Source organism: Salmo trutta, chromosome 14 (assembly GCF_901001165.1).
Source record: "Salmo trutta chromosome 14, fSalTru1.1, whole genome shotgun sequence".
In the NCBI taxonomy this organism is placed as follows: domain Eukaryota; kingdom Metazoa; phylum Chordata; class Actinopteri; order Salmoniformes; family Salmonidae; genus Salmo; species Salmo trutta.
The window spans coordinates 58,085,982-58,201,151 of NC_042970.1; the positions used below are offsets into that span (position 1 = coordinate 58,085,982).

A 115,170-nucleotide genomic window follows, 5' to 3' on the forward strand; every position below is an offset into this window, starting at 1 on the left:
TGGGTTCGATTCCCACGGGGGACCAGTACGGGGGAAAAAAATGTATGAAATGTATGCATTCACTACTGTAAGTCGCTCTGGATAAGAGCGTCTGCTAAATGACTAAAATGTAAAAGAAATGTAAATAATAATAATAATAATATTTTGTCATAGCCTATGAATAGGACCGAGAGTTTTACCTGATCAGGAAAAACTCCAGGCCCCAGAAAAGACATGTCAAAATTTGGCCACACCACTTTTGAACCTGTGATGCCACCTTTGGCAACCACTCTTATCCTAATCAGTCAACACAAATCTGCTACACTTTCTTTGAGCATTTTACGCAAACAAATCGCTTGCAATATTTACAAAACAGAATAATAATCTTATCTTTAATTGATTTGTCCCTATAGGGGAACTTGCTTTGGTGCTAAGTAGAACCCTTTTGAAGACCAATAAGAGGATTATTTGATTTGCGCAGCAAACCCAGAGCTCCAATCACAAGAAAGATGCAAATGTGGCCAACCTTTGCGAATAAAAAAAAATGTATTTAACAGAAAATTTAAGTTGCACACCCTCAAAACCCCTGCCTGCCCTGTTTGTTATTATGGACAATGTGATGGGTGCAGATTGGGTCGTAAGTGGCGGTCCCTCACAGTCCAGACCCAACATGGTGGTAGAGTGTTGGTCTGTGATCCACTTCAAACTGTCAATGCATAAATCATGAATCAAAATTGTGTCTATTGCAAGAAAATATTGTAATTTCACATAACTATACCACAAGGTAGCTACGCTACCTGCTTAATTCACGATGAGAAAACTAACGAACTAGCAACCTAGCTAAGTTACTAAGCTATTTGTTAGCGAGGCTACCAGTTAGCTTTTTCCCCTTATCAAGCCTAGCTAGCTAGCCCTACTGGCTACTGACCAAATTAGCTAACATTTTTGATTGTAGGTACTAAGATTAGGGATGTTAATTTGCATAATTTAGTGAAATTAAATTGGCCTGTGTGTATTTTCTTTAGCATACACAGCCTATATTGAGGAGCGGAAAAGCCTATCAACTGTCGGAGAGCGCAAGAGCAGCTTCTCAAAAAGCTGGTACTGGAGTGAAAGCATGTGCTTTTGTAAGCCCAGTTAGGGCCGGCCCTGGACGACACAAAAAAACCTGCCACCCCCCTCCCCGCTAAATTATGTACAGCAGGGGTTGGCGATCGGTTTGGCCTTGGGCCAATTCTTTTCTCAGCTAAAAGTCTGAGGAACAGATACAAGTGTCGCCATACACGGCTCCCTAATCTTGCCTAGTGGGAGGGCTGGCCCTGAACCCAGTCATTGTGCAACAAATAACAATTGTAAATGCAATTGTGTTTTAAAAACGGCCATGATTAAAAAGAGCTACTATTTTTATTTCTCAATCTCAGCTCATAATTAAAGCGCACCTCCCATTCGCCATTCAAGTGCATAGGCTGTAGTCAGTTGAACCTAGTTTGGGAAACGCTGCATTAACAAGCATTTCTCTCCTGTTCTGTTGGTTTTTTATCAATTTTCTTTCATTCTCCAGAAGCGAAAGGCACAATCCAACTCATTTTAGAAACCCATCCTAGTTTTTGTGTATGGGATAGTTGATTGTTAAGATCATTGTCTCTCCGCTGACCCAGTCAATCAGTAAACAAAACAAAGCCATTCTAAGTTCCAATAAACCACCTTGTTTTTTAGAAGAGGCAGGACTAACAATCACGTTAACAGATGTAAATCACGTTTGAATACAGTGCCATGATAAAAAAGACTACAGAACAAAGACGCAACAAAAATCACATAATAAAACAATTAGAAATAATGTGACTTACCTGAAATCAGTGGAGTATACTGGAGAACGGAAGAGAGACGTTCTGTGTAATACTATTCTCATTCTTCGGCGCTAGTGGAGAAAGACCACCAACATTTTGCTGGGGAACGGAAGATTGGCTAGCTTGCTAATAATGGCGCTGGGAGCGGAGAGCCTTCGGCTATGGAGAGACCAGTTAGCAGCAGCGCGGGATCGCGACCAGAAAAGTCAGGGATCAGGACATTGAGTAGCGCGGGAAGTTGCAGCTCGAGGAGAGCGGACATTGAACTACAGCAAAGGGAAGTAAAACGGTCACTACTGGACTTGGGATTTAACATCATTCATAGAACGGGATAGCAGTGTGAACGGACAGTGTGAAGTTGGCAACAGTAACAATTAGCCACAGTAGCATACAGTGTAGTTTACGCAAATACGGCTATTCTGGAAACTCATGAACTGGAGCATATTTTTTATAACTAAACCAAGATAGAACATAGCCTGTCGCTTCCAATGGGAACAACTGATCCATAGTGGGCAGAGGAAGCACGGAGGAGGCAGAGCCAAGCACGAGCTAGCGAGATCCTATTTGTGCTTTCTAGCATAATCTGCATATTTCCGTTAAGGAACGTCTACTGTGAATTGCGCATGTGCAATAACTGAATTTGCCTTTGCACTCCTAAACAATGCAACTTTTGCAAAGGGTAAAGTTTACAAACCTTAGTCCACTCTGTTTATAGCATATTATAGTTTTGGGAACAGAAAACTGTATTGAGATCAAATGTTTCATAATGAGAATATTTGCAGAATGTTGGCCAAAATCCATCCTGTTCCGTCTTTTCCCACTGGGCTTCCTCTTCACTACCATATTTGGGAGTGATTGGAAACGCCAAGCAGATGCTTCACATTTAAACATCCAGTGAAGTATCTGTCTCATTGTTCTTTCTGTGATATCACTACCTCTGACTATAGAAGCAGATTACAAACTCATTCCAGCAGAAGATCATTCATTTGGTAACTGATATGAGAAGTGAATTGGTGTTTGTTTCACACTAAAAGAAAGAACATTAGTCAGCCATAGATCGTGTAGACATCGAAACTGGGACGAGTGTGTCACTATGCTTCTCTCAATGCATAATCAATCCTCGCTGGGGGTACTTTTCACATCTTTTAGGCATACTTACCAATGGACAGTCAAACATTTTCAGGTCATGGTTGTCAATCATTTTATTAGAAAATATGTATAAAGCCTATAGGCTTAAATAAATGAATAAAAACACATTTTCTGATTACAGTACTTGTCCGATACATTCTTTTCACCACATGTGGCCAAGGTGAGAGTTTGTAAAATGCAGACAGTAGTAGACATACATCTAATTACAAGTACAACTTTTCTTTTTAAGCATACTAAAATAAGCAAAATACCCTCATGGACCTATTCCTGTTCTATTGTGAATAGCAGTGGTCCACTACAATAATAGCTGAGCCCCTTAAGTAGCCTAATAGTAACAAAATAGAGCAAAAACAACAAATGTCATTATATATAATAATTATTACATTTCTGTATTAGATATGTAGGCTTTTGTTTTATATATAAAAATATTATTTTATATTAGTCCTATATCTACTATTCTTATTGTTTTCGCTGTTCATAATTGATCACTTGGCTACATTGACCTTGTCATTCATGCCATTAAAGCATATAAAGTGAGAGGGAGAGACAGGATTAGTGGTAGCATATTCATAAGATTTAGAATTTTCTGGGGAGAGATTTAAAGGCACAGTCAACTTAGTGTATGTAAACGTCTGACCCACTGGAATTGTGATACATTGAATTATAAGTGAAATAATCTGTCTGTAAACAATTGTTTAAAATACGTATTTTCAACTTTCACTAAGAACCAAAAAGAAACTTTATTTCATACTCCATCATTTGGCTAACTGGGTGGGTACATGACCATTGTTTCGAAAACTTCCACCTAATCACTTTCAATAGCTGATTATCATGAGATCTTAGGAATTGTCTATTGAACTTTGATTATTAACTTATTAGTAATCAGTCAATAGTCTGCTATTTTAATTTAAACAAGGCTTAAAGTGGGTTAGGGTTTAGCATATTTTGGACTTATCTAGGATGTTTTATAGCATTTTATTAGGATCCCCATTAGCTTTTGCTGAAGCAGCAGCTACTCTTCCTGGGGTCCACAGACTGTTTCATCCAAATAGTTTGTTATAATAAGTGTGTTAGCTGGTTCTTTAGCATCCAGCATCTATTCAAAAGCATTTTAACTGCCATGAATCGGCACAATAGTGCCACCGACGAAGAAGAACAGCCTTAGCGTAATATTATTTTCCTCACAATGTCGGGCTCCATGAACTTGCAAGTTCTTGGGTAAAACAGATGCCTGTCATTAAGAAGTTAGATTTTTTTTTTATGACAAACCCTATCTACACATTTGGCAATGGGCTCGTCCACCAGCTGATCTCCTAGTGTACCACAATGCAACAGTTTTTCCTGTTACGACTAATCTAACGAGCTAACTCTCTTGGTTTCTTGCGCTCGTGGGACAAAAACGAATGGCAGGAAAGTGGCCATGTGATTCATTTTCCCAGCATATTGGGCTGAAACAAAAATTCCAGATTGTGACTTTAAATGAGAGCCTAAAACCTAACTTGATATATGGACGCACAACTTTGACTTAATTTAAATCATGTACTGTTGACATCAATAAGGATTTGGCAAAACAAAGTGAGAAAGAGTGACAGTTGTTGAATGGAATGTTTTAGTGATTGCATGACATGCAGTAGAAGAGTCCCTAGCTGACCTGGTTAAATATTTAAAACAACTTCCAATATTTGTGTTCAAGGTGCATTTGATTTAACTTGATGCTTGCAATTTTGGGGCTATTCTATTTATTCCATACTAGGTAGATTAAATATAATGTATTGCAAATATTTCAGTCATTAGTCATTATTGAGGTTGCTGTCTTTTTTACCACTCCCATTGAACACAGATCACTTCCGATAAGGCCCTATTGGTCTTTGAACTTCAGCTGTTGAGACATCGCTCGCCGGTGAACATAGTTCTGACAGACGATTGCAAGTAAGTGTTTACACCTTTCCTTTAGTTTATTTACTTTTAGTCAAAGGATTTGTCTCACTTAGAGACATAATCTTTCCTCATTTTGTCATATTTAGAAAGACCACACACTCACCAAAACCTATCTTAGAATAACAGTACAAAGTAAAGCACAACTAGACCGTTTAGCCTTTCTCACACCATGTGAACACATTTGTCAGACCAGCAATGATCAATAATATGGACAATTGTTCCATTCTGCATGTTTCAGTAACTTTTCCTCTACTGCCATTGTAGTGTCTTATTGTTTGGTTATGTGTAATTATTGTCGCCTGTTATTGTGAGTGACAGTAGACAAGTAAATATACACAGCATACATTGTTGAATATCGTTTAACTGCAGCTGACATCTACATGGATTTTTTAAAATAATGATTGCACATTAGTAGACTGTGACAGGGAGCTAAAGCAAGTATCAAAAATATGGCAACATGTTGTATACAACGAGATAAAGCTTTATCCTTCCTCCATGAATTACATTTTTGACAACAATACTTTATTTTTTTTATTTCACCTTTATTTATTAACGGGTAGGCCAGTTTAGAACAAGTTCTCATTTACAACTGCGACCTGGCCAAGATTAAGCAAAGCAGTGTGACAAAAACAACACAGAGTTACACATGGGATAAACAATCGTACAGTCAATAACACTTAAGACTTGTCAGATCACTCTATAATGACACATATTGTTATGTGACACAATATTGATATAGCTGATGTTTGGGAAGTAAGAGCTTTTAATTAGCTTTTTTAAATTTCATTCAAGGGAAGTACAATAAAGGTTTTCCTGTTTGCACGTTGAAGTCAATCAGCTATTTCATCCAGGGCAAAAACTCATGGTCAATATCTTTATCAATCCAGTTAATGATTTCCACTCGGAATGCTCATGTGTACTAGCATGGATAGAGCCTTACATAATATTTTGTTACATGTTGAAATACCATTAAATATTCCTTAAAATCAAGTCACACATTTAATTTTAACAGTGATGTAAAAAAAAAAAATCTGACTCTCGCTTCTTGTGCACTTCAAGAGTATCAGAAAATATTTCACAGCCTGACTATGTAAAAGAAAACTCATAGTCGTCGTAAACTAGGCATGCTAAAGGAAAGTTTCTACGGTATGCAAACAACACCTTTTTAGCCAGCAATAATATGCATTACATTCTCTCCTTTAACTAGTTGTTGAAAAACACATTTGTCTCTTTAAGGGGGAAGAAGAAATGTGACATGAGCATGTAAAAACCAACTAGCAAAGGAAAAATCAATTGCGTAATAGAGAAACTGCAGCACAAGCAACAAGGACTTCTCCAAGAGCTGAAGGCAGTGTATTATTGGTTTGACTAAGGTTGTTAAATGAGGTATTTCAGAGAAGGGGATAAGACTACGTGTAGTGGTTGAATTGAAAGAGAGAAACAGTACAATAACTCCATGACGTCAGTGTATGACCAACAACAGGTGAGATGAGGACAGTACAACTACGGAGTAGCTAAGCTTTGTAAGTAGATACAATCTATGTTTAACAACCCTGCTCATGGATGCAAGAAATAATCAGTCTTAATAAAACATCATGTCACGTCAGCTCACGTCACATACAGTAAGTCATATTGATTCTGCATCTGAAGATGGCTATGTGCTGTATTTACCACAGTATGGGACTATTATCTTAAACCAGGGCTGTTCTTCCATTATGGAGGGCAAATTTAACAATTGCACACTCCCTCAAAACAAGACATCTGTGGCATTGTGTTGTGTGACAAAACTGCACATTTTAGAGTGGCCTGTTATTGTCCCCAGCACAAGGTGCCCAACATTTTTGAGAAATAAGCCTTTCTGGGATATTTTACTTTAGCTCATGAAACATGGGACCAACAACACTTTGCATGTTACGTTTATATTTTTCTTCAGTATAGATTACATTGTAGTGTGATATATTTACAAGGAACTTGGAAACAGTGCAAGCCCTCCACACATTACATAGGACACATACAGGACAAATGTGCAGGTGCTACCCGGCCTTACTGTTTGTTGTTCCTTATCCACTATCCAGGCCTATTTTTATCATCCTTGTTTTAGCAGTTAAAACATGACTGCCACATTATTATTATTATTATTATTGTTCTCGAAGGCGGTATGAGGGGTTTTAATTAATAATTGATTTAAAGGGAAAGGGCTCTTAAGAAAAAAGTGTTTCTGCCAGTGATAAAACGTGATACAGCATATTGTAGAATACTTCCCATAAATGTAATGTAGAGAGAGAGAGAGAGAGAGAGAGAGAGAGAGAGAGAGAGAGAGAGAGAGAGAATGAGTACATACACCAGTTTGATTTGACCGTTTACTATGATATATTACATTCGACTGCTTTAGTATGATATATTACGTTTGACTTCTTTAATTTGATATTGTCACAACGTCCACAGAAGGTGGCGCCTCTCCCGGGTCGGGCGGGGCTCGGCGGTCGTCGTCGCCGGCCTACTAGCTGCCACCGATCTATGTTTCTGTGTCTTTTGGTTATGTCTGTTTAGTCTGCACCTGTTTTGTGTTAGTCATTAGGGGGGTATTTCGTTTGTCTGTTTCGTTTGGGGATTTCTGCAGGATTGTTTTTTGTGTCATGCCTTTTAGGCACGTAGGGGTTAATTTATATTTTCCATTTAGACGCTGCGCGTTTTAGGCATTAGGGTTGCCGGGCTGCGTCCCGTCCTTGGGTATTTTTGGCAGCTGTTCTCCTGCCTTGTTTTGTGCACCCTGCCTTGTTGCGGCATTTTCTCAAATTACTATTAAACGTGTTTTTCACGGACCTCAGTCTCCTGTGCAAGACTTCACCCCTCCTGCTATCAAAGTGTTCCGTGACAGATATATTACATTTGACCACTTTAGTATGATATATTACATTTGACTGCTTTAGTATGATATATTACTTTTGACTTCTTTAGTATGATATATTACGTTCAACTGTTTTAGTATCATGTGCCATGTTAGATTAGGGGTTAAGGTTAGGAGATAGGTTAAAGTGTTAAGGTTATAGGGAAGGGTTAGCTAACATGCTAAGTGGTTGCAAGGTAGCTAAAAAGTAGTAAGTAGTCCAAAGTTTCTAATTAGCCAAAATGCCAAAATGAGATTCAAACATGCAACTTTTGGGCTGCTAGGCATTTGTGTATGTTTGGTATGACCTACTGTCATACCAAACGTAACATATCGTACTAATTTGAGTGTTCCGGAGTGTTCCGGACTCTGCAATGCAGGTGAAGGGAAAAGCATTACCAATTTTACTTTGGCTGAACATGACTAATTCCCTCTAACATTAGAGAATTCAAAAGCTCACAGTTGGCATTGTCTGTTACTCACACAAATTATATTATGTTTGAAACAACTTTTGTTTCTTGTCAATTGGCCACATTTCATTTCCCCTTTTTGGTGCACTCTCAGCATGTGATTAAAAGCTCAGCATTTAAATATATGACAGTGGTTGTGTCTGGTCTGCTTTCATGCTGGCCAACTAGCCACTGAAGTTAAAAAAGAGTAGGATGGATATTGTCTGATATGAGTACTTTAGTACCATTTTAACTCTGTTTCCTACTTATCTCCTCAAATGATAAAATCCAGCTTGACAAAAGAAATGTGACCAGATATACAGAAGTCAGTGACACATTTCTACAAAAAGGAAAGTGCCTGTTCAGTGAGGAGAAATCAAACCAAATGTATTTATAAAGCCCTTCTTACATCAGCTGATATCTCAAAGTACTGTACAGAAATCCAGCCTAAAACCACAAACAGCAAGCAATGCAGGTGTAGAAGCATGGTGGTTAGGAAAAACTCCCTAGAAAGGCCAGAACCTAGGAAGAAACCTAGAGAGGAACCAGGCTATGAGGGGTGGCCAGTCCTCTTCTGGCTTTTCCAGGTGGAGATTGTAGCAGAACATGGCCAAGATGTTAAAATGTTCATAGATGACCAGCATGGTCAAATAACAATAATCACAGTGGTTGTCGAGGGTGCAACAGGTCAGCACCTCAGGAGTAAATGTCAGATGGCTTTTCATAGCCGATCATTCAGAGTATCTCTACCGCTCCTGCTGTCTCTAGAGAGTTGAAAACAGCAGGTCTGGGACAGGTAGCATGTCCGGTGAATGGGTCAGGGTTCCATAGCCGCAGGCAGAACAGTTATAACTGGAGCAGCAGCATGGCCAGATGGACTGGGGACAGCAAGGAATCATCAGGCCAGGTAGTCCTGAGGCATGGTGCTAGGGCTCAGGTCCTCCAAGAGAGAGAAAGAAAGAGAGAAAGAGAGAGAGAGAATTAGAGAGAGCATTCTTAAACTCACACAGGACACCGGATAAGACAGGAGAAATACTCCAGATATAACAGACTGACCCTAGCCCCCCGACACAAACTACTGCAGCATAAATACTGGAGGCTGAGACAGGAGGGGTCGGGAGACACTGTGGCCCCATCCGACGATACCCCCAGACAGGGCCAAACAGGCAGGATATAACCCCACCCACTTTGCCAAAGTACAGCCCCCACACCACTAGAGGCATATCTTTAACCACCAACTTATCGTCCTGAGACAAGGCCGAGTATAGCCCACAAAGATCTCCGCCACGGCACAATCCAAGGGGGGGCGCCAACCCAGACAGGAAGATCACGTCAGTGACTCAACCCACTCAAGTGACGCACCCCTCCTAGAGACGGCATGGAAGAGCACCAGTAAGCCAGTGACTCAGCCCCTGTAATAGGGTTAGAGGCAGAGAATCCCAGTGGAGAGAGGGGAAACGGCCAGGCAGAGACAGCAAGGGCAGTTCGTTGCTCCAGTGCCTTTCCGTTCACCTTCACACTCCTGGGCCAGACTACACTCAATCGTAGGACCTACTGAAGAGATGAGTCTTCAATAAAGACTTAAAGGTTGAGACCGAGTCTGCGTCTCTCACATGGGTTGGCAGACCATTCCATAAAAATGGAGCTCTTATAGGAGAAAGCCCTGCCTCCAGCTGTTTGCTTCAAAATTCTAGGGAAAGTTAGGAGGCCTGCGTCTTGTGACCGTAGTGTACGTGTAGGTATGTACAGCAGGACCAAATCGGAAAGATAGGTAGGAGCAAGCCCATGTAATACTTTGTAGGTTAGCAGTAAAATCTTGAAATCAGCCCTTCCTTGCCTTAACAGGAGGCCAGTGTAGAGAGGCTAGCACTGGGGTAATATAACCAAAGGTTTTGGTTCTAGTCAAGATTCTAGCAGGCGTGTTTAGCACTAACTGAAGTTTGTTTAGTGCTTTATCCGGGTAGCCGGAAAGTAGAGCATTGCAGTAGTCTAACCTAGAAGTGACAAAAGCATCGTAATACATTTTTCTGCATCATTTTTGGACAGAAGGTTTCTGATTTTTGCAATGTTACGTAGATGGAAAAAAGCTGTCCTTGAAACAGTCTTGATATGTTCGTCAAAAGAGAGATCAGGGTCCAGAGTAACGCCAAAACACCTATAGTAGAGGAACTGGAGGAACCCTGGACTGGAGGCATGGCTTAGTAGGACCTTGGCTTTCAGATAGATCTTTTTAGGTCACCCATGGGAGTAAATGTCATTCCTGTTCATCTTTTCTGTTGTATTGTCATCACATGTTAAGGTTGAAAACTGACAATTTTGTAGATTCAATGAGACTTACTGAGGTGTATGAGTTCCTCAAGGTCCTATGCAAAGTTGGAATAGTACCACTTTATTACTCTATGTAATCAGCAATGTTAATTATTACTACAATATTAGAATGTGTAATATGCAATAATATTCAAGGAAAATGTACATTTGCAGTGTACAAACTTAACAATTATATTTACTCTAACAGGTGGCCAAAAAGAACTGTGTGAAAGCGATGCCTCCAATCTTCTGATAGGCTGCCACCTCTACAATATATTATTTTAAAAGTGCCAAATTAAACACCTCCCATCACAAAAAGGGGGGTCCACAAAGACCATTTTTCAGAGGGGTTCCTAAAGGAACTTTTTTGAACTTGAAAGGTTCCCAGTGTGACAATTTTTTGAACTCCAAAACAATCTTCCAGGCACTTTTACTTCTAAAGGTGTCCGCATGCTTCCTAGCCGAAACAGTTAAGAAGAGTTTGTGTGCTGGTCAAAAGTTTTAGAGCACCTACTCATTCAAGGGTTTTTCTTTATTTTTACTATTTTCTAAATTGTAAAATAATAGTGAAGTCATCAAAACTATGAAATGTAGTAAGCAAAAAAGTGTCAAATTAAAATATATTTTATATTTGAGATTCTTCAAATGGCCACCCTTTGTGTGATGACAGCTTTGCACACTCTTGGCATTGCAGGCCAAATAAATGCTTCACAGAGTTCAAGTAACAGACACATCTCAACATCAACTGTTCAGAGAAGACTGTGTGAATCAGGCCTTCATGGTCAACTTGTCCTTCTGTGCGAGAAATAAATATTCTAAACATACTCTGGGACAGTTGTGGGATGGGATAGATCCCAAATGAATACAGCCACTTGCATCCCAAAAAACATTTTAAAAGCAATGAGGCTGATGCAACAGATCAGAACGTTTTGCTTAAAATGTTGCTAAACTATTACGCTATTTCTTCACATTATGAACGCAGTAATGTGCAAATGGCAGTAGGCTATAAGCGTGAATGTTCCAAAATGCAATCAATTAGCGGGAAAACACCATTCTCAAAAGTGACCACAAATGTGATTATGCATGTAATGCTTTATTATAAAAGTCCCTTTTTATGGTGAAAATTATCTTCCCGAAACTCACGCGCCGCCTATGTACAGTAAGCCAGTTAGGCTCCACACTGGTTGTAAAGGGGATTAGTGTGCTTAATTTTAAGAAGTATTTATGCCACTTTATGTAACGGTTGTTGCAAGGAGAGGACCAAGGTGCAGCGTGGTACGTGTTCATCGTGTTTATTAGTACTGAACACTGAATCAAAAACAAAGTGCAACAGCTCTGTCAGGTGAAAAACACAAGACAGAAAACAACTACCCACAAAAACCCTGTGGGAAAAGGCTACCAACGATAGACAGTTGTCCCTGATTGAGAGCCATACCCGGCCAAAACAAATCAAAGAAATACACAAAACATAGAAAACGGAACATAGAATTCCCACCCTAGTCACACCCTGGCCTAACCAAAATAGAGAACAAAAACCTCTCTATGGCCAGGGCGTGACACTTTAGTTGTGATACAAACCTAATCATGGGCTAGGCTACATGAGGTGCGTGACTATGATTAGAAAAAGTCTCAAAAAAAGGTATGTGCTGTTTCTTGCCTTACTACACATGCTGGGCATCATTCCCACGTGATAATATTGTCACTCATTAGTCTATTCTTCATTTAGTCTTGTCTTTACATATGCTAAATAATATATGTGTGAAATTGGTTTCACGATCGTCGTTCAAGGAAGACCAAGGCGCAGCGCGTGTATCGTTCCACATTTTATTTAAACTGTGAAACTATGCAAGACATACAAATAAACTACTAAACAAAATAACAAACCGTGAAGAAGAGGTGCAACATACACTACCTCAAAATAATCTCCCACAAACCCAGGTGGAAAAAACTACTAAATATGATCCCCAATTAGAGACAACGATGACCTGGCTAACTAACAACGATGACCAACGATGACCTGAATAATTTTGATGACAGATTCAGACACCGATGAAAAAAGTTCAATACAGAGAAAAAAACAGAATCACTCAAAATGTATTTTTTAGAGACAACGATGGCCTCTAATTGGAGATCATCCCCAAAAAAACAACATAGAAAAACAGAAACTAGAACCAGACAACATAGAAAATATAAACTAGGCAAAACCCCCTGTCACTCCCTGACCTACTCTACCATAGAAAATAAAAGCTTTCTATGGTCAGGACGTGACAGTAACCCCCCCCAAAGGTGCGGACTCCGAACGCAAAATCTGAAAAAAAGGGAGGGTTAGGGTGGGTATCTAATGTCGGTGGCGGTTCTGGTGCGGGACGAAGAACCCTCTCATCCTGCTTATCCGCCAGCATAGGAGGCAGCTCCGGTTCGGGGCATAGCCCCCGCTTCGCCAGCTGATCCCTCCACTTTTGTGTCACCGGACCATGGATCATCGCCAGAGGCTCTGAACTGGTAACCCCCGCTGGAGACTCTGAACTGGTAACCCCCGCTGGAGACTCTGGACTGCATACCGCCGCTGGAGACTCTGGACTGCAGACCGCCACTGGAGACTCCGGACTGCAGACAGCCGCTGGAGACTCCGGACTGCCAATCATCTCAGGAGGCTCCAGACTAGGGGACGTCTCAGAAGGCTCCGGACTGGGGGCCGTCGCTGGAGGCTCCGGACTGGGGGCCGTCTCAGGAGGTTCCGGACTGGGGGCCGTCGCTGGAGGCTCCGGACTGGGGGCCGTCTCAGGAGGTTCCGGACTGTGGGCCGTCTCAGGAGGTTCCGGACTGTGGGCCGTCTCAGGAGGTTCTGGACTGTGGGCCGTCTCAGGAAGCTCTGGACTGGGAACTGTCGCCAGAAGCTCTGGACTGGGCACTGTCGCCGGAAGGTCTGGACTGGGAAATCTCGCCGGAAGCTCTGGACTGGGAACTGTCGCCGGAAGCTCTGGACTGGGAAGGCGCACTGGAGGCCTGATGCGTGGGGCTGGCACAGGTGGCGCCAGACTGGTAACACGCACCTCAGGGCGAGTGCGGAGAGCAGGAACAGGACACACCGGACTGGACAGGCGCACTGGAGGCCTGATGTATGGGGCTGGCACAGGTGGCGCCAGACTGGTAACACTCACCTCAGGGCAAGTGTGAGGAGCAGGCACAGGGCGTTCCAGGCTGGATAGACTCACTGGAGGCCGGGTGCGTGGGGCAGGTACAGGATATACTGGGCCATGGAGGCGCACCGGAGGTCTCGAGCGTAGAGCTGCCACAACCCGTCCTGGCTGGATGCTTACTTTCGCCCAGCAAATGCGGGGCGCTAGCACAGGACGCACTGGGCTGTGAATGCGCACTGGCGACACAGTGCGTGGAGCCGGCGTAGGATATCCTGGACTGAGGAGCCGTACTGGAGACCAGGAGCACTGAGCTGGCACCACCCTTCCTGGCTGAATGCTCACTCTAGCCCGGCAAATGCGGGGCGCTGGCAACGAGCACACCGGGCTGTGAATGCGCACTAAAGATACAGTGCGCTTCACCGCATAACACGGTGCCCGACTGGTCACATGCTCCCCACGGTAAGCACGGGGAGTTGGCTCAGGTCTGAACCCTGACTCTGCCAATCTCCCCGTGTGCCCCCCCCTAGAAGGCCAGCATCCCTGAGTTGCCTCTTCACTGTTGACATTGAGACTGGTGTTTTGCGGGTACTATTTAATGAAGCTGTCAGTTGAGGACTTGCAAGGCATCTGTTTCTCAAACTCGACACTCTAATGTACTTGTCCTTTTGCTCAGTTGTGCACCGGGCCTCCCACTCCTCTTTCTATTCTGGTTAGAGCCAGTTTGCTCTGTTCTGTGAAGGGAGTAGTACACAGCGTTGTACGAGTTCTTAATTTTCTTGGTAATTTCTCGCATGGAATAGCCTAAATTTCGCAGAACAAGAATAAACTGATGAGTTTCAGAAGAAAGTTATTTGTTTCTGGCCATTTTGAGCCTGTAATCGAACCCACAAATGTTGATGCTCCAGATACTGAACTAGTCTAAAGAAGGCCAGTTTTATTTCTTCTTTAATCAGAACAACAGTTTTCAGCTGTGCTAACATAATTGCAAAGGGTTTTCTAATGATCAGTTAGCTTTTTAAAATGATAAACTTGGATTAGCTAACACAACGTGTCATTGGACACAGGAGTGATGGTTGCTGATAATAGGCCTCTGTATGCCTTTTCTTTCAAAAAAAGGACATTTCTAAGTGACCCCAAACAAAAAATATATGTGGGATTGGAAATGATTACGTTGATGGAAGCCAAAATCTATATGCAATATTAAAGCTGATCTACCCCTTACATTTCTTTAATAAAGATACATAAAATAATAATAATAGTAAGAAGCATGGGCATGGACCACAACATAACGACAGACGTCTTCAGCAATGGAATAATAATATGGACAGACAAAGTAGGCCTACTAAATAACATCAAGTAGACAGACAAAAACAACCACATGGCCTCAGCAAAATCTACAGAAAATAAGTAGATTGAACAACAATGACTAGCTACTGATTCTGATTCATACATGATGTTTGGAGAAGGGGAGACTTGTGCTCTGAGACTGAGTGAGTGAGTGAGTGATTGAAACAGCTGCAGTGTGTCTATCTGGGGAAAGGAGAGCAGACAGAGCAGCTGGTTCTAATCCAATTGTTGCAGCAGGCTCAACAAATACTCCGCAAGTTTCTTTACAGACAGAAGAAGTAGCCAATAGTTTTTTGGAGCACACAGCGCTTCACACCGCTTGAGTGAGAGAGATATGTGCAGGCAGCTGAAAATAACTTTTTCCCGATCACGGATAATTACAAAAAATACTCCTGTCATAAACCTATTTGGAAAATGCTGAATATTATGATACTCGTTTTGTCCGAGTACTCAGAACACCCCTACCTAAAAATACATGATCTAAGTGATTGATAGTTGGTATTCAGCAGTCTTAAAAGTATACCTTATTTACTTTGAAGAACAATGTTTTTTTGATTTTGTCAGACAGCAATAGGCAGCAGCTCTATAGAGATGAAATGATGACTTGGAATAAAATAATAAAGTCATCCAATAAAACAAATATTTTTGTCATTATTTAGCATAGCAAAAAGCATATCAAGATCCCGATATGGACCTCAGTCAAGAGCATGTGCATTGTAAATCAGACCTACCAGCTCGATTCGGTCTTATGTAGCAAAATTTGAAATTGAGTTTTTTACATTGGATAAAAGTTGAGACTCGGATCTAGAAAATTGAAAATCATATACTACAGTTGAGGAACAATGGGAAATTAATTCTGCTCTGAAAGTTGATAAACTTGTAACCTCACTTTTTTGTTGTTGTACCTGTACCCCTTTTTTCTCCCCAATTTCGTGATATCCAATTGGTAGTTACAGTCTTGTCCCATCGCTGCAACTCCCCTACGGACTCGGGAGAGGCGAAGGTCAAGAGCCATGTTACCTCCGAAACACGACCCGTCAAGCCGCACTGCTTCTTGACACACTGCTCGCTTAACCCGGAAGCTAGCCGAACCATGGGTCGAAGGAAACACTGTACAGCTGGCGACCTGAAGTCAGCGTAAATGTGCCCCGCCACCACAAGAAGTCGCTAGAGCGTGATGGGACAATGACATCCCAGCCGGCCAAACCCTCCACTAACCTGGACGACGCTGGGCCAATTGTATGCCGTTTCATGAGTCTCCCGGTCGCGGCCGGCTGCGACATAGCCAGGGATCGAACCCGGATCTGTAGTGACGCTCGTGAGGCCCGTAACCTCCCTTTTGATAAAATGGCCCTTGAATGTTTTAGTAAACCTACTGGGGACGTCTTCTTTGTCTACACCCATTCAGCATCGTTCACACACTCTTAAGCCTTAGCCCCACCCATCTCTTTAAGGATTTACATGTGAGGCCATGTACTAAACAACCAAAGATTTCATAACTAAAGGCTGGTTTATACTACGGGTGTGTTTGTAAATTCAATCTGGAGTGCCAGAGTGCGCTCTGGGTGTTGGTAAACTCAGAGAGTTGTCAGATTGTCCATTCGTAAATTCAGAGCGTTTCGCTCTCTGAGCGTTGAGAGCGCACACTGGACGTATGACTGAGGATTCGGGTTGATCCAAGTGTTCAGACCTAACAACAGCAGTCAAGCACCCAAGCTAACTGGCTAACTTGCTAGCCACTTCCAGACACAAATGAGAGAACAGCTCACTCTGACCATTTTACTTGCCCTAGCAGAGCTGGTTAGGCTGTTTCCATGTTATCCAGAGCATTGGTGACTACTGTGCTGCTGGCAACAATTGAATTACTTTTTTTTGCCAACGTTTACTGACACCGGCCATACTCTACAGGTGTTGAGCGTTTGTAAATTGGTCAGTTATTCTGTGAATTTACCAGCTACGTCTATCAACAGCTGTTGCAGTGACATCATGAACATTGTATTGAAATGGTAACTTGCATAGTGGAGGCTTTTGTTTAGACATGTAGCTAGATAGCTAAACAATCGACCATAATTCCAACTCATAAAGTTACTACCCTGCATGAATCTGCATGTAACTAACAAACCAGGTTCAGTGTTTGCGAGCTAACATTAGGCTATAACTAGCAATGCAAATAGCTCTGAAATATGAATAATATTACTACACAGATCATACACGTAATGTTAGCTAGTGAGACAGCCAGCTAAAGTGAGCTAGCTAGCTAAAAGTATGTTTTAAATTGAAATAAAAATGACTTTCTGACAAAATTAGAAACATGTAATATCTGAAAATGTAGCTAGCTAGACTATCTTACCTGTATACATGGATGGACACTTCTCCTTCTCTGTCACGGATGCCATGGTTTGAAGATGTTTGAAGTTTGAAGATGTAATCTGGAGACGTGTTTTATTCAACAGCCTTCTGTGTTTTCTCTTTTCGACTCCCTCTGCATATTTGCAGTCAAACACCATCATTTTCCCCATCTCCTTCGCTATCATACTCTAATTCCACTGGACATTCCACTGATTTCAAAACTCGGTTCTCCAGAAAGTGGAGAGAAACACTTTTGCAGTTCTACTATGTGATATATAAAAAAATCTGTGTTAGAAAGGATTACCTACACATACTGACCAGCTCATGTTATAGACAGAAGCGTGCTACATGGCAGACCAATCCAAACTCATCTCTGGACATTATCTCAGTCAATCATGGCTAGCGGAAAGGTTCCTGTCTTTTTCCATGGCTAAACCAACTAGGCTCGTAACTTAACAATTGTATTCATATTTACAGATGGCATACAAGTTTGTAATTAAGGCACATGAAAGTTTACATGTTCCAGAAGGCATTTCTGCAAAAAAACGAATTTTTACATTGAAATGGCTCTCCTGTGAAGTAGTGACGTGCGACATATGCCTAGTTTCCTGAAACGAGTCACAAATATACTATGTAGGCCTACTGTCAGTTTTTTCTTTTTTAAATAAGTTGTCCACATAAGCTTATGTCTAATGAGTCAATATCCGGCCATGCCATCCATATATTATGTCCGGAGGGAATCCACAAATGATTTGTGCATGTAAGAAAAATAGGGATTTCACATTGTCAAATTATTCAGCATGTACTGAAAACTCAGAAATCCACCAGAAAATGTGCTTTAGCGTATCAAGATCTGGATATGGACCTCAGCCAAGAGAAGTTTCATGTCTTGAATGTGCTGAGAGGACTGTGGGTTAGAAGGATACGATTCTGAGAAACCGTTGTCGCCACACAATTGACTGTGACTTCATTGTGCCATTGCTAGATATGTTTATTTATTTACCTAGTTTTAACTGTTAGTTTGTTTTGCCAATATCTCATTTGTTGTCAGGTTAAGGTTTCTTTTATTTTCAAGTCCATATCAGGAAATGTGATATTCTGAGTAATATTATATATATCTAAAATACGCATCTGGATTCAGAATTTGTCAGCATATGGTGCATGTCCACAAAACTCAAAATATGCATTGGAAATGGTCTGTATTCTCTAGAACAGTGGTTCCCAAACTGTGGAGCGAGAGCCCCCCCCCCCAACTCAGTCCGGCTTTCATCTTACTCTTAAAAGTTGTAATAGTGGAATGCACAAGGTGCAATTTTCGAAATTGGGTAGTGCATCATCAGCTTTCGTCTTGTCATGTCAGTCATTGCATACCTTTAGAGAGCTATTCATAGAAATGTCCAGATCAACTAGCCCATGTGAGCTAACATTGTTTTGCTAGGTTTTTTAGCCCACATATTTTGTAGTAATTTTCGAGTCACTCAAATATAACATGAATGCACATTAAACATGACAAAATGTATAGAATTGCAAGAAAAATAGCTTTAAACAGCACAATTTGAGCTTTCTAACTGCAACATTTTATCTGCACCCCATGACAAAATGTGTAAAAATAGACGTGGCGCACAAGCGCTCAGGCAGTGGGATGTTCCCCAATGCTGCAAGGGGGGCCTGAGTGAAAATGTTTGGGAACCCCTGCTCCAGAATTTCAAAACTGTGTCATGTAAAGATATCTCCTGGTATAGACCATTTTTGCAAAGTGCTTCCTCCTTGTTATCCACACTCATTCTCTTCTCTCTCCCTCCTCTTTCACTCCCCTCTCTCTCACCCTCTCTGTCTCTCTCTCTCTCCCCTCTCTAACTCACTCTCCCCTTTCTCTCTCTCTCTCTCTCCCTCATCCCCCTCGATTCTCTCTACTTTCTTCTTTCCCTCCCTCGACCTCCTCATCTCCCTCTTTTCGACCTTATCTCTCTCCCCATCCCTCCTTCACCCTCTCTCTCCCTCACCGTCCCCTTCCCTCACTCTCCCCTTCTTTCTCCTCCCTCCCCATCCATTCTCTCTCCCTCCTTTCCCTGCCTCCCCCTCCTCTCATCTCTCTCTCTCCCACCTCTGTCTGTCTGTTGACTCTCTTCCCTCCGTCCTCTCTCTCCCCCTCCCTCCCTCCTTCACCCTCTACCCCTCCCTCTCTCCCCCTTCCTCACTCTCCCCTTCTTTCTCTCCCTCATCCCCCTTCATTTTCTCTCCCTCCTTCTTTCCCTCCCCTCCTCTCATCTCTCACCCTCCTTCTCTCTCCTCCCCCTCCATTCTCGCTGCCTCCTTTTTCCTTGCCTCCCCCTCCTCTCACTCTCACAGACAAACAGACACAGACAGACACAGACAAACAGACACAGGCAGACAGGCAGTTAGACAAGCAGACAGACAGACACAGCCAGGCAGAGAAACAGGCAAACAGTTAGGTAGGCTGGCAGACAGACAGTATTTATTTTCAGAATTCATTCAATAATTCATAACAAGGCTCTTAGTTTCTAGAACTGCAAGAACATTGTGTCCAATGGAGGTAAAAAATAATTTTGGGTCTATTGACTTCAAATTTCATATGCCAGGTCATGACAGTCCCCCTGGTTACAAATATGTACAATATGGGAAGATTAAACCTTTTTAACGCTATCCTATGACCCCAAATTAAGTCACTTCCTGTAATCAGACAGACAGACAGACAGACAGACACAGATAGGCAGGCAGTTAGGCAGACAACCAAACCGATACAGACAGGTGGGCCGACAGGCAGTTTGGCGATAACAGAGGATGGATCAATAACATTGTTGTTACTCCACAATACTAACATAAATTACAGAGTGAAAAGAAATAAGCTTTTTGCCCTGAATACAAATCATTTTGTTTGGGGCAAATCCAACGATACACATCCCTGAGTACCATTCTTCATAATTTCAATCATGGTGGTGACTGCATGATGTTATGGGTATGCTTGTCATCAGCAATAATAATTAGCCTAACATGACAGTAGCCTAAATTATTCTTCAAAATAACCCCACTATCTTCAGCTGGAGCTCAAGCTTAGTGGTTCTCATTTGAACCCTCAATCATATTTTGTAAAGAAGATTGACAGTGTGTTTTTGCACAATATCTTAATTCAATTGGGTCTAAATACTGTAGGACATATCTGCTGACATATCTGGTAGCCTAAGTTTAAACTGATAAAATTTCCTAGATGACAAAGAACAGGCCTTTGCATACAAATGTACATTTACATTTTGGTAATTTAGCAGACGATCTTATTCTGACTTGTTGTTTATTGACTACAGCTCAGCGTTCAACACCATAGTGCTGACCCTGGGACTAAACACCTCCATCTGCAACTGGATCCTGGACTTCCTGACGGGCCGCCCCCAGGTGGTAAGGGTAGGTTTGTTAAGTCAAACGACACCGCTGGTCCTGCTCACGTTGCCCTACCCTATGCTTTGACCTCTTTCTCCCCTCTCTCTCCAGATGAATCTTGCGACTTGTGATGGCCGGCCGCCCAACAACCTGCCCGCTTGACCCTATCCCCTCCTCTTTTCTCCAGACCATTTCCGGAGACCTTCTCCCCTACCTCACCTCGCTCATCAACTCATCCTTGACCGCTGGCTACGTCCCTTCCGTCTTCAAGAGAGCAAGAGTTGCACCCCTTCTCAAAAAACCTACACTCGATCCCTCCGATGTCTACAACTACAGACCAGTATCCCTTCTTTCTTTTCTCTCCAAAACTCTTGAGCGTGCCGTCCTTGGCCAGCTGTCTTGCTATCTCTCTCAGAATGACCTTCTTGATCCAAATCAGTCAGGTTTCAAGACTGGCCATTCAACTGAGACCGCTCTTCTCTGTGTCACGGAGGCTCTCCGCACTGCTAAAGCTAACTCTCTCTCCTTTGCTCTCATCCTTCTAGACCTATCTGCTGCATTTGATACTGTGAACCATCAGATCCTCCTTTCCACCCTCTCCGAGTTGGGCATCTCCGGCAAGGCTCACTCTTGGATTGCATCCTACCTGACAGGTCGCTCCAACCAGGTGGCGTGGCGAGAATGTGTCACGGAGGCTCTCCGCACTGCTAAAGCTAACTCTCTCTCCTTTGCTCTCATCCTTCTAGACCTATCTGCTGCATTTGATACTGTGAACCATCAGATCCTCCTTTCCACCCTCTCCGAGTTGGGCATCTCCGGCAAGGCTCACTCTTGGATTGCATCCTACCTGACAGGTCGCTCCAACCAGGTGGCGTGGCGAGAATCCATCTCCGCACCACGTGCTCTCACCACTGGTGTCCCCCAGGGCTCAGTTCTAGGCCCTCTCCTATTCTCGCTATACACCAAGTCACTTAGCTCTGTCATATCCTCACATGGTCTCTCCTATCATTGCTATGGAGACGACACACAATTAATCTTCTCCTTTCCCCCTTCTGATAACCAGGTGGCGAATCGCATCTCTGCATGTCTGGCAGACATATCAGTGTGGATGACGGATCATCACCTCAAGCTGAACCTCGGCAAGACGGAGCTGCTCTTCCTCCCGGGGAAGGACTGCCCGTTCCATGATCTCGCCATCACGGTTGACAACTCCATTGTGTCCTCCTCCCAGAGTGCTAAGAGCCTTGGCGTGACCCTGGACAACCCTGTCGTTCTCAGCTAACATCAAGGCGGTGACCCGATCCTGTAGGTTCATGCTCTACAACATTCGCAGAGTACGACCCTGCCTTACACAGAAAGCGGCGCAGGTCCTAATCCAGGTAATTGTCATTTCCCGTCTGGATTACTGCAACTTGCTGCTGGCGGGGCTCCCTGTCTGTGCCATTAAACCCTTACAACTCATCCAGAACGCCGCAGCCCGTCTGGTGTTCAACCTTCCCAAGTTCTCGCACGTCACCCCGCTCCTCCGCACACTCCACTGGCTTCCAGTTGAAGCTCGCATCTGCTACAAGACCATGGTGCTTGCCTACGGAGCTGTGAGGGGAACGGCACCTCTGTACCTTCAGGCTCTGATCAGTCCCTCCTCCCAAAGAAGGGCACTGCGTTCATCCACCTCTGGCCTGCTTGCCTCCCTACCTCTGCGGAAGCACAGTTCCCGCTCAGCCCAGTCAAAACTATTCGCTGCTCTGGCACCCCAATGGTGGAACAAGCTCCCTCACGACGCCAGGACAGCGGAGTCAATCACCACCTTCCGGAGACAGCTGAAACCCCACCTCTTTAAGGAATACCTGGGATAGGATAAAGTAATCCTATCCCTCCCACCCCCAAAAAAGATATAGATGTACTATTGTAAAGTGGTTGTTCCACTGGATATCATAAGGTGAATGCACCAACTTGTAAGTCGCTCTGGATAAGAGCGTCTGCTAAATGACGTAAATGTAAATGTAGGTAACAACACAACTGCCACACTGATCCTGAAAACACCTGGGCCCCTCATGGGTGCGTGCTTAGTCCCCTCCTGTACTCCCTGTTTCCCCATGACAGGGTAGCCAAGCACGACTCCAACACCATCATTAAGTTTGCAGACGACACAACAGTAGTAGGCCTGTTCACCGACGACAATGAAATAGCCTATAGGGAGGAGGTCAGAGACCAAAACTGGCCAATGCTGAGAACGCAATAGCACCTATGTTGTTAAAGATTAGGCTACTTAAATTATATAAAAGATTAGGCCCTTTATTAAATATTAGGCCAACCTTTTTTTGTATTAGTCTTTGAATAGGCAAGATCAACCACAATTGCTCATCACTTAAGATTCTCTAAGAGTTAGCCTAGCCATGATCTGGCTACTATTCATCTCAGTTTGGATTAAAAAAGATTAGGAGGGCCTCCCTCATGATTTTAGGTTTTCTTTCAAAAAAGCTCTACTTGCTTTCACAAAAACTTGTACTGCATGTACCTTTTATTCAATAGGGCAAATGTTATTTTGCTTGGGTGAGGCATTCGTCCATCGTTGAGCTTACACATTTTGATATTTCACAAGGACTGCCACCTGTCTTTGCAACGCAACCCCTCATACCTATTTCTTTCTGATATCACATGGGATCTTATCCAGAGTTAAATTCCTTAATGTAGGCCTAACTCCTAGCTTAACCTCACACAGCTTTCACTCAACTCAAACCTGCCAGCAACATCATTCCATGCTGTTGCGTCAGACATGACTACTCCTACTGACTTGAGATAGTTGTATATGTTTGATTTGGAGCTAAGGTCTGTGTAAATACAACTGCGACAGGAAAATGTATGTAGAATTATGCAACATTGATGCCTTGCAGGTCATGGTACAGTGTACTGTGTGCTGTAGACCAACAATGCATTCGGATTTTAGTGCACAGTTCATGTGTTTTTAAGAGAGAGCTTTCCTGATTTTGCACAGTGTAGACAAGGCTATACGTAGGCTATTGGTTGACCAAATGATAGTGGACTCTATACTCCTTTGCTTGCCGTGTAATGTTTAGAGGCTTGGAGGGTAGGGTTATTGCGTTTATACACCTAAACTATTTGTTTAGATTTTTACATCTGCATCCTGTCTGACTGATCAATATAGCCTAGCCTACTACATGCACAGTACTTTTGCGCAACACATAATTGTCTTGATACATGTGTAGCACGGCATATGTGAGTGCTCTACTGCTGACGCTCAAGTCCCGTAGGTGCAGGGAGTAGAGCACTTGCCTCTGCACCACAGGATCATATAGGATTGAGCCCCCTTTAGCTGCTCTAACTCTCTCTACACAGACAGCATTCTACTCAAATTCTACTTACATGTTAATCTGATCATCACTTGACCTGCATCACTCAGACATGCCAGGGTCCTGAATGATGATGTGTATTGAAGGCAAATTGTCTATTCTCCCAGGGGGGTTTAGGGGTGATAATAAGGTAAGACAAGCCTAAACCCAGTCTACAATGTAGGCTAAAACAATCTGTCACGACTTCCGCCGAAGTCGGTCCCTCTCCTTGTTCGGGCGGCGTTCTGCGGTCGATATCACCAGCCTTCTAGCCATCGCCCGATCCACTTTTCATTTTCCATTTGGTTTGTCTTTGTTTTACACACCTGGTTTCAATTCCCCAATTACATGTTCATTATTAAACCCTCTGTTTTCCCCATGGTTTTTGTGCGTGTTTGTTTTATTTATTTCAGTCCTTTTGTGTGGGCTTGGTATTACTTAATGTATTTGGTAATTTTGAGTAAGGTTACTTTTATTACTCATCTCTGCTGTCCTGCACCTGACTCCTCTGCACCAGCTAGACCCAGACTATTACAGAAACACGCACCTCTAAATGGAGTCAGCAGGAGCAGACAACCCCCCTTATGCAGTCGAGGAATGCGTCCAGCAGCATGCGACCATGTTGCAACATCTCGGCACCGCCATGGATCGCGTGCTGCAGACGATGGACCGATGGGAGAGAGGAGGAGACAGCCACCACCCCTCCTTCACCCGGTCCTAGTGGGATTCGGCTCACGCTCCCGAGGGAGTATGATGGGACAGCTGCCAGATGCCAGGCGTTCCTACTCCAGCTGGAACTCTACCTGGCGACCGTCCACCCAGCTCCTTCGGGATGTGAGAGCGTGTCCGCCCTCGTCTCCTGTCTCTCAGGGAAAGCCCTGGAGTGGGCCAACGCCGTATGGGGGGAAGGAGAAGCAATGTTGTACCATTACGCGGAGTTCACCCATCGCTTTCGGGCAGTTTTTGACCACCCGCCTGAGGGCGGCGGGTGAACGTCTGTTCCACTTGAGGCAGGGGACGAGGAGCGCACAGGAGTTCGCCTTGGACTTCCGGACCCTGGCCGCCAGCGCGGGATGGAAGGACAGGGCCCTGATCGATCACTACCGGTGCAGTCTGCGCAAGGACGTCCATCGGGAGTTGGCCTGCAGGGATACCACTCTGACGTTTGACCAGCTGGTGGACCTGTCCATCCGGCTGGATAACCTGCTGGCTACCCACGGACATCTGGATCAGGGCCTGTCAGTTCCATCCCCCAGCACCACCGCTCCGATGCCCATGGAGCTGGGAGGTGCAGCATGTATTGCAACCGGAGGAGGGGCCGTTCCCTGTACCATCTGTGGCCACAGAGGTGCTGGGGAGGTTCCTCTGGAAGTCGAGACAGCAGGCAGGGCACTCTCGTGTCACCCCAGGTAAGTCTGCACCAGGCTCACTCAGAGCCCCCTGTTGCTCACATGTTTTTGTTTATACATTTTCCTGAGTTTTCCCCGCATTCCCAGCATAAGGCGCTCGTAGATTCAGGCGCAGCTGGGAATTTTATTGACAGAGCATTTGCCCATAGTTTAGAGATCCTTATTCTTCCTGTGGACATGCCCTTCCCTGTGCACGCCCTTGATAGTCGACCATTAGGGTCAGGGCTAATTAGGGAGGCCACCGCTCCACTGGGCATGGTGATGCAGGAGGGTCACAAGGAGAGAATTCGTTTTTTCCTTATTGATTCTCCTGCGTTTCCAGTGGTGCTGGGCCTACTCTGGTTGGCCTGTCATGACCCCACTATTTCGTGGCAACAGAGGGCTCCCAAGGGGTGGTCACAAAAGTGCTCGGGGAGGTGTTTGGGGTTTTTGCTGTTTGGGGTTTTAGCCTGGGTTTCTGTACAGCACTTTGAGATATCAACTGATGTAAGAAGGGCTATATAAATAAATTTGATTTGATTTGATACTGTCACGACTTCCGCCGAAGTCGGTCCCTCTCCTTGTTCGGGCGGCGTTCAGCGGTCAACGTTTCATTTTCCATTTGTTTTGACTGTGTTTTAGACACCTGATTTCAATTCCCCAATTACATGTTAATTATTTAACCCTCTGTTTCCCCATGGTTTTTGTGCGTGTTTGTTTTATGTATTTCGGTCCTTTTGTGTGGGCTTGGTATTACTTAAAGTTACTTTTATTACTCATCTCTGCTGTCCTGCGTCTGACTCCTCTGCACCAGCTACACCGAGACCATTACACAATCAGTTTAGTGAGTTGATGAGTTGCATTGTGCTTTTGTTGCATTTGCTAACCAGAGGAACACAAGACCTAGGCTAAATTTGAGAAAAGGAGACGGTTTTTAAAGAAAAAAGGTCTGTGAACATGCATGCATGAGAGAGGGAGGGACAGAGAGAGCTACACCCAGACCATTACAGGACAGAGGGAGGGACAGAGAGAGAGAGGGAGGGACAGAGAGAGAGCGATAGAGAGAGACAGGGAGGTGTGGTTCTCATTGATTTCACCCCAGAGACACAGGGCAATGAAAAAGGTGAAGGAAGGAAGTTATTGATAAGGTTGGATTGCACATTGTTAGAATGAACACAGTAGGCTACCTTGTGAGATGCTATAGCCTACAGATCCCAATTGAAAATGTAATGAGGCCCATACAGCAGATAGAGAAAAATAATGTAGCTTATTCATTTTAAGTTGTTATTCTTTTGATACATCACAGCTCTCTTCCCCGTAGTGTGGGGAATATGGAAAAGCGTGTCGGGAGGCTGTGGGGCAGAGTAGACATTAAGATAGCTCCAGTTAGTCACTATAAGGCGCTGAAACGCACACATAGTTGCGCTGGGAGGAGTGAAGGCTTCCCAGATTTTGGGAGGAGTCAACATCTGAGTTCTTAGAATGTCCATTAGCCTACCTCTCAATTTAAAAAAATAAGAAGATCTTGACAACTGTCTAGGAAATGGGTAGTTGATGATACTGAGTCTGTTGCTGTAACTTTTTTATCATTATCACATTGCATGATGCTCTCTCTGTCTAATGCCTCGATGTTTGGTAATATTAAGAATATCAATCTTACATTGTACAGGAGCAAAAAAAACTGTAGCCTAGGCTATTAGTCAGTATGCTACTGAATTGCATCCAAAGAGTCAGCAGATCTTCATTTCAGGCATTCAATTGAAGTTTCAGCACTGTGGAAATGTAGTCTAACCCTAGTTTTCAGATCTCATAGCCCCATATTCATTAAAATATTATTTTTTATTCCACTAACCCAGTGTAAGTTCCTAAAACCCTCTTTGTCTTTTTTCTCTAACGTAGTTGATAAAATAACAGGCAATAATATGAGTTTGTTTTCTTGTAATTCCTTGACATGACTAAAGGGAAAAAACATGAAATGTGTTTCAATCCAACCCATTTCTTTCAGGTTTGGTGCTGAAGTGTGGAAAAGGGTGATAGTAATCATTCAAGATAAATAATGTCCGTCCACGAGCCAAAAGACAAGTGAGTAGCAGCCTCCTTTATGTGTTCAATGTGTTTGGTGACATTTTCACAATGCGCCCTCAGATACAGTATCAAGTTTCTGTAACACACTTGGTTACTTCTTTGCACCAAATGATAATGTAACCTCTATGTTAGCCTTTGGATTGGAAGTGTGTTACGAGTTCCCCTAAGGGAGTTAACTCTTTAGGGACTGTGGTTAGCGTGCTCACCTTGAGGTCAGTCAGACGTCCAGGGTTCCCCCAGTGGTTTCACATAGTCCCGCAGAAATTACTAATTGAATCCCCCACATTTTGTATCATAACATTCAAGTAATTACCATTCTACCTTTATAATTTCTGTGGGCCTACATAATATGGCTTGTTTTTGTCAAATTACAAATAAAGTCTGTAACCCTAGTTTCCTCTCCTCTGTCATCCAACAGAAACAATGGCGTATGGCTGATCTTTTTCATGCTGGGCTTAGGAACTCTCCTGCCATGGAACTTCTTTATGACAGCCACCATGGTAGAGCACACAATATTGTTTTATCATCTACTTTAAGAGTGTGAATAATTAAAGAATACATTTCAATGATACAATGCCTGTATCCATTTCTAAATGTCTCAAGTCTTACTTTTCAGATCTTCTTGATAGCCAATGATAATTAACAAAAATACTGATAACCCCTAATCTACTCATTATAATAATTAATGATGGTTTTAAATTAAATAGCATTTTATAGCATGCTCAAAGTGCTTTAGATAATAGAATATTTTATACATTATTGTATTTCATCCACTAAAAATGGATAGCACCCACAAAGGAGATGCATGGCAGACATGTTGCGCCAGAACTATCACCACACATCAGCAATTAACAAAAATTAAGTGGCTGTCCTCTTTCTCTACAGTATTTTACCAGCCGTCTCAGAGACCCCTCCCAAATGGGCACCAACCTGTCAGGCAATGGGACTGGGGGAGAAGGGGACAACCGTAGCCTTTTGGAAGCCAAGTTCAATAACGTAATGACACTTTGTGCCATGGTGCCTTTACTGGCCTTCACCTGTCTCAACTCAGTCCTGCATCAAAGGTTTGTCCACCACCCCACCCACATATTTCCTAATGCATTAAAGTCCTACTCCAAAAGTTACATCTTGAAGACACACTACAGCTATCTTTTAACTTTTCCTGTTGAAAAACAATATACCAAGTATAAATGCAGTCATGTACACACACAAGGGCAAGATGGGTCCCGTTATGTCTGGCGAAAACCAAACACTGCATTCCACAGTAAGAACCTCATACCAACAGTCAAGCATGGTGGTGGTAGTGTGATGGTGTGGGGTTGCTTTGCAGCCTCAGGACCTGGAAGACTTGCCTTAATAGAAGGAACCATGAATTCTGCTCTGTATCAGAGAATTCTACAGGAGAATGTCAGGCCATCCGTCTGTGAGCTGAAGCTAAAGCGTAGTTTCGGTCGTGCAGCAAGACAATTATCCAAAACACACAATCAAGTCTATGTGAAAATTGCTAAAAAGCATCAAATGTGAAGTTTTGGCCCTCTCATTGGCTAGAATGGTCCCACCTGATCTCTCCTCCTCCCGCCTGCCTTCCATCTTTGAGGACATATATTTCCATTATTAGAGCAGTCACTAGAAGTATCTTGCAAATATAATAGACAATCTTTGACTGGAGTAGGACTTTAATCTTTTGCTGGACTTCTAATATGATCATGTGTGCATGTATTGAGCAGGCATGTTTAGATTTCCTTTGGGGTTCAACTTAGACGATTGTGCCCTTTTTACACTATCGTGCCGACCCAAGCTGCACTGTACTAGAGCAGATATTTTCTTTTCACATTGTCCTTTCTAGCACGGTTCCAGCAACTACAGTGGATGCGTAGCCAGGCCATTGCATTTCAGCTTGGCCCACCTCTGCTCTGTAGTGTGAAAAGTGTACTAGGCAGGAGAAACACTTGTAATAAGCTTAAGATTGACCTTAAATATTTCACTCCAACTCTCTAACTCACAGGATTCCTCAGAAGTTTCGGATCATGGGCAGCCTGGCAGTGATTTTGGTGGTGTTTCTTCTGACAGCCATTTTGGTTAAAATAGAGATGGCACCCCTCCCCTTTTTCACGTTGACCATGATCAAGATTGTCATCATAAACTGTGAGTTTTTCCAGCCTTTCTAGTGTCCCTTTTTTGCCTCCTTCCTCCCCCTTTTTAACGTGTCAAATCTTTTCCCCTTCAATCCTCTGAGTTGTCCTGAAAGTAGAACTAGGCCTCAGCACCCTCACCCTCATACTACAGTATGTCTTTATTTAAGACTTTACATGTTGGTCATTAGCAGACGCTCTTATCCAGGGTGACTTACAGTCAGTGCATTCAACTAAGGTAGATAGAACAACCACATATCACAGTCATTGCAAATAATAACATTCCTCAATAAAGCATCTATCAGTAAAATCAGTGCTAGTAAGATAAGACAAGTGTTAGTGCAAGAATGACAAGTACAACAGTAAGGTATTCGTTTTTGGGGGGAATTCACAACGCAGGTGGTTGTGGAAAATGGGCTCGTGGTAATGTCTGGAGTGGAATAGGTGGGATGTGTCGTGGAATATTCTAATCAAGTGAGAGAGACTTTGTCATTTATTCAAACAATCATATTTATTCAATATCGATTAATTATTGCAATAGTGAGCTTGGTCGACCTCACACCCTTGAGTGTTGGACCGAGTAACCTAACCTTTACACAAATGCAGAATACTATATATAGCTGACACTAAAAATGCTTAGTCATGATTGGATCCACACATCCCATGCAGATTGGGGCATCATAAGCCACTCTGGGTTCATCCTGTCATTATCTGCACGTGGGTTGTTGTCTTAACCCCACCCTGATTTAGTTTCCCAGATGCAAGAATGATTTTGAGACAATGAGGGATTGTTCTACTTCTAAGCTATCTCTAGTAAAACACATTCTTGTCTATGTAATGCAGTCTTTAACTAATTTGTCAGCTCAAGCCATCTCTGGTGACCATACGCCCAGATTAGCGGAGTGGAGACCATAAAAACACAGAGACTAGTAGAACAGAAATGTCTTACTATTAGTTAAATATTAATTGTTAACCATTAATATCAAATAAATCAGGTAAATACATAATTTTTCCTCACAGATGTCATCAAACACATGTTTGATGCCATTCCATTTACGCCGTAGCAGCCATTATTATAAGCCATCCTCCCCACAGCAGCCTCCACTCCACCTCCAACTAGCAGGATAACTATAACTGAGTTTAGCTTTATTTCAGTATACAGTATATGGCAGCTAAAAGCTGAACTGCGTGTACAGGCAGTTCAAGAAAAATAAATCAGGCTAATTATGAAAATAAAGAGGTCTGAAGAGATCATGGACCAGAGAGTTGTTTGGATGTATGAGCGAAGGAAGCATCGATGGTCTGAGTGGTGGAAGCATCTCGATCACAGCTGGTCGGAGTCAGAGACAGACAGGTCAGTAGCTTCAGCTGCGCACCTTGTCATGCTCCTTTGTAGACATTTAGCTGGCTAGTCTTGCACTACCACTTGTGTAGCACTCACTTGGGTAATGCCACTGCTGCTATTAGGATGCATACATATGTTCAATCTTAATTTGACCCCTTTCGTCACAGGAGGATTTTTAATTATGGAATATGTCAAATCGCCACCATGAGGCAGCTGGAAGCGGTGTTTGTAGGATATACAGTAAAATAACTTGGGACTGCAGGTCCACTGGGCGTTAGTTCAAGTAACCTATCTGGGCTACGTGCAGGCTACAGTGCGCCCTTGTAAATTCTTATGGATTATAATAAATTGATAATTTTGTAGATGTATTTTTCGATTGGGAAAATATTTTTATATATGTATTTTTTATGTTTTATTATTCAATCAATTGTCGTGAATTTTTATAATCACTTCTATTTTCAGTCGATTAAAATTTGGTCATGTCACTTGATTACTGCCTTTTGTATCTACCTTTCTAATTACTTTTAGAGTTTGGGATTTACAAATGTGTGCTTTTTTTGTGCAAATTTGCTCTGTGAGAATATCTAAGGGGCTTTGTTACGGGAATTTTCGAATCCCAAGGATAATAATTAACAATCAATAAGCCTTGACTAATCCCCAAGGTTTGTAAAACACTGGGTTGCGTCCCACCTACTCAACAGCCAGTGTAATCCCGTGGCGCGTTATTCAAATACCTTAGAAATGCTATTACTTCAATTTCTCAAACATATGACTATTTTACACCATTTTAAAGACAAGACTCTCGTTAATCTAACCACACTGTCCAATTTCAAAAAGGCTTTACAACGAAAGCAAAACATTAGATTATGTCAGCAGAGTACCCAGCCAGAAATAATCAGACACCCATTTTTCAAGCTAGCATATAATGTCACATAAACCCAAACCACAGCTAAATGCAGCACTAACCTTTGATGATCTTCATCAGATGACACACCTAGGACATTATGTTATACAATACATGCATGTTTTGTTCAATCAAGTTCATATTTATATAAAAAAACAGCTTTTTACATTAGCATGTGACTAGCATGTGACTAGCATTCCCACCGAACACTTCCGGTGAATTTACTAAATTACTCACGATAAACGTTCACAAAAAACATAACAATTATTTTAAGAATTATAGATACAGAACTCCTATATGCACTCGCTATGTCCGATTTTAAAATGGCTTTTCGGTGAAAGCACATTTTGCAATATTCTAAGTAGATAGCCCGGCATCACAGGGCTAGCTATTTAGACACCCACCAAGTTTAACCCTCACCAAAGTCAGATTTACTATAAGAAAAATGTTATTACCTTTGCTGTTCTTCGTCAGAATGCACTCCCAGGACTTCTACTTCAATAACAAATGTTGGTTTGGTCCCAAATAATCCATAGTTATATCCAAATAGCGGCGTTTTGTTCTTGCGTTCAAGACACTATCCGAAGGGTAAATAAGGGTGACGCGCCCGACGCATTTCGTGACAAAAAAATTCTAAATATTCCATTACCGTACTTCGAAGCATGTCAACCGCTGTTTACAATCAATTTTTATGCCATTTTTCTCGTAAAAAAGCGATAATATTCCGACCGGGAGTGGTTGTTTTCGTTCAAAGAGAGAGAAAGTAAACATGGTGTCAGCTCGGGCACGTGCGCCCCAGTCTCATTGTCCTCTGATAGACCACTTACCAAAGGCGCTAATGTTTTTCAGCCAGGGGCTGGAATTACATCATTCAGCTTTTTCCCGGGTTCTGAGAGCCTATGGGAGCCGTAGGAAGTGTCACGTCATGCCAGAGATCCCCTGTTTTGGTTAGAGATGATCAAGAAGGCCATGAAATGGTCAGAGAGAGCGCTTCCTGTTTGGAATCTTCTCAGGTTTTGGCCTGCCAAATGAGTTCTGTTATACTCACAGACACCATTCAAACAGTTTTAGAAACTTGAGGTTGTTTTCTATCCAAATCAAACAATTATATGCATATTCTAGTTACTGGGCAAGAGTAGTAACCAGATTAAATTGGGTACGTTTTTTATCCGGCCGTGCAAATACTGCCCCCTAGCCCCAACAGGTTAAGAATAATTAGGCAAGGACTCAGCTTTCTGCAAAAGGTCTGTACAGTTTATTCAGAGAACGTTCTAAAGTCAAAAATTAAGACTCAGTCTTTTATAATACAAACACTTTCTTATCTTTAGACCACTCCCTTCTCCAACAACCAGTACTTTTCCACTCACCACAAAGAACAATAAGAACTTGCCACATTCTTCAAGGCTTTCACCTCCCATCCCCCTTTATGACCCTCTTGGTTTGAAACCTATACAATGTTTTTCTTTTACCTAAACCACAACTTCACTCAGTTTACATCCCTACTAAGGAATATAACCTCAAAGCTTTACAATCCTAACCGATCTCCCCATATGCTAATTTTATCATCCCATTATTCCTAAACCTATCTCCCTATTCTATAATAACAGAGTGGAACAGTTAAGTCATTATTCTAACACATACAAATTATCTTAACAATCCACCCCTTGACTAAATGTTACACTCTGATACTTCAATTTTTATAAAAAATTAAATCATACCAAATCAAACCATTAAATGTATATACATAATTTGCTCATCGATGTCTGTTTAATACTACTTCCAATCATAACTCTTCTGGTCAGGATTTTTTATCATGATCTTCATTGAATAAACAGTCTCTAAACATTGAAAATTGTCTCATTAAGTTCCGGCTCCTCAGAATTGAATGTGACAACGGTGTCCATCAGGTCTAGATCTGTATCTCATTCAGACTCTGTGATGGGTCCGTACCTCATCATCTGTTGAGTCACTGCATTCTCCAACGCCTTACTCACCAAACCTCGGACACAGGGAATAAAACAACAACCACATAATACCAGCATACCCATACAAACAAAATCGCCCCCACAATAGTAGCTACTATAGTTTTCCATTTGCCAAACATTTTATCAAACCATCCGGTCATAGATGTATTCACCCCTGAGTTTTCAGCCCATTCTTCACTTAGTGCAGTTAACCCAGCCAAGGCTCTAGTTACAGTCCCCTCTGGTGATGTATTATTTGGAATAAAAGTACAGCAATGACCCCCCCCCCCCACCATTCTACAAACCCCGCCCTTCTCTGCCAATAACATATCAAGAGCCAACCTATTTTGCCAAGTCATGAGGGAGGTGGTGGCTAATTGGTCAGAGATTCCCTTCACTGCATCTCTAGTTTGATTTACAAATCTTTGCTGATTATAATAGATATAGTTTATCCAATCCACATTCTTATTTATCGTAACCCACCAAAAGAAAGTAGTTGTGAACCCTTCACCTATTTGATTCAAAGCCTTGTATTCATCTGGTACCCCTCTAGGGATCCCTATGGATCCATCCATATGGGGCTACCCTCATCTAAAACCAGACCTCTCTTATTTCTTACTATTTTACTCACCACTGGCCTTTGATGACTAATCCCTACTGGTTGAACCAATAACACCGGGGCGCATGTACCTACCCACTCTTTTGGTAACATCTGCCTTATGCGTCCTTGGTCGGAACATGCCCACCATACATCAGTTATAGGTGCAGTAAGGTTAAGAATCTTCTCCTGTACTTCCGAATCTAAGTCTGTCACATTCACTACTGTCTTACATCCATTAAAATATCCCAAATCCCTACTGCCATTCCTGTGTCTATAACACTGATACTCTCCAGGAGTTAGAGTGAACTGAGGTGGATTGGCTGCACTCTTTAATCTGGCCAACCCCATCCCTGTACAGTTTACCTCCTCCTGATTAGATCCTAAGTCTAACACACAAGAGAGCATAGTCTGTGGCATTGGAGCCGTCAACATAGTTGGTCACCCAGTAGAACATGCGTAACAATTAGTTTGGCCCAGAGCCCTAGCCGTGTAATTCATCCATTTTAACCAGAGATTTTCATCTGGTATCCCTTCTATCTCCCCTTGGTTCCTTTCTTGGAGAAGGAAATCCTTCACATCAGGTAGACTAGTGGAACCAAAGTATTTTCCACCTGAATTATCAATTCCTAATAACGGATTTACTACGGGGTCTATCACTGTAGTGTCTGTCAACTGAAATGATATGCAGGTATCCTTGCCATACTCATCAGCACATGCCATATACATCATTTGCATGTCATTACTAGTTACATTTTGTATAGTTACTACTATCCCCAACATACATGAGGGAATATCCTTATTCCGTTCCAACACCCCACCGTGCAGTCCATTTCCAAATATTAGTCTCATATTCCCTTCCCCCTGTGTGTTTAAACACCTGGGACCAGGAACACATAGACCTAGTTGGTTGACACAGATATAAGGGAGTGTTGTCATCATTTATCTCATTATAACAGTGCCCCCCCCCCCCCCCCCCCCCGTTAGTCATATTTAGTATCCTCATCTTAAACCTTGCGTTTTGTCCTTCTCTAACCCCTATTTTATAGGTTACTCTTCCTTGCCTGTCCTTATTTTGAGTAGTTTGTCTTTTGCTTCTCAAAAATTGTAGAGATTCAGTACGATTTATGCCGACTGATGGTGGATCTGGATGTATCAAAAATATTATTAATACTATGATGCAGATTAGGGTCCCCCATATTCCCAAAAACCACCAACCCTCTTCTGCCTGTAGCCTATCTGCACGGAATCACCCCATACTCACACTCTAGGAGCACACACAGTGATGATAGGTCGGGTTGGGGAATCTTCGTTAAGGAGGTAACCCCCGAACCCTATTGGTACTCGGTTCTTCTCCTAACTCTGTGTGTGATCAGTAGTGCTTGTATGTGTTCCTACCTTCTTGCAGTGGGTAACGTGGACCCAAGTGGCTCTCTCAGCTATTCTAATGGCAAAGGCGGTAGTTAACAGAACCTGGTAGGGTCCTTCCCAACAGGGCTGTTTCCAGTCTTTCCTCCTCAGGGACTGGATCCACACCCAGTCTCCAGGCTGTATTGCGTAAATCACCTTCTCCTGTAATTCACCTGTTGGACACAAAATCTTGGACATACGGGTATGGTTAACAAACAGTCTTCTCATGTGTTCTGCTAGTATATCTTCAACTTCTATGTCTGCTTGTTCTAATCTCCCCAACTCTGGCATTCTATAGGCTCTGCCTGATTAGCTAAATTGTATTCCATTATTTAAATAAATAGATCCTAGTATACCACTCTAGGGATTATATCTTGACCTATTATTTTAGCTACCATAATCATGTCCACCAAGTAAGTTGGTAACGCTTCTACCCATTTACTATTCTTATCGATTATTGCTAAACACCCTTCTTTCCCTCACTCTGGAATAGGTTATAACATATATCAATGAAGTCCATTTCTAATTGCTGGAATGGATATTCTACCTGAGGGGTATTCTCCCAGTGGTGCTCATCCTCTACCTTGATGATTTTTCTATGCACATCTAACACACCTTGAACAAAACATTTTTTGTAAGTAATTTGTTATCACTTATGCTACGAAATGTTACCTAATTCTTTCCATCAATGTTACCTAATTCTTTCCATCATCCCGCCTGTTGATACATGGCTTTGCCCATGCATCAATATTGCTGCATATCTAAACAATGACTTAGGTAGTATGGGCAACTTATCCTTATACCAAATTCCCTCAGTATAGACAGCTCCTAACTTTTCCCATTTAGAAATCTCCTTTACTGGTGCTCTAGACTGACTATCTTTTAGTGGGGTTTTATCTATGTTTACTTCCTTTTTCAAATATTGCTGTGTTGGTGTCTGTGGTTTAAAGCTTGTCTTTTTCTTTTCTTTATCTGCCTTTCTGTTGCTATTGCTAATTTTATCCATCTCTTTAATAGGAACCTCACACTTACAAATAGCTAACTTCTCTGGTAAAAGTACATAATCTAATAAATTCAAAATCAACTGAGCATGTGTAATAGGTTTACCAGAAGTGGTTACCATTCCTCTTATGGCAGAATTCCCAACTGGGGCTGCTCTCTTGGCCAAAACCTTGGAGAATTGCACTATGTATCACTTTCTCTAATTACACCCCCCTCTACCAAGTCTTCAAAGGTGGGAGTAATCTATTTTATGGCCTCAGGCTTTCTTTTGGGATGACAACCACATTCAACAGAATCATTCAACAGGTTATCTATACATAACCTGGAGTTCAGGATTGGAATAAATGCCTGCTCTCCCGACATCTCATGTTTCCAAACCAATGGAGCAGACAGTCTTCCCACTGTCTGATATCCAGAAGTTGAACAACCAAAATCTTTTCTTCATTTGTTCTTACTCCTTCAGACTTAAAATATATCCTAAATACTTAAAATAAGTATACCATTATTAAACGTATTCTTGCTAACTTAATAACCTTGTTCAACAACAACAAAATATAATAATACTTATTATATCAATTTCACAGCCTTGTTGTCCTCAATATCTTACACTGCCATCTCATGTGCTTAAATTACAGATATGTCTAAGAACTTTAAACTACATCCTAATTATCAGTTATACAAATTTCGTTAAAATCCGTATCACAAATGACCTTAAATTCACTATCCAAATGGCCCTCCCATAAGGCTGATCAGACCGCAAAGGAACGCCATGATAGAGGTCAAGAGTCATACCACCCCTTCACAGAAGTGTTTATTACCATATTAGACAAATTTTAAAAAACATCAACATTTCCTACATGTTGTATCTCAGGTTCCCAAAACATTACTCTATCCAAAATAATTAACGTTTTTAATTAAAACTCAGAAAATAACATTTCTAAAATTCCATGTGTGTATACCCCTTTAAATTATTGTTAATCTAACTGCAATGTCCGATTTACAGTAGCTATTACAGCGAAAACATGCCATGCGATTGTTTGAGGTCCGCGCCCCACATCAAAATATTTTTCCATGTGCACAGGTGTCATACATTCACAAATAATGATTAAATATTCACTTACTATTTGAAAATCTTCCTCTGATGTATCATCCAAAGGGTCCCAGCTAAAACATGTAGTGTCGTTTTGTTAGATAAAATCCTTCTTTATATCCCAAAAAGTCTGTTTAGTTGGCGCCATCGATTTGAGTAATCCACTCGTTCAACTTGCAGAGAAAGGAATCCGAAAATCTACTCCTAAACTTTGTTTCAACAAGTCAAAATACGTTTCTATTTACTACTCAGTACCTTAAAATGTAATCAAACTATAACATTTATTTCGGAAAGAAGTATGTTCGCTAGGAATTTTAGCAGGTGCATAATGTCTTCATGGCGCGCACAAACACGAATTTCCAAGACTGTGTCCCTCTACTAAAACTGATATTTCCTTTTCGTTTTTTAAGTTACAAGCCTGAAACCTTGGACGTAGACTGCTGACACCCTGTGGAAGCCATAGGAATCCAGGGAGCACATTTTCAATATGACCTTTCTCTTGCAATTCGAAGAGGAGGGTCTCTCTCAAAAAAATAATTCTGGTTGGTTTTTCTTTGGATTTTCTCCTACCATATCTATTGTGTTATATTCTCCTACATTATTTTAACATTTCTACAAACTTCAAAGTGTTTTCTTTCCAATGGTACCAGTTATATGCATATCCTAGCTTCAGGGCCTGAGCTTCAGGCAGTTTACTTTGGGCACGTCATTCAGACAGGAAGTGGAGAAAAAAGGGGTCTAGCCCTAAGAAGAATATCAAGAATATATTAGGGAATCCACGCTGGCGTAACAGTGGGATGTTTTGATTGTCTTGTCCCGTCCCTTGTATATATCGTTTCTTTCTTCGTATATATTTTTTATCTAATTTTTCCATCTACGGACTGAACATACTCCCCTGCAACCCACCTCACCCAATGCGGTATGAATCCGCTATTTTTTATACTTTAGAACCGTAACCCCCTTCAAGCTAGCCAGCTACTCGCTAGTTGTCAGTTAGCCATCACCGCTAACTGGGACATCTGCCAGCTTCAGCCTGGTCAACTCCTGCCAGCCTGCACAGCGCAATATCAACCCAGAGCATATCGGACTGCTTTTCTCCACCATATCTCCGGATTCCTACCACAAGCTCTCAACCTTTACTCCAGATCATCACAGTTAGCTAGCTGCTATCTGAGTAGCTACTCCTGGCTAATGTCTCTGTCCCGAAGCAAGCACCAGTTAGCCTGGAGCTAGCCTCGAATCTAGGCCCATCTCCCGGCTAGCCGAATAGATCTATCAAGCAATTCCTGGGCTTTAATTACCTCGCCGATCCATCACGACTGGTCTGCTGACGTAACCGTTCGAGGGGGTTTCAACAGGCTCCCCCGTTGCGACGTACCCCTCAGGCCCATCTGCTAGCCTGCTGCTAGCCCCGGCCTGCTAGCTGTCTGAATCTCTGTGCCTCCAGCTTGCCTAGCTACTCACTGGACCATATGATTACTCAGTTACACATGCCTCTCCCTAATGTAAATATGGCTTGTCTATTGCTGTTTTGGTTAGTAATTGTTGTCTTATTTCACTGTAGAGCCTCCAGCCCTGCTCACTATGCCTTAGCATGTTCTTACCCTGTTCTTCCACCCCCCACACATGCGGTGACTGCACCTTGGATTAAATGATGCTTCTAGAGACAAAGCCTCTCTCATCGTCACTCAATGCCTAGGCTTACCTCCACTGTACTCACATCCTACCATACATTTGTCCGTACATTGTGCCCTGAATCTATCCTTCCGTGCCCAGAAATCTGCACCCTTTACTCTCTGTTCCAAACGCACTAGAAGACCAGTTCTTTTAGCTTTTAGCCGTACTCTTATTCTACTCCTCCTCTGTTCCTCTGGTGATGTAGAGGTTAACCCAGGCCCTGCAGCTCCCAGCATCACAACCATTCCCCAGGCGCTCTCATTTGTTGACTTTTGTAACGGTAAAAGCATTGGTTTCATGCATGTTAACATCAGAAGCCTCCTCCCTAAGTTTGTTTTATTCACTGCTTTAGCACACTCCGCCAATCCAGATGTCCTAGCCGTGTCTGAATCCTGGCTTAGGAAGGCCACCAAAAATCCTGAAATTTCCATCCCTAACTATAACATTTTCCAAAGATAGAACTGCCAAAGGGGGCAGAGTTGCAATCTACTGCAGAGATAGCCTGCAGAGTTCTGTCTTACTATCCAGGTCTGTGCCCAAACAATTCAAGCTTCTTCTGTTAACCTCTCTGGGACGAATTCGTCCCACCTACGTAACAGCCACTTCAATCCAGTGGCGCGATTTTTGAATCGTTTGAAATACTATTACTTCAATTTCTCAAACATATGACTATTTTACAGCTATTTAAAGACAAGAATCTCGTTAATCTAACCACACTGTCTGATTTCAGCGGTACGGTGCAGTTGCCGTACCAGGTGGTGATACAGCCTGACCTCGAATGTAAGGGTTTTAGGTGACAAGCCAAATTTCTTCAGCCTCCTGAGGCAAGTCAGTTAAGAACAAATTCTAATTTACAATGACGGCCTACCAGGGAACAGTGGGTTAACTGCCTTGTTCATGGGCAGAACGGCAGATTTTTACCTTGTCAGCTCGGGGATTCGATCCAGCAACCTTTCGGTTACTGGCCCAATGCTCTAACCACTAGGCTACCTGCTGCCCCAATACATAGGTATTCCTCTTGTCCAGATGGGATAGAGCAATGCGATGGCGATTGCATCGTCTGTGGATCTATTGGGGCGGTAAGCAAATTGGTGTGGGTTTAGGGTATCAGGTAGAGTGGAGGTGATATGATCCTTGACTAGTCTCTCAAAGCACTTCATGATGACAGAAGTGAGTGCTACGGGGCGATAGTCATTTCATTCAGTTACCTTAGCTTTCTTGGGAACAGGAACAATGGAGACTGCAGACTGGGTTAGAGATTGATTGAATATGTCAGTAAACACACCAGCCAGCTGGTCTGCGCATGCTCTGAGGATGCGGCTAGGAATGCGAGGGTTTAAATGTTTTACTCATGTTGGTCTACAGTCTTTGGTAGCGGGCTGTGTCGGTGGCACTGTAATTGTCCTGTAGGCCTTGTGTTTTGTGTTTTGTGTAGGTGTTTTGTGTAGGTCTTGTGTTTGAGCCGTTGAATTGCGACTCTACTTTGTCTCTATACTGTCGCTTTACTTGTTTGATTGCCTTGCGGAGGGAATAACTACACTGTTTGTATTCGGTAATGTTTCCAGTTGCCTTGCCATGATTAAATGCGGTGGTTCGCGCTTTCAGTTATTTACCATCATTTCTATTGGGCACAACATAATTCAAAACACAACCAAAACAAACTGCAAATGCATCCAACAAGTTTGTAGAGTCACAAGTTTATTGTAGTCATTGTGTGCTAGGGATATGGAAACCAAATACAAAAATGTTGTGAATTTGTTAAAATAATTATACTTCAATTTCTAAATGGTAAAACAGATGTGTATGATAATACCCTCAAATAAAAGGTAAGAAACATTCTGTACTGTTGCATCATGAAACATTTGATCTCAAATCCAAAATACTAGAAAACAGAACCAAATTAAAAGATTTTGCTTCACTGTCCAAATAAGTATGTAGGGGAGTGTACGATCAGTAAATGGGGCATATTGGGATCACTGTCATTGAGTAGTCATTAATTCGTCAAGCGATAATTCCTTGATGTATGACTGGACTCTGGTCAGAATTATGACTGTTGTTTTTTTACAACCTCTCCAGCCTTTGGCGCTATCCTGCAGGGAAGTCTGTTTGGCATGGCAGGCAAACTGCCTACCAAATACACCACACCCATCATGAGTGGGCAAGGCCTGGCGGGAACTTTCGCTGCCTTCTCCATGATCTGTGCTATCGCAAGTAAGTATGAGAGATGATTGGGGGGAGGGGGGGGGCAACAGTGGCATTCCAAAATCAACTCTCTCTCTCGCTCTCTCACTCTCTCTCTCTCTCTCTCTCTCTCTCCTTCCCCAGGTGGCTCGGAGATAAATGACGCTGCTTTTGGATACTTCATCACAGCCTGTGCAGTGATCTTATTGGCCATAATATCCTATGTGGTCCTCCCTAAACTGGTAATAACTCAACTCTTGATTTTATATGTTATTACATCAATTTGGCTGAAAAAGTGCTTAGGAGAGTTTACTCAATTATAATAAGTAATGCAAGTAATGCTTTCGGGCAATTTTACCGTAATAGTTACCAAACTTTGCATCTGCACAGTGTTTACTGTAAATTAGTTTTTGTAAAATTGTGAAATTGTGAAAAATCTGAGTTGGTTATGGTTACCCTTTCACAAATGGTTACCCTTTCACAACATTTAATTCACTACTTATTCATTTTCCAGTGTTGTTAAAGGAAACAAAATGCGTAATACCTCCATTTGATCCATTCCAGTTGATCTCTTCCGTTTAACTACCATCCCCACTGTGAGATAATTGGTCGTTCTGAACCTTACTTTAGGAGTTCTACCAATATTACAAGACCCAAAGTGGAAACAGAGTTAGTGATGAGGAGAACAAGCTGGAACTACTCAAGAAAGGTAAAACGACAGCCATTTGTTTCTTAGATTTCTGAAAATATTAAATGTAGAAATAAGACAAAGAGAATTGTCATTTTTATTGTATTGTATAGAAAAGGTAATCCAAGTCTTGCATTAACTTAGACTGTGGTGGCTAATTTCTGCATTACCAAATGAGGAGTTACAAACACACCAGTCCGAGTTAAACTACATCTTTAATACTTAAGATACTTTTGCAAAAGTACTTGACCCCACTAATGCATTCTCTCGAATGAACCAGGAAAGTGATTACAGAATTGCTACAGGGATCTTTTATAGCAACGATACCCCCTTCAACGTACATTGACAAACCACAGATACTTAGTAACAGTTCACAAAGGTTAAGTTTTGTATGACAGATATCAATAAAACACATCAGACAGTAACTGCTATGTCAACAGGATTAATGGTATAGCCCAGTATCTGGTCTCCTTAGAACCGTCCCTCCCTGGTACGGTATTGAACAGAACTATTTCATCCAATGGCATATATCAATTGTCAACTCTAGATACTCCCATCTCAAGCAAACCCCCTTTTGACCCCTCTCCTGGACAGGCTCACTGGGGGGAGTGAGCCTCTAGGCCATATATCATCACAGGATAAGTGTGAGATCTAAGAGAGGACATACAAGGGTCCATTTACTGCCATAATCCTCCCCACAAGAAAGAAAAGGAGGGAGTGACTTGCTCACAGACATTGTGGAGACAAGTCATTGGTTCCCCATTAATCACGCCATCCCTTCACATGGTTTAAGAAATAGGTAAAGACACATTCCCATGACGACAAGTCTGACCTCTCCCCTCTCTGGGCCCCAAGTGTCTGAGCCCCAGCTAAGGGAGACGTGCAACTGAAAAGACACCAGAGTCCAATGGACACTTTCTAATGACAAGTACCTCAAATAAGCATATTATACTAATAAAACATCTTAATTATCTATGTTACCCAACTAATTCTGATTCGTCCACGACAAGACACCCGTTGAATATATTTCTATTCAAACATATTTGAATGACCTATTTTAACAATCATGGCGATAGAAATACATTAAAGAGGCAATCTGCAATTCCTACATACATTTTTGGACTTTTCAATTCATAATATATAACCATTGATTCTTAAAGAATATAACTTATATTAAGCTGGGTGGTTTGAACCCTGATTTCTGATTGGCTGACAGCCGTGCTTTATCAGACCGTATACCACGGGTATGACAAAACATTTGTTTTTCCTGCTCTAATTATGTTGGTAACCAGTTTATAATAGCAATAAGGCACCTCGAGGGGTTGTGGTATATGGCCAATATACGACGGCTAAGGGCTGTGTTCAGGCACTTTGCATCGTGCTTAAGAACAGCCCTTAGCAGTGGTATATTGGCCACATACCACAACCCCCCCGAGGTGTTTTATTGCTATTATAAACTGGTTACCAACTGGTCACCCCCTCGGCCTTATTGCTTAAGTATGTAATCAATTGTACATAAAGCTAGCAGGTCATGAACTAAGCAATGTTATCCATTTCAAATGAATGACAATTATATTCTGGGTTTATTTTGTAAATTAGCTTTATTATAATTTTTCATGAGCTTACATACTGGGTACACACTGGTTGAATCAAAGTTCTTTCCACGTAATTTCAATGAAATTACGCTGAACCAATATGGATTAGACATTGAATTGGCATCTGTGCCCAGTGGGTAGTTGTCTAACGCCACCAGAACCCAAAATATAAGCGGGTCCATAGTGTAAATGTATGCTCCATCTCGAAATGCACATCAGCCAATACCCTATACAAGTAGCCTTGTAGGCTTTTTGAATGGTCTTCATTGGGAAAAAACAGATTTATCCACAAACACATATATATTTTTAGATAGTGCATCTTATATGGCATTGTTTTATGAATTTGATCATATACTCACCAAGCCCATTCAAAAGGCCAGGGACATGAACATGGCAGTATGATGTAGGAATGCGTGACTTGTACAGGTGGTTATACAATCGTCGATGTAGTTGCACGTGATACAACGCTACATGTATACCTGTTCCCATAAGATAACCTGGCACATTTAGCCCTATGCTAACCTGACCAGGTGGCAGTGATTATATCCGGTAACAAGTTCTGCATCAGCCAATTACAAATGTTGATGTAGATGTACGTGATGGAACACGTTTCCATAGGAACGTCCTTAACAGAAGTCAAACGGCACCTGATAATCAAAGGTACAATGTACGCAAAATGGCAACTGAATGATTTGCTCACAGTTTAGTGAGCCTGGCTCCTGGTACTTTTCGCCTCTTGCGGCAAGTTTGAATTCCAGGTGAGATATTGTTTGAAATGTAGAATTACATTTATTGTGATAGTTTTGCAAAGGGATGTGCAGCCAAAACCTTAAGATCAAATCAAATAAATGTGTATTTGTCACATACTTCGTAAACAACAGGTGTAGACTAACGATGACATGCTGACTTATGGGTAGTTTTCCAACAATGCAGAGTTAAGATAAAGATATATAGATATATATATATTTTTTTTTTAAGTGACAGGAGTAATAGCCTAAACTACAGTGAATAACAATAACGAGTAAAAGTAGGCTGACATACATAGTGCCAGTAGCCTATTGTTAGCAGTTGATGTTACTCTTCAATAACACAGACCCCAAAGCAAACCAGGGGGAGAAAAATAGGTTTATTCAAAAAGGACAAATCATAGATGTTATGCTGAGAGGTAGATCTTCATTCTCCCCTGTCCTCAGTGATTCTCTCTTCAGTGATTCTCTCCACAGAACAAAGGGGCAGGATGTAGTTTTATAACGCAACCCTAGCCTGTGGTTGACCAATTAGAATTCCTTGCAATTAAACTGGGCCAATGGCCAAATAACAAGTATCCTATTTCAGGCTCAATGCCTAGACAAATTCCTCCCATGTCTTCGACCCATTGATCAATAATTCCCTATTACAGAAAAAACACTATTTCCATTGATCGTTAGTACTCTATTAACTTTTAGTCCTCTTGACCTTTAGTCCTCTTCGTTGTGTATTTATCTTTGAAATATTCTTACATTACCAAGTGCATATGCGGGGGTACCAGGTGATTACAAATCCATATTTTAATATACTAAGGATTGTAAGCTGCAGGAAGGTCTCCTCCTGCAATTTCTGGCAGATTTTCTTCATTTTAGGGCCAAAAGAAGGTCCTCCCACATCGGATTATCAACTTTATATTCCGCTGTGTTTTGTATTTATTTTCCTGTTTTTTGTGTTTTGTATGTCACAGCTTCTATTGCGTCATCATGTCAATACTAGGCTACTATGATGTCACTAAAGACAGGAGTTTTCAATATTCAAACTGTGATAATTATTGCATAATTTATCCCATAATGACTTCTCTCCCACCTCCCTCCGGCCCTATAAAAGGGACCCCGGCCCATCTAAAAATAATTCAGAGTCTTATCAATCACAATGCCCAGAAGACACAGCATCCACCAGCCGCCCTGTCCGCAGGCGTTGCCACCCTACCTGACCTAGCCCCAAGTGAATTAGGTTATGTGATATCTGTACACAAAAATATGTAAGCAAATGAATCTCTATTAAACAAAATACATCTGCAATTCTGGAGCCTTATTTTGACAGAAATTATAGCCTATTTATCAAACCAAAATTCATGCAAAACACTGATTTAGACAATAGCTAAATGATCCTATGACCAAGGATCATTTAGCTATTTTATTTAGAATTGTAGGACCCCTGTAGATAAAAAAAATAAAAAAAATAAAAAAATAATACAATTATTTTCTTAAACATTGAATTTGGCCAGCCCCGAGCCCTTAAAACCATTGGGGATTTAACAGAAAAGCTTGACACAAGTGGAGCTCGAATCCATTCTTAACATGCACTGTTCATTTAGAGTCAACCACTTTAGCAATGTGTACCACCTGGTAGCAATGGTGATAATGGTACATGACCACTATTTAAATGGATTAAATACATGTTTTTCCTCATCATTCTACACACAATAGCCAATAAAGTGAAAACAGGATTTTATAAATTTTTGCAAATGTATTAAAACTATGAAACAGAAATACCTTATTTACATAAGTATTCAGACCCTTAGCTATGAGACTCGAAATTGAGCTCAGGTGCATCCTGTTTCCATTGATCATCCTTGAGATGTTTCTACAACGTGATTGGAGTGCACCTGTAGTACATTCAATTGATTGGGCATGATTTGGAAAGGCACACACCTGTCTATATAAGGTCCCATTGTTGACAGTGCATGTCAGAGCAAAAACCAAGCCATGAGCTCAAAGGAATAGTCTGTAGAGCTCCGAGACAGGATTGTGTCGAGGCACAGATCTGAAGAAGGGTGCCAAAACAATTCTTGCACTCGTTGAAGATCCCCAAGAACACAGTGGCCTCCATCATTCTTAAGTGGAAGAAATTTGGAACCACTAAGACTCTTCCTAGAGCTGGCTGCCCGGCCAAACTGAGCAAACAGGGGAGAAGGGCCTTGGTCAGGGAGGTCAGGGAGGTGACCAAGAATGCAATGGTTAGTCTGACAGAGCTCCAGAGTTCCTCTGTGGAGAACCTTCCAGATAGACAGCCATCTCTGTAGCACTCCACCAATCAGGCCTTTATGGTAGAGTGGCCAGAAGGAAGCCACTCCTCAGTAAAAGGCACATGCTTGGAGTTTGCCAAAAGGCACCTAAAGACTCAGACCAGACCATGAGAAACAAGATTCTCTGGTCTGATGAACCCAAGATTGAACTCTTTGGCCAGAATGCCAAGCGTCACATCTGGAGGAAACCTGGCACCATCCCTACGGTGAAACATGGTGGTGGCAGCATCATGCTTTGGGGATGTTTTTCATCGGCAGGGACTGGGAGACTAGTCAGGACCAAGGGAAAGATGAAAACCTGCTCCAGATCGCTCAGGACCTCAGACTGGGGCAAAGGTTCACCTTCCAATAAGACAACGACCCTAAGCACACAGCCAAGACAATGCAGGAGTGGCTTAGGGACAAGTCTCTGAATGTCCTTGAATGAGCCCGGAGTTGAACATTTCTGGACATACCTGAAAATAGCTGTGCAGCAACACTCCCCATCCAACCTGACAGAGCTTGAGAGCATCTGCAGAGAAGAATGTGAGAAACTCCCCCAAAACAGGTGTGCCAAGCTTGTGGCGTCATACCCAAGAAGACTCATGCCTGTAATCGCTGCCAAAGGTGCTTCAACAAAGTACTGAGAAAAGGGTCTGAATACTTATGTAAATGTAAAATTTCAGTTTCTTATGTTTTATAAATTAGCAACATTTTCTAAAAACAGTTTTTGCTTAGTCATTGTGGAGTATTGTGTGTAGATTGATGAGAGAAAAAAACAATTCAATCAATTTTAGAATAAGGCTGTAATGTAACAAAATGTGGAAAAAGTCAAGGGGTCTGAATACTTTCTGAATAAACTATGTAAAAACATGCCTCTTGAATTGTTCTAATGTTAGAAGCTAGTAGCCTAGTCAAGGATGCATCATGCAATATTTCCACACTACAATTGTGAAAGACCAAGTGGAACAAAAGTAACATTGAATTTGGAGGTTAAAATATCCCTCTGGTGGCCAAGACCTATTTTCAGAAATGATATTGTTTGGTGGACATAAAGTCTAAGATCTTTGATAGGCTGATGCGGAATTTGTTAGAGGACATAATCACTGGACAGCTGGTCAGGTTAGGGCTAAATGTGCCAGGCTATCTTATGGGAACAGCTATCAATACATGTAGCATTGTATCACATGCAACTGGCTGATGCACATTTTGAGACAAAGCAAAAAAATGTAATAAGAAACAGTTTCTAGTTTGCAAGTACGGCCCCAATCATGCTTTACTCCTGTTTGTTTTATTGTAAACAAACACTCTATAGCCTCAAAACATGGTTAAAACTGTAATGTTAATATCATGGATGGTCAGTCCTTGCATCCATAGCTCTGTCTATGAATTTGAAAGTGGATTTGAAAGTCTATGAATTTCTCCAGCCCCATCCCTCAGCTGTTTACTGAAACAGTGGAGGGGGTCTCTGCTTTGTTATTGTTTGAACTGCAGATTGCCCCTTTAATGGATTGCCTTGTTCCTTAACCCCTCAGAAAATGCAGCAGAGACTAGACCAGTTTTCAATAAAGGAGAAGAGGAGCAAAACGTGTCCATGTTGACCATCTTCAAGAAGGTAAATTAAGGGCTGGATTCAATCTATATTGCTGAATTTCAACTTTATTGAATGATTGAAATGTAAAGGCAATGTTCCTCATTAAATAGTACCCGCAAAACACCAGTCTCATCGTCAACAGTGAAGAGGCAACTCCGGGATGCTGGCCTTCTAGGCAGAGTTGCAAAGAAAAGCCATATCTCAGACTAGCCAATAAAAATAAAACATTAAGATCGGCAAAAAAACACAGACACTGGACAGAGAAACTCTGCATAGAAGGCCAGCATCCCGGAGTCGCCTATTCACTGTTGACATTGAGACTGGTGTTTTGCGGGTACTATTTAATGAAGCTGCCAGTTGAGGACTTGTGAGGCGTCTGTTTCTCAAACTAGACACTCTAATGTACTTGTCCTCGTGCTCAGTTGTGCACCGGGGCCTCCCATTCCTCTATCTATTCTGGTTAGAGCCAGTTTGCGCTGTTGTGAAGGGAGTAGCACACAGCGTTGTACGAGATTTTCAGTTTCTTGGCAATTTCTCGCATGGAATAGCCTTAATTTCTCAGAACAAGAATAGACTGACGAGTTTCAGAAGAAAGTTCTTTGTTTCTGGCCATTTTGACCCTGTAATCAAACCCACAAATGCTGATGCTCCAGATACTCAACTTGTCTAAAGAAGGACAGCTTTATTGCTTCTTTAATCAGCAATGTTTCATTGGAACACAGGAGTGATGGTTATTCCATAAAAAATCTGCGGTTTCCAGCTACAATAGTCATTTACAACATTAACAATGTCTACAATGAATGTCTGATAAATTTTATGTTATTTTAATTGACAAAAAAATGTGTTTTTCTTTAAAAAACAAGGCCATTACTTAGTGACCCCAAACTTTTGAACGGTAGTGTATTTTAAAAACGTTAGTTTCACCATAACAAATCAAGAGTTCAATTCACATAACAGGGTTGACCATAAAATGAGGGACAGTTTTTTTACCTTAAAATGAATCACATGAAATAAATAATAATCTTCAGAAATGACTTTGTCGAAGCAACAAAATAACTAGGGCTTTACAATCATGGTAAAAACTTGGAGAGGTCTTGGTGGTCAGTGGGTTAAAATCTTCCTTGAAGTAATAGAGGGTACACAGAGGGATATTTCAAAAAGCTGAATTTTGGCCCTTTAGCAAGTCTTTATTCACATAAAGAATCTGATTCATTGAATTGTCCATGTGGTCTACAGAGCATTCGGAAAGTATTCAGAGTCCTGGACTTTTTCCACATTTTGTTATGTTACAGCCTTATCCTAAAATTGATTAAATTGCCCCCCCCCATCAATCTACACACAATACCCCATAATGACATAACAAAAACAAGTTTTTAGAACTTTTCGCAAACGTAGAAAAAATGTAATATCACATTTACATAAGTATTCAGACCCTTTACTAGGTACTTTGTTGAAGCACCTTTGGCAGCGATTACAGACTTGTGTCTTCTTGGGTATAACGCTACAAGCTTGGCACGCCTGTATTTGGGGAGTTTCTACCATTCTTCTCTGCAGATCCTCTCAAGCTCTGCCAGGTTGGATTGGGAGTGTCGATGCACAGCTATTTTCAGGTCTCTCCAGAGATGTTCGATCGGGTTCAAGTCTGGGCTCTGGCTGGGCCACTCAAGGACATTCAGAGACTTGTCCCAAGCCACTCCTGCATTGTCTTGGCTGTGTGCGTAGGGTCACTGTCCTGTTGGAAAGTGAACCGTCGCCCCAGTCTGAGGTCCTGAGCGCTCTGGAGCAGGGTTTCATTAAACCACTCCTCAGTAAAAGGCACATGACAGCCCACTTGGAGTTTGCCAAAAGGCGCCTAAAGGACTCTCCGACCATGAGAAACAAGATTCTCTGGTCTGATGAAACCGATCCTGACTAGTCTCCCAGTCCCTGCCACTGATAAACATCCCCACAGCGTGATGCTACAACCACCATGCTTCACCATAGGGTTGGTGCCAGGTTTCCTCCAGAAGTGACGCTTAGCATTCTTGGCTTCATCAGACCAGAAAGATCTTGTTTCTCATGGTCTGAGAGTCTTTAGGGGCCTTTTGGCAAACTCCAAGCGGGCTGTCATGTGCCTTTTACTGAAGAGTGGTTTCCATCTGGCCACTCTACCATAAAGGCCTGATTGGTGGAGTGCTGCATAGATGGTTGTCCTTCTAGCATGTTCTCCCATCTCCACAGAGGAACTCTGGAGCTCTTTCAGAGTGACCATCGGGTTCTTGGTTGTTGACCAAGGCCCTTCTCGCCCGATTGCTCAGTTTGGCCGGGCGGCCAGCTCTAGGAAGAGTCTTGGTGGTTCCAAACTTCTTCCATTTAAGAAAGATGGAGGCTACTGTGTTCTTGGGGACCTTCAATGCTGCAGACTTTTTTTGGCACCCTTCCCCAGATCTGTGCCTTGACACAATTCTGTCTCGGGGCTCTACAGACAATTCCTTTGACCTCATGGCTTGGTTTTTGCTCTGGCATGCACTGTCAACAATGGGACCTTATATAGACAGGTGTGTGCCTTTCCAAATCATGTCCAATTAATCGATTTTACCACAGGTGGACCCCAATCAAGTTGTAGAAACAACTCAAGGATGATCAATGGAAACAGGATGCATCTGATCTCAATTTCGAGTCTCATAGCGATAGGTCTGAAAACTTAGGTAAATAAGGTATTTCTGTTTTTTATATTTAATACATTTACAAACATTCTAAAAACCTGTTTTCGCTTCATCATTATGGTGTATTGTGTGAAGTTTGCTGAGGATTTTTTATTTTATTTAATCCATTTCAGAATAAGGCTGTAACGTGACAAAATGTTAACGGGTCTGAATACTTTCCGAAGGCACTGTATATATTAAAGGGAACTTAATTGAATATAACAAGCTTTTAAATTTCAATATTAGTGCGCAGTTTCGACTTAAAAAATCAAAGGGGACTCATTTCGTGGAACGGCCCAATTATTTTTTAAATTACCGTTTATTTAGCTCTTTATCATGTCGAATGACCAGTCACTTTCATAGAAAATGAGTTTTGGAGTTTTTTAAAATGTATTTCATGAATTTCAATTCACCTTATGAATTGTAAAATCACGAAAACCAAGACACTCTTTATATAACTCCTTTAAATGGATTAACTTGCGCTTTTACAAGACTACAAAAGTAGATCCCTAAACCAAAGAGCACCTTCAATCACACTGTTGATGTTCTACAGGAACTAGATTCTGCTGCGGGCTGATTTTTTATCTTGAGCAGATAGTCGGGGGGCCGGAACATACTTACAAATAATTTGTAGACTGCAACTTGACCGCAAGAAGCACAAACAGACATAATGTTTGACTAAAGCATAATACTTTCAAACCTTGCTCACATTTGTACACGATCATGTCATGTTTCTCTATTATGCGTGGGAATACTTGGGAACAGATTTCTTTAACAAAAATGACTTGGAGCTGATTTCCTAGTGGTTTTTTTGCAGTCTTTTATCTCCAAAAATGAAAATTCCACACAAAATTATTCTAATTTAATTATATATTTTTTTCCTCAGAAAACTTGGGGGGCCAAATAAAACCATCGGAGAGAAAGGGAACCTTGCTCTACAGCTTATCCACATACAGCTCTCTATCTTTCTCCTGGGTTGAATTAACTGAGGGATGCAAACACAACAGTGCTTGACAAGGGTACAGTTGAAGTCGGAAGTGTACATACACTTAGATTGGAGTCATTAAAACTCGTTTTTCAACCACTCCACAAATGTCTTGTTAACAGACTATAGTTTTGGCAAGTCGGTTAGGACATCTACAGTGAGGGAAAAAAGTATTTGATCCCCTGCTGATTTTGTACGTTTGCCCACTTACAAAGAAATGATCAGTCTATAATTGTAATGGTAGGTATATTTGAACAGTGAGAGACAGAATAACAACACAAAAATCCAGAAAAAAGCATGTCAAAAATGTTATAAAATTATTAGCATTTTAATGAGGGAAATAAGTATTTGACCCCTCTGCAAAACATGACTTGGTACTTGGTGGCAAAACCCTTATTGGCAATCACAGAGGTCAGACGTTTCTTGTAGTTTGCCACCAAGTTTGCACACATCTCAGGAGTGATTTTGTCCCACTCCTCTTTGCAGATCTTCTCCAAGTCATTAAGGTTTCGAGGCTGACGTTTGGCAACTCGAACCGTCAGCTCCCTCCACAGATTTTCTATGGGATTAAGGTCTGGAGACTGGCTAGGCCACTCCAGGACCTTAATGTGCTTCTTCTTGAGCCACTCCTTTGTTCCCTTGGCCATGTGTTTTGGGTCATTGTCATGCTGGAATACCCATCCACGACCCATTTTCAATGCCCTGGCTGAGGGAAGGAGGTTCTCACCCAAGATTTGACGGTACATGGCCCAGTCCATCGTCCCTTTGATGCGGTGAAGTTGTCCTGTCCCCTTAGCAGAAAAGCACCCCCAAAGCATAATGTTTCCACCTCCATGTTTGACTGTGGAGATGGTGTTCTTGGGGTCATAGGCAGCATTCCTTCTCCTCCAAACACGGCGAGTTGAGTTGATGCCAAAGAGCTCCATTTTGCTCTCATCTGACCACAAAACTTTCACCAGTTGTCCTCTGAATCATTAAGATGTTCATTGGCAAACTTCAGATGGGCATGTATATGTATTCTTGAGCAGGGGGACCTTGCGGGCGCTGCAGGATTTCAGTCCTTCACGGCGTGGTGTGTTACCAATTGTTTTCTTGGTGACTATGGTCCCAGCTGCCTTGAGATCATTGACAAGATCCACCCGTGTAGTTTTGGGCTGATTCCTCACTGTTCTCATGATCATTGCAACCCCACAAGGTGAGATCTTGCATGGAGCCCCAGGCCGAGGGATATTGACAGTTCTTTTGTGTTTCTTCCATTTGCGAATAATCGCACCAAATGTTGTCACCTTCTCAGCAAGCTGTTTGGCGATGGTCTTGTAGCCCATTCCAGCCTTGTGTAGGTCTACAATCTTGTCCCTGACATCCTTGGAGAGCTCTTTGTTCTTGGCCATGGAGGCGAGTTTGGAATCTGATTGATTGATTGCTTCTGTGGACAGGTGTCTTTTTACAGGTAACAAGCTGCAGTTAGGAGCACTCCCTTTAACAGTGTGCTCCTAATCTCAGCTCGTTACCTGTATAAAAGTCACCTGGGAGCCAGAAATCTTTCTGATTGAGAGGGGGTCAAATACTTACTTCCCTCATTAAAATGCAAATCAATTTATAACATTTTTGACATGCATTTTTCTGGATATTTTTGTTGTTTTTCTGTCTCTCACTGTTCAGATAAACCTACCATTAAAATGATAGACTGATCCTTTCTTTATCAGTGGGCAAACGTACAAAATCAGCAGGGGACCAAATACTTTTTCCCCCCCACTGTACTTTGTGCATGACACAAGTCATTTTTCCAACAATTGTTTACAGACAGATTATTTCACTAATAATTCACTGTATTAAATGATGTCATGGCTTTAGAAGCTTCTGATAGGCTAAATGACATAATTTGAGTTAATTGGAGGTGTACCTGTGGATATATTTCAAGGCCTACCTTCAAACTCAGTGCCTCTTTGCTTGACATCATGGGAAAATCAAAAGAAATCAGCCAAGACCTCTGAAAAAACATTGTAGACCTCCACAAGTCTGGTTCATCCAAACGCCTGACGGTACCACATTCATCTGTACAAACAATAGTACGCAAGTATAAACACCATGGGACCACACAGCTGTCATACCGCTCAGAAAGGAGATGCGTTCTGTCTCCTGGAGATGAACGTACTTTGGTGTGAAAAGTGCAAATCAATCCCAGAACAACAGCAAAGGACCTTGTGAAGATGCTGGAGGAAACAGGTACAAAAGTATCTATATCCACAGTAAAATAAGTCCGACATCGACATAACATGAAAGGCCGCTCAGCATGGAAGAAGCCACTGCTCCAAAACCGCCATAAAAAAAACAGACTACGGTTTGCAACTGCACATGGGGACAAAGATCGTACATTTTGTAGAAATGTCCTCTGGTCTGATGAAACAAAAATAGAACTGTTTGGCCATAATGACCATCATTATGTTTGGAGGAGAAATGGGGAGTCTTGCAAGCCAAAGAACACCATCCCAACCGTGAAGCACGGGGGTGGCAGCATCATGTTGTGGGGGTGCTTTGCTGCAGGAGGAACTGGTGCACTTCACAAGATAGATGGCATCATGAGGTAGGAAAATCATGTGGATATATTTAAGCAACATCTCAAGACATCAGTCAGGAAGTTAAAGCTTGGTCACAAATGGATCTTCCAAATGGACAATGACCCCAAGCATACTTCCAAAGCTGTGGCAAAATGGCTTAACTTCTATGGGCTAGGTGGGACGCTAGCGTCCGACCTGCGGGACACAGCCAGTGAAATATCAGGGCGGAAAATTCAAAAAATGTTATAATTCAACTTTCTCAAACATACAACTATTTTACACAATTTTAAAGATAAACTTCTCGTTAATCTAACCACATTGTCCGATTTCAAAAAGGCTTTACAGTGAAAGCAAAACATTAGATTATGTTAGGAGAGTACATAGACAAAAATAATCACACAGCCATTTTCCAAGCAAGGACATGTGTCAATAAAACTCAAAACGCAGCTAAATGAAGCACTAACCTTTGACGATCTTCATCAGTTGACACTCCTAGGACATTATGTTACACAAAACATGTATGTTTTGTTCGATAAAGTTCATATTTATATCCAAAAACAGCATTTTACATTGGGGCGTGATGTTCAGAAAATGTATTCCCACCAAAAAGTCCGGTGAATGTGCACATCAATTTACAAAAATACTCATCATAAACGTTGACAAAATATATAACAATTATTTTAAGAATTATAGATAGACTATCCCTGGATGCAACCGTTGTGTCAGATTTTAAAATAGCTTTACGGAGAAAGCACATTTTTTATTATTCTGAGTACATAGCTCAGCCATCACGGCGAGCTATTCAGACACCCGCCAAGTTCGGCGCAACCTAAACTCATAATTAGTATTAGAAATATTCTCTTACCTTTGCTGATCTTCGTCAGAATGCACTCCCAGGACTGCTTCTTCCACAAGAAATGTTGTTTTTGTTCGAAATAATCCATATTTATGTACAAATACCTCAGTTTTGTTCGTGCGTACAGATCACTTATCCAAAGGTATAATGCGCGAGTGCGGAACGAGAGAAGAAAAGTCCAAATGTTCCATTACCGTACTTAGAAGCATGTCAAACGCTGTTTAAAATCAATCTTCATGGTATTTTTAACGTAAAATTGTGATAATATTCCAACCAGACAATAGCATATTCATTCAAGAAGAAAAAGAAGGAGGGGCGCTCGCGGGACCAAGCATATCCAATCCCTTTGTTGCCAGGCAGTCCACTCAGAAACTGAGCTCCTATTATCTGCCCAGTGACAGGAAAATGCTCAAACCACTTCCTGAAGGCTTTAGACAGCCAATGGAAGCCTTAGGAAGTGCAACGTCCCCCACAGACACTGTAGTTTCGATAGAGAATCAAAAGAAGAACTACAATTCTCAGACTTTCCACTTCCTGCTTGGAATTTTCTCAGGTCTTTGCCTGTCATATGAGTTCTGTTATACTCACAGACACCATTCAAACAGTTTTAGAAACTTCAGAGTGTTTTTTATCCAAATCTACTAATAATATGCATATTCTAGTTTCTGGGCCAGAGTAGTAACCTGTTTAAATTGTGTATGTTTTTCATCCGGCCGTGAAAATACTGCCCCCTAGTCCAGACAGGTTAAGGACAACAAAGTCAAGGTATTGGAGTGGCCATCACAAAGTCCTGACCTCAATCCTATAGAAAATGTGTGGGCAGAACTGAAAAAGTGTGTGCGAGCAAGAAGGCCTACAAACCTGACTCAGTTACACCAGCTCTGTCAGGAGGAATGGGTCAAAATTCACCCAACTTATTGTGGGAAGCTTGTGGAAGGCTACCCGAAATGCTTGACCCAAGTTAAATAATTTTAAATGCAATGCTACCAAAAACTTCTGACCCACTGGGAATGTGATGAAAGAAATAAAAGCTGAAATAAATCATTCTCTCTACTATTATGCTGACATTTCACATTCTTAAAATAAAGTGGTGAATGATCCTAACTGACCTAAGACAGGGAATTTTTACTAGGATTAAATGTCAGGAATTGTGAAAAACTGAGTTTAAATGCATTTGGCTAAGGTGTATGTTAACTTCCGACCTCAACTGTTTATCAACAGGGGAAAAGGTGTCTGTGGTTGCCTCAGCTGGTCTAATGTGCTTTCTTCTAAACCTCTCACCCATTTACTCTAGATCTGGGTCCTGGCTCTCTCTGTGTGTTTTGCCTTCACCATCACCATCGGCACCTTCCCGGCAGTCACTGTGGATGTCAAGTCTACCATCGCTGATGGAGGCACCTGGGGTGTGTGGGTGGGTGGGTGGGTGGGTGGGTGTGGTACATATGCGTGAATGAATATCTATGATAAGAGCATGGTTTATGAGTCCATATTAGAGTATACGACTTGTCATTTTGCAAGCATTTACAAAATGATCATATTATTCAGTCATTCACAACCAATGAAACACACATTAACAGATGTGGCGTCTTATTGTACATTGCTCTCTCCTCTCAGAGCTGTACTTCATCCCGGTGTGTTGTTTCCTGCTCTTCAACCTCAGCGACTGGGTTGGGAGAAGCCTTACTGCTGTGTGTATGTGGGTAAGTCACCAAAACAAAACACTTGTAAATAGAGTGAAAGAAATTGGTCGATTTTAACGGAAAGGCCTGAAACTAACTGATTCATATTCAAGTTTTTCATATTGTGAACTAAGGATTCCAGTTTACAGGTCTGAATTACATTTAGCTCTCCACACACGATTACGTGATAATGTCCTAGAAGACTTGGTTTGGAGGATAGCCTATATGTGACCCAACAACTTTATGTGAGATTAAGTAAAATATTGCGTTTGAGCTTTTTTGTTGTTTTTTTGTACAGAATCAGAGCTTCAAAATGGTATGTCATATACACTATAGATGGAGGAAACAAGGGAAAGTTATGCTGCTTTGAAAGTTGATAAACCTGTAAAACCAGGAGACAAATAGGAGAAAATGCCCTTGAAAGATTTTCACACCTGCTATAGAGCTCACCTCTGTTTGCACCCATTCAGCATCGTTCACACCCTCTTAAGCCTTAGCCACGCTCATCTCTTTATATCAGCATTGCATTTTCCTCCAGAAAGTTGTCTCTCTACTTAAACTTTTGCCCACTGAGCTTTGTCGATGGCACCAGCTAAATTCAGGGCAGTAATGTTTTTGAGAGCAGTACCAACACTTTTGCGTTCCAAAAATCGGTGGTAGCAAAGATGATCGATATAATGGGGAAGCACCCATTCTGTTATAGACAGAAGCGTGTGACATAACGAACCAATGAGGACTCATCTTTCGACATGTCCAACCCCTCAATTGTTTTTCAAACCGTCCTACAGTGTAGTAGGAACTAGCGTCAAACGCCTGGATCCTGTAACCAGACACGGGTGTTAGGCCCGAGATGAAGTCGAGGAATAAATCCTCCAAACCACGGCTTCAAAGGCATTATCACTTTTATACAACGGTTACCAACATATTAAAATAATTATTCACATATAATATTTTCATTAAAAACGTTATTTATTCATACTACTTCCATGAAGATATAGTCCAGAGGTTGCTACCCAAGCCCACTGGTAGTTTGTTCAATTTGCATTGTTGCCAGCTATGCCGACTGGTCATTCATTTGAATGACATCATTGCCAGCCAATCCGACTGGTCGTTAGTTCGATTGGCAGGTTGCTACGCCAAACAAAAATGTTTCTATGGAGGCTCTTCCCCTTTGTTAGCTAGTGAACTACACAGCTAACACAATCACTTCAAACTGAAACGGGAAAGACCGCAAACTAGCTGCATTTCGTTTTGTTTGACCTGTTTTTTTATTGAAATGAAAAGGAATCTCCACACACTGAAGATCAATGCACAATTTTCAATATATTCAGGCTGAGTTTTCAGTCGTCAAACCTTTATCAGAGCATATAAAAATACACTGACTGAGGCCACATATAGACAATATAAACTCTCGATAAACACACTTTTTCTGAGATAATTGATTACTGATGTGCATCCTGGCATTTGTGTTGTACACAGGTGTTGCTCATTATATCTGATTGCATTAATGCACGTTGCCTATATGTGGCCAGTCATTGTGTGTTTTTGTATGCTCCGATGAAAGTCCAACGACCCGAAGCTCAGCCTAAATACATTTAAAATTGTGCATTGATCTTGAGTGTGCTGAGATTCCTTTTCAATTCAGTTCTACTCTTCATCACGTGCACTTCAGCAACGGTCGGGTTGCGACAGATTGTAAAAAAATTCTACCAGTTTTTCTATTTATTTTAATATATCCATAAAAATAATGCTGATTCATGACTTCGACTGGCTGAGAAAAGTTACATGTCCTGTCCCAACACATTCATTCTCTATGGGACGGTGTGTATCGCATGTCAAATGAATGTTGCAAATGTCACAGTGGATGGATAAAAATTAAATAAAATGTTATTTGTCACATGCTTCATAAACAACAGGTGTAGACTAACAGTGAAATGCTTACTTACGGGTCCTTTTCCAATACTACAGAGTTAAAGATATACTTTTTTTTATATAAATATGTACACAAGGAATAAATAGACAGTGAATAACAATAATGAGTAAAAATAACATGGCTATATAAAGGGTATGTGTGTATGTGTGTGTTGGGGTGTCAGTATAAGTATTTGTGAGTGTTTTGGGTAGAGTCCAGTGTCTGTGCATAGAGTCAGTGCAACAGAGTTAGTGTATAAATGGGTCAATGCAGGTAGTCCGGGTAGCCATTTGATTAGCTATTTAGCAGTCTTATGGCTTTGGGGTAGAAGCTGTTCAAGGTCTTGTTGGTTTCAGACTTGGTGCACTGTTGCCACTTGCAGTAGCGGAGAAAACAGTCTATTGTATGGGTGGCTGGAGTCTTTGACAATTTTTTGGGCCTTCCTTTGACACCTCCTGGTATAGAGGTCCTGGATGGCAGTGAGCTTGGCCCCAGAGATGTACTGGGCCGTACTCACCACTCTCTGTAGCGCCTTGCAGTCGAATGCCTTGCAGTTGCCGTACCAAGGGGTGATGCAGCCAGTCAACGGTGCAGATGTAGAACTTTTTGAAGATCTGAGGATGAGAAACATTTTAATACCAGGTGCAGACATATTTCTGAAAATGTGAGGGCAATCAGAATTGTGACAAGATCAGGACAGGACCCATGGTCATTAGTATAAAAGGGGCTAGAGTAATGTACTATTGATCAGTTGCTTCCTGCCCCCCACCCAAAAAAAAGAAATTCCTTGAAGATGTATATACAAATAGACTTGATCTTGCAAACAAAAGGTTACCCATAAGCCTTCACTGATGTGGTAAATTTATCATCTGAGAAAGAAATACAGGTCAACACTGAACTACCCTGAATTTCAGATTTATAAATAAATAGCTATAAATAAGTACCTTCTCTTGTGGTGACCGGCTTAAAACAAACACAGCAGTAATGTTTTATTGAACATGCACTTGAGTGCATTTCATTGAATGTGAGTGTGGTGTGTCTGGCTAAGGTACAGTAGTGTTGACATCCCTCTGCTATCTACTTTCAGCCTGGGGAGGACAGCAAACTGGTGCCCATTCTTCTGGTGGCCCGTGTGATCTTCGTGCCGCTCTTCATGCTGTGCAATGTTCAGCCCCGATACAACCTGCCTATCTTCTTTGAACACGATGCCTGGTTCATCGTCTTCATGATAGTCTTTGCCTTTTCCAATGGATACCTGGCCAGCCTTTGCATGTGCTTTGGGCCCAAGTAAGACCTCTTGCCTTCGCCTGGGCACAAACCCAAATAGATAAACTTTCAAGGTACAGGGCAACATTTTACTCTCGCAATGACTCACGCTGTGAACAAACTAACCATTTGCTAACTAAAATTTGGAATAGACGGGATTAGTAAAAATACAACTTTTCTTTAACAGGGAAATCCCATTGAGACCTAGGCCTCTTTTGCAAGTACACAAATTATACAAAATATACAAATACAACGTAATAAAAACATATAATATTTACAATCAATTTAAGAAAAGCAATCACATTCCTCAACAAGGAGCAGGTAGCCTAGCGGTTAGAGCAGTAACCGAAAGGTCGCTGGTTTGAATACACGAGCCGACAAGGTCAAAAATATGTCGATATTCCTTTGAGCGAGGCACTCAACCCTTATTTGCTCCAGGGGTGCTGTATTACTAAACAACACATTTCACTGCACCTATCTGGTGTATGTGACAATAAAACATATTATCTTAATAAATTGAACTGCCCTAGACGTAACGGAGCACCAAGGTGCAGAGGTCTGCAGATCATTCCATACACAGGGTGCAAAATAACTGAATGCTGATTTCCCTAATTCTGTAGAGCTCAACGGGACCTCTAGAGTTAGCCATCCCTGTGATCAGGTCTGGTGACTCGTTTAATTTAACAGTGAAGTATGGTACTTTGGACGTTTGTGCAAGAAGGCTGTATTAACAAAAAGAGAGCAGTGTATCGATCTACGAGACGGCCAGCTTACTTTCTGCTATAGGATGCAATGATGTGTACTGAACCTGTCGCCTGTAATAAAGTGTGGTGTGGTAAACTGCATCTAATGGTTTCAGTGTAGTGGCACCTGCAGTCATATAAATGGTGTCACTGTAGTCTAGCAATTGCAGGAAAGTTGACTGAATGATCTGCTTTCTGCTGTTCAGGGAGAGGCATGATCTATTTCTAAAGAAGAAGCCCATTTTTATTCTCAACTTTATTCTCAACTCATCCATATGCTTTTTAAAAGATTAATTTTTGTCAATCCAGATGCCCAGATATTTATAAGCAGGGACACGATCAATGTGGGCACCATAAACCAATTACCTGTCACCTGATCCAGGCCAATTTCAGACAACCTTTTTGAATGTGTAAAGATTGGTCGACAGTATTGAACGCTTTAGACAAGTCAATAAATAGAGCAGCACACTGTTTCTTCCTATCCAAACAATTTACTACATAATTTAAAACCAGTGATGCTGCCGAGAAGGTGCTATGCCCTGGTCTGAAGCCCGACTGATGCACATTTAGAATAGATTGTGAAGTTAAGAAAGATCTCGGCTGAGCATTAATCAAGGATTCAAACATTTTAGCTAGGCAAAGAAAGTTTAGAAATAGGGTGATAATTATTAAAGTCACAATGTCTGTTAGAAGGACGAGGCACGACACACATGGTAAACGCAAATCAATTCTGTCCTACCAAGCAAAAAGGCATTAACTGCTCATAGCGTGGAACTGAGAAAAATGGCTTTAATTTAGTTTTTGGAGCTCCTGTCTATTTAAAATGTTATGGTTAGTTTACTCACGTTGCAAGGGTCATTATAAGAGAAAAATGTCTCCCAAGTTGACAGAAGTGAGGTTTGTGGTGGATGAATCAGAATTAGTTGGGTAACATAGATAATTAACATGTTTTATTAGTATAATATGTTTATGTGAGATACTTGTTATTAGAAAGTGTCATTTGGACTCTTGGTGTCTTTCAGTTGCACGTTTCCCTTAGCTGGGGCTCAGTCACTTGGGGCCCAGAGAGGGGAGAGGTCAGACTTGTTTTTTTACATGCCCTGTTGCTATGCAGAATATCAGCAAGAGAGGAGGACAGAATGAAACATTGTCTTCATATGTGAATGTGTCTTTACCTATTCTTAAACCATGTGAAGGGATGGCGTGATTAATGGGGAACCAATTATTTGTCTCCACAATGTCTGTGCGCAAGTCACTCCCCTAAGTGAGCTTGTCCAGGAGTGGGAACAAGAGGTGTCTTACTGAGGATGGGCCTCTATGAGATAGCACTGACAGAGGAGATTTATGATGTATTTTGATAAGAACGCCTAAAAAGCATTCCAGAGGACATGAGCTAATGGTTTTGTTCTATATCGTACCAGGGAGGGACGGTTCTAGGGAGACCAGACACCGGACTATATAATGAACACTGTTGAGATAGCAGTTGCTGTCTGCTGTGTTTTATAGATATCTTTTCATACAAAACTTAACCTCTGTGAACTGTTCCTAAGATTTGTGGTTCGTCAATGTACGTTGAAGGGGTGGATTCATGGGTATAAAAAGCTCTTTGTATTGTTGTATAGAGACCTTCCTGGTTCATTCGAGAGAGTACATTATTGAAGGTCAAAGTACTTTTGCAAAAGTATCTTAATTACTAAATATGTAGTTTAACTCAGACTGGTGTGTTTGTAACTCTCCTCATTTGGTAATGCAGAAATTAGCCACCACAGGTTGCACCTAAAATCTTACCACACCTGATCGGCTGTCATTCTCTCTCTCCACAGAAAAGTTGCTGTTCATGAAGCGGAGACAGCTGGAGCCATTATGGCCTTCTTCCTGTCCCTGGGTTTGGCTCTGGGAGCGTCCCTCTCATTCCTCTTCAGAGGCCTGGTCTAAAATGGCGCCCTGTAGAGAACATGACCCAAAACCCAAAATTGACCTATAAAACTTGCATTGTAACAAATTGTCTGAAATGTATTTATTTCTTTTTTAAACAAGCAATACCGATTCACCTCAAATCTGGTCTTCCAAAGAACGGAAGGTGGCAAGCAGCTTAAGGCCAGGATTCAATCCGATAGCACTTTGTTGGCTATGCACTATTTAAAGGTAATTTTCAGATTGTACCGACATATACAGCGTTTACCGTGAATGCGGTCTCCGCGAACGCAGGAACATTACCTTTAACAGCCGGTTGTGTGAGAATTCTTTTGTTTGAAAGCTACCAAACTAACCAAAACTGAATTAAGTAGAGCATTCGTGAAATTAGGCATCTACAGGTTCCTACTATCCATGGGAGATCACATGCAATTCAGTGCTTCCCTTTTGATTCTGTAGTATTCCAATTTGAATCCTTATGAAGCCAGTCCGGAGTCTCCAGACAGCCGCTGGAGACTCCGGACTGCCAATCATCTCAGGAGGCTCCAGACTGGGGGACGTCTCAGAAGGCTCCGGACTGGGGGCCGTCGCTGGAGGCTCCGGACTGGGGGCCGTCTCAGGAGGTTCCGGACTGGGGGCCGTCGCTGGAGGCTCCGGACTGGGGGCCGTCTCAGGAGGTTCCGGACTGTGGGCCGTCTCAGGAGGTTCCGGACTGTGGGCCGTCTCAGGAGGTTCTGGACTGTGGGCCGTCTCAGGAAGCTCTGGACTGGGAACTGTCGCCAGAAGCTCTGGACTGGGCACTGTCGCCGGAAGGTCTGGACTGGGAAATCTCGCCGGAAGCTCTGGACTGGGAACTGTCGCCGGAAGCTCTGGACTGGGAAGGCGCACTGGAGGCCTGATGCGTGGGGCTGGCACAGGTGGCGCCAGACTGGTAACACGCACCTCAGGGCGAGTGCGGAGAGCAGGAACAGGACACACCGGACTGGACAGGCGCACTGGAGGCCTGATGTATGGGGCTGGCACAGGTGGCGCCAGACTGGTAACACTCACCTCAGGGCAAGTGTGAGGAGCAGGCACAGGGCGTTCCAGGCTGGATAGACTCACTGGAGGCCGGGTGCGTGGGGCAGGTACAGGATATACTGGGCCATGGAGGCGCACCGGAGGTCTCGAGCGTAGAGCTGCCACAACCCGTCCTGGCTGGATGCTTACTTTCGCCCAGCAAATGCGGGGCGCTAGCACAGGACGCACTGGGCTGTGAATGCGCACTGGCGACACAGTGCTTGGAGCCGGCGTAGGATATCCTGGACTGAGGAGCCGTACTGGAGACCAGGAGCACTGAGCTGGCACCACCCTTCCTGGCTGAATGCTCACTCTAGCCCGGCAAATGCGGGGCGCTGGCAACGAGCACACCGGGCTGTGAATGCGCACTAAAGATACAGTGCGCTTCACCGCATAACACGGTGCCCGACTGGTCACATGCTCCCCACGGTAAGCACGGGGAGTTGGCTCAGGTCTGAACCCTGACTCTGCCAATCTCCCCGTGTGCCCCCCCTAGAAGGCCAGCATCCCTGAGTCGCCTCTTCACTGTTGACATTGAGACTGGTGTTTTGCGGGTACTATTTAATGAAGCTGTCAGTTGAGGACTTGCAAGGCATCTGTTTCTCAAACTCGACACTCTAATGTACTTGTCCTTTTGCTCAGTTGTGCACCGGGCCTCCCACTCCTCTTTCTATTCTGGTTAGAGCCAGTTTGCTCTGTTCTGTGAAGGGAGTAGTACACAGCGTTGTACGAGTTCTTAATTTTCTTGGTAATTTCTCGCATGGAATAGCCTAAATTTCGCAGAACAAGAATAAACTGATGAGTTTCAGAAGAAAGTTATTTGTTTCTGGCCATTTTGAGCCTGTAATCGAACCCACAAATGTTGATGCTCCAGATACTGAACTAGTCTAAAGAAGGCCAGTTTTATTTCTTCTTTAATCAGAACAACAGTTTTCAGCTGTGCTAACATAATTGCAAAGGGTTTTCTAATGATCAGTTAGCTTTTTAAAATGATAAACTTGGATTAGCTAACACAACGTGTCATTGGACACAGGAGTGATGGTTGCTGATAATAGGCCTCTGTATGCCTTTCCTTTCAAAAAAATGACATTTCTAAGTGACCCCAAACAAAAAATATATGTGGGATTGGAAATGATTACGTTGATGGAAGCCAAAATCTATATGCAATATTAAAGCTGATCTACCCCTTACATTTCTTTAATAAAGATACATAAAATAATAATAATAGTAAGAAGCATGGGCATGGACCACAACATAACGACAGACGTCTTCAGCAATGGAATAATAATATGGACAGACAAAGTAGGCCTACTAAATAACATCAAGTAGACAGACAAAAACAACCACATGGCCTCAGCAAAATCTACAGAAAATAAGTAGATTGAACAACAATGACTAGCTACTGATTCTGATTCATACATGATGTTTGGAGAAGGGGAGACTTGTGCTCTGAGACTGAGTGAGTGAGTGAGTGATTGAAACAGCTGCAGTGTGTCTATCTGGGGAAAGGAGAGCAGACAGAGCAGCTGGTTCTAATCCAATTGTTGCAGCAGGCTCAACAAATACTCCGCAAGTTTCTTTACAGTCAGAAGAAGTAGCCAATAGTTTTTTGGAGCACACAGCGCTTCACACCGCTTGAGTGAGAGAGATATGTGCAGGCAGCTGAAAATAACTTTTTCCCGATCACGGATAATTACAAAAAATACTCCTGTCATAAACCTATTTGGAAAATGCTGAATATTATGATACTCGTTTTGTCCGAGTACTCAGAACACCCCTACCTAAAAATACATGATCTAAGTGATTGATAGTTGGTATTCAGCAGTCTTAAAAGTATACCTTATTTACTTTGAAGAACAATGTTTTTTTGATTTTGTCAGACAGCAATAGGCAGCAGCTCTATAGAGATGAAATGATGACTTGGAATAAAATAATAAAGTCATCCAATAAAACAAATATTTTTGTCATTATTTAGCATAGCAAAAAGCATATCAAGATCCCGATATGGACCTCAGTCAAGAGCATGTGCATTGTAAATCAGACCTACCAGCTCGATTCGGTCTTATGTAGCAAAATTTGAAATTGAGTTTTTTACATTGGATAAAAGTTGAGACTCGGATCTAGAAAATTGAAAATCATATACTACAGTTGAGGAACAATGGGAAATTAATTCTGCTCTGAAAGTTGATAAACTTGTAACCTCACTTTTTTGTTGTTGTACCTGTACCCCTTTTTTCTCCCCAATTTCGTGATATCCAATTGGTAGTTACAGTCTTGTCCCATCGCTGCAACTCCCCTACGGACTCGGGAGAGGCGAAGGTCAAGAGCCATGTTACCTCCGAAACACGACCCGTCAAGCCGCACTGCTTCTTGACACACTGCTCGCTTAACCCGGAAGCTAGCCGAACCATGGGTCGAAGGAAACACTGTACAGCTGGCGACCTGAAGTCAGCGTAAATGTGCCCCGCCACCACAAGAAGTCGCTAGAGCGTGATGGGACAATGACATCCCAGCCGGCCAAACCCTCCACTAACCTGGACGACGCTGGGCCAATTGTATGCCGTTTCATGAGTCTCCCGGTCGCGGCCGGCTGCGACATAGCCAGGGATCGAACCCGGATCTGTAGTGACGCTCGTGAGGCCCGTAACCTCCCTTTTGATGAAATGGCCCTTGAATGTTTTAGTAAACCTACTGGGGACGTCTTCTTTGTCTACACCCATTCAGCATCGTTCACACACTCTTAAGCCTTAGCCCCACCCATCTCTTTAAGGATTTACATGTGAGGCCATGTACTAAACAACCAAAGATTTCATAACTAAAGGCTGGTTTATACTACGGGTGTGTTTGTAAATTCAATCTGGAGTGCCAGAGTGCGCTCTGGGTGTTGGTAAACTCAGAGAGTTGTCAGATTGTCCATTCGTAAATTCAGAGCGTTTCGCTCTCTGAGCGTTGAGAGCGCACACTGGACGTATGACTGAGGATTCGGGTTGATCCAAGTGTTCAGACCTAACAACAGCAGTCAAGCACCCAAGCTAACTGGCTAACTTGCTAGCCACTTCCAGACACAAATGAGAGAACAGCTCACTCTGACCATTTTACTTGCCCTAGCAGAGCTGGTTAGGCTGTTTCCATGTTATCCAGAGCATTGGTGACTACTGTGCTGCTGGCAACAATTGAATTACTTTTTTTTGCCAACGTTTACTGACACCGGCCATACTCTACAGGTGTTGAGCGTTTGTAAATTGGTCAGTTATTCTGTGAATTTACCAGCTACGTCTATCAACAGCTGTTGCAGTGACATCATGAACATTGTATTGAAATGGTAACTTGCATAGTGGAGGCTTTTGTTTAGACATGTAGCTAGATAGCTAAACAATCGACCATAATTCCAACTCATAAAGTTACTACCCTGCATGAATCTGCATGTAACTAACAAACCAGGTTCAGTGTTTGCGAGCTAACATTAGGCTATAACTAGCAATGCAAATAGCTCTGAAATATGAATAATATTACTACACAGATCATACACGTAATGTTAGCTAGTGAGACAGCCAGCTAAAGTGAGCTAGCTAGCTAAAAGTATGTTTTAAATTGAAATAAAAATGACTTTCTGACAAAATTAGAAACATGTAATATCTGAAAATGTAGCTAGCTAGACTATCTTACCTGTATACATGGATGGACACTTCTCCTTCTCTGTCACGGATGCCATGGTTTGAAGATGTTTGAAGTTTGAAGATGTAATCTGGAGACGTGTTTTATTCAACAGCCTTCTGTGTTTTCTCTTTTCGACTCCCTCTGCATATTTGCAGTCAAACACCATCATTTTCCCCATCTCCTTCGCTATCATACTCTAATTCCACTGGACATTCCACTGATTTCAAAACTCGGTTCTCCAGAAAGTGGAGAGAAACACTTTTGCAGTTCTACTATGTGATATATAAAAAAATCTGTGTTAGAAAGGATTACCTACACATACTGACCAGCTCATGTTATAGACAGAAGCGTGCTACATGGCAGACCAATCCAAACTCATCTCTGGACATTATCTCAGTCAATCATGGCTAGCGGAAAGGTTCCTGTCTTTTTCCATGGCTAAACCAACTAGGCTCGTAACTTAACAATTGTATTCATATTTACAGATGGCATACAAGTTTGTAATTAAGGCACATGAAAGTTTACATGTTCCAGAAGGCATTTCTGCAAAAAAACGAATTTTTACATTGAAATGGCTCTCCTGTGAAGTAGTGACGTGCGACATATGCCTAGTTTCCTGAAACGAGTCACAAATATACTATGTAGGCCTACTGTCAGTTTTTTCTTTTTTAAATAAGTTGTCCACATAAGCTTATGTCTAATGAGTCAATATCCGGCCATGCCATCCATATATTATGTCCGGAGGGAATCCACAAATGATTTGTGCATGTAAGAAAAATAGGGATTTCACATTGTCAAATTATTCAGCATGTACTGAAAACTCAGAAATCCACCAGAAAATGTGCTTTAGCGTATCAAGATCTGGATATGGACCTCAGCCAAGAGAAGTTTCATGTCTTGAATGTGCTGAGAGGACTGTGGGTTAGAAGGATACGATTCTGAGAAACCGTTGTCGCCACACAATTGACTGTGACTTCATTGTGCCATTGCTAGATATGTTTATTTATTTACCTAGTTTTAACTGTTAGTTTGTTTTGCCAATATCTCATTTGTTGTCAGGTTAAGGTTTCTTTTATTTTCAAGTCCATATCAGGAAATGTGATATTCTGAGTAATATTATATATATCTAAAATACGCATCTGGATTCAGAATTTGTCAGCATATGGTGCATGTCCACAAAACTCAAAATATGCATTGGAAATGGTCTGTATTCTCTAGAACAGTGGTTCCCAAACTGTGGAGCGAGAGCCCCCCCCCCCAACTCAGTCCGGCTTTCATCTTACTCTTAAAAGTTGTAATAGTGGAATGCACAAGGTGCAATTTTCGAAATTGGGTAGTGCATCATCAGCTTTCGTCTTGTCATGTCAGTCATTGCATACCTTTAGAGAGCTATTCATAGAAATGTCCAGATCAACTAGCCCATGTGAGCTAACATTGTTTTGCTAGGTTTTTTAGCCCACATATTTTGTAGTAATTTTCGAGTCACTCAAATATAACATGAATGCACATTAAACATGACAAAATGTATAGAATTGCAAGAAAAATAGCTTTAAACAGCACAATTTGAGCTTTCTAACTGCAACATTTTATCTGCACCCCATGACAAAATGTGTAAAAATAGACGTGGCGCACAAGCGCTCAGGCAGTGGGATGTTCCCCAATGCTGCAAGGGGGGCCTGAGTGAAAATGTTTGGGAACCCCTGCTCCAGAATTTCAAAACTGTGTCATGTAAAGATATCTCCTGGTATAGACCATTTTTGCAAAGTGCTTCCTCCTTGTTATCCACACTCATTCTCTTCTCTCTCCCTCCTCTTTCACTCCCCTCTCTCTCACCCTCTCTGTCTCTCTCTCTCTCCCCTCTCTAACTCACTCTCCCCTTTCTCTCTCTCTCTCTCTCCCTCATCCCCCTCGATTCTCTCTACTTTCTTCTTTCCCTCCCTCGACCTCCTCATCTCCCTCTTTTCGACCTTATCTCTCTCCCCATCCCTCCTTCACCCTCTCTCTCCCTCACCGTCCCCTTCCCTCACTCTCCCCTTCTTTCTCCTCCCTCCCCATCCATTCTCTCTCCCTCCTTTCCCTGCCTCCCCCTCCTCTCATCTCTCTCTCTCCCACCTCTGTCTGTCTGTTGACTCTCTTCCCTCCGTCCTCTCTCTCCCCCTCCCTCCCTCCTTCACCCTCTACCCCTCCCTCTCTCCCCCTTCCTCACTCTCCCCTTCTTTCTCTCCCTCATCCCCCTTCATTTTCTCTCCCTCCTTCTTTCCCTCCCCTCCTCTCATCTCTCACCCTCCTTCTCTCTCCTCCCCCTCCATTCTCGCTGCCTCCTTTTTCCTTGCCTCCCCCTCCTCTCACTCTCACAGACAAACAGACACAGACAGACACAGACAAACAGACACAGGCAGACAGGCAGTTAGACAAGCAGACAGACAGACACAGCCAGGCAGAGAAACAGGCAAACAGTTAGGTAGGCTGGCAGACAGACAGTATTTATTTTCAGAATTCATTCAATAATTCATAACAAGGCTCTTAGTTTCTAGAACTGCAAGAACATTGTGTCCAATGGAGGTAAAAAATAATTTTGGGTCTATTGACTTCAAATTTCATATGCCAGGTCATGACAGTCCCCCTGGTTACAAATATGTACAATATGGGAAGATTAAACCTTTTTAACGCTATCCTATGACCCCAAATTAAGTCACTTCCTGTAATCAGACAGACAGACAGACAGACAGACACAGATAGGCAGGCAGTTAGGCAGACAACCAAACCGATACAGACAGGTGGGCCGACAGGCAGTTTGGCGATAACAGAGGATGGATCAATAACATTGTTGTTACTCCACAATACTAACATAAATTACAGAGTGAAAAGAAATAAGCTTTTTGCCCTGAATACAAATCATTTTGTTTGGGGCAAATCCAACGATACACATCCCTGAGTACCATTCTTCATAATTTCAATCATGGTGGTGACTGCATGATGTTATGGGTATGCTTGTCATCAGCAATAATAATTAGCCTAACATGACAGTAGCCTAAATTATTCTTCAAAATAACCCCACTATCTTCAGCTGGAGCTCAAGCTTAGTGGTTCTCATTTGAACCCTCAATCATATTTTGTAAAGAAGATTGACAGTGTGTTTTTGCACAATATCTTAATTCAATTGGGTCTAAATACTGTAGGACATATCTGCTGACATATCTGGTAGCCTAAGTTTAAACTGATAAAATTTCCTAGATGACAAAGAACAGGCCTTTGCATACAAATGTACATTTACATTTTGGTAATTTAGCAGACGATCTTATTCTGACTTGTTGTTTATTGACTACAGCTCAGCGTTCAACACCATAGTGCTGACCCTGGGACTAAACACCTCCATCTGCAACTGGATCCTGGACTTCCTGACGGGCCGCCCCCAGGTGGTAAGGGTAGGTTTGTTAAGTCAAACGACACCGCTGGTCCTGCTCACGTTGCCCTACCCTATGCTTTGACCTCTTTCTCCCCTCTCTCTCCAGATGAAATCTTGCGACTTGTGATGGCCGGCCGCCCAACAACCTGCCCGCTTGACCCTATCCCCTCCTCTTTTCTCCAGACCATTTCCGGAGACCTTCTCCCCTACCTCACCTCGCTCATCAACTCATCCTTGACCGCTGGCTACGTCCCTTCCGTCTTCAAGAGAGCAAGAGTTGCACCCCTTCTCAAAAAACCTACACTCGATCCCTCCGATGTCTACAACTACAGACCAGTATCCCTTCTTTCTTTTCTCTCCAAAACTCTTGAGCGTGCCGTCCTTGGCCAGCTGTCTTGCTATCTCTCTCAGAATGACCTTCTTGATCCAAATCAGTCAGGTTTCAAGACTGGCCATTCAACTGAGACCGCTCTTCTCTGTGTCACGGAGGCTCTCCGCACTGCTAAAGCTAACTCTCTCTCCTTTGCTCTCATCCTTCTAGACCTATCTGCTGCATTTGATACTGTGAACCATCAGATCCTCCTTTCCACCCTCTCCGAGTTGGGCATCTCCGGCAAGGCTCACTCTTGGATTGCATCCTACCTGACAGGTCGCTCCAACCAGGTGGCGTGGCGAGAATGTGTCACGGAGGCTCTCCGCACTGCTAAAGCTAACTCTCTCTCCTTTGCTCTCATCCTTCTAGACCTATCTGCTGCATTTGATACTGTGAACCATCAGATCCTCCTTTCCACCCTCTCCGAGTTGGGCATCTCCGGCAAGGCTCACTCTTGGATTGCATCCTACCTGACAGGTCGCTCCAACCAGGTGGCGTGGCGAGAATCCATCTCCGCACCACGTGCTCTCACCACTGGTGTCCCCCAGGGCTCAGTTCTAGGCCCTCTCCTATTCTCGCTATACACCAAGTCACTTAGCTCTGTCATATCCTCACATGGTCTCTCCTATCATTGCTATGGAGACGACACACAATTAATCTTCTCCTTTCCCCCTTCTGATAACCAGGTGGCGAATCGCATCTCTGCATGTCTGGCAGACATATCAGTGTGGATGACGGATCATCACCTCAAGCTGAACCTCGGCAAGACGGAGCTGCTCTTCCTCCCGGGGAAGGACTGCCCGTTCCATGATCTCGCCATCACGGTTGACAACTCCATTGTGTCCTCCTCCCAGAGTGCTAAGAGCCTTGGCGTGACCCTGGACAACCCTGTCGTTCTCAGCTAACATCAAGGCGGTGACCCGATCCTGTAGGTTCATGCTCTACAACATTCGCAGAGTACGACCCTGCCTTACACAGAAAGCGGCGCAGGTCCTAATCCAGGTAATTGTCATTTCCCGTCTGGATTACTGCAACTTGCTGCTGGCGGGGCTCCCTGTCTGTGCCATTAAACCCTTACAACTCATCCAGAACGCCGCAGCCCGTCTGGTGTTCAACCTTCCCAAGTTCTCGCACGTCACCCCGCTCCTCCGCACACTCCACTGGCTTCCAGTTGAAGCTCGCATCTGCTACAAGACCATGGTGCTTGCCTACGGAGCTGTGAGGGGAACGGCACCTCTGTACCTTCAGGCTCTGATCAGTCCCTCCTCCCAAAGAAGGGCACTGCGTTCATCCACCTCTGGCCTGCTTGCCTCCCTACCTCTGCGGAAGCACAGTTCCCGCTCAGCCCAGTCAAAACTATTCGCTGCTCTGGCACCCCAATGGTGGAACAAGCTCCCTCACGACGCCAGGACAGCGGAGTCAATCACCACCTTCCGGAGACAGCTGAAACCCCACCTCTTTAAGGAATACCTGGGATAGGATAAAGTAATCCTATCCCTCCCACCCCCAAAAAAGATATAGATGTACTATTGTAAAGTGGTTGTTCCACTGGATATCATAAGGTGAATGCACCAACTTGTAAGTCGCTCTGGATAAGAGCGTCTGCTAAATGACGTAAATGTAAATGTAGGTAACAACACAACTGCCACACTGATCCTGAAAACACCTGGGCCCCTCATGGGTGCGTGCTTAGTCCCCTCCTGTACTCCCTGTTTCCCCATGACAGGGTAGCCAAGCACGACTCCAACACCATCATTAAGTTTGCAGACGACACAACAGTAGTAGGCCTGTTCACCGACGACAATGAAATAGCCTATAGGGAGGAGGTCAGAGACCAAAACTGGCCAATGCTGAGAACGCAATAGCACCTATGTTGTTAAAGATTAGGCTACTTAAATTATATAAAAGATTAGGCCCTTTATTAAATATTAGGCCAACCTTTTTTTGTATTAGTCTTTGAATAGGCAAGATCAACCACAATTGCTCATCACTTAAGATTCTCTAAGAGTTAGCCTAGCCATGATCTGGCTACTATTCATCTCAGTTTGGATTAAAAAAGATTAGGAGGGCCTCCCTCATGATTTTAGGTTTTCTTTCAAAAAAGCTCTACTTGCTTTCACAAAAACTTGTACTGCATGTACCTTTTATTCAATAGGGCAAATGTTATTTTGCTTGGGTGAGGCATTCGTCCATCGTTGAGCTTACACATTTTGATATTTCACAAGGACTGCCACCTGTCTTTGCAACGCAACCCCTCATACCTATTTCTTTCTGATATCACATGGGATCTTATCCAGAGTTAAATTCCTTAATGTAGGCCTAACTCCTAGCTTAACCTCACACAGCTTTCACTCAACTCAAACCTGCCAGCAACATCATTCCATGCTGTTGCGTCAGACATGACTACTCCTACTGACTTGAGATAGTTGTATATGTTTGATTTGGAGCTAAGGTCTGTGTAAATACAACTGCGACAGGAAAATGTATGTAGAATTATGCAACATTGATGCCTTGCAGGTCATGGTACAGTGTACTGTGTGCTGTAGACCAACAATGCATTCGGATTTTAGTGCACAGTTCATGTGTTTTTAAGAGAGAGCTTTCCTGATTTTGCACAGTGTAGACAAGGCTATACGTAGGCTATTGGTTGACCAAATGATAGTGGACTCTATACTCCTTTGCTTGCCGTGTAATGTTTAGAGGCTTGGAGGGTAGGGTTATTGCGTTTATACACCTAAACTATTTGTTTAGATTTTTACATCTGCATCCTGTCTGACTGATCAATATAGCCTAGCCTACTACATGCACAGTACTTTTGCGCAACACATAATTGTCTTGATACATGTGTAGCACGGCATATGTGAGTGCTCTACTGCTGACGCTCAAGTCCCGTAGGTGCAGGGAGTAGAGCACTTGCCTCTGCACCACAGGATCATATAGGATTGAGCCCCCTTTAGCTGCTCTAACTCTCTCTACACAGACAGCATTCTACTCAAATTCTACTTACATGTTAATCTGATCATCACTTGACCTGCATCACTCAGACATGCCAGGGTCCTGAATGATGATGTGTATTGAAGGCAAATTGTCTATTCTCCCAGGGGGGTTTAGGGGTGATAATAAGGTAAGACAAGCCTAAACCCAGTCTACAATGTAGGCTAAAACAATCTGTCACGACTTCCGCCGAAGTCGGTCCCTCTCCTTGTTCGGGCGGCGTTCTGCGGTCGATATCACCAGCCTTCTAGCCATCGCCCGATCCACTTTTCATTTTCCATTTGGTTTGTCTTTGTTTTACACACCTGGTTTCAATTCCCCAATTACATGTTCATTATTAAACCCTCTGTTTTCCCCATGGTTTTTGTGCGTGTTTGTTTTATTTATTTCAGTCCTTTTGTGTGGGCTTGGTATTACTTAATGTATTTGGTAATTTTGAGTAAGGTTACTTTTATTACTCATCTCTGCTGTCCTGCACCTGACTCCTCTGCACCAGCTAGACCCAGACTATTACAGAAACACGCACCTCTAAATGGAGTCAGCAGGAGCAGACAACCCCCCTTATGCAGTCGAGGAATGCGTCCAGCAGCATGCGACCATGTTGCAACATCTCGGCACCGCCATGGATCGCGTGCTGCAGACGATGGACCGATGGGAGAGAGGAGGAGACAGCCACCACCCCTCCTTCACCCGGTCCTAGTGGGATTCGGCTCACGCTCCCGAGGGAGTATGATGGGACAGCTGCCAGATGCCAGGCGTTCCTACTCCAGCTGGAACTCTACCTGGCGACCGTCCACCCAGCTCCTTCGGGATGTGAGAGCGTGTCCGCCCTCGTCTCCTGTCTCTCAGGGAAAGCCCTGGAGTGGGCCAACGCCGTATGGGGGGAAGGAGAAGCAATGTTGTACCATTACGCGGAGTTCACCCATCGCTTTCGGGCAGTTTTTGACCACCCGCCTGAGGGCGGCGGGTGAACGTCTGTTCCACTTGAGGCAGGGGACGAGGAGCGCACAGGAGTTCGCCTTGGACTTCCGGACCCTGGCCGCCAGCGCGGGATGGAAGGACAGGGCCCTGATCGATCACTACCGGTGCAGTCTGCGCAAGGACGTCCATCGGGAGTTGGCCTGCAGGGATACCACTCTGACGTTTGACCAGCTGGTGGACCTGTCCATCCGGCTGGATAACCTGCTGGCTACCCACGGACATCTGGATCAGGGCCTGTCAGTTCCATCCCCCAGCACCACCGCTCCGATGCCCATGGAGCTGGGAGGTGCAGCATGTATTGCAACCGGAGGAGGGGCCGTTCCCTGTACCATCTGTGGCCACAGAGGTGCTGGGGAGGTTCCTCTGGAAGTCGAGACAGCAGGCAGGGCACTCTCGTGTCACCCCAGGTAAGTCTGCACCAGGCTCACTCAGAGCCCCCTGTTGCTCACATGTTTTTGTTTATACATTTTCCTGAGTTTTCCCCGCATTCCCAGCATAAGGCGCTCGTAGATTCAGGCGCAGCTGGGAATTTTATTGACAGAGCATTTGCCCATAGTTTAGAGATCCTTATTCTTCCTGTGGACATGCCCTTCCCTGTGCACGCCCTTGATAGTCGACCATTAGGGTCAGGGCTAATTAGGGAGGCCACCGCTCCACTGGGCATGGTGATGCAGGAGGGTCACAAGGAGAGAATTCGTTTTTTCCTTATTGATTCTCCTGCGTTTCCAGTGGTGCTGGGCCTACTCTGGTTGGCCTGTCATGACCCCACTATTTCGTGGCAACAGAGGGCTCTCAAGGGGTGGTCACAAAAGTGCTCGGGGAGGTGTTTGGGGTTTTTGCTGTTTGGGGTTTTAGCCTGGGTTTCTGTACAGCACTTTGAGATATCAACTGATGTAAGAAGGGCTATATAAATAAATTTGATTTGATTTGATACTGTCACGACTTCCGCCGAAGTCGGTCCCTCTCCTTGTTCGGGCGGCGTTCAGCGGTCAACGTTTCATTTTCCATTTGTTTTGACTGTGTTTTAGACACCTGATTTCAATTCCCCAATTACATGTTAATTATTTAACCCTCTGTTTCCCCATGGTTTTTGTGCGTGTTTGTTTTATGTATTTCGGTCCTTTTGTGTGGGCTTGGTATTACTTAAAGTTACTTTTATTACTCATCTCTGCTGTCCTGCGTCTGACTCCTCTGCACCAGCTACACCGAGACCATTACACAATCAGTTTAGTGAGTTGATGAGTTGCATTGTGCTTTTGTTGCATTTGCTAACCAGAGGAACACAAGACCTAGGCTAAATTTGAGAAAAGGAGACGGTTTTTAAAGAAAAAAGGTCTGTGAACATGCATGCATGAGAGAGGGAGGGACAGAGAGAGCTACACCCAGACCATTACAGGACAGAGGGAGGGACAGAGAGAGAGAGGGAGGGACAGAGAGAGAGCGATAGAGAGAGACAGGGAGGTGTGGTTCTCATTGATTTCACCCCAGAGACACAGGGCAATGAAAAAGGTGAAGGAAGGAAGTTATTGATAAGGTTGGATTGCACATTGTTAGAATGAACACAGTAGGCTACCTTGTGAGATGCTATAGCCTACAGATCCCAATTGAAAATGTAATGAGGCCCATACAGCAGATAGAGAAAAATAATGTAGCTTATTCATTTTAAGTTGTTATTCTTTTGATACATCACAGCTCTCTTCCCCGTAGTGTGGGGAATATGGAAAAGCGTGTCGGGAGGCTGTGGGGCAGAGTAGACATTAAGATAGCTCCAGTTAGTCACTATAAGGCGCTGAAACGCACACATAGTTGCGCTGGGAGGAGTGAAGGCTTCCCAGATTTTGGGAGGAGTCAACATCTGAGTTCTTAGAATGTCCATTAGCCTACCTCTCAATTTAAAAAAATAAGAAGATCTTGACAACTGTCTAGGAAATGGGTAGTTGATGATACTGAGTCTGTTGCTGTAACTTTTTTATCATTATCACATTGCATGATGCTCTCTCTGTCTAATGCCTCGATGTTTGGTAATATTAAGAATATCAATCTTACATTGTACAGGAGCAAAAAAAACTGTAGCCTAGGCTATTAGTCAGTATGCTACTGAATTGCATCCAAAGAGTCAGCAGATCTTCATTTCAGGCATTCAATTGAAGTTTCAGCACTGTGGAAATGTAGTCTAACCCTAGTTTTCAGATCTCATAGCCCCATATTCATTAAAATATTATTTTTTATTCCACTAACCCAGTGTAAGTTCCTAAAACCCTCTTTGTCTTTTTTCTCTAACGTAGTTGATAAAATAACAGGCAATAATATGAGTTTGTTTTCTTGTAATTCCTTGACATGACTAAAGGGAAAAAACATGAAATGTGTTTCAATCCAACCCATTTCTTTCAGGTTTGGTGCTGAAGTGTGGAAAAGGGTGATAGTAATCATTCAAGATAAATAATGTCCGTCCACGAGCCAAAAGACAAGTGAGTAGCAGCCTCCTTTATGTGTTCAATGTGTTTGGTGACATTTTCACAATGCGCCCTCAGATACAGTATCAAGTTTCTGTAACACACTTGGTTACTTCTTTGCACCAAATGATAATGTAACCTCTATGTTAGCCTTTGGATTGGAAGTGTGTTACGAGTTCCCCTAAGGGAGTTAACTCTTTAGGGACTGTGGTTAGCGTGCTCACCTTGAGGTCAGTCAGACGTCCAGGGTTCCCCCAGTGGTTTCACATAGTCCCGCAGAAATTACTAATTGAATCCCCCACATTTTGTATCATAACATTCAAGTAATTACCATTCTACCTTTATAATTTCTGTGGGCCTACATAATATGGCTTGTTTTTGTCAAATTACAAATAAAGTCTGTAACCCTAGTTTCCTCTCCTCTGTCATCCAACAGAAACAATGGCGTATGGCTGATCTTTTTCATGCTGGGCTTAGGAACTCTCCTGCCATGGAACTTCTTTATGACAGCCACCATGGTAGAGCACACAATATTGTTTTATCATCTACTTTAAGAGTGTGAATAATTAAAGAATACATTTCAATGATACAATGCCTGTATCCATTTCTAAATGTCTCAAGTCTTACTTTTCAGATCTTCTTGATAGCCAATGATAATTAACAAAAATACTGATAACCCCTAATCTACTCATTATAATAATTAATGATGGTTTTAAATTAAATAGCATTTTATAGCATGCTCAAAGTGCTTTAGATAATAGAATATTTTATACATTATTGTATTTCATCCACTAAAAATGGATAGCACCCACAAAGGAGATGCATGGCAGACATGTTGCGCCAGAACTATCACCACACATCAGCAATTAACAAAAATTAAGTGGCTGTCCTCTTTCTCTACAGTATTTTACCAGCCGTCTCAGAGACCCCTCCCAAATGGGCACCAACCTGTCAGGCAATGGGACTGGGGGAGAAGGGGACAACCGTAGCCTTTTGGAAGCCAAGTTCAATAACGTAATGACACTTTGTGCCATGGTGCCTTTACTGGCCTTCACCTGTCTCAACTCAGTCCTGCATCAAAGGTTTGTCCACCACCCCACCCACATATTTCCTAATGCATTAAAGTCCTACTCCAAAAGTTACATCTTGAAGACACACTACAGCTATCTTTTAACTTTTCCTGTTGAAAAACAATATACCAAGTATAAATGCAGTCATGTACACACACAAGGGCAAGATGGGTCCCGTTATGTCTGGCGAAAACCAAACACTGCATTCCACAGTAAGAACCTCATACCAACAGTCAAGCATGGTGGTGGTAGTGTGATGGTGTGGGGTTGCTTTGCAGCCTCAGGACCTGGAAGACTTGCCTTAATAGAAGGAACCATGAATTCTGCTCTGTATCAGAGAATTCTACAGGAGAATGTCAGGCCATCCGTCTGTGAGCTGAAGCTAAAGCGTAGTTTCGGTCGTGCAGCAAGACAATTATCCAAAACACACAATCAAGTCTATGTGAAAATTGCTAAAAAGCATCAAATGTGAAGTTTTGGCCCTCTCATTGGCTAGAATGGTCCCACCTGATCTCTCCTCCTCCCGCCTGCCTTCCATCTTTGAGGACATATATTTCCATTATTAGAGCAGTCACTAGAAGTATCTTGCAAATATAATAGACAATCTTTGACTGGAGTAGGACTTTAATCTTTTGCTGGACTTCTAATATGATCATGTGTGCATGTATTGAGCAGGCATGTTTAGATTTCCTTTGGGGTTCAACTTAGACGATTGTGCCCTTTTTACACTATCGTGCCGACCCAAGCTGCACTGTACTAGAGCAGATATTTTCTTTTCACATTGTCCTTTCTAGCACGGTTCCAGCAACTACAGTGGATGCGTAGCCAGGCCATTGCATTTCAGCTTGGCCCACCTCTGCTCTGTAGTGTGAAAAGTGTACTAGGCAGGAGAAACACTTGTAATAAGCTTAAGATTGACCTTAAATATTTCACTCCAACTCTCTAACTCACAGGATTCCTCAGAAGTTTCGGATCATGGGCAGCCTGGCAGTGATTTTGGTGGTGTTTCTTCTGACAGCCATTTTGGTTAAAATAGAGATGGCACCCCTCCCCTTTTTCACGTTGACCATGATCAAGATTGTCATCATAAACTGTGAGTTTTTCCAGCCTTTCTAGTGTCCCTTTTTTGCCTCCTTCCTCCCCCTTTTTAACGTGTCAAATCTTTTCCCCTTCAATCCTCTGAGTTGTCCTGAAAGTAGAACTAGGCCTCAGCACCCTCACCCTCATACTACAGTATGTCTTTATTTAAGACTTTACATGTTGGTCATTAGCAGACGCTCTTATCCAGGGTGACTTACAGTCAGTGCATTCAACTAAGGTAGATAGAACAACCACATATCACAGTCATTGCAAATAATAACATTCCTCAATAAAGCATCTATCAGTAAAATCAGTGCTAGTAAGATAAGACAAGTGTTAGTGCAAGAATGACAAGTACAACAGTAAGGTATTCGTTTTTGGGGGGAATTCACAACGCAGGTGGTTGTGGAAAATGGGCTCGTGGTAATGTCTGGAGTGGAATAGGTGGGATGTGTCGTGGAATATTCTAATCAAGTGAGAGAGACTTTGTCATTTATTCAAACAATCATATTATTCAATATCGATTAATTATTGCAATAGTGAGCTTGGTCGACCTCACACCCTTGAGTGTTGGACCGAGTAACCTAACCTTTACACAAATGCAGAATACTATATATAGCTGACACTAAAAATGCTTAGTCATGATTGGATCCACACATCCCATGCAGATTGGGGCATCATAAGCCACTCTGGGTTCATCCTGTCATTATCTGCACGTGGGTTGTTGTCTTAACCCCACCCTGATTTAGTTTCCCAGATGCAAGAATGATTTTGAGACAATGAGGGATTGTTCTACTTCTAAGCTATCTCTAGTAAAACACATTCTTGTCTATGTAATGCAGTCTTTAACTAATTTGTCAGCTCAAGCCATCTCTGGTGACCATACGCCCAGATTAGCGGAGTGGAGACCATAAAAACACAGAGACTAGTAGAACAGAAATGTCTTACTATTAGTTAAATATTAATTGTTAACCATTAATATCAAATAAATCAGGTAAATACATAATTTTTCCTCACAGATGTCATCAAACACATGTTTGATGCCATTCCATTTACGCCGTAGCAGCCATTATTATAAGCCATCCTCCCCACAGCAGCCTCCACTCCACCTCCAACTAGCAGGATAACTATAACTGAGTTTAGCTTTATTTCAGTATACAGTATATGGCAGCTAAAAGCTGAATTGCGTGTACAGGCAGTTCAAGAAAAATAAATCAGGCTAATTATGAAAATAAAGAGGTCTGAAGAGATCATGGACCAGAGAGTTGTTTGGATGTATGAGCGAAGGAAGCATCGATGGTCTGAGTGGTGGAAGCATCTCGATCACAGCTGGTCGGAGTCAGAGACAGACAGGTCAGTAGCTTCAGCTGCGCACCTTGTCATGCTCCTTTGTAGACATTTAGCTGGCTAGTCTTGCACTACCACTTGTGTAGCACTCACTTGGGTAATGCCACTGCTGCTATTAGGATGCATACATATGTTCAATCTTAATTTGACCCCTTTCGTCACAGGAGGATTTTTAATTATGGAATATGTCAAATCGCCACCATGAGGCAGCTGGAAGCGGTGTTTGTAGGATATACAGTAAAATAACTTGGGACTGCAGGTCCACTGGGCGTTAGTTCAAGTAACCTATCTGGGCTACGTGCAGGCTACAGTGCGCCCTTGTAAATTCTTATGGATTATAATAAATTGATAATTTTGTAGATGTATTTTTCGATTGGGAAAATATTTTTATATATGTATTTTTTATGTTTTATTATTCAATCAATTGTCGTGAATTTTTATAATCACTTCTATTTTCAGTCGATTAAAATTTGGTCATGTCACTTGATTACTGCCTTTTGTATCTACCTTTCTAATTACTTTTAGAGTTTGGGATTTACAAATGTGTGCTTTTTTTGTGCAAATTTGCTCTGTGAGAATATCTAAGGGGCTTTGTTACGGGAATTTTCGAATCCCAAGGATAATAATTAACAATCAATAAGCCTTGACTAATCCCCAAGGTTTGTAAAACACTGGGTTGCGTCCCACCTACTCAACAGCCAGTGTAATCCCGTTGCGCGTTATTCAAATACCTTAGAAATGCTATTACTTCAATTTCTCAAACATATGACTATTTTACACCATTTTAAAGACAAGACTCTCGTTAATCTAACCACACTGTCCAATTTCAAAAAGGCTTTACAACGAAAGCAAAACATTAGATTATGTCAGCAGAGTACCCAGCCAGAAATAATCAGACACCCATTTTTCAAGCTAGCATATAATGTCACATAAACCCAAACCACAGCTAAATGCAGCACTAACCTTTGATGATCTTCATCAGATGACACACCTAGGACATTATGTTATACAATACATGCATGTTTTGTTCAATCAAGTTCATATTTATATAAAAAAACAGCTTTTTACATTAGCATGTGACTAGCATGTGACTAGCATTCCCACCGAACACTTCCGGTGAATTTACTAAATTACTCACGATAAACGTTCACAAAAACATAACAATTATTTTAAGAATTATAGATACAGAACTCCTATATGCACTCGCTATGTCCGATTTTAAAATGGCTTTTCGGTGAAAGCACATTTTGCAATATTCTAAGTAGATAGCCCGGCATCACAGGGCTAGCTATTTAGACACCCACCAAGTTTAACCCTCACCAAAGTCAGATTTACTATAAGAAAAATGTTATTACCTTTGCTGTTCTTCGTCAGAATGCACTCCCAGGACTTCTACTTCAATAACAAATGTTGGTTTGGTCCCAAATAATCCATAGTTATATCCAAATAGCGGCGTTTTGTTCTTGCGTTCAAGACACTATCCGAAGGGTAAATAAGGGTGACGCGCCCGACGCATTTCGTGACAAAAAAATTCTAAATATTCCATTACCGTACTTCGAAGCATGTCAACCGCTGTTTACAATCAATTTTTATGCCATTTTTCTCGTAAAAAAGCGATAATATTCCGACCGGGAGTGGTTGTTTTCGTTCAAAGAGAGAGAAAGTAAACATGGTGTCAGCTCGGGCACGTGCGCCCCAGTCTCATTGTCCTCTGATAGACCACTTACCAAAGGCGCTAATGTTTTTCAGCCAGGGGCTGGAATTACATCATTCAGCTTTTTCCCGGGTTCTGAGAGCCTATGGGAGCCGTAGGAAGTGTCACGTCATGCCAGAGATCCCCTGTTTTGGTTAGAGATGATCAAGAAGGCCATGAAATGGTCAGAGAGAGCGCTTCCTGTTTGGAATCTTCTCAGGTTTTGGCCTGCCAAATGAGTTCTGTTATACTCACAGACACCATTCAAACAGTTTTAGAAACTTGAGGTTGTTTTCTATCCAAATCAAACAATTATATGCATATTCTAGTTACTGGGCAAGAGTAGTAACCAGATTAAATTGGGTACGTTTTTTATCCGGCCGTGCAAATACTGCCCCCTAGCCCCAACAGGTTAAGAATAATTAGGCAAGGACTCAGCTTTCTGCAAAAGGTCTGTACAGTTTATTCAGAGAACGTTCTAAAGTCAAAAATTAAGACTCAGTCTTTTATAATACAAACACTTTCTTATCTTTAGACCACTCCCTTCTCCAACAACCAGTACTTTTCCACTCACCACAAAGAACAATAAGAACTTGCCACATTCTTCAAGGCTTTCACCTCCCATCCCCCTTTATGACCCTCTTGGTTTGAAACCTATACAATGTTTTTCTTTTACCTAAACCACAACTTCACTCAGTTTACATCCCTACTAAGGAATATAACCTCAAAGCTTTACAATCCTAACCGATCTCCCCATATGCTAATTTTATCATCCCATTATTCCTAAACCTATCTCCCTATTCTATAATAACAGAGTGGAACAGTTAAGTCATTATTCTAACACATACAAATTATCTTAACAATCCACCCCTTGACTAAATGTTACACTCTGATACTTCAATTTTTATAAAAAATTAAATCATACCAAATCAAACCATTAAATGTATATACATAATTTGCTCATCGATGTCTGTTTAATACTACTTCCAATCATAACTCTTCTGGTCAGGATTTTTTATCATGATCTTCATTGAATAAACAGTCTCTAAACATTGAAAATTGTCTCATTAAGTTCCGGCTCCTCAGAATTGAATGTGACAACGGTGTCCATCAGGTCTAGATCTGTATCTCATTCAGACTCTGTGATGGGTCCGTACCTCATCATCTGTTGAGTCACTGCATTCTCCAACGCCTTACTCACCAAACCTCGGACACAGGGAATAAAACAACAACCACATAATACCAGCATACCCATACAAACAAAATCGCCCCCACAATAGTAGCTACTATAGTTTTCCATTTGCCAAACATTTTATCAAACCATCCGGTCATAGATGTATTCACCCCTGAGTTTTCAGCCCATTCTTCACTTAGTGCAGTTAACCCAGCCAAGGCTCTAGTTACAGTCCCCTCTGGTGATGTATTATTTGGAATAAAAGTACAGCAATGACCCCCCCCCCCCACCATTCTACAAACCCCGCCCTTCTCTGCCAATAACATATCAAGAGCCAACCTATTTTGCCAAGTCATGAGGGAGGTGGTGGCTAATTGGTCAGAGATTCCCTTCACTGCATCTCTAGTTTGATTTACAAATCTTTGCTGATTATAATAGATATAGTTTATCCAATCCACATTCTTATTTATCGTAACCCACCAAAAGAAAGTAGTTGTGAACCCTTCACCTATTTGATTCAAAGCCTTGTATTCATCTGGTACCCCTCTAGGGATCCCTATGGATCCATCCATATGGGGCTACCCTCATCTAAAACCAGACCTCTCTTATTTCTTACTATTTTACTCACCACTGGCCTTTGATGACTAATCCCTACTGGTTGAACCAATAACACCGGGGCGCATGTACCTACCCACTCTTTTGGTAACATCTGCCTTATGCGTCCTTGGTCGGAACATGCCCACCATACATCAGTTATAGGTGCAGTAAGGTTAAGAATCTTCTCCTGTACTTCCGAATCTAAGTCTGTCACATTCACTACTGTCTTACATCCATTAAAATATCCCAAATCCCTACTGCCATTCCTGTGTCTATAACACTGATACTCTCCAGGAGTTAGAGTGAACTGAGGTGGATTGGCTGCACTCTTTAATCTGGCCAACCCCATCCCTGTACAGTTTACCTCCTCCTGATTAGATCCTAAGTCTAACACACAAGAGAGCATAGTCTGTGGCATTGGAGCCGTCAACATAGTTGGTCACCCAGTAGAACATGCGTAACAATTAGTTTGGCCCAGAGCCCTAGCCGTGTAATTCATCCATTTTAACCAGAGATTTTCATCTGGTATCCCTTCTATCTCCCCTTGGTTCCTTTCTTGGAGAAGGAAATCCTTCACATCAGGTAGACTAGTGGAACCAAAGTATTTTCCACCTGAATTATCAATTCCTAATAACGGATTTACTACGGGGTCTATCACTGTAGTGTCTGTCAACTGAAATGATATGCAGGTATCCTTGCCATACTCATCAGCACATGCCATATACATCATTTGCATGTCATTACTAGTTACATTTTGTATAGTTACTACTATCCCCAACATACATGAGGGAATATCCTTATTCCGTTCCAACACCCCACCGTGCAGTCCATTTCCAAATATTAGTCTCATATTCCCTTCCCCCTGTGTGTTTAAACACCTGGGACCAGGAACACATAGACCTAGTTGGTTGACACAGATATAAGGGAGTGTTGTCATCATTTATCTCATTATAACAGTGCCCCCCCCCCCCCCCCCCCCCCGTTAGTCATATTTAGTATCCTCATCTTAAACCTTGCGTTTTGTCCTTCTCTAACCCCTATTTTATAGGTTACTCTTCCTTGCCTGTCCTTATTTTGAGTAGTTTGTCTTTTGCTTCTCAAAAATTGTAGAGATTCAGTACGATTTATGCCGACTGATGGTGGATCTGGATGTATCAAAAATATTATTAATACTATGATGCAGATTAGGGTCCCCCATATTCCCAAAAACCACCAACCCTCTTCTGCCTGTAGCCTATCTGCACGGAATCACCCCATACTCACACTCTAGGAGCACACACAGTGATGATAGGTCGGGTTGGGGAATCTTCGTTAAGGAGGTAACCCCCGAACCCTATTGGTACTCGGTTCTTCTCCTAACTCTGTGTGTGATCAGTAGTGCTTGTATGTGTTCCTACCTTCTTGCAGTGGGTAACGTGGACCCAAGTGGCTCTCTCAGCTATTCTAATGGCAAAGGCGGTAGTTAACAGAACCTGGTAGGGTCCTTCCCAACAGGGCTGTTTCCAGTCTTTCCTCCTCAGGGACTGGATCCACACCCAGTCTCCAGGCTGTATTGCGTAAATCACCTTCTCCTGTAATTCACCTGTTGGACACAAAATCTTGGACATACGGGTATGGTTAACAAACAGTCTTCTCATGTGTTCTGCTAGTATATCTTCAACTTCTATGTCTGCTTGTTCTAATCTCCCCAACTCTGGCATTCTATAGGCTCTGCCTGATTAGCTAAATTGTATTCCATTATTTAAATAAATAGATCCTAGTATACCACTCTAGGGATTATATCTTGACCTATTATTTTAGCTACCATAATCATGTCCACCAAGTAAGTTGGTAACGCTTCTACCCATTACTATTCTTATCGATTATTGCTAAACACCCTTCTTTCCCTCACTCTGGAATAGGTTATAACATATATCAATGAAGTCCATTTCTAATTGCTGGAATGGATATTCTACCTGAGGGGTATTCTCCCAGTGGTGCTCATCCTCTACCTTGATGATTTTTCTATGCACATCTAACACACCTTGAACAAAACATTTTTTGTAAGTAATTTGTTATCACTTATGCTACGAAATGTTACCTAATTCTTTCCATCAATGTTACCTAATTCTTTCCATCATCCCGCCTGTTGATACATGGCTTTGCCCATGCATCAATATTGCTGCATATCTAAACAATGACTTAGGTAGTATGGGCAACTTATCCTTATACCAAATTCCCTCAGTATAGACAGCTCCTAACTTTTCCCATTTAGAAATCTCCTTTACTGGTGCTCTAGACTGACTATCTTTTAGTGGGGTTTTATCTATGTTTACTTCCTTTTTCAAATATTGCTGTGTTGGTGTCTGTGGTTTAAAGCTTGTCTTTTTCTTTTCTTTATCTGCCTTTCTGTTGCTATTGCTAATTTTATCCATCTCTTTAATAGGAACCTCACACTTACAAATAGCTAACTTCTCTGGTAAAAGTACATAATCTAATAAATTCAAAATCAACTGAGCATGTGTAATAGGTTTACCAGAAGTGGTTACCATTCCTCTTATGGCAGAATTCCCAACTGGGGCTGCTCTCTTGGCCAAAACCTTGGAGAATTGCACTATGTATCACTTTCTCTAATTACACCCCCCTCTACCAAGTCTTCAAAGGTGGGAGTAATCTATTTTATGGCCTCAGGCTTTCTTTGGGATGACAACCACATTCAACAGAATCATTCAACAGGTTATCTATACATAACCTGGAGTTCAGGATTGGAATAAATGCCTGCTCTCCCGACATCTCATGTTTCCAAACCAATGGAGCAGACAGTCTTCCCACTGTCTGATATCCAGAAGTTGAACAACCAAAATCTTTTCTTCATTTGTTCTTACTCCTTCAGACTTAAAATATATCCTAAATACTTAAAATAAGTATACCATTATTAAACGTATTCTTGCTAACTTAATAACCTTGTTCAACAACAACAAAATATAATAATACTTATTATATCAATTTCACAGCCTTGTTGTCCTCAATATCTTACACTGCCATCTCATGTGCTTAAATTACAGATATGTCTAAGAACTTTAAACTACATCCTAATTATCAGTTATACAAATTTCGTTAAAATCCGTATCACAAATGACCTTAAATTCACTATCCAAATGGCCCTCCCATAAGGCTGATCAGACCGCAAAGGAACGCCATGATAGAGGTCAAGAGTCATACCACCCCTTCACAGAAGTGTTTATTACCATATTAGACAAATTTTAAAAAACATCAACATTTCCTACATGTTGTATCTCAGGTTCCCAAAACATTACTCTATCCAAAATAATTAACGTTTTTAATTAAAACTCAGAAAATAACATTTCTAAAATTCCATGTGTGTATACCCCTTTAAATTATTGTTAATCTAACTGCAATGTCCGATTTACAGTAGCTATTACAGCGAAAACATGCCATGCGATTGTTTGAGGTCCGCGCCCCACATCAAAATATTTTTCCATGTGCACAGGTGTCATACATTCACAAATAATGATTAAATATTCACTTACTATTTGAAAATCTTCCTCTGATGTATCATCCAAAGGGTCCCAGCTAAAACATGTAGTGTCGTTTTGTTAGATAAAATCCTTCTTTATATCCCAAAAAGTCTGTTTAGTTGGCGCCATCGATTTGAGTAATCCACTCGTTCAACTTGCAGAGAAAGGAATCCGAAAATCTACTCCTAAACTTTGTTTCAACAAGTCAAAATACGTTTCTATTTACTACTCAGTACCTTAAAATGTAATCAAACTATAACATTTATTTCGGAAAGAAGTATGTTCGCTAGGAATTTTAGCAGGTGCATAATGTCTTCATGGCGCGCACAAACACGAATTTCCAAGACTGTGTCCCTCTACTAAAACTGATATTTCCTTTTCGTTTTTTAAGTTACAAGCCTGAAACCTTGGACGTAGACTGCTGACACCCTGTGGAAGCCATAGGAATCCAGGGAGCACATTTTCAATATGACCTTTCTCTTGCAATTCGAAGAGGAGGGTCTCTCTCAAAAAATAATTCTGGTTGGTTTTTCTTTGGATTTTCTCCTACCATATCTATTGTGTTATATTCTCCTACATTATTTTAACATTTCTACAAACTTCAAAGTGTTTTCTTTCCAATGGTACCAGTTATATGCATATCCTAGCTTCAGGGCCTGAGCTTCAGGCAGTTTACTTTGGGCACGTCATTCAGACAGGAAGTGGAGAAAAAAGGGGTCTAGCCCTAAGAAGAATATCAAGAATATATTAGGGAATCCACGCTGGCGTAACAGTGGGATGTTTTGATTGTCTTGTCCCGTCCCTTGTATATATCGTTTCTTTCTTCGTATATATTTTTTATCTAATTTTTCCATCTACGGACTGAACATACTCCCCTGCAACCCACCTCACCCAATGCGGTATGAATCCGCTATTTTTTATACTTTAGAACCGTAACCCCCTTCAAGCTAGCCAGCTACTCGCTAGTTGTCAGTTAGCCATCACCGCTAACTGGGACATCTGCCAGCTTCAGCCTGGTCAACTCCTGCCAGCCTGCACAGCGCAATATCAACCCAGAGCATATCGGACTGCTTTTCTCCACCATATCTCCGGATTCCTACCACAAGCTCTCAACCTTTACTCCAGATCATCACAGTTAGCTAGCTGCTATCTGAGTAGCTACTCCTGGCTAATGTCTCTGTCCCGAAGCAAGCACCAGTTAGCCTGGAGCTAGCCTCGAATCTAGGCCCATCTCCCGGCTAGCCGAATAGATCTATCAAGCAATTCCTGGGCTTTAATTACCTCGCCGATCCATCACGACTGGTCTGCTGACGTAACCGTTCGAGGGGGTTTCAACAGGCTCCCCCGTTGCGACGTACCCCTCAGGCCCATCTGCTAGCCTGCTGCTAGCCCCGGCCTGCTAGCTGTCTGAATCTCTGTGCCTCCAGCTTGCCTAGCTACTCACTGGACCATATGATTACTCAGTTACACATGCCTCTCCCTAATGTAAATATGGCTTGTCTATTGCTGTTTTGGTTAGTAATTGTTGTCTTATTTCACTGTAGAGCCTCCAGCCCTGCTCACTATGCCTTAGCATGTTCTTACCCTGTTCTTCCACCCCCCACACATGCGGTGACTGCACCTTGGATTAAATGATGCTTCTAGAGACAAAGCCTCTCTCATCGTCACTCAATGCCTAGGCTTACCTCCACTGTACTCACATCCTACCATACATTTGTCCGTACATTGTGCCCTGAATCTATCCTTCCGTGCCCAGAAATCTGCACCCTTTACTCTCTGTTCCAAACGCACTAGAAGACCAGTTCTTTTAGCTTTTAGCCGTACTCTTATTCTACTCCTCCTCTGTTCCTCTGGTGATGTAGAGGTTAACCCAGGCCCTGCAGCTCCCAGCATCACAACCATTCCCCAGGCGCTCTCATTTGTTGACTTTTGTAACGGTAAAAGCATTGGTTTCATGCATGTTAACATCAGAAGCCTCCTCCCTAAGTTTGTTTTATTCACTGCTTTAGCACACTCCGCCAATCCAGATGTCCTAGCCGTGTCTGAATCCTGGCTTAGGAAGGCCACCAAAAATCCTGAAATTTCCATCCCTAACTATAACATTTTCCAAAGATAGAACTGCCAAAGGGGGCAGAGTTGCAATCTACTGCAGAGATAGCCTGCAGAGTTCTGTCTTACTATCCAGGTCTGTGCCCAAACAATTCAAGCTTCTTCTGTTAACCTCTCTGGGACGAATTCGTCCCACCTACGTAACAGCCACTTCAATCCAGTGGCGCGATTTTTGAATCGTTTGAAATACTATTACTTCAATTTCTCAAACATATGACTATTTTACAGCTATTTAAAGACAAGAATCTCGTTAATCTAACCACACTGTCTGATTTCAGCGGTACGGTGCAGTTGCCGTACCAGGTGGTGATACAGCCTGACCTCGAATGTAAGGGTTTTAGGTGACAAGCCAAATTTCTTCAGCCTCCTGAGGCAAGTCAGTTAAGAACAAATTCTAATTTACAATGACGGCCTACCAGGGAACAGTGGGTTAACTGCCTTGTTCATGGGCAGAACGGCAGATTTTTACCTTGTCAGCTCGGGGATTCGATCCAGCAACCTTTCGGTTACTGGCCCAATGCTCTAACCACTAGGCTACCTGCTGCCCCAATACATAGGTATTCCTCTTGTCCAGATGGGATAGAGCAATGCGATGGCGATTGCATCGTCTGTGGATCTATTGGGGCGGTAAGCAAATTGGTGTGGGTTTAGGGTATCAGGTAGAGTGGAGGTGATATGATCCTTGACTAGTCTCTCAAAGCACTTCATGATGACAGAAGTGAGTGCTACGGGGCGATAGTCATTTCATTCAGTTACCTTAGCTTTCTTGGGAACAGGAACAATGGAGACTGCAGACTGGGTTAGAGATTGATTGAATATGTCAGTAAACACACCAGCCAGCTGGTCTGCGCATGCTCTGAGGATGCGGCTAGGAATGCGAGGGTTTAAATGTTTTACTCATGTTGGTCTACAGTCTTTGGTAGCGGGCTGTGTCGGTGGCACTGTAATTGTCCTGTAGGCCTTGTGTTTTGTGTTTTGTGTAGGTGTTTTGTGTAGGTCTTGTGTTTGAGCCGTTGAATTGCGACTCTACTTTGTCTCTATACTGTCGCTTTACTTGTTTGATTGCCTTGCGGAGGGAATAACTACACTGTTTGTATTCGGTAATGTTTCCAGTTGCCTTGCCATGATTAAATGCGGTGGTTCGCGCTTTCAGTTATTTACCATCATTTCTATTGGGCACAACATAATTCAAAACACAACCAAAACAAACTGCAAATGCATCCAACAAGTTTGTAGAGTCACAAGTTTATTGTAGTCATTGTGTGCTAGGGATATGGAAACCAAATACAAAAATGTTGTGAATTTGTTAAAATAATTATACTTCAATTTCTAAATGGTAAAACAGATGTGTATGATAATACCCTCAAATAAAAGGTAAGAAACATTCTGTACTGTTGCATCATGAAACATTTGATCTCAAATCCAAAATACTAGAAAACAGAACCAAATTAAAAGATTTTGCTTCACTGTCCAAATAAGTATGTAGGGGAGTGTACGATCAGTAAATGGGGCATATTGGGATCACTGTCATTGAGTAGTCATTAATTCGTCAAGCGATAATTCCTTGATGTATGACTGGACTCTGGTCAGAATTATGACTGTTGTTTTTTTACAACCTCTCCAGCCTTTGGCGCTATCCTGCAGGGAAGTCTGTTTGGCATGGCAGGCAAACTGCCTACCAAATACACCACACCCATCATGAGTGGGCAAGGCCTGGCGGGAACTTTCGCTGCCTTCTCCATGATCTGTGCTATCGCAAGTAAGTATGAGAGATGATTGGGGGGAGGGGGGGGGCAACAGTGGCATTCCAAAATCAACTCTCTCTCTCGCTCTCTCACTCTCTCTCTCTCTCTCTCTCTCTCTCTCTCCTTCCCCAGGTGGCTCGGAGATAAATGACGCTGCTTTTGGATACTTCATCACAGCCTGTGCAGTGATCTTATTGGCCATAATATCCTATGTGGTCCTCCCTAAACTGGTAATAACTCAACTCTTGATTTTATATGTTATTACATCAATTTGGCTGAAAAAGTGCTTAGGAGAGTTTACTCAATTATAATAAGTAATGCAAGTAATGCTTTCGGGCAATTTTACCGTAATAGTTACCAAACTTTGCATCTGCACAGTGTTTACTGTAAATTAGTTTTTGTAAAATTGTGAAATTGTGAAAAATCTGAGTTGGTTATGGTTACCCTTTCACAAATGGTTACCCTTTCACAACATTTAATTCACTACTTATTCATTTTCCAGTGTTGTTAAAGGAAACAAAATGCGTAATACCTCCATTTGATCCATTCCAGTTGATCTCTTCCGTTTAACTACCATCCCCACTGTGAGATAATTGGTCGTTCTGAACCTTACTTTAGGAGTTCTACCAATATTACAAGACCCAAAGTGGAAACAGAGTTAGTGATGAGGAGAACAAGCTGGAACTACTCAAGAAAGGTAAAACGACAGCCATTTGTTTCTTAGATTTCTGAAAATATTAAATGTAGAAATAAGACAAAGAGAATTGTCATTTTTATTGTATTGTATAGAAAAGGTAATCCAAGTCTTGCATTAACTTAGACTGTGGTGGCTAATTTCTGCATTACCAAATGAGGAGTTACAAACACACCAGTCCGAGTTAAACTACATCTTTAATACTTAAGATACTTTTGCAAAAGTACTTGACCCCACTAATGCATTCTCTCGAATGAACCAGGAAAGTGATTACAGAATTGCTACAGGGATCTTTTATAGCAACGATACCCCCTTCAACGTACATTGACAAACCACAGATACTTAGTAACAGTTCACAAAGGTTAAGTTTTGTATGACAGATATCAATAAAACACATCAGACAGTAACTGCTATGTCAACAGGATTAATGGTATAGCCCAGTATCTGGTCTCCTTAGAACCGTCCCTCCCTGGTACGGTATTGAACAGAACTATTTCATCCAATGGCATATATCAATTGTCAACTCTAGATACTCCCATCTCAAGCAAACCCCCTTTTGACCCCTCTCCTGGACAGGCTCACTGGGGGGAGTGAGCCTCTAGGCCATATATCATCACAGGATAAGTGTGAGATCTAAGAGAGGACATACAAGGGTCCATTTACTGCCATAATCCTCCCCACAAGAAAGAAAAGGAGGGAGTGACTTGCTCACAGACATTGTGGAGACAAGTCATTGGTTCCCCATTAATCACGCCATCCCTTCACATGGTTTAAGAAATAGGTAAAGACACATTCCCATGACGACAAGTCTGACCTCTCCCCTCTCTGGGCCCCAAGTGTCTGAGCCCCAGCTAAGGGAGACGTGCAACTGAAAAGACACCAGAGTCCAATGGACACTTTCTAATGACAAGTACCTCAAATAAGCATATTATACTAATAAAACATCTTAATTATCTATGTTACCCAACTAATTCTGATTCGTCCACGACAAGACACCCGTTGAATATATTTCTATTCAAACATATTTGAATGACCTATTTTAACAATCATGGCGATAGAAATACATTAAAGAGGCAATCTGCAATTCCTACATACATTTTTGGACTTTTCAATTCATAATATATAACCATTGATTCTTAAAGAATATAACTTATATTAAGCTGGGTGGTTTGAACCCTGATTTCTGATTGGCTGACAGCCGTGCTTTATCAGACCGTATACCACGGGTATGACAAAACATTTGTTTTTCCTGCTCTAATTATGTTGGTAACCAGTTTATAATAGCAATAAGGCACCTCGAGGGGTTGTGGTATATGGCCAATATACGACGGCTAAGGGCTGTGTTCAGGCACTTTGCATCGTGCTTAAGAACAGCCCTTAGCAGTGGTATATTGGCCACATACCACAACCCCCCCGAGGTGTTTTATTGCTATTATAAACTGGTTACCAACTGGTCACCCCCTCGGCCTTATTGCTTAAGTATGTAATCAATTGTACATAAAGCTAGCAGGTCATGAACTAAGCAATGTTATCCATTTCAAATGAATGACAATTATATTCTGGGTTTATTTTGTAAATTAGCTTTATTATAATTTTTCATGAGCTTACATACTGGGTACACACTGGTTGAATCAAAGTTCTTTCCACGTAATTTCAATGAAATTACGCTGAACCAATATGGATTAGACATTGAATTGGCATCTGTGCCCAGTGGGTAGTTGTCTAACGCCACCAGAACCCAAAATATAAGCGGGTCCATAGTGTAAATGTATGCTCCATCTCGAAATGCACATCAGCCAATACCCTATACAAGTAGCCTTGTAGGCTTTTTGAATGGTCTTCATTGGGAAAAAACAGATTTATCCACAAACACATATATATTTTTAGATAGTGCATCTTATATGGCATTGTTTTATGAATTTGATCATATACTCACCAAGCCCATTCAAAAGGCCAGGGACATGAACATGGCAGTATGATGTAGGAATGCGTGACTTGTACAGGTGGTTATACAATCGTCGATGTAGTTGCACGTGATACAACGCTACATGTATACCTGTTCCCATAAGATAACCTGGCACATTTAGCCCTATGCTAACCTGACCAGGTGGCAGTGATTATATCCGGTAACAAGTTCTGCATCAGCCAATTACAAATGTTGATGTAGATGTACGTGATGGAACACGTTTCCATAGGAACGTCCTTAACAGAAGTCAAACGGCACCTGATAATCAAAGGTACAATGTACGCAAAATGGCAACTGAATGATTTGCTCACAGTTTAGTGAGCCTGGCTCCTGGTACTTTTCGCCTCTTGCGGCAAGTTTGAATTCCAGGTGAGATATTGTTTGAAATGTAGAATTACATTTATTGTGATAGTTTTGCAAAGGGATGTGCAGCCAAAACCTTAAGATCAAATCAAATAAATGTGTATTTGTCACATACTTCGTAAACAACAGGTGTAGACTAACGATGACATGCTGACTTATGGGTAGTTTTCCAACAATGCAGAGTTAAGATAAAGATATATAGATATATATATATATATTTTTTTTAAGTGACAGGAGTAATAGCCTAAACTACAGTGAATAACAATAACGAGTAAAAGTAGGCTGACATACATAGTGCCAGTAGCCTATTGTTAGCAGTTGATGTTACTCTTCAATAACACAGACCCCAAAGCAAACCAGGGGGAGAAAAATAGGTTTATTCAAAAAGGACAAATCATAGATGTTATGCTGAGAGGTAGATCTTCATTCTCCCCTGTCCTCAGTGATTCTCTCTTCAGTGATTCTCTCCACAGAACAAAGGGGCAGGATGTAGTTTTATAACGCAACCCTAGCCTGTGGTTGACCAATTAGAATTCCTTGCAATTAAACTGGGCCAATGGCCAAATAACAAGTATCCTATTTCAGGCTCAATGCCTAGACAAATTCCTCCCATGTCTTCGACCCATTGATCAATAATTCCCTATTACAGAAAAAACACTATTTCCATTGATCGTTAGTACTCTATTAACTTTTAGTCCTCTTGACCTTTAGTCCTCTTCGTTGTGTATTTATCTTTGAAATATTCTTACATTACCAAGTGCATATGCGGGGGTACCAGGTGATTACAAATCCATATTTTAATATACTAAGGATTGTAAGCTGCAGGAAGGTCTCCTCCTGCAATTTCTGGCAGATTTTCTTCATTTTAGGGCCAAAAGAAGGTCCTCCCACATCGGATTATCAACTTTATATTCCGCTGTGTTTTGTATTTATTTTCCTGTTTTTTGTGTTTTGTATGTCACAGCTTCTATTGCGTCATCATGTCAATACTAGGCTACTATGATGTCACTAAAGACAGGAGTTTTCAATATTCAAACTGTGATAATTATTGCATAATTTATCCCATAATGACTTCTCTCCCACCTCCCTCCGGCCCTATAAAAGGGACCCCGGCCCATCTAAAAATAATTCAGAGTCTTATCAATCACAATGCCCAGAAGACACAGCATCCACCAGCCGCCCTGTCCGCAGGCGTTGCCACCCTACCTGACCTAGCCCCAAGTGAATTAGGTTATGTGATATCTGTACACAAAAATATGTAAGCAAATGAATCTCTATTAAACAAAATACATCTGCAATTCTGGAGCCTTATTTTGACAGAAATTATAGCCTATTTATCAAACCAAAATTCATGCAAAACACTGATTTAGACAATAGCTAAATGATCCTATGACCAAGGATCATTTAGCTATTTTATTTAGAATTGTAGGACCCCTGTAGATAAAAAAAATAAAAAAAATAAAAAAAATAATACAATTATTTTCTTAAACATTGAATTTGGCCAGCCCCGAGCCCTTAAAACCATTGGGGATTTAACAGAAAAGCTTGACACAAGTGGAGCTCGAATCCATTCTTAACATGCACTGTTCATTTAGAGTCAACCACTTTAGCAATGTGTACCACCTGGTAGCAATGGTGATAATGGTACATGACCACTATTTAAATGGATTAAATACATGTTTTTCCTCATCATTCTACACACAATAGCCAATAAAGTGAAAACAGGATTTTATAAATTTTTGCAAATGTATTAAAACTATGAAACAGAAATACCTTATTTACATAAGTATTCAGACCCTTAGCTATGAGACTCGAAATTGAGCTCAGGTGCATCCTGTTTCCATTGATCATCCTTGAGATGTTTCTACAACGTGATTGGAGTGCACCTGTAGTACATTCAATTGATTGGGCATGATTTGGAAAGGCACACACCTGTCTATATAAGGTCCCATTGTTGACAGTGCATGTCAGAGCAAAAACCAAGCCATGAGCTCAAAGGAATAGTCTGTAGAGCTCCGAGACAGGATTGTGTCGAGGCACAGATCTGAAGAAGGGTGCCAAAACAATTCTTGCACTCGTTGAAGATCCCCAAGAACACAGTGGCCTCCATCATTCTTAAGTGGAAGAAATTTGGAACCACTAAGACTCTTCCTAGAGCTGGCTGCCCGGCCAAACTGAGCAAACAGGGGAGAAGGGCCTTGGTCAGGGAGGTCAGGGAGGTGACCAAGAATGCAATGGTTAGTCTGACAGAGCTCCAGAGTTCCTCTGTGGAGAACCTTCCAGATAGACAGCCATCTCTGTAGCACTCCACCAATCAGGCCTTTATGGTAGAGTGGCCAGAAGGAAGCCACTCCTCAGTAAAAGGCACATGCTTGGAGTTTGCCAAAAGGCACCTAAAGACTCAGACCAGACCATGAGAAACAAGATTCTCTGGTCTGATGAACCCAAGATTGAACTCTTTGGCCAGAATGCCAAGCGTCACATCTGGAGGAAACCTGGCACCATCCCTACGGTGAAACATGGTGGTGGCAGCATCATGCTGTGGGGATGTTTTTCATCGGCAGGGACTGGGAGACTAGTCAGGACCAAGGGAAAGATGAAAACCTGCTCCAGATCGCTCAGGACCTCAGACTGGGGCAAAGGTTCACCTTCCAATAAGACAACGACCCTAAGCACACAGCCAAGACAATGCAGGAGTGGCTTAGGGACAAGTCTCTGAATGTCCTTGAATGAGCCCGGAGTTGAACATTTCTGGACATACCTGAAAATAGCTGTGCAGCAACACTCCCCATCCAACCTGACAGAGCTTGAGAGCATCTGCAGAGAAGAATGTGAGAAACTCCCCCAAAACAGGTGTGCCAAGCTTGTGGCGTCATACCCAAGAAGACTCATGCCTGTAATCGCTGCCAAAGGTGCTTCAACAAAGTACTGAGAAAAGGGTCTGAATACTTATGTAAATGTAAAATTTCAGTTTCTTATGTTTTATAAATTAGCAACATTTTCTAAAAACAGTTTTTGCTTAGTCATTGTGGAGTATTGTGTGTAGATTGATGAGAGAAAAAAACAATTCAATCAATTTTAGAATAAGGCTGTAATGTAACAAAATGTGGAAAAAGTCAAGGGGTCTGAATACTTTCTGAATAAACTATGTAAAAACATGCCTCTTGAATTGTTCTAATGTTAGAAGCTAGTAGCCTAGTCAAGGATGCATCATGCAATATTTCCACACTACAATTGTGAAAGACCAAGTGGAACAAAAGTAACATTGAATTTGGAGGTTAAAATATCCCTCTGGTGGCCAAGACCTATTTTCAGAAATGATATTGTTTGGTGGACATAAAGTCTAAGATCTTTGATAGGCTGATGCGGAATTTGTTAGAGGACATAATCACTGGACAGCTGGTCAGGTTAGGGCTAAATGTGCCAGGCTATCTTATGGGAACAGCTATCAATACATGTAGCATTGTATCACATGCAACTGGCTGATGCACATTTTGAGACAAAGCAAAAAAATGTAATAAGAAACAGTTTCTAGTTTGCAAGTACGGCCCCAATCATGCTTTACTCCTGTTTGTTTTATTGTAAACAAACACTCTATAGCCTCAAAACATGGTTAAAACTGTAATGTTAATATCATGGATGGTCAGTCCTTGCATCCATAGCTCTGTCTATGAATTTGAAAGTGGATTTGAAAGTCTATGAATTTCTCCAGCCCCATCCCTCAGCTGTTTACTGAAACAGTGGAGGGGGTCTCTGCTTTGTTATTGTTTGAACTGCAGATTGCCCCTTTAATGGATTGCCTTGTTCCTTAACCCCTCAGAAAATGCAGCAGAGACTAGACCAGTTTTCAATAAAGGAGAAGAGGAGCAAAACGTGTCCATGTTGACCATCTTCAAGAAGGTAAATTAAGGGCTGGATTCAATCTATATTGCTGAATTTCAACTTTATTGAATGATTGAAATGTAAAGGCAATGTTCCTCATTAAATAGTACCCGCAAAACACCAGTCTCATCGTCAACAGTGAAGAGGCAACTCCGGGATGCTGGCCTTCTAGGCAGAGTTGCAAAGAAAAGCCATATCTCAGACTAGCCAATAAAAATAAAACATTAAGATCGGCAAAAAAACACAGACACTGGACAGAGAAACTCTGCATAGAAGGCCAGCATCCCGGAGTCGCCTATTCACTGTTGACATTGAGACTGGTGTTTTGCGGGTACTATTTAATGAAGCTGCCAGTTGAGGACTTGTGAGGCGTCTGTTTCTCAAACTAGACACTCTAATGTACTTGTCCTCGTGCTCAGTTGTGCACCGGGGCCTCCCATTCCTCTATCTATTCTGGTTAGAGCCAGTTTGCGCTGTTGTGAAGGGAGTAGCACACAGCGTTGTACGAGATTTTCAGTTTCTTGGCAATTTCTCGCATGGAATAGCCTTAATTTCTCAGAACAAGAATAGACTGACGAGTTTCAGAAGAAAGTTCTTTGTTTCTGGCCATTTTGACCCTGTAATCAAACCCACAAATGCTGATGCTCCAGATACTCAACTTGTCTAAAGAAGGACAGCTTTATTGCTTCTTTAATCAGCAATGTTTCATTGGAACACAGGAGTGATGGTTATTCCATAAAAAATCTGCGGTTTCCAGCTACAATAGTCATTTACAACATTAACAATGTCTACAATGAATGTCTGATAAATTTTATGTTATTTTAATTGACAAAAAAATGTGTTTTTCTTTAAAAAACAAGGCCATTACTTAGTGACCCCAAACTTTTGAACGGTAGTGTATTTTAAAAACGTTAGTTTCACCATAACAAATCAAGAGTTCAATTCACATAACAGGGTTGACCATAAAATGAGGGACAGTTTTTTTACCTTAAAATGAATCACATGAAATAAATAATAATCTTCAGAAATGACTTTGTCGAAGCAACAAAATAACTAGGGCTTTACAATCATGGTAAAAACTTGGAGAGGTCTTGGTGGTCAGTGGGTTAAAATCTTCCTTGAAGTAATAGAGGGTACACAGAGGGATATTTCAAAAAGCTGAATTTTGGCCCTTTAGCAAGTCTTTATTCACATAAAGAATCTGATTCATTGAATTGTCCATGTGGTCTACAGAGCATTCGGAAAGTATTCAGAGTCCTGGACTTTTTCCACATTTTGTTATGTTACAGCCTTATCCTAAAATTGATTAAATTGCCCCCCCCCCCATCAATCTACACACAATACCCCATAATGACATAACAAAAACAAGTTTTTAGAACTTTTCGCAAACGTAGAAAAAATGTAATATCACATTTACATAAGTATTCAGACCCTTTACTAGGTACTTTGTTGAAGCACCTTTGGCAGCGATTACAGACTTGTGTCTTCTTGGGTATAACGCTACAAGCTTGGCACGCCTGTATTTGGGGAGTTTCTACCATTCTTCTCTGCAGATCCTCTCAAGCTCTGCCAGGTTGGATTGGGAGTGTCGATGCACAGCTATTTTCAGGTCTCTCCAGAGATGTTCGATCGGGTTCAAGTCTGGGCTCTGGCTGGGCCACTCAAGGACATTCAGAGACTTGTCCCAAGCCACTCCTGCATTGTCTTGGCTGTGTGCGTAGGGTCACTGTCCTGTTGGAAAGTGAACCGTCGCCCCAGTCTGAGGTCCTGAGCGCTCTGGAGCAGGGTTTCATTAAACCACTCCTCAGTAAAAGGCACATGACAGCCCACTTGGAGTTTGCCAAAAGGCGCCTAAAGGACTCTCCGACCATGAGAAACAAGATTCTCTGGTCTGATGAAACCGATCCTGACTAGTCTCCCAGTCCCTGCCACTGATAAACATCCCCACAGCGTGATGCTACAACCACCATGCTTCACCATAGGGTTGGTGCCAGGTTTCCTCCAGAAGTGACGCTTAGCATTCTTGGCTTCATCAGACCAGAAAGATCTTGTTTCTCATGGTCTGAGAGTCTTTAGGGGCCTTTTGGCAAACTCCAAGCGGGCTGTCATGTGCCTTTTACTGAAGAGTGGTTTCCATCTGGCCACTCTACCATAAAGGCCTGATTGGTGGAGTGCTGCATAGATGGTTGTCCTTCTAGCATGTTCTCCCATCTCCACAGAGGAACTCTGGAGCTCTTTCAGAGTGACCATCGGGTTCTTGGTTGTTGACCAAGGCCCTTCTCGCCCGATTGCTCAGTTTGGCCGGGCGGCCAGCTCTAGGAAGAGTCTTGGTGGTTCCAAACTTCTTCCATTTAAGAAAGATGGAGGCTACTGTGTTCTTGGGGACCTTCAATGCTGCAGACTTTTTTTGGCACCCTTCCCCAGATCTGTGCCTTGACACAATTCTGTCTCGGGGCTCTACAGACAATTCCTTTGACCTCATGGCTTGGTTTTTGCTCTGGCATGCACTGTCAACAATGGGACCTTATATAGACAGGTGTGTGCCTTTCCAAATCATGTCCAATTAATCGATTTTACCACAGGTGGACCCCAATCAAGTTGTAGAAACAACTCAAGGATGATCAATGGAAACAGGATGCATCTGATCTCAATTTCGAGTCTCATAGCGATAGGTCTGAAAACTTAGGTAAATAAGGTATTTCTGTTTTTTATATTTAATACATTTACAAACATTCTAAAAACCTGTTTTCGCTTCATCATTATGGTGTATTGTGTGAAGTTTGCTGAGGATTTTTTATTTTATTTAATCCATTTCAGAATAAGGCTGTAACGTGACAAAATGTTAACGGGTCTGAATACTTTCCGAAGGCACTGTATATATTAAAGGGAACTTAATTGAATATAACAAGCTTTTAAATTTCAATATTAGTGCGCAGTTTCGACTTAAAAAATCAAAGGGGACTCATTTCGTGGAACGGCCCAATTATTTTTTAAATTACCGTTTATTTAGCTCTTTATCATGTCGAATGACCAGTCACTTTCATAGAAAATGAGTTTTGGAGTTTTTTAAAATGTATTTCATGAATTTCAATTCACCTTATGAATTGTAAAATCACGAAAACCAAGACACTCTTTATATAACTCCTTTAAATGGATTAACTTGCGCTTTTACAAGACTACAAAAGTAGATCCCTAAACCAAAGAGCACCTTCAATCACACTGTTGATGTTCTACAGGAACTAGATTCTGCTGCGGGCTGATTTTTTATCTTGAGCAGATAGTCGGGGGGCCGGAACATACTTACAAATAATTTGTAGACTGCAACTTGACCGCAAGAAGCACAAACAGACATAATGTTTGACTAAAGCATAATACTTTCAAACCTTGCTCACATTTGTACACGATCATGTCATGTTTCTCTATTATGCGTGGGAATACTTGGGAACAGATTTCTTTAACAAAAATGACTTGGAGCTGATTTCCTAGTGGTTTTTTTGCAGTCTTTTATCTCCAAAAATGAAAATTCCACACAAAATTATTCTAATTTAATTATATATTTTTTTCCTCAGAAAACTTGGGGGGCCAAATAAAACCATCGGAGAGAAAGGGAACCTTGCTCTACAGCTTATCCACATACAGCTCTCTATCTTTCTCCTGGGTTGAATTAACTGAGGGATGCAAACACAACAGTGCTTGACAAGGGTACAGTTGAAGTCGGAAGTGTACATACACTTAGATTGGAGTCATTAAAACTCGTTTTTCAACCACTCCACAAATGTCTTGTTAACAGACTATAGTTTTGGCAAGTCGGTTAGGACATCTACAGTGAGGGAAAAAAGTATTTGATCCCCTGCTGATTTTGTACGTTTGCCCACTTACAAAGAAATGATCAGTCTATAATTGTAATGGTAGGTATATTTGAACAGTGAGAGACAGAATAACAACACAAAAATCCAGAAAAAAGCATGTCAAAAATGTTATAAAATTATTAGCATTTTAATGAGGGAAATAAGTATTTGACCCCTCTGCAAAACATGACTTGGTACTTGGTGGCAAAACCCTTATTGGCAATCACAGAGGTCAGACGTTTCTTGTAGTTTGCCACCAAGTTTGCACACATCTCAGGAGTGATTTTGTCCCACTCCTCTTTGCAGATCTTCTCCAAGTCATTAAGGTTTCGAGGCTGACGTTTGGCAACTCGAACCGTCAGCTCCCTCCACAGATTTTCTATGGGATTAAGGTCTGGAGACTGGCTAGGCCACTCCAGGACCTTAATGTGCTTCTTCTTGAGCCACTCCTTTGTTCCCTTGGCCATGTGTTTTGGGTCATTGTCATGCTGGAATACCCATCCACGACCCATTTTCAATGCCCTGGCTGAGGGAAGGAGGTTCTCACCCAAGATTTGACGGTACATGGCCCAGTCCATCGTCCCTTTGATGCGGTGAAGTTGTCCTGTCCCCTTAGCAGAAAAGCACCCCCAAAGCATAATGTTTCCACCTCCATGTTTGACTGTGGAGATGGTGTTCTTGGGGTCATAGGCAGCATTCCTTCTCCTCCAAACACGGCGAGTTGAGTTGATGCCAAAGAGCTCCATTTTGCTCTCATCTGACCACAAAACTTTCACCAGTTGTCCTCTGAATCATTAAGATGTTCATTGGCAAACTTCAGATGGGCATGTATATGTATTCTTGAGCAGGGGGACCTTGCGGGCGCTGCAGGATTTCAGTCCTTCACGGCGTGGTGTGTTACCAATTGTTTTCTTGGTGACTATGGTCCCAGCTGCCTTGAGATCATTGACAAGATCCACCCGTGTAGTTTTGGGCTGATTCCTCACTGTTCTCATGATCATTGCAACCCCACAAGGTGAGATCTTGCATGGAGCCCCAGGCCGAGGGATATTGACAGTTCTTTTGTGTTTCTTCCATTTGCGAATAATCGCACCAAATGTTGTCACCTTCTCAGCAAGCTGTTTGGCGATGGTCTTGTAGCCCATTCCAGCCTTGTGTAGGTCTACAATCTTGTCCCTGACATCCTTGGAGAGCTCTTTGTTCTTGGCCATGGAGGCGAGTTTGGAATCTGATTGATTGATTGCTTCTGTGGACAGGTGTCTTTTTACAGGTAACAAGCTGCAGTTAGGAGCACTCCCTTTAACAGTGTGCTCCTAATCTCAGCTCGTTACCTGTATAAAAGTCACCTGGGAGCCAGAAATCTTTCTGATTGAGAGGGGGTCAAATACTTACTTCCCTCATTAAAATGCAAATCAATTTATAACATTTTTGACATGCATTTTTCTGGATATTTTTGTTGTTTTTCTGTCTCTCACTGTTCAGATAAACCTACCATTAAAATGATAGACTGATCCTTTCTTTATCAGTGGGCAAACGTACAAAATCAGCAGGGGACCAAATACTTTTTCCCCCCCACTGTACTTTGTGCATGACACAAGTCATTTTTCCAACAATTGTTTACAGACAGATTATTTCACTAATAATTCACTGTATTAAATGATGTCATGGCTTTAGAAGCTTCTGATAGGCTAAATGACATAATTTGAGTTAATTGGAGGTGTACCTGTGGATATATTTCAAGGCCTACCTTCAAACTCAGTGCCTCTTTGCTTGACATCATGGGAAAATCAAAAGAAATCAGCCAAGACCTCTGAAAAAACATTGTAGACCTCCACAAGTCTGGTTCATCCAAACGCCTGACGGTACCACATTCATCTGTACAAACAATAGTACGCAAGTATAAACACCATGGGACCACACAGCTGTCATACCGCTCAGAAAGGAGATGCGTTCTGTCTCCTGGAGATGAACGTACTTTGGTGTGAAAAGTGCAAATCAATCCCAGAACAACAGCAAAGGACCTTGTGAAGATGCTGGAGGAAACAGGTACAAAAGTATCTATATCCACAGTAAAATAAGTCCGACATCGACATAACATGAAAGGCCGCTCAGCATGGAAGAAGCCACTGCTCCAAAACCGCCATAAAAAAAACAGACTACGGTTTGCAACTGCACATGGGGACAAAGATCGTACATTTTGTAGAAATGTCCTCTGGTCTGATGAAACAAAAATAGAACTGTTTGGCCATAATGACCATCATTATGTTTGGAGGAGAAATGGGGAGTCTTGCAAGCCAAAGAACACCATCCCAACCGTGAAGCACGGGGGTGGCAGCATCATGTTGTGGGGGTGCTTTGCTGCAGGAGGAACTGGTGCACTTCACAAGATAGATGGCATCATGAGGTAGGAAAATCATGTGGATATATTTAAGCAACATCTCAAGACATCAGTCAGGAAGTTAAAGCTTGGTCACAAATGGATCTTCCAAATGGACAATGACCCCAAGCATACTTCCAAAGCTGTGGCAAAATGGCTTAACTTCTATGGGCTAGGTGGGACGCTAGCGTCCGACCTGCGGGACACAGCCAGTGAAATATCAGGGCGGAAAATTCAAAAAATGTTATAATTCAACTTTCTCAAACATACAACTATTTTACACAATTTTAAAGATAAACTTCTCGTTAATCTAACCACATTGTCCGATTTCAAAAAGGCTTTACAGTGAAAGCAAAACATTAGATTATGTTAGGAGAGTACATAGACAAAAATAATCACACAGCCATTTTCCAAGCAAGGACATGTGTCAATAAAACTCAAAACGCAGCTAAATGAAGCACTAACCTTTGACGATCTTCATCAGTTGACACTCCTAGGACATTATGTTACACAAAACATGTATGTTTTGTTCGATAAAGTTCATATTTATATCCAAAAACAGCATTTTACATTGGGGCGTGATGTTCAGAAAATGTATTCCCACCAAAAAGTCCGGTGAATGTGCACATCAATTTACAAAAATACTCATCATAAACGTTGACAAAATATATAACAATTATTTTAAGAATTATAGATAGACTATCCCTGGATGCAACCGTTGTGTCAGATTTTAAAATAGCTTTACGGAGAAAGCACATTTTTTATTATTCTGAGTACATAGCTCAGCCATCACGGCGAGCTATTCAGACACCCGCCAAGTTCGGCGCAACCTAAACTCATAATTAGTATTAGAAATATTCTCTTACCTTTGCTGATCTTCGTCAGAATGCACTCCCAGGACTGCTTCTTCCACAAGAAATGTTGTTTTTGTTCGAAATAATCCATATTTATGTACAAATACCTCAGTTTTGTTCGTGCGTACAGATCACTTATCCAAAGGTATAATGCGCGAGTGCGGAACGAGAGAAGAAAAGTCCAAATGTTCCATTACCGTACTTAGAAGCATGTCAAACGCTGTTTAAAATCAATCTTCATGGTATTTTTAACGTAAAATTGTGATAATATTCCAACCAGACAATAGCATATTCATTCAAGAAGAAAAAGAAGGAGGGGCGCTCGCGGGACCAAGCATATCCAATCCCTTTGTTGCCAGGCAGTCCACTCAGAAACTGAGCTCCTATTATCTGCCCAGTGACAGGAAAATGCTCAAACCACTTCCTGAAGGCTTTAGACAGCCAATGGAAGCCTTAGGAAGTGCAACGTCCCCCACAGACACTGTAGTTTCGATAGAGAATCAAAAGAAGAACTACAATTCTCAGACTTTCCACTTCCTGCTTGGAATTTTCTCAGGTCTTTGCCTGTCATATGAGTTCTGTTATACTCACAGACACCATTCAAACAGTTTTAGAAACTTCAGAGTGTTTTTTATCCAAATCTACTAATAATATGCATATTCTAGTTTCTGGGCCAGAGTAGTAACCTGTTTAAATTGTGTATGTTTTTCATCCGGCCGTGAAAATACTGCCCCCTAGTCCAGACAGGTTAAGGACAACAAAGTCAAGGTATTGGAGTGGCCATCACAAAGTCCTGACCTCAATCCTATAGAAAATGTGTGGGCAGAACTGAAAAAGTGTGTGCGAGCAAGAAGGCCTACAAACCTGACTCAGTTACACCAGCTCTGTCAGGAGGAATGGGTCAAAATTCACCCAACTTATTGTGGGAAGCTTGTGGAAGGCTACCCGAAATGCTTGACCCAAGTTAAATAATTTTAAATGCAATGCTACCAAAAACTTCTGACCCACTGGGAATGTGATGAAAGAAATAAAAGCTGAAATAAATCATTCTCTCTACTATTATGCTGACATTTCACATTCTTAAAATAAAGTGGTGAATGATCCTAACTGACCTAAGACAGGGAATTTTTACTAGGATTAAATGTCAGGAATTGTGAAAAACTGAGTTTAAATGCATTTGGCTAAGGTGTATGTTAACTTCCGACCTCAACTGTTTATCAACAGGGGAAAAGGTGTCTGTGGTTGCCTCAGCTGGTCTAATGTGCTTTCTTCTAAACCTCTCACCCATTTACTCTAGATCTGGGTCCTGGCTCTCTCTGTGTGTTTTGCCTTCACCATCACCATCGGCACCTTCCCGGCAGTCACTGTGGATGTCAAGTCTACCATCGCTGATGGAGGCACCTGGGGTGTGTGGGTGGGTGGGTGGGTGGGTGTGGTACATATGCGTGAATGAATATCTATGATAAGAGCATGGTTTATGAGTCCATATTAGAGTATACGACTTGTCATTTTGCAAGCATTTACAAAATGATCATATTATTCAGTCATTCACAACCAATGAAACACACATGAACAGATGTGGCGTCTTATTGTACATTGCTCTCTCCTCTCAGAGCTGTACTTCATCCCGGTGTGTTGTTTCCTGCTCTTCAACCTCAGCGACTGGGTTGGGAGAAGCCTTACTGCTGTGTGTATGTGGGTAAGTCACCAAAACAAAACACTTGTAAATAGAGTGAAAGAAATTGGTCGATTTTAACGGAAAGGCCTGAAACTAACTGATTCATATTCAAGTTTTTCATATTGTGAACTAAGGATTCCAGTTTACAGGTCTGAATTACATTTAGCTCTCCACACACGATTACGTGATAATGTCCTAGAAGACTTGGTTTGGAGGATAGCCTATATGTGACCCAACAACTTTATGTGAGATTAAGTAAAATATTGCGTTTGAGCTTTTTTGTTGTTTTTTTGTACAGAATCAGAGCTTCAAAATGGTATGTCATATACACTATAGATGGAGGAAACAAGGGAAAGTTATGCTGCTTTGAAAGTTGATAAACCTGTAAAACCAGGAGACAAATAGGAGAAAATGCCCTTGAAAGATTTTCACACCTGCTATAGAGCTCACCTCTGTTTGCACCCATTCAGCATCGTTCACACCCTCTTAAGCCTTAGCCACGCTCATCTCTTTATATCAGCATTGCATTTTCCTCCAGAAAGTTGTCTCTCTACTTAAACTTTTGCCCACTGAGCTTTGTCGATGGCACCAGCTAAATTCAGGGCAGTAATGTTTTTGAGAGCAGTACCAACACTTTTGCGTTCCAAAAATCGGTGGTAGCAAAGATGATCGATATAATGGGGAAGCACCCATTCTGTTATAGACAGAAGCGTGTGACATAACGAACCAATGAGGACTCATCTTTCGACATGTCCAACCCCTCAATTGTTTTTCAAACCGTCCTACAGTGTAGTAGGAACTAGCGTCAAACGCCTGGATCCTGTAACCAGACACGGGTGTTAGGCCCGAGATGAAGTCGAGGAATAAATCCTCCAAACCACGGCTTCAAAGGCATTATCACTTTTATACAACGGTTACCAACATATTAAAATAATTATTCACATATAATATTTTCATTAAAAACGTTATTTATTCATACTACTTCCATGAAGATATAGTCCAGAGGTTGCTACCCAAGCCCACTGGTAGTTTGTTCAATTTGCATTGTTGCCAGCTATGCCGACTGGTCATTCATTTGAATGACATCATTGCCAGCCAATCCGACTGGTCGTTAGTTCGATTGGCAGGTTGCTACGCCAAACAAAAATGTTTCTATGGAGGCTCTTCCCCTTTGTTAGCTAGTGAACTACACAGCTAACACAATCACTTCAAACTGAAACGGGAAAGACCGCAAACTAGCTGCATTTCGTTTTGTTTGACCTGTTTTTTTATTGAAATGAAAAGGAATCTCCACACACTGAAGATCAATGCACAATTTTCAATATATTCAGGCTGAGTTTTCAGTCGTCAAACCTTTATCAGAGCATATAAAAATACACTGACTGAGGCCACATATAGACAATATAAACTCTCGATAAACACACTTTTTCTGAGATAATTGATTACTGATGTGCATCCTGGCATTTGTGTTGTACACAGGTGTTGCTCATTATATCTGATTGCATTAATGCACGTTGCCTATATGTGGCCAGTCATTGTGTGTTTTTGTATGCTCCGATGAAAGTCCAACGACCCGAAGCTCAGCCTAAATACATTTAAAATTGTGCATTGATCTTGAGTGTGCTGAGATTCCTTTTCAATTCAGTTCTACTCTTCATCACGTGCACTTCAGCAACGGTCGGGTTGCGACAGATTGTAAAAAAATTCTACCAGTTTTTCTATTTATTTTAATATATCCATAAAAATAATGCTGATTCATGACTTCGACTGGCTGAGAAAAGTTACATGTCCTGTCCCAACACATTCATTCTCTATGGGACGGTGTGTATCGCATGTCAAATGAATGTTGCAAATGTCACAGTGGATGGATAAAAATTAAATAAAATGTTATTTGTCACATGCTTCATAAACAACAGGTGTAGACTAACAGTGAAATGCTTACTTACGGGTCCTTTTCCAATACTACAGAGTTAAAGATATACTTTTTTTTATATAAATATGTACACAAGGAATAAATAGACAGTGAATAACAATAATGAGTAAAAATAACATGGCTATATAAAGGGTATGTGTGTATGTGTGTGTTGGGGTGTCAGTATAAGTATTTGTGAGTGTTTTGGGTAGAGTCCAGTGTCTGTGCATAGAGTCAGTGCAACAGAGTTAGTGTATAAATGGGTCAATGCAGGTAGTCCGGGTAGCCATTTGATTAGCTATTTAGCAGTCTTATGGCTTTGGGGTAGAAGCTGTTCAAGGTCTTGTTGGTTTCAGACTTGGTGCACTGTTGCCACTTGCAGTAGCGGAGAAAACAGTCTATTGTATGGGTGGCTGGAGTCTTTGACAATTTTTTGGGCCTTCCTTTGACACCTCCTGGTATAGAGGTCCTGGATGGCAGTGAGCTTGGCCCCAGAGATGTACTGGGCCGTACTCACCACTCTCTGTAGCGCCTTGCAGTCGAATGCCTTGCAGTTGCCGTACCAAGGGGTGATGCAGCCAGTCAACGGTGCAGATGTAGAACTTTTTGAAGATCTGAGGATGAGAAACATTTTAATACCAGGTGCAGACATATTTCTGAAAATGTGAGGGCAATCAGAATTGTGACAAGATCAGGACAGGACCCATGGTCATTAGTATAAAAGGGGCTAGAGTAATGTACTATTGATCAGTTGCTTCCTGCCCCCCACCCAAAAAAAAGAAATTCCTTGAAGATGTATATACAAATAGACTTGATCTTGCAAACAAAAGGTTACCCATAAGCCTTCACTGATGTGGTAAATTTATCATCTGAGAAAGAAATACAGGTCAACACTGAACTACCCTGAATTTCAGATTTATAAATAAATAGCTATAAATAAGTACCTTCTCTTGTGGTGACCGGCTTAAAACAAACACAGCAGTAATGTTTTATTGAACATGCACTTGAGTGCATTTCATTGAATGTGAGTGTGGTGTGTCTGGCTAAGGTACAGTAGTGTTGACATCCCTCTGCTATCTACTTTCAGCCTGGGGAGGACAGCAAACTGGTGCCCATTCTTCTGGTGGCCCGTGTGATCTTCGTGCCGCTCTTCATGCTGTGCAATGTTCAGCCCCGATACAACCTGCCTATCTTCTTTGAACACGATGCCTGGTTCATCGTCTTCATGATAGTCTTTGCCTTTTCCAATGGATACCTGGCCAGCCTTTGCATGTGCTTTGGGCCCAAGTAAGACCTCTTGCCTTCGCCTGGGCACAAACCCAAATAGATAAACTTTCAAGGTACAGGGCAACATTTTACTCTCGCAATGACTCACGCTGTGAACAAACTAACCATTTGCTAACTAAAATTTGGAATAGACGGGATTAGTAAAAATACAACTTTTCTTTAACAGGGAAATCCCATTGAGACCTAGGCCTCTTTTGCAAGTACACAAATTATACAAAATATACAAATACAACGTAATAAAAACATATAATATTTACAATCAATTTAAGAAAAGCAATCACATTCCTCAACAAGGAGCAGGTAGCCTAGCGGTTAGAGCAGTAACCGAAAGGTCGCTGGTTTGAATACACGAGCCGACAAGGTCAAAAATATGTCGATATTCCTTTGAGCGAGGCACTCAACCCTTATTTGCTCCAGGGGTGCTGTATTACTAAACAACACATTTCACTGCACCTATCTGGTGTATGTGACAATAAAACATATTATCTTAATAAATTGAACTGCCCTAGACGTAACGGAGCACCAAGGTGCAGAGGTCTGCAGATCATTCCATACACAGGGTGCAAAATAACTGAATGCTGATTTCCCTAATTCTGTAGAGCTCAACGGGACCTCTAGAGTTAGCCATCCCTGTGATCAGGTCTGGTGACTCGTTTAATTTAACAGTGAAGTATGGTACTTTGGACGTTTGTGCAAGAAGGCTGTATTAACAAAAAGAGAGCAGTGTATCGATCTACGAGACGGCCAGCTTACTTTCTGCTATAGGATGCAATGATGTGTACTGAACCTGTCGCCTGTAATAAAGTGTGGTGTGGTAAACTGCATCTAATGGTTTCAGTGTAGTGGCACCTGCAGTCATATAAATGGTGTCACTGTAGTCTAGCAATTGCAGGAAAGTTGACTGAATGATCTGCTTTCTGCTGTTCAGGGAGAGGCATGATCTATTTCTAAAGAAGAAGCCCATTTTTATTCTCAACTTTATTCTCAACTCATCCATATGCTTTTTAAAAGATTAATTTTTGTCAATCCAGATGCCCAGATATTTATAAGCAGGGACACGATCAATGTGGGCACCATAAACCAATTACCTGTCACCTGATCCAGGCCAATTTCAGACAACCTTTTTGAATGTGTAAAGATTGGTCGACAGTATTGAACGCTTTAGACAAGTCAATAAATAGAGCAGCACACTGTTTCTTCCTATCCAAACAATTTACTACATAATTTAAAACCAGTGATGCTGCCGAGAAGGTGCTATGCCCTGGTCTGAAGCCCGACTGATGCACATTTAGAATAGATTGTGAAGTTAAGAAAGATCTCGGCTGAGCATTAATCAAGGATTCAAACATTTTAGCTAGGCAAAGAAAGTTTAGAAATAGGGTGATAATTATTAAAGTCACAATGTCTGTTAGAAGGACGAGGCACGACACACATGGTAAACGCAAATCAATTCTGTCCTACCAAGCAAAAAGGCATTAACTGCTCATAGCGTGGAACTGAGAAAAATGGCTTTAATTTAGTTTTTGGAGCTCCTGTCTATTTAAAATGTTATGGTTAGTTTACTCACGTTGCAAGGGTCATTATAAGAGAAAAATGTCTCCCAAGTTGACAGAAGTGAGGTTTGTGGTGGATGAATCAGAATTAGTTGGGTAACATAGATAATTAACATGTTTTATTAGTATAATATGTTTATGTGAGATACTTGTTATTAGAAAGTGTCATTTGGACTCTTGGTGTCTTTCAGTTGCACGTTTCCCTTAGCTGGGGCTCAGTCACTTGGGGCCCAGAGAGGGGAGAGGTCAGACTTGTTTTTTTACATGCCCTGTTGCTATGCAGAATATCAGCAAGAGAGGAGGACAGAATGAAACATTGTCTTCATATGTGAATGTGTCTTTACCTATTCTTAAACCATGTGAAGGGATGGCGTGATTAATGGGGAACCAATTATTTGTCTCCACAATGTCTGTGCGCAAGTCACTCCCCTAAGTGAGCTTGTCCAGGAGTGGGAACAAGAGGTGTCTTACTGAGGATGGGCCTCTATGAGATAGCACTGACAGAGGAGATTTATGATGTATTTTGATAAGAACGCCTAAAAAGCATTCCAGAGGACATGAGCTAATGGTTTTGTTCTATATCGTACCAGGGAGGGACGGTTCTAGGGAGACCAGACACCGGACTATATAATGAACACTGTTGAGATAGCAGTTGCTGTCTGCTGTGTTTTATAGATATCTTTTCATACAAAACTTAACCTCTGTGAACTGTTCCTAAGATTTGTGGTTCGTCAATGTACGTTGAAGGGGTGGATTCATGGGTATAAAAAGCTCTTTGTATTGTTGTATAGAGACCTTCCTGGTTCATTCGAGAGAGTACATTATTGAAGGTCAAAGTACTTTTGCAAAAGTATCTTAATTACTAAATATGTAGTTTAACTCAGACTGGTGTGTTTGTAACTCTCCTCATTTGGTAATGCAGAAATTAGGCACCACAGGTTGCACCTAAAATCTTACCACACCTGATCGGCTGTCATTCTCTCTCTCCACAGAAAAGTTGCTGTTCATGAAGCGGAGACAGCTGGAGCCATTATGGCCTTCTTCCTGTCCCTGGGTTTGGCTCTGGGAGCGTCCCTCTCATTCCTCTTCAGAGGCCTGGTCTAAAATGGCGCCCTGTAGAGAACATGACCCAAAACCCAAAATTGACCTATAAAACTTGCATTGTAACAAATTGTCTGAAATGTATTTATTTCTTTTTTAAACAAGCAATACCGATTCACCTCAAATCTGGTCTTCCAAAGAACGGAAGGTGGCAAGCAGCTTAAGGCCAGGATTCAATCCGATAGCACTTTGTTGGCTATGCACTATTTAAAGGTAATTTTCAGATTGTACCGACATATACAGCGTTTACCGTGAATGCGGTCTCCGCGAACGCAGGAACATTACCTTTAACAGCCGGTTGTGTGAGAATTCTTTTGTTTGAAAGCTACCAAACTAACCAAAACTGAATTAAGTAGAGCATTCGTGAAATTAGGCATCTACAGGTTCCTACTATCCATGGGAGATCACATGCAATTCAGTGCTTCCCTTTTGATTCTGTAGTATTCCAATTTGAATCCTTATGAAGCCAGTCCGGAGTCTCCAGACAGCCGCTGGAGACTCCGGACTGCCAATCATCTCAGGAGGCTCCAGACTGGGGGACGTCTCAGAAGGCTCCGGACTGGGGGCCGTCGCTGGAGGCTCCGGACTGGGGGCCGTCTCAGGAGGTTCCGGACTGGGGGCCGTCGCTGGAGGCTCCGGACTGGGGGCCGTCTCAGGAGGTTCCGGACTGTGGGCCGTCTCAGGAGGTTCCGGACTGTGGGCCGTCTCAGGAGGTTCTGGACTGTGGGCCGTCTCAGGAAGCTCTGGACTGGGAACTGTCGCCAGAAGCTCTGGACTGGGCACTGTCGCCGGAAGGTCTGGACTGGGAAATCTCGCCGGAAGCTCTGGACTGGGAACTGTCGCCGGAAGCTCTGGACTGGGAAGGCGCACTGGAGGCCTGATGCGTGGGGCTGGCACAGGTGGCGCCAGACTGGTAACACGCACCTCAGGGCGAGTGCGGAGAGCAGGAACAGGACACACCGGACTGGACAGGCGCACTG

The 115,170-nt window shown here is 42.1% G+C and overlaps 2 protein-coding genes across 7 annotated transcripts; both read left to right on the forward strand.

The window, feature by feature from the left end:
* Positions 1 to 4,775: 4,775 nt before the first annotated feature.
* Positions 4,776 to 63,507, forward strand: LOC115208444 (equilibrative nucleoside transporter 1-like). Of its 4 annotated transcripts, none has more exons than XM_029776503.1 (13): positions 4,776 to 4,904; positions 27,529 to 27,605; positions 28,027 to 28,108; positions 28,494 to 28,672; positions 29,614 to 29,753; positions 41,807 to 41,941; positions 42,056 to 42,153; positions 42,542 to 42,620; positions 48,764 to 48,843; positions 57,200 to 57,308; positions 57,520 to 57,605; positions 60,584 to 60,783; positions 63,329 to 63,507. In XM_029776503.1, the coding sequence occupies exons 2-13, from the start codon at positions 27,580 to 27,582 to the stop codon at positions 63,438 to 63,440; spliced, it is 1,326 nt and encodes a 441-aa protein (XP_029632363.1). In that variant the 5' UTR covers positions 4,776 to 4,904; positions 27,529 to 27,579; the 3' UTR covers positions 63,441 to 63,507. The 4 variants fall into 4 exon arrangements, with proteins under 4 accessions (XP_029632363.1, XP_029632365.1, XP_029632364.1 ...); XM_029776505.1 differs by lacking the exon at positions 4,776 to 4,904 and adding an exon at positions 6,095 to 6,396; XM_029776504.1 differs by lacking the exon at positions 4,776 to 4,904 and adding an exon at positions 20,769 to 20,809.
* On the forward strand, positions 63,508 to 114,260 carry LOC115208445 (equilibrative nucleoside transporter 1). Of its 3 annotated transcripts, none has more exons than XM_029776508.1 (13): positions 63,508 to 63,650; positions 78,281 to 78,357; positions 78,779 to 78,860; positions 79,246 to 79,424; positions 80,366 to 80,505; positions 92,555 to 92,689; positions 92,808 to 92,905; positions 93,294 to 93,372; positions 99,519 to 99,598; positions 107,957 to 108,065; positions 108,273 to 108,358; positions 111,337 to 111,536; positions 114,082 to 114,260. In XM_029776508.1, exons 2-13 carry the CDS (start codon positions 78,332 to 78,334, stop codon positions 114,191 to 114,193), a joined length of 1,326 nt encoding a protein of 441 aa, XP_029632368.1. In that variant the 5' UTR covers positions 63,508 to 63,650; positions 78,281 to 78,331; the 3' UTR covers positions 114,194 to 114,260. The 3 variants fall into 3 exon arrangements, with proteins under 3 accessions (XP_029632368.1, XP_029632367.1, XP_029632369.1); XM_029776507.1 differs by lacking the exon at positions 63,508 to 63,650 and adding an exon at positions 71,520 to 71,560; XM_029776509.1 differs by lacking the exon at positions 63,508 to 63,650 and adding an exon at positions 71,534 to 71,554.
* Positions 114,261 to 115,170: the final 910 nt, after the last annotated feature.

What these genes read in the sequence shown, in the direction of transcription:
- LOC115208445 (XM_029776508.1), top strand. Translation starts at nt 78,332, where the DNA reads ATGTCCGTCCACGAGCCAAAAGACAA. An exon ending in TCTTTATGACAGCCACCATG is followed by an intron (nt 78,861 to 79,245) that starts GTAGAGCACACA and finishes CTTTCTCTACAG; the next exon opens with TATTTTACCAGCCGTCTCAG. An exon ending in TGCATGTGCTTTGGGCCCAA is followed by an intron (nt 111,537 to 114,081) that starts GTAAGACCTCTT and finishes CTCTCTCCACAG; the next exon opens with AAAAGTTGCTGTTCATGAAG.
- LOC115208444 (XM_029776503.1), top strand. Translation starts at nt 27,580, where the DNA reads ATGTCCGTCCACGAGCCAAAAGACAA. An exon ending in CAAGATTGTCATCATAAACT is followed by an intron (nt 29,754 to 41,806) that starts GTGAGTTTTTCC and finishes CAACCTCTCCAG; the next exon opens with CCTTTGGCGCTATCCTGCAG. An exon ending in TGCATGTGCTTTGGGCCCAA is followed by an intron (nt 60,784 to 63,328) that starts GTAAGACCTCTT and finishes CTCTCTCCACAG; the next exon opens with AAAAGTTGCTGTTCATGAAG.